The 144,179-nt window shown below is 41.9% G+C and overlaps 4 protein-coding genes and 1 long non-coding RNA gene across 10 annotated transcripts in view; all 5 read left to right on the top strand.

Moving 5' to 3' along the window:
- The window catches only part of LOC306939917 (uncharacterized protein), a 43,477-nt gene extending 33,299 nt beyond the window's left edge, over positions 1-10,178 (top strand). Inside the window, exons 2-8 of the mRNA XM_079524728.1 lie at positions 1,433-1,625; positions 2,304-2,511; positions 2,944-3,101; positions 7,588-7,667; positions 8,736-8,849; positions 8,955-9,062; positions 9,519-10,178. Coding sequence (XP_079380854.1) covers positions 1,489-1,625; positions 2,304-2,511; positions 2,944-3,101; positions 7,588-7,667; positions 8,736-8,849; positions 8,955-9,062; positions 9,519-9,613 — 900 coding nt within the window. The 5' untranslated portion in view covers positions 1,433-1,488 and the 3' untranslated portion in view covers positions 9,614-10,178. The remainder of the gene's footprint in view (positions 1-1,432; positions 1,626-2,303; positions 2,512-2,943; positions 3,102-7,587; positions 7,668-8,735; positions 8,850-8,954; positions 9,063-9,518) is intronic.
- A 927-nt stretch (positions 10,179-11,105) lies between these two features.
- Positions 11,106-15,674, top strand: LOC306939783 (uncharacterized protein). Of its 2 annotated transcripts, none has more exons than XM_079524475.1 (8): positions 11,106-11,200; positions 11,591-11,783; positions 12,440-12,635; positions 13,153-13,310; positions 13,903-13,982; positions 14,145-14,258; positions 14,369-14,470; positions 15,116-15,674. In XM_079524475.1, exons 2-8 carry the CDS (start codon positions 11,647-11,649, stop codon positions 15,202-15,204), a joined length of 876 nt encoding a protein of 291 aa, XP_079380601.1. In that variant the 5' UTR covers positions 11,106-11,200; positions 11,591-11,646; the 3' UTR covers positions 15,205-15,674. The 2 variants fall into 2 exon arrangements, with proteins under 2 accessions (XP_079380601.1, XP_079380600.1); XM_079524474.1 differs by having other exon boundaries at positions 14,142-14,258.
- A 4,255-nt stretch (positions 15,675-19,929) lies between these two features.
- LOC306939542 lies at positions 19,930-20,468 on the top strand. The gene is made up of 3 exons (XR_013791876.1): positions 19,930-19,979; positions 20,142-20,255; positions 20,366-20,468. It is a non-coding gene; the product is annotated as an uncharacterized lncRNA (long non-coding RNA).
- Positions 20,469-27,066: 6,598 nt separating this feature from the next.
- LOC306939403 (uncharacterized protein) lies at positions 27,067-31,259 on the top strand (the record flags this gene model as incomplete). Its single annotated transcript, XM_079523992.1, has 6 exons — positions 27,067-27,240; positions 28,835-28,986; positions 29,261-29,337; positions 30,375-30,491; positions 30,601-30,706; positions 31,067-31,259. 6 exons carry the CDS (start codon positions 27,067-27,069, stop codon positions 31,083-31,085), a joined length of 645 nt encoding a protein of 214 aa, XP_079380118.1. The 3' UTR covers positions 31,086-31,259.
- Positions 31,260-36,506: 5,247 nt separating this feature from the next.
- Positions 36,507-110,641, top strand: znf618 (zinc finger protein 618). 5 transcript variants are annotated; one of them, XM_079524429.1, is made up of 15 exons: positions 36,507-36,862; positions 81,875-82,397; positions 83,545-83,622; positions 84,654-84,698; positions 86,704-86,793; positions 90,005-90,091; positions 92,953-93,051; positions 93,523-93,612; positions 99,421-99,483; positions 102,377-102,421; positions 103,299-103,376; positions 103,936-104,097; positions 106,554-107,368; positions 107,725-108,018; positions 109,853-110,641. In XM_079524429.1, exons 2-15 carry the CDS (start codon positions 81,905-81,907, stop codon positions 110,408-110,410), a joined length of 2,997 nt encoding a protein of 998 aa, XP_079380555.1. In that variant the 5' UTR covers positions 36,507-36,862; positions 81,875-81,904; the 3' UTR covers positions 110,411-110,641. The 5 variants fall into 5 exon arrangements, with proteins under 5 accessions (XP_079380555.1, XP_079380552.1, XP_079380556.1 ...); XM_079524426.1 differs by having other exon boundaries at positions 93,523-93,621; XM_079524427.1 differs by lacking the exon at positions 36,507-36,862 and adding an exon at positions 66,985-67,222 and having other exon boundaries at positions 81,878-82,397; positions 93,523-93,621.
- Positions 110,642-144,179: the final 33,538 nt, after the last annotated feature.

The following is a 144,179-nucleotide window of genomic DNA, read 5'->3' as shown; positions in this document are numbered from 1 at the left end:
GAACTATGAATTCACACACACTTTTGATTTTGTTCATGTGCGTGCGAGTGTGGATCTTGTGCAAACCTACACAGTTCGGTTTGAGGCTACAATTTCCAAAGCTACTTCCACATCAAACCACAGCTTTTGCTAATAACAATGAAATCATACAGTAACTGACACAATTCACTTTGTAAGACTTCTCTATTGATAAGACCACAATCTTCAACTGCCAACAGCCAGCGTGTCCTGTAAGGCAGGGGTTCTCAACGTTTTTGGCCGGGGACCCCCGGAAATGCTTTGGCAACGTCTCGGGACCCTCGCCCCGCCCCCTCCCGACCCCCAATATAAATTGACTGCTACAATAACCTTAAACCATTTTGGGCGGGAACCCCTTTTGGTGTTTTAAGCATTGTTATAATTTAGCTATTGAAAAATAGCAGATCTACAAGCTCATAGCGAGCTTGTAGGTCTGCTATTTTAGAAAAATCGTGAAAATAAAATGTAAAACCCCCCCCCCCCCTTTTTTTTTTTTTAATAATTTGGGGACCCCCTAAAATAATTTGGCGACCCCCCGAGGGGTCGCGACCCACGGGTTGAGAACCCCTGCTGTAAGGCCCACTTTTAATTCACAATAGACTCCAGCTCTGTACTGTATGCTTGCCCTGACCAGAGTCTGACCAGCTGTTTACCTGGACTCTAGTCACCTTTCTGGACTAGCTAGTTAACACTTACTACTAACTAGGCTATATCGTCTCTGACGGGTGGAAACCCAGCTGTACTTTTTCCAAAACTGTTACTTTTCAGTATTCAAATTCAAAAGTAGCAGATCTACAAGCTCATGTGAGTCATGAGGACTCAAGTTTGAATCCACTTTGAGGCCCCTTTCATCATGTTTCATGTCTCTCAACACACTCTTATCTGAAATACAGCATGCAATGCCAATAAAAGAAGAAACAAATTAAATAAAACACTGCACCTGAGTTGAACATGTTGGTTTGTTTGCCAAGTAGCACATTAAAGGAGGCCGTCCTTCCCAAAACATTTGAGAGGCAATAAACTAATTTAATTGGATTGCAGACCCTGACATCTACAGTATTTATTTAATCTTTTGGAGGATCCAGCAGCACCCAATGATTTAAACTGCTCTTACGTGTGTGTGTACTGTATGTGCTTGTCATTAATAAAATGATTTTATTTGAAATATGTGTTATTATTACCAAACCCTCTGTTCTGTTCTGTTCTGTTCCTGTTTTTTTTTTTTTTTTTTAACATTAACCATCCAGGCAACAACTATATTTGGACTGTCAGTTTATGAAACACAGGCTAATGTTTTTGCCGGTTTCCAGACTGAAATGTCAAACGTTTGATTTATACTTTATCTACAAATAAGTATACAGAAGGCGACAGATACCTGTAATTTAACAACCATTTCCTTTCATTCTTGTCACAGAACATCACCTCAGCAGCCTTTAAACGTGTGGATTATCTGAAGAACACTGACAGGCGATGGCCCGTCTCAACCTCCGCCAGTGGTTCAGCAGTCGGGTTCATTCCCCTCAGAATGACAAGTGGGCGACCGGTGAGCAACCCTTACCTGAGAAGATGTCCGTCAAGGAAGTGCTTTGCCGTCTTCTTCTTACATTGTATCCTTCATTGTTTTACTGTGTTTTTAATTGATAAATTAAAAATAGAAATAAGTCCATTAAATTTAACTCTGAGAGCTATACCATACAGTATACCATATTGTCTCTGTCGGGCTGAAACCTCTTCTTTTTGTGTTTTTTTTCCGGCCCCACTTTATCATACTTTACTACAGCGTCACACAAAAGTATCAAAACTGCAAGCTCAAGATTGAGCTTTTAGATCTGCTACCTTCGCTATTTTTTAATTTGAATACTGAAAAGTAACAATTTGGGACGTATGCGGTTTCCACCCGACAGTCGATATGTATCTGTATACTCACATTGGTACCATTAACACAGAGGACTTTACTCTGTGTGATCAAGAGGATATTCCAAATGAAATAGTGTGGACTGTGATATGTATTGTTGCTGTCTGGTCAAAATCTCTTATCTCCATATTTTTTAACCTTTTTATGTTTCATTAATGCCCTACTTCATCATACCGATGTGCTAAACAAAAGTTATGAAACTAGCCAATCTGAAAACTCAAAACGTGCCACAATCCGACGCGTTTTGAGCTCGTAGATCTGCAATTGTGAAATGTAGCAAATCCTGAAAAGTAACGGTATTGGAAGCTTTGGTTTGAGCTTATAATGTTACCCAAGTTCCGAGGTTATGTTCCTGAGCAGTGTTTTATAGGATCTTTGTTGCGTACGGAGCCATTCTTGTGACTCTCCTTGTGAGAAGTTTCAATGGGGAGGAACAGCCCAAAAATCCTACCCAACAGTTCTACCCACCTCAACCACCAACAACAACAACAACAACAACAACAATATCAACAACAACAACTCGTAGAAGCTGTAGTAAACTGCTGAAGCCCCTCAACTCAGAAGAGGTTGAGAACCAGGTAAGGAGACCATTGTAGAAATAAGACAGCACATGCACTCACATACAGTACTGATTTAGTTTGACTGTATCAATTTCCTGACCTCTAACCGCATGCATCTTCCAATACTGAGTGTGAAGTTAAAGCTGCACTCGTTTAACTGATACTACAGTATCCTAATTTCTATGACTCTTCCAACTTCCAAGATAGACATGTTGGGGGTAGATGTTGCGTTCATGCTCTTCAGGCATGCAGTACTACTTGTAAGCGAGGTGTCCTACTCCTAACTGACATCAGGGTCTAAATTTCTCAATGGGAGAGTAATAGGGAAACCTTCTCCAACCACTGCAGATGTCGTATTAACATAATCGACCATGTAGATCTGGTTCATTAAAATAAGTTCTGTATTGCAGCTTTAAAGTCCCTGAAAATGAGTGACTTTCATGCATGCAGCTGTTCCTTGGGAGGTGGGTTCTTCAGGAGGCCTACTCTACTGACTCCAGTGATCAGTATGCTCTGACCATCACCAAGAGCTCCTGGTTAGAGTTCTACAATGACACCAACACTGGGACACTCAATCTCACAATGGCACACATGTTGCTTCGGCCTGAGTGAGTGATAACTATTGTTTATTCCCATAATTCAGCATGAAACCCCACTCCAGTACCTGCCTCGGTGGCGTGCCTCGCTAATCATTAGCCTTTCAGCCTCAACCTCCTGCGATCAAATCTTGACATAGGCCTCCGTCTGAATCCGACTTGAGCCACGAGGCACCGCCGAGCGAGCTATTTCAGCAGTTAACCAAATTCATCGTTCAGTTTGTGATAAAAGCATGACATTTGGTAAACTTAGCCAAAAGCCTTTTCAAGATTTGGTAGTGGAGCCATCATGAATTTTCAACACCCATGGCAGCCATTTTTCAAAATGGCCACCAGCAAATACTGTTTTCTTATGAGTGATGGATATAATATGATGTTTCAGACATAGTACTACATAGTACTTACATAGTACTTGGTAAATGTCTTTTGGATAATTGAAAATTGTCATTGAATATTCAAGATTGCGGACAGTTTTCAAGATGGCAGCCGTACCTGTATGACTGTCTGATATGGGTGATCAGAATTACATTTTTGAACTTTGGAATTGGCCTGAAGCTTCCTGCTATCTCACAACTGAATATTACCACTGTTTCTTTCAATCTAAATTATAATTGCAAGAAAATATCAATTTTATTGCAAATAAAAGATTTTTCCAATACACAAAAAAAAATCCCTATATCTGCAAAACGAAAACAACTGAACCATTTGATGAATGGAAACGTACTTGGATGTTGAAGCACAACCAGGGCACACTGGTGACACCACTGCTGTGAAATTACCTTCTGTTGTATGTCATTTGGGGCAGAAGACGGTTTCAACAGGACATGTGTAAGTTCAGGAAACAGCCCATAGAGTATTTTTCCCATGGCCAACAAAAGCTTAACACAGTGTCACAACACGTCAATGCATGGAACACTGGTTGTGTGTGCGTGCTTTTTCAGGCCCTAGCCCTGCTGCAATTTCATGGGCTGATAAGTACCGGAAGTTGCCTATGGTACTGACTCTGGTGCTGACTCTATGGTACTGACTATGGTTCTGACTTGCTAACTATGGTGCTGACTCTATGGTACTGACTATGGTGCTGGCTCTATGGTACTGACTATGGTGCTGGCTCTATGGTACTGACTATGGTTCTGACTTGCTGACTATGGTTCTGACTTGCTGACTATGGTACTGACTGGTGCTGACTCTATGGTACTGACTATGGTTCTGACTTGCTGACTATAGGTGCTGACTCTATGGTACTGACTATGGTTCTGACTTGCTGACTATAGGTGCTGACTCTATGGTACTGACTATGGTTCTGACTTGCTGACTATGGTGCCGACTCAATGGTGCTGACTCTATGGTACTGAATATGGTTCTGACTTGCTGACTATAGGTGCTGACTCTATGGTACTGACTATGGTTCTGACTTGCTGACTATAGGTGCTGACTCTATGGTACTGACTGGTTCTGACTTGCTGACTATAGGTGCTGACTCTATGGTACTGACTATGGTTCTGACTTGCTGACTATGGTGCCGACTCAATGGTGCTGACTCTATGGTACTGACTATGGTTCTGGCTCTATGGTGGTGGCTCTACACAATGATGGCGGAGGAAACCATGCGAGAACCTGCTCATCGGGAGCAATTAGGGGTCTTGCTCAAGGACACTTTGACATTTACTTTTGAGTGAACCTGTAAAGTTGCCCGAACGGCCAAGGCTCCAAGAACAGTCAGAACATGTAGGTTAAGGGTTTTTAGTCTCCCAAAACTCCAGACAGTTTTCTTAGGCGTCCACAATTGAACAAGACCAAATAGGATGAGAACTCTCTTCAGGTTAAACCTTGGTCACACAAGGCCCTGTAGCTCTCCCTCAGGACTGTTACCCATGTTAAAGCCCACAACCAACTGACTCACCTGTCCCTGCATCCTCCCTTAAATAGGGGTGGATCCTACCACAGGACACAGAACTATTAGCAACATTTCTTCTCAATAAATACGTGTAAATAAATACTGCCATAATAACCCCTTGCATAAAAGTAATCTAAACATTCATAAAGATGCATTACAGTTAACAAGTATAACTTGGGTTGGAAACTCAATGACAATTAAACTCAAAGCATAGGAAACACCCCTCCCCTGCATAGCACTTGGCCCCTTCCTAAATCAAGGGAAATGCCACCAGCAGTGCAGGAGAGACAATTAGCCAACAATCAGTGAACACACAGTTTAATACACCAGTTTAAAACATTAGTCCTTGCATGTTATATAGAGCAGTTTATGTATATATATATATATATATAGGGCACGGGTTGCCCCGTTACAGAACCCTTCTGCTTTCCAAGCAGCCACTCTACATCCTGAGCCAGTGCCGCCACTGGTGCTGACTATGGGTTGTGACACTATTTCAAGCTTTGTTAGCCATGGGAAAAAGACTGTGTGGGCTGTATGGGCTGGTGAGATTACACATGCCCTGTTGAAACTGTCTGCAGCTGCAAATGGCATACCACAGCTGGTAATGGCACAATTGAGAGGTTTATTATCTTACTCTATGACCAAACCAGCACATGCACAGAAATAGATACCGCAAGGAGGAAATTATTTGCAAAGATCAATCCCTCCGACCAAGGCTGCCTAGAAGAGCATCAAGAGAACAGTATAGAGACCATGTGTGGGGTGCTGGTGTCAACACCAGAGCTATCTTCACTGTGCAAATGGGACTGGTCATAGACATCTGAGGGGGACTATGAACCCTTGGGGTGGCCATAGCCGAGTGGTTAGTGAGCCTGCCTGGGTGCCAGAGCCCATGGTTGTCCCAGGTACGATTCCAGGCCAGGTCAGCAATGTGTCGATGTCCCTGTGCAAGACTGCTAACCCCAAATTGCTCCTCTAATTTCTCCCGAGCACCGTAGAATGGCTGCTCACTGCTTCTCGTTGTTATAGGACAGGTAAATGCAGAGGACGGATTTCACCTATGTGCATACTATATACAGTATGCTAAGTTACTAATGCAAATTCTGCATCAAGAACAATTTATAATTCGACACAGAGATGATCCATATCTAACCGTCTGAAAAAATGGCGGTCATTTAGAATTTTCTATGAAAATGTTCAAGTATCCAAAAAACTAATTACCAAGTAAATATGGCAAATATATATTCCACTAAATTTGTCTGTGATATCATAATAATTATATCCATCACTCATTATAAAATGCGTGATTCAAAGAAACAATACGGTTGCGTAAAGACCTGCCCCCGCCTGCCTCTGATTGGCCCCTTCCGTGATGCATGCGGAACTGCTTCGCATCTAGTCATGTGTCACATTCGTGAGCATTGCTGGCGTTGTGTAAATGGTGATGCCAGATCATGCCACGCGACTTTCCCTACTTGCGGGACTCTGGGGGCTCAAGTTCGATTGAGACGGCGCCCCTCTGTCACGGTCTCAATTGATTGATCATTAAAATAAACATGCTGATTTTCAAGTGGACCCTGATCCAGAAACATTTGGGAACTACTGGTGTATTCTACATAAAGTATTAAACATATTATGTGGCATAGAAAAAATGATTTGCATACTAACATGGATGCACTGTTATGAGAATTGGTCAAAATGTTGCTACAGTATGGACTCTAAGGGTCGTTTGCACCAAGAAATAAAGCTTAGTTTAGTGTTAATCAAGGATTTGTTGATCAAGGATTAATTTTAATTCGAGTTGTGTTGCACCACTTAATTTTAAGCATTGCTTAACAGATCTGTGATTAAATCCTTAACCTGTGATTAAAATCCATTAAACTGTGATTACAACTTTAAACTGTGATTAATTCATGGATTAAACTTTGTTGTGTGTCCGCCATCTTGGTTTTGCGCTGTAAATAAACAGCAGCAGTCGTGAGCATCATTAGCGTTACTATTTCATTCATATTTGAGAATGTTTAAATTAAATTATAGTGCCTGCAGCAAAAATATATATAATAATAAAAACCGTCTCGCTCGCTAAAAGAAAAACCAACAGACGTATAAGCATGTTGTTTTCATTTAAACCTCCTCTCCTGCTGGTTTAGAATTAATCCCTTATTGATACTTAAATCAAAGTTTAAAGTAGTGGTGCAAGATTGACATTAATCCAGGTTTACTGTGAAAATGAAAACCAAGATTAAAAAAACAAAACCAAGATTAAAAGGATGGTTTAAAACTAAACCGGATTAGTGAAAACTAGGATTAAAGTTTGGTGCAACTGGATTAATAGATGAACCTTGATTTAAACCAGATTAAGGCTTAATCTTTCTTGGTGCAAACGACCCTAAAATAACTTTTTGTGCTTTTTATTTTAATCCTTGGCATACCAAAACATTGTCTACAGATATGCACAAACCTGATCGAAATGGATATATTTCCACCATTGTAATCAATCAAAAAGTCAGCTAGTATATTCACTGCACATTAACTGACCCATAATGCTCAAATGATACTGCTACTACGCTACTTCATATGTTCATGTTTATCTTGCAGAAATAATACAATATGGTGTGTCTACCATCATTTCTACAACATGACCTTCAGAAACAACACACTCAACCTTAACCTGTTTCGTAAGTGTCTGTCTGTCTGTCTGTCTGTCTGTCTGTCTGTCTGTCTGTCTGTCTGTCTGTCTGTCTGTCTGTCTGTCTGTCTGTCTGTCTGTCTGTCTGTCTGTCTGTCTGTCTGTCTGTCTGTCTGTCTGTCTGTCTGTCTGTCTGTCTGTCTGTCTGTCTGTCTGTCTGTCTGTCTGTCTGTCTGTCTGTCTGTCTGTGTGTGTGTGTGTGTGTGTGTGTGTGTGTGTGTGTGCACCTTGTCCTCATAACTTGAAAGAGCTCTGTTGCATGGAGACACACACACCCAGTATTGTGTGTCATCCGTGTGCGGGGGTCAGTGGGGGCCGTCACTACAGGTGGAGGGGTGAATCCACTTGCTGACCAGCTGTCGGTATTGAGCAATTTAGGGGTTTCTTGTGATCCTACCATTAACATCCTATGTAAGGCAAAAATGTCAAACTTTCCTTATGTTTTAAGTAGCATGTGACATGTCAAACTAGGGTGTTTTCATGATTCTCACATTTGTGCTGATCTCATCACATTTGTCATGACGGCTATGGCCATATAAAGGCCAATAAAAAATACTATATACCAAGTTTCCCACCCCACAAGCCCGGCTGCCGGACGATGTGGCCTTCAAGAGCATCATAATGTCCTAGTTTTCTGCTTGTAATTATACAATATCTATTCATAGCAGATATGGGGTATTGTTTGTCTTTAAACCTTGATAGCAAGAGGTTGATTAGCTACTTAAACCCTTTTATAGCCTACTTCCCCAAGAGCCCAGATAGCAAGTTTCTTTTTGCAATGGCAGATTCATCTGGCTATGCGAGGCTAATACTTAGTCCATTTCCTTTTCCCCTCTACACTAAATCTCAAGCATTGAAAATAGCCAAACAGCTATCTTTTAGATATGCTATAAACACACTAGAGTTCATGTGGAACTTGCTTTGCCATGAGCTGCAGTAGTCTTCTTGAAATCAAACAGAAAGCCTGTTTCATCCTACTGAAAAACAGCCGACCTCGTTTGAAGCCCATTCTTTAGGTCTTATGCAATACTTGATCACACTTGTCTTGCTACTGTAGGATTCAACTCTTCAGCACTCGTCAGGTTTGTGAAGACCTGCAACGAATGCCTTGCACTGACCGCAAAAGCTCATGTTCCTGGTTATGCACCTCTGACTTATCTACTTGTATATGGTAAGCAGAAATGTTCTGATGTGTTCAGTACTTAGATGTGGTATATGTGGATAGTATCCAAATGTTTTATAGTGAATTTTGTGCCGTTTGTTTTTTCCTCTTGAGGTCTAAAAGGGCAACTGAATGAATATTTCATGCAAAGAACCAGGCAGCAGGCTGAATGTCTCAACTTCGTCCCACCACCCCCACATTTCCGCTACAATGGAGATCATGGTACTGTATATCTATAATGTATTATAAACCTAAACATACGTATAATGCTTCATAAATTAATCTGCTTATAATAATGCTGTATAATTATACACACTCTTGATATAAACCAGTAAGACGCCCTAAAGGGCGAGGTCGTGTGCACTGGCCATATATGGAGCGTGTCTTGAGTACAGAGGGTTTGATGAGGTCAGATCAACATATAGGATGTCGGAACAGGTCGGCTCCATATATGGAGGGTAAGGGTGGCAGCGGTGGCAGTGTCTTGAGTGTACAGGGTTTGATGAGGGCCCAGATATTATATTATATATATTTAATGCATTATAATCCCAGTTATACTACATTAGTGTGATTTTAAGTGTAATGATAAACTAATAATAATATGAAGAACAAATCATCATCATCATCTCAGGAGGAATGAACTATTTCTAATACGCTTGTTTGTATTTACCATTGCAGAGTTTTGTCCTGAAAAGTGGAACATGTCTTATGAGAATTCAGTGAACCGTCGGTCCAGAGGCCCTGGATGCCCGTTCAGTCCGGGCAATAGATAAAAGGGTACACTGCGGATAAGTCACAAGGGACCGACTTCTGTGTTCACAGCCACCTTTGCTAGAGGAAACGATGGCGAGCGCATAATGCATGTACATAACCAACACATCTTGAAAGCCGTCACATACTGTACAGTACATCTACTGATGGGACATTAATTTCAATAATCCAGACCTATTTTGTCCGATATGATTATCCTATCGCCCTCTACATCTTTGTTTAAATGTAGCCTTCTTTCTGTTTTATGTTTGTATCTTATTTTTAAAAGGTCCTTGCATATTGTGTACTTTGCTCTGTGCCTTGAATAGGTGTTTCTTATTAAGGAGAGATAGCTCTGTTTTTTTCCTTTTTACTTAATTCAAATTTTATAATGTGTTTCTATTGCTTAATGTTTTATGTAAAGAGAAATTGAATTGCCTTGTTGAAATGTGCTATACAGATACACTTGCCTTGCTTTGCACCTGAAATCAGTTGTATATTGGAACTCATTTTGAAGAAGGAAAAAATGATGGCAGAATCTAGATTCATGATTATTTGTTTTTGTTCAATAAATGTCTATAGTACTCATCTATACTTTGTAAAGAACTTCTTTGGTTCAGATACAAAATGTGACTTAAGTGCACACATATTGTATTGCTAATTTGCTATATGCTTCTTGTATTGAGCCACAGTGAAATTTACTTTATTTCAAAAAATGTAATGTTTCCCAGTTCACTTGAATGAAATCAAATGCAAAAAAATGAGATACAAGGAAAAATATCCAGCCACTTATAAATATTGACGGGAGAAAACTACAGTATCAATCAGAAATCAAATTAACTGAATGGCATCAACTACTTTCACACAATCTTTGTTGTTGCATAGTCGATCACGTTGCAACTCAGCCGATGCGATGTGTTGTGAGCTTGTGCTCAAGTACTGTACTATACAGGGTAGATGCACAATGTTAAGGTATTTTTACTTTCCTCAGCATTTACAAATTTCAATATTTCAAAAAGTCTACCCAACTAAAAATATAATACTTTTTTACTCTACTACAAGTTCTATGTAAACTTGAGTTACTACTAGTTACTTTGTAGATTTTGTATTATAAAACACACTTAACCACTTCAGCTGTATACAGTACATACAGTATTTTGGTCATTTTAAAGATGTAAAAGCTCGTAGCTTGTAGATTTTATTAAATATATTTTTTTCATACATTTTGAACTTGTGAAATGGGATATTCTGCACAACGATTACTTTTGGTACTATATATATTTTTGTGGCTTTCACCTTTATTTGATATTTTTTATAGAGGCATAGATACAGTAGTAGGCTAACAGGAAATGGGGAGAGAGGTGGGGGGGTGACACGTAGTAAAGATGGTCATGATCGTACCCGTGGTACACTGCCAGACTGCCAGTGAGCCACGGCCCAGGCCAGTAGGCTATATTTTGATGCCATTTACCCAAATACATTTTGTATTTTGTATATCTACATTGCGGTATTGATACATGTGAGTACTTCTTCCATCACTGAATAGAGGAAGCTTGGAATGAAAGACCGGAAGATGCAATCTTGTTGCAATCCTGATTAATGCAATTTTGGTATGTTGGTATTTTTTGGTATGTGTGGTGAGGATTGGTAAACATTTAGAGAAGTTAATATCGTATAATTACTGGGACATTTTTGCATTAGGGACATTTACACACGGACCTGCAGTGAACTGCACTGTTGCTGTACAGTAACTAACTCTCTTTTTTATTTCTGGAATTACTTTTCTTCCAGTGTCTTGCGGTCTAAGTAGTATTTTATTTGTCATCACATTTCTTACATAATCTAATATTGTTTCTCTTTCATAGCGTAAGGTGAAATGATAACACATTGTACAGACAAGACACTGTAGGCCTTTTGTCTAAGATATGACTTCTTATGTGGTAAATGCTGCATGCTGATATCTAGAATTTAACAACCATTTCCTTTCATTCTTGTCACAGAACATCACCTCAGCAGCCTTTAAACGTGTGGATTATCTGAAGAACACTGACGGGCGATGGCCCGTCTCAACCTCCGCCAGTGGTTCTACAGTCGGGTTCATTCCCCTCAGAATGACAAGTGGGCGACCGGTGACCAAACCTTACCTGAGAAGATGTCCGTCAAGGAAGTGCTTTGCCGTCTTCTTCTTACATTGTATCCCTCATTTTACTGTCTTATGATTGAAAATTTGGAGAAAGAAAATACATTTGTTTATTGCATTAATTTTACTGTACAAATACCATTACCATATCGTCGCTGTCGGGCAGAAACTTGTTTGTGTTTTTTTTCCCGTAAATGAACGCCCTACTTGATCACACTAATGGTATCACACAAGTAGCAGATCCACAAGCTCGAAACCTTTTGAGATTATATATCTGCTAATTTTGGCATTTTTAAAAATGTTGAATACTGAAAAGTAACAGTTTTGGACATATGAGTTTTCCTCCCGGCAGAGACAATTATGCATTTGCGTATTGTGATCAAGATGATTGATATTCCAAATTAGTGTGGACTGTGAAATGTATTGCTGCTGTCGGGTCGAAACTTCTAATGTCCATATATTTTATGTTTTTTCATTAATGCCCTTCGTAATTTTGCTGTTACACAAATGTAGCAAAAATAGCCAATCTACAATCTCAAAACGTGCCACGATGTGACAACGTTTTGAGTTTGCAGATCTGCTATTTTTGCCATTTCTGAAATTGAATCCTGAAAAGTAACCGTTTTGGACCCGGCAGTAACGCTGTGTAGGTTTGAGTTTTACCCAAGTTCCACATTCCGAGGTCATGTTCCTGAACAGTGTTCTATAGGATCTGTGTTGCGTACGGAGCCATTCTTGTGACTCTCCTGGTGAGGAGTTTCAAGGTGGAGGAACAGCCGAAATCTCCTACCCAACAATTCTACCCACCACCCCAACAATTCTACCCACCACCACCAACAACAACAACTCGTAGAAGCTGTAATGAACTGCTGAAACGCCCCACCCCAGAAGAAGTTGAGAAACAGGTAAGGAGACCATTGTAGAAAAAATAAAGCACATGCACTCACATATACTGTAGTACTGATTTACTCTGACTTCATTAATTAAAAAATCTTGTCAAAAATCTTGTAGTGTATGCATGGGAGGCTTGACCTCTAACCATCTTCCTGAGTGTGAAGTTAAAGCTGTAATCTCTAACTTTTATATCCTAATTTCTATGACTCTTCCAAGATAGACATGTCGGGAGGAGATATTACAAGTAGTACTATACCTGTAAACCAGGGGCCCTATTTTTAAATACTTCAAATTGCTGATCTACATCGACATTTTGTGAGCTTATAGATTGTCTATTTGAACTATTTTTAAAAATGTTTTTCAAAATGGTAAAAATGGCAAATAAAAAAGGGCAAGCAAAGGGTCTAAATTGTCCAACCACAGCAGATGTACTGGTTGGTTATATCGTATTAACACAATCGACCATGCAGATAGAAATAGAATTCATTCATTGAAATATGTCCCTGAAAATGAGTGCCTTTCATGCAGATGTTCCTTGGGAGGTGGGTTCTTCAGGAGGCCTACTCTACTGACTCCCTTGATCAGTATGCTCTGACCATCGCCAAGAGTTCCTGGGCAGAATTCTACCATGACACCAACACTGGGACACTCAATCTCACAATGGCACACATGTTGCTTCGGCCTGAGTGAGTGATCTATTTAACTATTATTTACTCAACCTGTGATGGGTCGTGAGGGAATTGCAAGTCGGTGCCAAAATCATTTGTAAAACACTATGATTTTAAGGATAACATGAAATTCAAAAATTATATTTTTTTAACTTAGATTTAAAATTATGATTCTGCTGGGAATTTTACATTTTGTATTAAAAAAAAAATACAACTTTAAAAGAAATGTGTTTTAATTCGGATACCCATATTGTACATAGGAGCTTAAAGTATACTACTTTAGTCCCATTGATCCTAGCTGGAACACAATCAGTTGATTGATCATTAAAATTTGCTCACACTTTGGCTGCCGTGTTAAGTGGCCAGATGGGTGGGCCAACACTTTTTTCAAGTGCCCTGATCCAGAAAAGTTTGAGAATCACTAGTTAAACATAGAAAAAGATTTGCATACTAAGATAATGTTACAATTTTTGTGTTGTGTTCACTCCATTCGGAGACCTTTTGATGCTTTTTATTTTAATTCTTAGTATACCACAACATTGTCTACAGATATGAACAAACTTGATCAAAATAGATACTACACTACTTCATATGTTTGTTGATCTTGCAGAAATAAGACAATATGGTGTGTCTACCATCATTTCCATAACATGACCTTCAAAAACAACACACTCAACCTTGACCTGTCTCGTAAGTTATGTGCGTGTGTGTGTGTGAGAGAGAGAGAGAGAGAGAGAGAGACTGAGAGAGAGACACAGAGAGAGAGAGAGACTGAGAGAGAGAGAGAAAACATATACAGTATGTCATTATGTCATAATGTTACAGTATCCTCATGTCTTACTACTTTAGTAGAGCACAACGCTTCAGCAAAATTCACGTTTCTGAAAGCCTGCAACGGATGCCTCGTGATGACTGGAGAAGCTCATGTTCCTCATTATCCACCTCTGACTTATCTACTTGTATATGGTAAGCACAAGGGTTCTGATGTGTTCAGTATTTGGATGTGTAATGTAAGGAGAGTGTAGTATTCAAATGTTTTATATTGAATTGTGTGCCGTTTGTTTTTTCTTCTTGAGGTCTAAAAGGGCAACTGAATGAATATTTCATTCAAAGAACCAGGCGGCAAGCGGAATGTCTCAACTACGCACCACCACCACCATTCCACTACAAGGGAGATGGTAGATATCATTTATCACTTTCTATGAAGCCCATGTCTAATGTATTATAATCTTATATTATTTATAATGCATTATATTCGGCTTATAATGCTATATAATGCCCATAATTACTCATAATTCTTAACAATGATCATAAGACATCATAAACCATTTTATAATTATCAGGTCAAGTATAAATGCATTATAATTGCTTATACTGCTGCATATTTAGTTATAAGAACTCATAATTACTCATGTTTTTGTTTATCTACATATGTATAATCATAACTGATTATTAGCATTTCATAAAGACTTGTAAGGTCAAGTATATTACTGGTCACTCCAAAGCATTCTAATCCCTATTATAATGCATTATACTGTACTACTGTAGTGTGATTATAAGTCAATATAAGTTGCCAGTGAGGGTGTCAAGTAAAGTGAAAAAATAGTGCCACCAGGAGGCACTTTATTTTTTTTTTAAAGAGGGAAAAGAGAAACAAACAAACAAAAAACATGTTTATATTACTCCTTCACATGTTGTCCAAACATCACAAATGTTCTTGACCTGGTGGAGACATGTGTTCCGAGCAGCACTTTTTCTAGTTGGAATTGGGAAGCATTAGTGCAGTGTAGTGTTAATACTCTTCTTTGTATTTACCATTGCAGGGTTTTGTCCTGAAAACATGTCTTATGAGAATTCAGTGAACCGTCGGTCCAGAGGCCCTGGATGCCCGTTCAGTCTGGGCAATGGATAAAAGGGTACACTGCGGATAAGTCATAAGCCAGGGGTTCTCAACCTATGGGTTGGGACACACAAAGAAATTAATGATTGAAATTAAAAAAGACCACTATTGTATGAAAAGCTATCAACAAACTATACTATAAAAGTTCAACCTATGCCCTTTTACGTCTTGGTTTAGATGTAGCCTGCTTCTCTTTTTTTTTGTATTTTTACTCAAAGGTCCTTGAATATTGTGTCATTTGCTCTGTCTTGAATAAGTGTTTCTTATTAAAAAGAGACATAGGTGTTTCAGCTTTTTCTTCCTTTTTAATTAATTCAAATGTCCATTTATTATGGGCTTCTTTTGCCTCGTTGAAATGTGCTTTACAAATATACTTGCCTTGCTTCGTGCCTTAATTGCTTTACTGAAATCAGTTGTATATTCAAACTCATTTTGAAGAAGAGAATAAATGTCTATATGCATATACTTTGTAATTATTTTTGACCAACTAAGTAAAGACCTAAGTCAAGAACTTCTTTAGTTCATATTAATTCAATGCCCTGTGAATTTACTCCTGGATTCTCCATTAGTGCGTTGTTACACATACATCTAAAAGAGACCTTCCTCTCTACTTGTCAAACAAACATGTTGAAAACGGGTGCATTATACTTTGTCCCAGCAGCAAACTGTTATTAAGTGAGACACACTAAAATTAGTTGATATTGTATAGCCTATACAGTATGTCTGAAGTACAAAAGTAATATTGATAGAAAATGTCATTTACACATAACTCAAAAAGTGCTTATATTGGCTTATGACTGCATGGTCACAGGCCAGGTAAAGTTTACCAAACAGTGAAGCAAACGTTAAGCAAACAGTAAATACCGGTAAGTAGTTAGGTATAAGTAAACTACTTACCGGTATTCACTGTTTGCTTGGGTAAACTCTAAAATACAAGCAATGTCTGTTGATTCACCCCAGTTGGCATGAGTAATCTGGGAGGTTGAGAGTAGCCTATACTGTTGTGACAGTATGATTAAAAATACAGTAGAACCTGTGTTGAACATGGTCAATCTGTTGATTCAGCCCAGGTACTGTGTGACAGTATAATGATAATATGGACCTACTCCTCCCACAGGGGGGGAAATTCAGTATTCAGCTCAACCCAGCTGATCGCAGCCCTCAAGAGCTATAGGGGTTAAGTGTCTTGCTCAGGGACACACGTCAACATTGCTGGCCTGGAATCATACCTGGGGTGACCAGGGCTCTCCAGGCGGGCTCACTAACCACTCAGCTATATGGCCGCCCCAAATGATCACGAATACAGTGTCTTGGCCCAAAATGTCTATGACAATAAATTAAGTGTAGTCAGGGGGCCAAAATTGATACTGTAAAAGAAATGAATGCCTCTGGGCACCCTATCCAGTCATAGTATTCAACCCCTTTACATGTGTTCTAAACACGTTGTCAACTTAGATTACTGTTGGGTCATTTTACCATTGTATTCTAAAATTTGACTTATTTCCCACATTACTCATAAATTCTTTTAAATGCAAATTTTGCCATTATGCATCTCATGCGTGAGTACACAATCATGACTTTTGAGCAGCTCTGCTGCAAAGCAAACATGTTTCAGTGGCACCATCACCAAGAGTAAGAATATGGTCATACACTCGAGTGGATGCAGAATGAACGGCATCTTGTTGATTCTGGGATCATGGCCATTCTTAAGAAAAGCATATGATACCCTATAGTTTGCTGTAATCATACCATGGTATTCATACCATTATATAATATGTATTCATAGCAGAGATGGAACATATGGGACCACAGAGTTCGGTAAAGTGCAGTATTACTTCACCTTTTGCCTTGGTAAACTGCACTCCAAAATTGTTTCTAAAATCACACTTTCTTTATCACTGCCCTTTCTCACTCGTTTCTATTGTGCTGTGCACTAATTGACCCCCCCCTCCCCCAAAAAATATAATATATATATAATATATTTATGCATTTTGAGTGGGCAATCAAGTCCGGTTTCGACACCATTGTTTGCACACACTCTTGATTACACGCCTGTCACTGATTGGCTGATCTTTCTAACACAGCCTCGCGTCTGCCTCGTGTCACAAACTCACAAACTCTGTTTCTGCGCTGTCTGCTGTCGGAGCTGGTACAGTATGTGGACTTCAGGTCAGGTAAACAGCAACTACTTACTGCTTACACTAAAACATTTCAGATTACTAAATTATGACCAAAACTAAATTAAATGTTATTCAAAGACCATGACTAAAAATAAAATGAATAAATAATTGCTGTCAGAGAATGAACAGTGCTGTGCAGCCCCGCCTAATCCAAGGTCCTGTTCCCGAACAGTGTGCTAGGATCTTCGCTCTGAACGGGGCCATCCTCGTGATACTCCTGGCGAGGACCTTCAACACGGAGCCGAGCTGTGATGAGCTCCTGAAGCCCCTCGACCCAGCTAACATGGAGCTGACGGTAAGACGGTCAGACCCTAAACCCAGCTGAGCTGGAGACGAAGGTATAGGGAGACCCTCGACCCAGCTGAGCTGGAGACAAAGGTAGGGAGACCCTCGACCCAGCTGAGCTGGAGACAAATGTAGGACTATGACTCCTCCAAGATAGACATGTCGGGAGGAGATATTACAAGTAGTACTATACCTGTAAACCAGGGGCCCTATTTTAAAATACTTCAAATTGCTGATCTACGTCGACATTTTGTGAGCTTATAGATCGTCTTTTTGAACTATTTAAAAATGTTTTTCAAAATGGTAAAAATGGCAAATAAAAAAGGGCAAGCAAAGGGTCTAAATTTCTCAACGGGAGAGTATGTCCAACCACAGCAGATGTACTGGTTGGTTATATCGTATTAACACAATCGACCATGCAGATTGGTTAAAATAGAATTCATTCATTGAAATATGTCCCTGAAAATGAGTGCCTTTCATGCAGATGTTCCTTGGGAGGTGGGTTCTTCAGGAGGCCTACTCTACTGACAATCATATTGATCAGTATGCTCTGACCATCGCCAAGAGTTCCTGGGCAGAATTCTACCATGACACCAACACTGGGACACTCAATCTCACAATGGCACACATGTTGCTTCGGCCTGAGTGAGTGATCTATTTAACTCACTCATTCTTGAGATGAGGGACAAAAGTGGAAAAAACATGTCCCACACATAAGAGCCTTATTTATGTTAAAAATAAATTAATTCATAAAAATAAAAGCACTTGCAAAGTTAAATGTAATACAGTTGTGTATTATTATGCCATTAATTTCATTATATATTTTTTCATATGCCATCTAAATTAGTTAAAAGCAGGCACTGTACCCAAAAAGGCCTGTATTTAGCCTGTCCCCAGCAAGTTGTCACAATTTCAAACTGCCAAAAAATTGTCTAATACTGTCACAATCACATAAATATACATACTAAATGAAAGTAGATTGTCAACAACATAGCAAACAATATACACAGTTAATTTTAATTTATATTTTAAATTAAATATCTCATATCAAATGTGTGTCCCACGTCTCCGTCAACTCCGTCAGGTTTTTTGAAAGTCTTAAATTAATCAGAAAATATTGTCGACAGATTTAGCCTGAAGACTCCTTTTCCAAGTCCTGTTTATATTTGTTGCAACAGTGGAGCACCTGGTCTGACAAGCATTCAATTGTTTGATATTTTAAACAAACAATGTTGATATCAATGTGGTCACAGCTTTTACATGTCAACTCCGTCAGGACATTATTATGATCTTTGTTAAGAATTCCAAAATAATGTTTAGTATTTTAGTTTAGGGTTAGGTTTAGCTAACAACTGAAGAAAAACTAAATGGATAAATTGTACTACAGAGGGTTAAGATGAAAACAAATGCCATTTTGTCAACTCCGTCAGACGTCAACTCCATCAGGTTTTGTGTCTGACGGAGTTGACATGTATCTGACGGAGTTGACAAAAGTGTTCCCAAAACAATAAAATTATAGTTTTTGAATAATGGGAAGTATTCTAATTTGGCAGACAGTTAGAGCATGCCTTAAGGGACATTTTTGGCTATAGGGCCATCACAGATTTGTCTCGTGGTGACCATGGCAGCCATCTTCCAAAATGGCCGCCACCTGATGTTATTTTACAATAACTCAAGTTCTACACCACCTAGGATCTTGATTCTGGTGACTAATATTACATTTTCAAGGATGAGGGATACAGTGGTACAATTTAGATTTTCCCTATGAAAAATGTAAAATTATGATTCTGCTATGAATTTTACATTTTGTATTAAAAAAATAATAAAAAAATACAACTTTAAAAGAAATGTGTTTTAATTCGGATACCCATATTGTACATAGGAGCTTAAAGTATACTACTTTAGTCCCATTGATCCAAGCTGGAACACAATCAGTTGATTGATCATTAAAATTTGCTCTGAGAATGCACACTTTGGCTGCCGTGTTAAGTGGCCAGATGGGTGGGCCAACACTTTTTTCAAGTGCCCTGATCCAGAAAAGTTTGAGAATCACTAGTTAAACATAGAAAAAGATTTGCATACTAAGATAATGTTACAATTTTTGTGTTGTGTTCACTCCATTCGGAGACCTTTTGATGCTTTTTATTTTAATTCTTAGTATACCACAACATTGTCTACAGATATGAACAAACTTGATCAAAATAGATACTACTACTACTTCATATGTTTGTTGATCTTGCAGAAATAAGGCAATATGGTGTGTCTACCATCATTTCCATAACATGACCATCAAAAACAACACACTCAACCTTGACCTGGCTCGTAAGTTATGTGCGTGTGTGTGTGAGAGAGAGAGAGAGAGAGAGAGACTGAGAGAGAGACACAGAGAGAGAGAGAGACTGAGAGAGAGAGAGAAAACATATACGTCATATGTGTCATTATGTCATAATGTTACAGAATCCTCATGTCTTACTACTTTATTAGAGTACAACGCTTCAGCAAAATTCACGTTTCTGAAAGCCTGCAACGGATGCCTCGTGATGACTGGTGAAGCTCGTGTTCCTGATTATCCACCTCTGACTTATCTACTTGTATATGGTAAGCACAAGGGTTCTGATGTGTTCAGTATTTGGATGTGTAATGTAAGGAGAGTGTAGTATTCAAATGTTTTATATTGAATTGTGTGCCGTTTGTTTTTTCTTCTTGAGGTCTAAAAGGGCAACTGAATGAATATTTCATTCAAAGAACCAGGCGGCAAGCGGAATGTCTCAACTTCGCACCACCACCACCATTCCACTACAAGGGAGATGGTAGATATCATTTATCACTTTCTATGAAGCCCATGTCTAATGTATTATAATCTTATATTATTTATAATGCATTATATTCGGCTTATAATGCTATATAATGCCCATAATTACTCATAATTCTTAACAATGATCATAAGACATCATAAACCATTTTATAATTATCAGGTCAAGTATAAATGCATTATAATTGCTTATACTGCTGCATATTTAGTTATAAGAACTCATAATTGTCTCCACCAGGCCGAAGGCATGGGGAGAGAGTATGTTTTGCACTCCGTCCGTCCGTCCGTGTGGCCGTGTGTCCGTGTGTCCGTCCGTCCGTGTGTCCGTGTGTCCGTCCGTCTGTGAACAGCTAATCTCCGGCACCGTTAACCCGGTCGATGCCAAATTTTGCACACACACTCCCTGGATGCCAACGATGAACCTCTGCCCCAAAATTTCGAGAACGGCCTGTTATAGCACCACCAGGAGGCCGCTTTGTGCAAAACAAGTTTTTGGACAGTACACCTACAGATTTTGTCCAAACATCACGCAAATTGGTACACAGTTTCTCTAGAGCCATTCAACGAAACGGGTTTTTCAGATTTCTCAGACTCCATCCTGATTGGCTAAGATTGGCTTCCAAAGTTCGCAGGAGTGCTCAGTTTCAAACAAAATGCTGCAAATCATGAACACATCGTGTGATTTCCGTGAAATTGCGCACGCACATTCCCACTAGGCCGAGGAAGAAATGCCACGTGAACATTTTCAACTCAGCCTCATGGTGGCGCTATAACTGGCCGAAAAGTGTTTTTACCTTCAACTGCACGGATTTGTGGATAACTTTGTATGCCAACTCCCTAGAGGCCAAGGAAAAACCTTTGCCTGGAATTTTTCACATCTGCTCTTTATAGCGCCACCAGGAGGCCGACATGTAAAACACATTTTCTAATATTACTATTTCAGATGTTATCCAAATTTCACGCAAATCGGTACACATGGTCTCCATAGTCATTTGATTTCTCATAATCCACCTTCATTGCCTACGATTGGCTTCTAAACTTTTCAGGAGTAGCCCGCTTTGTACCCGTTTTGTACAAATCGCCACAACGACTCAACGCAGCGTCCGATTGGGGTGAAACTGTGCATGCATATTCCCACTAGGCTGAGGAAGAAATGCCACTTGACAGTTTTCAAATCAGCCTCATGGTGGCGCTGCAACAGGCCAAGCCGTGACACACACACACACACACACACACACACACACACACACACACACACACACACACACACACACACACACACACACACATTTGAATACTTTTATTTGGATCTACAACAAACAGTAGCATAACAGATCCAAACATTTTTGAGGAGGGTTTCAAATGAAGGCATAACCAGACACTATATGCAGTATGATTAACTCACAGTAATATAAATGTAATGATTATAGTCTAGCACCAGTCAACAGTATATGAGAATGTAATAGTCCACTCAAGGATAGACAAAGCATCGCCTCTTCCAAATAGAGAGGCTGCCGATCACTGCAGAGACTGAGCAATATTTGGCCAGTCTTTTTGCAGCGATCTTCTGCAGTCCTCCACACACACACACACACACACACACACACACACACACACACACACACACACACACACACACGATTATATTACTCCTAAACATTTTTCCAAACATCACACACACTCTTATCCTCCTGGTGGAGACCTGTGCCCAGAAGGGCACTTTTTCTAGTTACTCATGTTTTTGTTTATCTACATATGTATAATCACTAGAATTTCGCGGGCCTTCGGCCCGCTCATCCTAACGCGATGCGTCGCAAATGGGAAGAAGGCAATGGCAACCCATGATGTTTTCATTTATGCATTTGCTTGGAAAGCGCAAAGTTGCCAAGCTGGCTGAGTGGCCCTGTTTGGTTTTGTGTATGTGCGTATGAAAGCGAGCATGGCAAGGCGCAGGAACAGTATACTGTACTGTACTGTACTGTAAGTCTTTGTACTGTACTGTAGTCATGTGTACTGTACTGTACTGTTCTCTGTACTGTTGTATTAGTGTTTTTTTATTATTATTATTATTACATGGGTTAATATTCTGATGTACTGTACTGTACTGTTCTCTGTACTGTTGATATTATAGTTAGTAGTGTTGTGTTATTATTTATTATTATTATTATTATTATTATTACATGGATTAATATTCTGATGTGAGCTTTCTTTCTGTACTGTGCTGTACTCATGTGTACTGTAGTGTTCGCTGTGTTGTTGATATTATTGTTGTTATTAGTGTAGTGTTGTTATTTATTATTATTATTATGATTGAAAGAGCATGGCAAGGCGCAGGAACAGTATACTGTACTGTACTGTACTCATGTGTACTGTACTGTTCTCTGTACTGTTGTTAGTGTTGTGTGCTTATTTATTGTTATTATTATTATTACATGGATTAATATTCTGATGTACTGTACTGTTCTCTGTACTGTTGATATTATAGTTATTAGTGTTGTGTTATTATGTTTTATTATTATTATTATTATTACATGGATTAATATTCTGATGTGAGCTTTCTTTCTGTACTGTACTCATGTGTACTGTACTGTTCTGTACTGTTGTTATGATTAGTGTAGTGTTGTAATTGTGTGTTATTATTATTATTATTAGCGTTTTGTGGCGTGTGTGTGTGTGTGTGTGTGCCATTTCAGCTGCATCGCGAGGCGATCCAAAGTTCCCCCCCCCCCCCCCCCCCGCGCACGCACGCACACACCACACACACACGTGTCTGCAGTGACACTGCGTTGTACACAGCTGTTCTATTTCATCCTTACTGACTGCCAGAGGCAGTGCTTAACACTGGACGCCAATCATCCAGTGTTAAGCAGTCATCCAGGATTCATAGAACCATAGTTACATACGTGACTTACGTTTTGTGTTGCAGCGCGTTGTTGCAGCGTGTGCGTGTAGTGTTGTTGTTGTTATCCATATGCGCCTCGGTTCGTCCCGATTGTACCACGCCAGGTGTCGACGCGGTCGTGTTTGCATGATTGTAACTGTGTATGTAATCGCGGCGCTGTCCATCCAAGTTAGAATCAGTGTAGAACCTGTGTTGTTGTTCTTCGTCTTCTTCTACTGTTGGTTTCCGGCAGGCTGTACACTGTGTGTGTGTGTGTGTGTGTGTGTGTGTGTGTGTGTGTGTGTGTGTGTGTGTGTGTGTGTGTGTGTGTGTGTGTGCGCGCGCACGCACGTGTGTGTGTGTGTGTGTGTGTGTGCGTGTGTGTGTGCCGTGTAACTTCCGGTAGTGTTTCCGGAAGTGTGAAAGGTAACACGAAACACACGTGGGTCACGTGGTGGGGTTGTGAGCCATTGGGAAGGGGTGATGTAGTGTTGCCAGGTCCACGTATTGTAAGCGAGTGGTAGTGTGTGAAAGTATAGGCTGTAGGCTGTAGGAAGTCAGGGTTTGCGGCCTTGTTTACATAGACGTGGCAACAATGTTTGACAATGTTGGCGGCGCAGCCAATGAAAAGAGTGGAATGACGGGATGCAGTGTTGCCAGGTCTGCGAATTGTAAGCGAGTTGTAAGTAGCGTGTTGAATGGCATTTTTTCTGTGCTTGTTTGCATAGACGTGGCAACAAATTAGGCGGGGGTGTCGGTGCTTGTGGCGTGTTTGTGTTTATTATTGATATTGCTGTTGTTTGTGAGTGTGGACGGGAGTCGGCTGTAGTGGCAGTGCAATGACAGATTTTACGCGGGTGTTGTTGAGTGTGGCCGTGCGGCGCGACATGAGGAGATAGCCGTGGATCGACGCGGAGGGTAAGACTGTGTCGTGTTAGTGTGTTGTTGCAGTGTGTGTTGCAGCGTGTTGCAGCGTGTCAGTGACGTAGTAGCTGGTGACTTTATTTTCCTGCTTTGGGCACACGTTTTGGGCACACCTTTTCAAATGTATAATAGATAACTGATTATTAGCATTTCATAAAGACTTGTAAGGTCAAGTATATTACTGGTCACTCCAAAGCATTCTAATCCCTATTATAATGCATTATACTGTAGTGTGATTATAAGTCAATATAAGTTGCCAGTGAGGGTGTCAAGTAAAGTGAAAAAATAGTGCCACCAGGAGGCACTTTATTTTTTTTTTAAAGAGGGAAAAGAGAAACAAACAAACAAAAAACATGTTTATATTACTCCTTCACATGTTGTCCAAACATCACAAATGTTCTTGACCTGGTGGATAAATGTGTTAAGAGCAGCACTTTTTCTAGTTGGAATTGGGAAGCATTAGTACAGTGTAGTGTTAATACTCTTCTTTGTATTTACCATTGCAGAGTGTTGTCCTGAAAAGTGGAACAAGGATGCATGGTGGCCCTGGATGCCCGTTCAGTCTGGGCAATAGATAAAAGGGTACACTGTGGATAAGTCACAAGCCAGGGGTTCTCAACCTATGGGTTGGAGATACCCCGCGGACCCCCACGGACCCCCACCTGGGCACGAGACCCCCGGGAGCGCGTCCGGGACGGCGGACTGAAGGGAACGCCCCTTTTCTGTTTCCGTTTATCTGTTTCCGTTTCCGTTTTTCTGTTTCCTTTCATCTGGCTGATGCTCCCTGAGCGGACTTCCCCCCGCCCCCTTAGGCCCCTCCCCTTGCAGCCACTTCCTGGTCACGCACTTCCTGGTCTGCAGCCAGACACTCTTGATGGGTTGGGACACACAAAGAAATAATTATTGAAATAAAAAAAGACCACTACTGTATGAAAAGCTATCAACAAACTATACTATAAAAGTTCAACCTATGCCCTTTTACGTCTTGGTTTAGATGTAGCCTGCTTCTCTTTTTTTTGTATTTTTACTCAAAGGTCCTTGAATATTGTGTAATTTGCTCTGTGTCTTGAATAAGTGTTTCTTATTAAAAAGAGACATAGGTGTTTCAGCTTTTTCTTCCTTTTTAATTAATTCAAATGTCCATTTATTATGGGCTTCTTTTGCCTCGTTGAAATGTGCTTTACAAATATACTTGCCTTGCTTCGTGCCTTAATTGCTTTACTGAAATCAGTTGTATATTCGAACTCATTTTGAAGAAGAGAATAAATGTCTATATGCATATACTTTGTAATTATTTTTGACCAACTAAGTAAAGACCTAAGTCAAGAACTTCTTTAGTTCATATTAATTCAATGCCCTGTGAATTTACTCCTGGATTCTCCATTAGTGCGTTGTTACACATACATCTAAAAGAGACCTTCCTCTCTACTTGTCAAACAAACATGTTGAAAACGGGTGCATTATACTTTGTCCCAGCAGCAAACTGTTATTAAGTGAGACACACTCAAATTAGTTGATATTGTATAGCCTATACAGTATGTCTGAAGTACAAAAGTAATATTGATAGAAAATGTCATTTACACATAACTCAAAAAGTGCTTATATTGGCTTATGACTGCATGGTCACAGGCCAGGTAAAGTTTACCAAACAGTGAAGCAAACGTTAAGCAAACAGTGAATTACTAAGTAGTGTAAGTAGTTAGGTATAAGTAAACTACTTACCGGTATTCACTGTTTGCTTGGGTAAACTCTAAAATACAAGCAATGTCTGTTGATTCACCCCAGTTGGCATGAGTAATCTGGGAGGTTGAGAGTAGCCTATACTGTTGTGACAGTATGATTAAAAATACAGTAGAACCTGTGTTGAACATGGTCAATCTGTTGATTCAGCCCAGGTACTGTGTGACAGTATAATGATAATATGGACCTACTCCTCCCACAGGGGGGGAAATTCAGTATTCAGCTCAACCCAGCTGATCGCAGCCCTCAAGAGCTATAGGGGTTAAGTGTCTTGCTCAGGGACACACGTCAACATTGCTGGCCTGGAATCATACCTGGGATGACCAGGGCTCTCCAGGCGGGCTCACTAACCACTCAGCTATCTGGCCGCCGCAAATGATCATGAATACAGAATAGAATGCACATGTACTGTACAGCAGACTATGGAGGAGTGTCTTGGCCCAAAATGATGGGCATTCTTAAGAAAAGCATATGATGCCCTATAGTTTGCTGTAATCATACCATGGTATTCATACCATTATATAATATGTATTCATAGCAGAGATGGAACATATGGGACCACAGAGTTCGGTAAAGTGCAGTATTACTTCACCTTTTGCCTTGGTAAACTGCACTCTGCAATTGTTTCTAAAATCACACTTTCTTTATCACTGCCCTTTCTCACTCGTTTCTATTGTGCTGTGCAGCAATTGACCCCCCCTCCCCCAAAGAATATAATATATATATAATATATTTATGCATTTTGAGTGGGCAATCAAGTCCGGTTTCGACACCATTGTTTGCACACACTCTTGATTACACGCCTGTCACTGATTGGCTGATCTTTCTAACACAGCCTCGCGTCTGCCTCGTGTCACAAACTCACAAACTCTGTTTCTGTGCTGTCTGCTGTCGGAGCTGGTACAGTATGTGGACTTCAGGTCAGGTAAACAGCAACTACTTACTGCTTACACTAAAACATTTCAGATTACTAAATTATGACCAAAACTAAATTAAATGTTATTCAAAGACCATGACTAAAAATAAAATGAATAAATAATTGCTGTCAGAGAATGAACAGTGCTGTGCAGCCCCGCCTAATCCAAGGTCCTGTTCCCGAACAGTGTGCTAGGATCTTCGCTCTGAACGGGGCCATCCTCGTGATACTCCTGGCGAGGACCTTCAACACGGAGCCGAGCTGTGATGAGCTCCTGAAGCCCCTCGACCCAGCTAACATGGAGCTGACGGTAAGATGGTCAGACCCTAAACCCAGCTGAGCTGGAGACGAAGGTATAGGGAGACCCTCGACCCAGCTGAGCTGGAGACAAAGGTAGGGAGACCCTTGACCCAGCTGAGCTGGAGACAAAGGTAGGGAGACCTCAGACCCTCGACCCAGCTGAGCTGGAGACGAAGGTATAGGGAGACCCTCGACCCAGCTGAGCTGGAGACAAAGGTAGGGAGACCTCAGACCCTCGACCCAGCTGAGCTGGAGACGAAGGTATAGGGAGACCCTCGACCCAGCTGAGCTGGAGCCGAAGGTAGGGAGACAGACCTGTGTAGACATCAGTGGTGGAAAGTATAACATAAAGTAGCCTACATTTACTTAAGCACAACTTCGAGTTATTTCTACTTTACTTGAGTATTTCCAATTTCCAATACTTTAGTTACTACAGTACGTAGTTACTTTGTAGATTTTTATTTTTTACAAAACATACATTTCGGCCATTTGAAAATAGCCGATTTACAAGCTCACAATGTGGCGCATCGCGACACATTGTGAGCTTGTATAGATCTGCTATTTTCAAAAGATTTTGTACACATTTTGAACTTGTGAAATGGGACATTCTGCTATATGAGAACTTTTACTCTTAGTACTTAAGTACATTTTGATGCAGATACCTTTGTACTTTTACTTATTTCAAAATGTATATACATGGAATGAAATCATGAAAAAGCTTGAAGACCACCGATATAGCATAATTCTTTCTGAAAACTATCAGGATTTAGAAGACATTTCGTAGAATCGGCCTCTGGGTTAAAGTAATAATATAAGTAATAATTAGGGATGTCCTGATCACATTTTTTTGCTCCCAACCCGATTTCGATCATTTGCAAATGGCGTGATCGGCCCCGATTTCCGATCACCCAATCCGATCGGGACAACCCTAGTAATAATATATCAACATTTTAATGAGATTGTATTTATTTATGTATTTATTTTGTATTCAGACAGCCAGCAATGGATTTAAAGCACCCCCCCCCCCCCCAACAAAATGCCTCTGTGACACACCCACAGTCTGCATTCAAAGATTTTTCCCAGAAGCTTTGTCGTTGGCCCAAAACTTTTCTGCCGGCAAATCAGCCAACCAATCAGGAAGTGGACAGTCAAAGTCATGCATTGTTCCCTTAGAGTATATATGAATAGAGACGTCACCCGAGTTCTCCTCCAATCCACTTGCATTAAGTTGCTCAAAAGCGCATGAGGCGATTTCACTCCTCCTTCCTTGTAGGAACAGAGTGCATTCTGGGATTGATTGGGCCAAACTCATGAACGCGCTGCCATTGCACTGAAACCGCGTTCACGTGTCATCATGAACGTGCGCAATGATAGTCAACGGACCAGCGCGTTCATGAGTTTGGCCCACGCTGCAATACCAAATTCGGCCACTATGTCCATTGCGCCTCAGGGTTTCCTCCGGGTGCCGTCTCTATTCATATACTCTAAGACACTAGAGGTGTCATAGAGACAAAGTATTTTTGGGAGCATTAATCCATTGCTGGCTGATTTGAATACAAAAAAATAATAATTGAAGTCCCTGAAAATGAATGACTTTCATGTAGCTCTACTCTGGGAAGTGGATCCTCAAAGATGCCTACTCTACTGATCCCATTGATAAATTCGCCCTGAGGCACGCCAAGAGCTCCTGGGCAAAATTCTCCACGGACCACAAGGGAATGAATGCTATAATGGGACACATGATCGCTTGGCCAGGGTGAGTGATAACAATTTCATTCTACATAAAGAGTGTTAAAACATTATATGGCATATGGGAAACAAGAACGATTTGCATACTGTACTATATGATGTAGTCACTGTTACGAGAAGTAGATTGATAATTGATTGAACATATGGTGCGTTTGTTTGAATTGCTTACGTTTTTATTTATCTTTGTACCAAAATGTTGTCTACAGTTAAAATAGATACCTGCACTACATTGAAGGTACATTCAGATGATTGACTCATAATGCTACTCACTACATCTTAAGTTGCAGCGAATGTTGTGTCTACCATAATTTCCGTGACATGGTCCTCGGAGACAACAATACAGTCATCATTGAGCTTGGTAAGGTGTGTGTGTGTGTGTGTGTGTGTGTGTGTGTGTGTGTGTGTGTGTGTGTGTGTGTGTGTGTGTGTGTGTGTGTGTGTGTGTGTGTGTGTGTGTGTGTGTGTGTGTGTGTGTGTGTGTGTGTGTGTGTGTGTGTGTGTGTGTGTGTGTGTGTGTGTGTGTGTGTGTGTGTGTGTGTGTGTGTGTAAAAATGCCTCTGCAAAGTAAATGATTGTAACAAAACACACCGTGTAGTACATTGATATAGTGTTTGATTCATGTCAGATAGAAGAGATTCTGATATTTTTATCTCTGCTAATATTCCACAATACATTAGCTGTCCCCAAACCTTGAAAGAAAGTCCAAGCTTCAATAGAGCATGTTGAGAACGAGAACATATACAGTACCAATAAAATAACACTACATACAGGAGATGATTAGGTACTTACACCCTACAGGTGTGGCTGTGTTACGCGTGATCCAGAGGCATTGAAAAGAAAGTGGTTAAACTGAGTGGCCGACAACTGTATATACTTCATTGACTGGGGTCCCCCAGGGGTCTTTTAAACCCCTCCCTTTTTCTGTACACACCAAATCTCTTCCCTGAAATTAGCAACCCACAGGATCTCACAGGAATGGTAAGATATGTACGGAATTGCAATTCCGTACATACACAACTACTGTAGAAAACCCCCAAATCCGTACATATGACCCTGAAATACCTCCCGGGCATAGACAATGACGGAGGAGCGTGAGACGGCGAGTTGCCATGTCGAGCGTTGCAAAGTTCGGTAGAGCCGACTAAGCCCCGTCCGAGTTGTAAACCGATATGGACAGAATAGTAAATATTGTAAAGCCAGAACCAGCCACGGTGAAACAGCACTTGCGTGTTTGTGAAAGCCACGCCTCTGTCAGTAGTAGTGGGGACAGTAGTTTGGGATCAAACAGAAAGCTGTTTCTTCCTACTGGAAAAATGCCAACCTTGTTTGAAGGCCATTCTTTAGGTGTTACCGTGTGCTGTAATACTTGCCTCCATACTTGTCTTGCTACTGTAGACGAGTACAACTCTTCAGCCAAAATCAAGTTTTTGAAGAACTGCGATGAATGCCTTACACTGACTGTGAACGCTCACGTTCCTGATTATGCACCTCTGACTTATCTACTTGTATATGGTAAAACGAGCAATTACTCAAATCTCTTGATTCTTGACCTATAATCTAAAATGATGTGTAGATGTGCATGTGTACACATGTGGACAAATTGTTTGTTTATCTTCTTGAGGTTTGAAAGGGAAACTAGATGAAATTGACGAACAAAGAGTCAGACAGCAAGCGGCATGTCTCAAGTTACACCCACGAGCACTACAGTGGAAATGGGACAGGACCAGGTAGATCTCATTTGTCATTCAACCCTTGCTATGAAGCCAAATATAACGGATCATAAACATAGATATAGCTCATTATAATCTGCACATAACACTGTACAATTATTATAAAGAAAAATGCAACAAGACTTAATGGGTTAATATAATAATTCATTTTTTGCTTTTCTTTTTACGTACCCCTATTGGCGTGAATACAATTTCTTTCCCCAATGGAAATATCCTAAAAAACAGGGACTAGGTTATTTGACATTCAATGTTATTTTTCCACAAATGAGTCTTGAAAAATGGGGGTTGTCTTATAATCGTCTTATATTCGGGATAATACGGTATTAACTATAATCTTCCTTGTATTTCCCATTAAAGGACATTTTTGTCCTCCTGAAAATATCAGTCCCTATGATGCCAGCTTTCCTTCAGCTCACTTGCTGTCCAGATGGTATGGTATCGAGACCCCAGAACATGGACATGGAAAGTAGAGTCGGCCATCGTTCTCAGCACACCCACCTATACACTGCTAGAGGAGGCAGTGGTGGGTGCAGATGTCATCGCTGTCGGGCAGAAACCTCCTATCTCCATATTCTAACTGTATTTTAGTTATTGCTTGTCTGATAATGCGATGCTACTACACAGAAGTAGCAGATCGACAAGCTTGTATATCACATATTTTAATTGCGTAGGTTAGGAGGGTTACATGTGCCAACAATGTCTCCACATTGTCATTTAGCCACTACAATGCAATGTTTGTCTGTAGGTGTATCCAAATACATCTTCAGGCAGCCACCCTCACTCATAAACTCTATTAAAGATTTCAGAAGACTAAGACTTTCCTATTGTCCCTGCCTGACCTTATTTATACTGTTTGACACCTTCAGCTGCACCATGGAACAAATAACATTAGTTTGTTCTACATAAGTTCCATAAGAGTGCACAAGCCTGTGGTCAGTGGACCCTGAATTAGCCGTGAAATCGTTTTAGCTGTTATGAAGGCTGCCAATGTGCCGTTGTCCAGACCGGCTCTTTGTTTACACAAAACGGGTCACTAGGTTTTTGATTAGGTAGGCCAACAGGGACAGAGAAATTAGTAGGAATCAACTGACACCTGTGCACATGGACACTTGTGTCATGACCTAGTTTCATAAGACCATGACAAACATATTGGGAGACACACGGTTTTAACTAAAAAGGTGAACAGGTGTGTTAACTTAATAACCCTTAATATAATAATTTAGGGCCCTCAATGTGTGATTAAAATTTGGGTTTTTAAATAGGCCCCATGCATCAGAATGGAATCTGAATGATGTATCTTTATCATCACAGAAAATGTGTAGTAATTTGCAAAATGTGTGTTTAATTAGTTAAGGCCACATGGTCTATGGGATGTTTTTGTGGTTGTATGACCTACAGTTCAAGTTATAGACCAAACCGTAGCTGGTATAACGCCACCATGAGGCTGATTTGTTCGATTTCCGGCCTACTGGCAGTGTGCATGAAAGGTTTGTGGCTTACCAGTGGTTTGAGGTGAGAGTCACATATACACACAGAAAACCACATGTAGGAATGTCTCCGCCTATAGGAAATACATTCGCTGCGACCAGGGGACCCGTTTCTGAATCGGTCTATACCCCTGAGACTGGTCAGGACAGGTGCTCCTTTCATTAATTAGCTCCGCCCACAAGACACTTGCAAGACAGCACAAAAGACACACACACACACACACACACACACATACATACACAAAGATAGCCTTGAATGGCTGATATTCCATACATGCATTCCATATAATCTATATACAGCCATAGATAGAACACTCGCTGCATTTTCATGGAGGGATTCGATTCCTCTCAGCAGCAGCATTCTGATGCGTACGTGGCACTGTGTGCACTCGCCTAATAATTAATTGCTGCGACTTGGGGTTGCAGAGAGGTCAGGCTATAGGGCAGAACAACACCATTCTTATTCAGGTTGCTTTCTTAGAAGTCTTGCTTTCAGTATATGCACTGGGTACGATCTCTTATGAATTTGTTGCCAATGCCAACACATTATTTACTAAATTAATTAAAGTGCAAGCCCATACATAGGCTATGACTGAGTGCTAATGGAGATGGTTCTCTGACAAACTCGCTGTCAGCCAGTTCCAGAGCTAACAACTAAAAATAAGGAACAATAACCTTTTTTTAAATAGTCTTGCTAATAAAATTAGGGGCCAATGTAGCTGCAACTTGAAAGCGCCTGTTGGAAATCACTCAATGGCTGCAGTGGCCTGTTTCGAAATTGCACATAATGCAGGAGGCAGCAGGATGTTGCGTTATTGAAAACGAGTGCTTCCAAATTCCAACATTTACAACAATTATCACCTGCATGGAATTTCTTGACAGAAAGTACCTCATAACATATGTCTGCTGTGTATTATTATGAAACAAACACTTTGCAGATAGAAAGCTTTCCATACAGGTGCAATGTTGTGAGTTTAACATTGTTTAATACAATCGAAAGATAGGACTTGGATGGTTTGGAAGTTTGGATGTATGGGCTGTCAGTCGTTGGTGTTGCAACTGTAGATGTTGATCTATGGGCAGTTCCCGCAAATTTGCAGCTAGGGACGCAAGGCGGCCAAACATGAGTGCTACCAGAATGTTAGCACTCATGAGGTTCAATATGAAAATATTAATGGCCTACAGTATGTAATGTGAAAACCTAAGTTGCAAGCCTTGTAGCATAATGACATTTCTAATGGAAAATTCTATGGAGAAATTGTATGCATGGCTATCCCCAGAAGAACAATTTGATAGCCGTCATTAGGCTTTTCTCAGTTGATCCTAATGTATCGTTTGAATCCATTTCTTCCATTTCCACATCATGCATAATTCAATTAGAATTAGCATATTTGAATAAATTAGAATAAATAAGTAGTATCCGACTGTGTTTTGATTTTAGTGTAAGGATATTTGCTGTTGATGTTTGGGCATGTTTATGGTGGCTGAATGGCAAATAAAATATGCATACCGTATTTAAAGATGCAAAGCAAACGCATTTATTGACATTTTCTGTTCAATATTAGTAGTAGTTATTTTTACAAAGATTATATAATGGGAACGCATGTCGGACCAATGCATGTCAGTGATTTCAGCATGTCAGACCTTTGATGTGTCGTGTCGGATAAGCGTGCGTAAAATCTTTTTACATTTTAACAAAATATTTTGAGATGGGGGGTCAGACCAAATAAATAATATTTTGGTTGTCCTTGACATGAAAACGTTTTCGCACCAAATATAGCAACATACGTTTTTCAGGAAACTGATTTAGAAGACATATGCATATGTAGCATCGGCCTCAGGTCTTATAAGTAATGTTTTGTTTATTAGTGTCCGCGTAAATGGCACCACTCTCCTCACCCTTCTCTTTGCTTGGCTCATACAGTCGCTGGGCATGTTTTGGGCAGCAGACTGGCTCCTCCTGGCACAGGGGCGTGAAGATGACACCTATGTGTAAGTATGGCCAGTCGTAGCTGAATTGCAGACTGGGAAAAAAACAACAACTGTGCCATAATTTTTATGGGGAGCAACTGGGGTAGCCATGAGAGGTCACCAAAAGGTCTATACAGAACTATAGTTACATCCACACAGTGGGGTTCTGTGGAGGGCCAATGCGACCAATCTTCCTGTGATGACAAGCTTGGACCGCCTAATGGCCCATGTGAGTAGTCAAATAGTTAGAACCGTTTTTGTGATCATATACACACAAACATTGAGGGCGAGTGATCTGAAAGTACGATGAGCTTATTCATTCTTTGGTTCATAGTGCACTGTGAACTGAATCATTGAAAATAAGGCTCCCAAATGGAACCAAAGTACCATGTTTGTTCCGGAAAGAACTTTTCAGACCCACGTTCTATACAGAAAAATAGCCAATCTACAAGTGGTTCTTTGTGGAACTATATCCTTTTAAGGAACCATTTAAGAACCATTATTATATTATTAATTACATGCTTATTTCATTATTTTATACTTAAACATCTGCGATTTCCACTATTTTTGAAAATGTTTGAAAATATATTGAGCATTGGACATGGAAATGATTATGACGATTAAGCAAAGAAATAATTGCTAATAAGGCGATTACATAATTGTGACAGGCCTCGGTGCACAACTAAGTATAACTGCAGCCTTAAATGATCTGAAGCAGAGCTACCCCACTGTGGTGCAGTGATGCAATGATGACTCATTGCTTAAAACACTGCATTTCATCTAAATCTCTCTTTAGTGAGACAATACAATAAGATGCCGGTATCACTCTTCTATGATGAAGTGTGTTAATTTATGAAGAAAAGTTGAGATCAGCTATCTTATTTAATATTTATTCATCTTATGTGAGTAGCAAGACCCCTATCTAATTAAATAAATACAGAAAACTGCTAGTGGTTGCAAATGTTTAATTGTCAGCCTCAATGGAAGTACTGTAGGCCTATACAGTATGTGTTCAACTTCAAAATGGTCATTGTAAAAATGTTAGAACGGACAGAATAAATAATGAAATTAACAAACATTTTGATAGACAAGTACCCTAATGCTATGTAAATAATGTTGTAATTCATTGGCCTCGATCGTTTTTTCCACGTGAAGGGTGTAAGGCTATAAATGGAAGTCCAGTATAAAAATCCTGGGTCTAGGTATGCAGCTCCTCATCCTGAGCAGCTTCAGTTACTGTATGAGAATTTCCATCCAGATTAGTGCTCATGTCGGCTCTATAATCCTGCTATAGGCCTAGCTCTGACACCAGAGTCAGAAATGCATTTTAAATGGAAAAATGTGTGATGCATAAAAAAAGTTGTTTGCGTGTGCAAGTGAACACGCACACGGGCATCCCACACACGCACATACACAAGCATGTAGTCATCATCCCCTATTTAGTGTGTGTTGTAAACAGATAGTCCATTAAGGTTATTTGAATTCTATTTTTGTCTCCCTGTGCGTCAAGAGGATGAATTTCAATCACTCGTTCATGCTCACAGATATGCATAATGACATCATGATGCTTCACATGCATGTTGTAAAACTAATCACCATGAAAGAACGACATACAAGGTGACACTGGATTAATAGGTCAGCATGATGAATTAAGTGTTATACATTTTATAAATAAAAATATATATACATACAGTATATATTTGTTTCCTCGTTTACCAGCTCAGTGGCCTTGTAACCTTGCGTCACCAGGCGGCTTTCCACCTCGGAGGAAAACCCGGTCTGTGGTACCAAATCGCTGTGTGAGCCGGTCGGGAGTGGATGGTAAAATACGTCATGTTGTAGTCACTGATTTGTAGTCATCAGGCAGGAAACCACAACCGGAATAAGAACTATCCAAAATAATTCCCCGCGACCATATACTGTATGTACGTAAACTATGTACTGTACATGAATGTTGAGGGTTTTTATGGAGACAAAAAATACAATAACATGAAATGAAATGAAAACATTTATATATTTTCAAATATTTCACATATCTTTTTCAAGACTTGTTTTGAAAATAGAAGATCTGCAAGCTCACACAAAGCTTGTAGATCTGCTATTAAGTGGTAGAACTGCTCACTTCTGCTTTTGGCCTTTGTTTTCCTAGACCTAGACCCTGGGCCGCTTGTTTATCTCTCAAGATCTGGCAACGACACAACACAGGCTGCAGGGCGGGCTCTTTAAATGCTCCCCCTCCCCCCCCCCCCCCCCCTCCCCCTCCCCCCACTGACTGACAGCCAGGGCTTGTCTGTTTGTTTAGAAGTAAACAGAGTGAAATAAACAACATTATAATTACACACCTCATGGAAGAGTGGAGTGTATTTCTCAGTAAATGTCAGGGAATGACAGTTGAAGGAGAAACAGAAGTTCATTCATTATTATCTTCATGACAAACTGAGTTGGAAGTTTGGCTTCTATGGAGTGGAATGAGTCTCCAGGTGAGCTAGCTCTAAGCTAGCTCTATGCTAGCTCTGAGCTAGCTCTAAGATAGCTCTGCTAATAGGGAGCTAACTGTTGGACATGTTGATGCCATTAGGACTACATTTAGCAGAGCTAGCTCTATGCTAGCTAAAAAGGAGCTAAAAAGGAGCTAACTGTTGGACATGTTGATGCCTTACATGAAAGAAAAAGAAGAAGACAGCTCAAGGACCAGGTATGAATTATTTCTGTCTGTCTGTCTGTCTGTCTGTCTTTATTTCTTGCTTTCTTGCTTTGCTTGTATTGCTTTCGCATTGCTAATGCAGTGGCTCTCAAATTGATTGTTCATTATTTACGATGACCATGCATGCTCTGAATAACATGCACACGGACCACCCATCTGACCAGTGGTCGTGTGGTGGCCCTGATCCACGGACCACCCATCTGACCGGTGGGCAGGTGTCCAAGTGGTGGCCCTGATCCACAGACCACCCATCTGACCGGTGGTCCTGATCCACGGACCACCCATCTGACCGGTGGGCAGGTGTCCAAGTGGTGGCCCTGATCCACAGACTACCCATCTGACCGGTGGTCCTGATCCACAGACCACCCATCTGACCGGTGGTCCTGATCCACGGACCACCCATCTGACCGGTGGTCCTGATCCACGGACCACCCATCTGACCGGTGGTCCTGATCCACGGACCACCCATCTGACCGGTGGTCGTGTGGTGGTCGTGTGGTGGTCCTGATCCATGGACCACCCATCCGACCGGTGGTCGTGTGGTGGTCCTGATCCACAGACCACCCATCGGACCACCCATCTGACCGGTGGTCGTGTGGTGGTCCTTTCCTGATCCAGAAAAGGTCTAGAATGGTGATGTACTAATGTGACAGGCTTGTTGTTGCTCTGCTATGTTTGGGACCCAATGACTGGCTGGCAGTGAAACATGTGACTGTTTTCTGCCTCTGGAATTGAACGCTGATGTTGAAGCTGTTGTGTTGTGTTGATGGTACATGCACACTAGGCTGAGCACATCATGGCAGTCTTTGACAGAATAGTGTAACTCATTTCTATGTATTTGTTGTATTTCCATATGTTTTTCTTGCTTACTGATAGTCACTCTGGATTCAGTCTGGGACACATGTTATGACGTCATATGCTGGCACGAAGCTGACCGTGCAGGTATGTTTTCCGTCATGCTACAAAGCATATGTCCCATGACGTGATGAAGATACTGTATGTATGTATGTATGTGTGTGTGTGTGTGTGTGTGTGTGTGTGTATGTATATATATATATATATATATATATATATATATATATATATATATTTATTGGGGCTTTTTGCCTTTTATTGATAGATTTTACAGTAGTTAGAGAGGAAAGGGCCCAGGCCAATCCCCACGACCATAATTGTAGGGCCTACCCAATAAAATTGAATTTCTCCATGGGATAACAAAGCGTATACAGACGCTAAATAGTCTATGGAAAGTACACATTTATATTTTAGCCAGTAAGACGCCTGAGGGCGAGAAGCACGCATCCGCCTGGGTGACAGCAGACTGCTGGGCGAGCGCTGGCGCTTTGGCATTGGGGGTCAGATCAACATATGGAATGAATTCTGTACTGGCCATATATTAAGCGTGTCTTGAGTGTACAGGATTTGATGGACTCAGGTAGGGCCGGGCGTTAATTTTCGGGCTTGTTGAGAACTCTAGTTTTCGCCCGCTGCCGGGTTGCCGCTATACTAATTAATAACTTTGGGGCAGGCCCGTCTAGAGTTTGAATGGACAGGTATCAGTCAAAAGGGAGACATCAAAGAGGAAGGATGGATGGGGAAGGATCAACATATAGACTGTCGGAACAGGTCAGCTCCATATATAGAGATCTAAGGTTTTGAGTTTTGAGGTCAGACGTAGAGTTGCTGACAAATATTGATGCCATCCATACGTATATGACTATTCCCAATACATGGGTTTAATATCGATGGCTAACTAACTATCTGATGGGAAATGCACTATGTTGTTTATTGCCAAACCTGTGTACACTCTACTGCCACCATCTGGCGGAGTCAGGTTACCTAAAATTATGATTGCAGGAATTATTTTGGTTACTTCTGATTCTGGCTTGGGTTTTCCTGTCTGATGATACAAATCATTGACTACAACATGATGTAAATGACCATCCGCTCCCGTGTCAAGACAAGTGTGGGAGGTGGTCGAGTGACTCGAGTCAGAGTCGAGCAAGTAGCAAAAGTAGCAGATCTACAAGTTCAAAACGTGTTGTGCCGTGTTTCCAGCTTGCAGATCTGCTACTTTTGATGCTTTGTATGACACTGTAGTGTGATCAATAGGGAATTCATGTACAAAAAAACACATTTAAATATGGAGTTAAAAGGCTTCTGCCCGACAGCATGCAATAGATGAAAACAGGAAGGTGTTACAGTATAGATTAATTTGACCAGCCAGTCATTTTCAGTCATAAAGAGATATGGTTCTGCTGTATCCTTCAGCAGCACCACTCTCTCTCCTCTCTCTTAATCCTGATTCCTGACACAAATCTATTTTTGGGTTCCAGGCATTATGCAGGCCCAAAGGAAGATAGTGAGGCAGGAGAGGCAATGGGATGGATGACAGGCTCAGTCTGAACGTTTTACCCCTTGCTGCATCATGCTCAGCATGGTTATTACAGTGTTGGAAGTTTTTAACATTTATTTCCTTTTGACTTTTCGTTTTCAACTTCAGTTTAGTTTTGATTTGCCTTTTAATGTTTATGTTTGCATGTTTACATATTTTCTATCAATTACACACCCCATGCAGGCTTGAATTCATGGGAAAAAAATGTTGTTGCATTCATATAAGCTTATAATTTGATGGCCTGCATGAGGTAACGGTATAAGATGCTAATGTCTCCAGTAGCTCAAATGCAGGTCATTTGAGTCCGCCGATCATCAAAGGCTTAGGAATGTAAAAAGTAAAAATAAAAAAATCATTTAAAATATTTCAAAAAATACCGAACGTGAGTTTGCAGATCGGCTATTTTGACTGTTCGTCATATGCGACTACTACTGTATATAGGTCTAATGATACAAATAGCGTGAAATATTTAATATTGGAACGGACTTTGGGACACAGTCGGACTTTGGGACACAGCGGTCAGATATTTTAATATGTATATGAACACATAACACAAAACAAGAATTGATTCAATATGAATAATAACCAGCAGCTTCCGTATAGATGTGTGTTTAATATAAGGGGGGTCCCTGCGGAGGTTGGTGCGGTGGTCCGCGGCAATGTTCCCTCTCATTTGTTTTCGGTCTGAGTAAACACTCAAACCTCCTGAGCAGACATCAGCAACTGCTGAGCAAACATACATCACCTTGACACCAACTAGCCCAACATGACTAGTTGGTGTCACCAACTAGCCCAACATGAGTTGGGCTAGTTGGTGTGCGAATGCGAAGTGAGCGCCCCACACTTCACACAGGTGTGATTTCTTTTTTTTGCCAAATGGATTTTGGGAGTGAATCAATGAATAGTTAGATAAGGCAACAAGTTAAAACATTTTTTTTGGTAATATCAAGGTGGTAGGCTAGCAATTTTAGGAGCCTTTTCAGGCTGTGACCCGCCAAAGTAATCATATTTGAACTGGGGACCCCCCACCCAGACAAGCAACAGAATGGTTCCACAGATAAATGTTGTGAAATAGCAGATGTCCAAGGTCGTTGTGAACTTGTGGATTGGCTATTTGCACAATTGTTGCCTCTGTCTTATATAATAATAGGGCTGTCAATCGATTCAAATATGTAATCGCGATTAATCACATGATTGTCCATAGTTAATGGCAAATTAATCGCATATTTTTATCCGTTCTAAATATACCTTAAATCAGTGGTTGTCAAGATTTTTCATATCAAGGCCCATTATTTATTCCACGGACCACCATTTGATGACATTTAGCCTTCCAGACCCAAACTAAAGAACTGTATTGATGTTGGTACCATTAGGAGAGATAACAGGCCAATGTTGATCAAATTAATTTTGCTACATTCTCAAATTGTGTAGAAGTAATGCAGATGTTTAACAATTGTTCAACTGTTGAGTGTGTGAAATTGAACCAAATGGACCCACTTGGTTTAATTGTACTCGCAAGAGTTAAAGATCTCTAAGGGTTCATTTGGTTACCAAGTGTCCATCATGTAGCTGGGGACCACCTGGAACCCCCTCAAGGATCACTGGTGGTCCCCAGACCACAGGTTCAGAACCACTGCTTTAGTGCTTTTCAAAATACTCTTATCAACATGGGAGAATGCTTTTTTTTTTGCAAATGCCATGGAAGAGGGCAGAAATTCTCAAAGCATAAACTCCACACACACGCTGCGCACACTCCCAGACGAGACCCCTGCCTCTCTCTCCTGCAAGCACGCACACACACAGGCTGTCAACATTAGCTTTAGCAGGCATTAGCATGGTGCAAAAGTAACTGGTGTGTTTGTCTCCCGAAACTGTTCAGTTCAGTCTGCATGAACAGCGCTCGAGCACTCGGTTTCTGCCCCCTCAATGTCGTAACTCTTCTATGAGTTGGCTCTGGGTCAAACCACCGCGATGGGAAATGGCTGTGAATGTGCGTGGCAATGGAATTGGCCAATGCGAACTATTGGCGAAGAACAATATTGATGTAACTAAGAGTTTCGATGAGTTAGCTATATTTTATATACAGAGATTGAGAAGGAATAAGCAAAATCGTGAGGCGACAATTCCTCCTCCTCCGCTGTTTCTCTTCTCCTGAGGAGATCACAGTGGGCGGTGGCTTCCAGGCGTGTGTGTGTGTGTGCGTGTGCGTGTGTGTCTGAGCCAATGGCGCGAGGGGAGGCAGTGTTGCCAGGTCCGCGAATTATAAGCGAGTTGGAGTGTGTGTAAGTAGTGTGTTGAAAGGTGTTTTTGTGGGCTTTTGAAATATGCGGACTTGGCAACACTCAGCAGAAAGATCTACCGGTCGACTAGCGGTGTCGTAAGTTTCCAGGGCTAATACTGACCAGCCACCTTCTACGAAGGCTGCTGGTAATTATGCGGACTTGGCAACACTCAGCAGAAAGATCTACCGGTCGACTAGCGGTGTCGTAAGTTTCCAGGGCTAATACTGACCAGCCACCTTCTACGAAGGCTGCTGGTAAAAAACAAATGAGTGAGAAAACACAGATTGACTTTGGCAGATGGCTGATATTTATTCTTATTGGCATTTCCTTTTTTTCTAAAGTTGAAATTATTGTTCATAATTATATTGTTGTAATATTGAACAAATACTTAGGAATACATTCACACATTGTAAGAGCATGTGTTTCACACGAGCTATGCTTTTGTTACAGTAGAAGCCTCAGGGGCATTGACTCTGAGTCAAGACATAGCTCATGTTGTAATTTCCTCACGTATAATATAACTGGATGTAAAGGTGTGTGTGTGTGTGTGTGTGTGTGTGTGTGTGTGTGTGTGTGTGTGTGTGTGTGTGTGTGTGTGTGTGTGTGTGTGTGTGTGTGTGTGTGTGTGTGTGTGTGTGTGTGTGTGTGTGTGTGTGTGTGTGCTGATGAAAGTAGGGTGGCTCTATGAATAATGATGTGCTAGCTGCAGTGTTTCATAACAATTCTGTGGGCTGCTACGGAGCCTGCGTGCGTGCGTGCGTGCGTGGTAGAGTTGTTGAGGCTACCAAAGAAACTGAGTTAAAAAAAAAAATATATATATATATATATATATATATATATATATAGGCCTACCTACACACACATCTCAGTCAATCAATATACCGTAACATCATGTTGCAACATGTCCTCACAGCACCATCACCAGTGCTGATGGTGCCCTCTCTCCATCACGTTTACCTATACTGTAAAGCACTAATTTCCTTCCTGCTTTTCAATTCAGCGGAATATGGCATATTGAGTAAATCTACTTGCTCCGTGCCTTTTCATATGCCAAACCCCAAAACATCTCATCACATGCCCCAGAAAGACAAGACAGACAGATGGAGGGAGGTAGTAGGGCATGCTTCCTGGTGGAGCTTTGTACTCTACTGAGAACACGTGTTCTAGTTGAGCCTACTTTTGGTCTTATTGTCAGTAGTAGGTTTCCTTTTAAGTTTTACTAATGCTTAAGACATGGAGCACATGTAAGACATTGCGCTCAACAACGTACCTCCTGAGTGCAGCTGCAGTGACCATGAATACTAAATATGAAAAACACTTTCAATGTGAGTGCGTGGAACAAGGATGTTGCATGGGGTGCATGTGTTTGGTCCGACGTACTAACAGTCCGACACCCTACCTAGGGTAGTTTTAACCTGCCACGGGTTTGTTTTAACCTCCCATGCATGTCGGAAGCCACGGGTTAGTTTTAACCTGCCATGCATGTCGGGAGCCACGGGTGAGTTGTAACCGGCCACTGATGCCTGTTAGTATGTATAACCAACGTATGCGTACTCCGCAACAGTCAGGCGAAGTAGTATATTCTACACATCAGAAACATAGATGCGGAGGAAGGATGGGAAAATGTATGCTACAATGCAGTGTAGCAGAGAGAGAGAGAGAGTTATATAAGGTATTCTTCTGCCTAATTGTATTAATTCATAGCTTGCCTGGGTTCCTTCAAATGGATCAGGCAGGCCATTTTTGTTATCCCCTGATCTATTCTACCAGACTTGTTGTACCATGACCTGGTATTTAATTGAAAGAGAATCTGTATGATACTTACTTTCTCTCTCTCTCACTTGGATTTCAATCTAAGGGGGAATAGCCAGTAGTTAATGTTTAATACAGTATCTGAACAGTTTCTCCAGCAAGAAAGAGTCAATACCCTTTCCTTTTTATTTACATCATACATTGACCTTTTCAGTCATATTTACTAAGTTTCTCTTGTGGCACGGAGATCAATTCTCATGCACGGAAAAATGCAACCAACCTAACATTGGCAATTAAGAATAAGTCTGGAATTTGTGGCTGAAATTTGTCTGGTGTTTATGATTTCTCAACATCAAACACAGAACTCAGTATTATATTGTCCTATATATTATTGTCAAGGCTGGTATGGGTATATAGTAGGTGTGTGTGTGTGCGCGCGCGTGCGCCAACGTAGAGTCTGTGGGGGCCGGGGGGCCAGGGCCCCGGGCCCCATGAGGAATTGGACCAGGGATCTCGGCCCCCATGAGGAATTGGACCTGAATATATATTCGCCTCGGTTCGTCCCGTTTGTGCCGCATCAGGTCGCGCCCGTTCGCGCAATTCTCGCTTGCATTGACTTTGTATGTAATCGCGCTGCTCTAACCATCCAAGTCTGACACCTTAACACGTCTGTTTTCCTGTCTGTCTGGGGCGGGGGGTGGTGGGGGGTGGACCGCGTTGCCTGTCCCCTTGTACACATGAAGATCACGGGCCCCCATGAGGATCATGAAAATAATTCGTCCGTGTGTGTGTGTGTGTGTGTGTGTGTGTGTGTGTGTGTGTGTGTGTGTGTGTGTGTGTGTGTGTGTGTGTGTGTGTGTGTGTGTGTGTGTGTGTGTGTGTGTGTGTGTGTGTGTGTGTGTGTGTGTGTGTGTGTGTGTGTGTGTGTGTGTGTGTGTGTGTGTGTGTGTGTGTGTGTGTGTGTGTGTGTGTGTGTGTGTGTGTGCGTGCGTGCGTGCGTGCGTGCGTGCGTGCGTGCGTGCGTGCGTGCGTGCGTGCGTGCGTGCGTGCGTGCGTGCGTGCGTGCGTGCGTGCGTGCGTGCGTGCGTGCGTGCGTGCGCGCGCGCGCGCGCGCGCGCGTGTGCGTACGCGCACTCGTCCCGAACCATGGCGCTTTGCGTCACGTTTTGAGTTTGCAGATCTGTTACGTTTCATGCGTTTGTGTGACGCTGTAGGCTAGTAACGATTTTCTGCCCGACAGCGATGATGTGTTTGAGAGGTGTGTGTTCAGATGGTTTTCTTTCTCCAGTGTCACAGAAAAGAACCCTCATGGAAGACATGACATTAATATCTCTAAAGGTCATTCAGACGGTCATCGATTAATGTCTTAACGCCCACGTTAACGTCTGCGTTAACGCTTGGATCAACGGGTCTGCTCATGAGGGGCGTAAAAAAAACAACACAAAAACCCCAGGTCTATAGTCAGTCGCGGGCGCGCGCACGAAAAGAGCACGTGTCGTGTGCGTCAATTTCACGGGACTGCGTCCACGTAATTTCGCTTGCGTTGTCGGCCCTCGACTTCTCCGCGCTTACAAAAAAAACATGCAGGTCTCATTGAAAATGAATTACTAGGCACGTTAAATGCTGCCCATCTAAAAGGGGCTTAAATGTGGCAGCACTGGAAGACGTACAGTAGGGCCTAGGCCATTTGATCTCCCTTGAGATACAGTGTCTCTATACTGTAACAGCCCGGTAATGAGATTCCAATTATAGATCATTCATTCCGTCCTTGTCAGAGTGGAAACCTTGTATGTAAAAAAAAGAAAAGAAAAGAAGAAAAGTTACTTTTCAGGATTCTGAAAGAAAACTTTCAGAGCTTATATCTTCAAGCTCACAACGCGTTGTAGATCCACTGTTTTCACTACATTTGCTTGACGCTCTTGCAGCGCGAAGTATAGGGCATTACATTAGGTTAAAAAATGTGAAATGTTGAAACGTAGAGATACGAGGTTAACTGCCAGACAATAAGCGACAGCCTATAAGAATAAGATATGTGTGCACTGCAGGCCAACAACAGCCTCCCTCCTGCAGATGTACGCACGCACGCATGCACACACAAATGTAACCTATTACGACTGCCTGATTAAGTCTTATACTTTTCCGACTGATTACTCCCATGGCTTTGTGTCATGTATTCGGACTTCCCCTTGACCCAACTCAAATATATACACGCACAGTAGAGGTAGTTACATAATCACCAGTTAGTATCCAGGCGTGGATACTAAATAATGCGTGTGCGTGTGCGCGTGTGCGTGTGAGTGTGCATGTGACCGTGTGTGTGCGCTCCATGCAGCAGCAAGCCTAGTATTAGCCTCGGAAACCCAGACGGTTTTTTTTCCAGGGAGAAAAATCGGTCAATGACAGTATGAGATTGTTTTTCTTTCCCTTTCTCTCTCCCTCCATCCTTTACGCTTCCTCTTTCCTCTTCCACTCATGGAGTCTCTGTTTTGGGCATTATAGTCCCATAAGGACTCTCCAGTGGTGGAAAAAAGTACTCAAATGTAAGTACAGTACTTAAGTAAATGTACTTTGTTACTTTCCACCATTGGGACTCTTAGGGTTCCTTGAGTGGGTTCCAAAATGGACCTTTACAGGTCTGTAACTATGAGAGTGTACAAATGGAACCAAATGGACCCTTACAGGTCTGTAACTCTGAGAGCGTACAAATGGAACCAAATGGACCCTTACAGGTCTGTAAGGGTCCATTTGAGAGTTACAGACCTCATAGTTAAGGGGTCCTTGAAATTAAATAATGGTTTGAGAGCCCCTGCAATATAGGGCCTTGCCTAAATAAAGACTGTACAGTGACATTGTGTTGACCTTGAGCATGACCCGTCCAGTCTGTGCCCAACAGCAGTAGCGGAAAGTAAGTACATGTACAATTCTGAAGTTGTGCTGCAATGCAACACATTGTGAGCTTGTAGATCAGCTATTTCAAACATTATTATTATTATTATTATTATTATTATTATTATTATTATTATTATTATTATTATTATTATTATTATTACTATTACTATTACTATTACTATTACTATTACTATTATTACTATTACTTTATTTTATTGATTTTTGTAACCCATTTTTTTCAAGACCCAGTGTCAATTGTCTAATCTATTCTAATGCAATCCTGGGTCCTACTACTCCCTCTCTCAAATGTATATTTTTTAATACATTTTCAAAACTACATAATAATGCGGTACCAGTTCCAATATGATTATTCTGGGCGGTCATGGCCCTGAAACGTTTGGTAACGCTTTGACTGAGAAATGGAGTAGTAGCCTGCTTTTTTTCCTCCATGCATGCGCCGGCCCAGCAGACCATGTCCATGTCACATCCCTATGCAGGGGAAATGACAGGTGCTCTCCACATGCCTCTAGGGCCGTCTGTGTGTGCACTGGCCTGCCCTGCCTGACAGACGGCCAGTGGTGGGAAAAGTACACATTTTGTACTTGAGTAATACAGTAGTATCAATACTGCCATATAGAAATGCTCTGTTACACATCCTGAATTCAAAATGTGCTTGAGTAAAAAGTATCTGCATCAAAATGCCTGTCAAGTACCAATAGTACAAAGTACTCATTATATGCGGAATGTCCCATTTCAAGTTTTCAAATGTATACAAATCTTTTGAAAATAGCAGATCTGCAAGCTCACAATGCGTCGCACCGCGATGCATTGTGTGCTTGTAGATCGGCTATTTTCGAATTGCCGAAATGTATACACGGCTGAAGTGGTTAATGTATGTTTTGTCATAATAATCAAAATGTACAAAGTAACTAGTAACTAAAGTTGTCAAATAATTGTGGACTAACATTAGCCTCTGAGACGTAGTGGAGTAGAAGTACAGTAAAAGTACTGGTAATTGGAAATGCTCAAGTAAAGTACAAATACCTCAAAACTGTGCTTAAGTACAGTACTTAAGTACATGTACTGCCAGACAGCCTGTGTGTGCACTGGAGCAACCCCAGGCCAACACACATAAAGAACTGTCTTTTCACTCTATTTCTGTTCATGGCTTGAAGCCACAGACAGACAGACAAACGGACGGATGGATGCACGCGCACACATACTGCACACGCACGCACACACGTATATGTAATGAATGTTTGAGTTTCACTTTTAGATTGAACAGAGCAGAATAGTTCTTATTGCTATGGGTAATATTTATTAAAGTACATATAATTGTATAATTATAATACTTATATTATTATTATTAGTGTTATTCTTTTTTTTTTTTTTGCCACTAATATTTTGTGCGATAAACCAGAGTAATTGAAAATATTTTGTCATTCCAAGCTCTTGCAGTCAAGAGTGTGTCCAATATGCAAAACCCCTCCTGTCAGAAAGATGGTGTACTGTATGTGCATAAGAGGATACAAAAATGATGGGATAAAAAGAGAGAGATAGACAAGAGACAAGAGAGAGAGAGATAGAATGTATGTGCTAATATTGACTTTGCAAATGGCTGATGATGGACTCACTCCAGCCCACAGCAAATGTGTGCTCTCTTCAAGACTGCAGTAGACCAACATTGTATTTGTAGAGAAGTGTGTGTGCGTGTGCGTGTGTGTGCGGCATGCATGCGTGTTCATTTTGGAGTTCAGTGTTTTTGAGCATGTGTTATTTGGCAAAGTTAAGTAGATGCTTAAACAGGCAACATTCTTATTATAGTCTTTGGCACAGACCAAAGAAAAATAATACACTAAAGAGCTTATTTTATTCAAACGTCGAATTTCTCTTTTCGGATATTATAATAATAATAATAATAATAATGGATTTTATTTATAATGCACTTTACATTCCTCAGAATCTCAAAGTGCTACAGTAGGCATTAGGCAAAATGTATGAAACAATAGGTAAAAGCAGAAAAAAAAGAACATTACATGATTAAAAGCACACAGTTTAGCATCAGGAAACAAAAAACAACAGTTAATGAACATGAGGTCAGGGAATAAAATCAGTGGGTTTGGGGGAAGGCCTTATTAAAAAGGTAGGTCTTTAGTCCTCTCTTGAAGCAGTCGATTGACTGTGGCACTCTCAAGTGTGCGGGGAGAGCTAAAACCACTGATGTAGGGCATTAATAATGAAAAGACAGCAAAGTTTGGAGATGGAGATACAAGATGTCTGCCCAATGGTAACGATACTTTCTCTCAGGAACAGGTGGGACCCTCCTGTTAGAAATACTGCCCGGGTACCCGGATTCTAATCCACTGTGGTGCATCCGGCTTTGTCGAGCGTCTATCTACACGAACACAATTGGCCCGTGTTCGGGGGAGGGAAGCCGGGCGGTGAGGGTGATATTGGTCATTGCACAGACTCCTACGGGCTGGTGCGGCATCTGTCAGAAGGGAGTGTTGGGCGGGAGGAGTAGGACGAAGGCTCTATGTCCTCCCGGTGGGGGCTCCTCACTGGTAGGTGAGTCAGTAGGGGTACGACATCAGTAACAACACATAAATGTGTGTGGGGAGGAATTGGCATAACGCAAAAATAATTGTCTACTCTAAATTTTGAAAATAAAAATAAATATTGCCCGGTCACTGGTTGTGTGTGGTAACATCGTGAGACGTTTCAGGAGAAACGTCAGCAAAAGGTATCTTGCTAAAGGAAGACGTTAAGTCATCAATGACTCCAGGACAACCAAGCAACGACAAAGAGATATACTTAGCCACTTTTATTCATAGTTTCCAGCCTGTCATTCAGACTGGGTTTCATGTAAACCACTGTGGTTAACACGCCCTCAGTGAGTTCACACAACTCCCACTGACAACATTATACCACCAACAGTCTGCATGTATTATTACTCCTACTGTTTCAACACAGAACTGGCATAGCCATCACGGAGAGACTATACTGTAAGCTCATAAATGTATCATAATGTACACAGTCTGACTTTGTGGCTGCAGCTTTATGGTAACCAAACATGACAATGGAAAATACACACAACCTTACACTAGTGCGAACAACGGTACAGTATGTCTGTATCACTGAGGAGTTGAGCTGTATTTAGCCCAAGACAACAAAAAGAAGTAGATGGCCGCCTTTTTAGGAGACCGGAAGCAGGTTGGAGTCTGTTATTTCCAAGGGAAGAGTGAACATGAACACAGCTTCTGAACCATTCTTTAGCCCCACGTTTACTGAATGAACTAAATATTGGACCCAATCATGACAAGCTACACAATCTTCCGAAGATTTTCATAAATGGCTTTTCTCAATGAGACAAATCAGGTTGTTATTGACCTATCTTTCTCTGGCCCAGCAACACACTGTCACATGGATCTAGCACCAGTTAACACACACAGTTAACACACACTGCCTCCAGACAGTGGTTCCAATTGGGATGGCGACTGTGGCTCAAGAGGTAGAGCAGGTCGTCCAATGATCCATGGGTCGGCGGTTCGAATCCCGGCTCCTCCTGTCTACATGTCGAAGTGTCCTTGGACAAGACACTGAACCCCAAATTGCTCCCGATGTGCTGGTTGGTACCTTGCATGGCTTCCGCTGCAATCGGTGTATGAATGTGTGTGTGAATGGGTGAATGTAATGCACAATCTATGTAAAGCGCCTTGGATAAAGGCGCTATATAAATGCACCATTTACCATTTACCATTTTCATAAATCTTTGACTTAGCTTCTCTCTCAACTTCTCTTAAAGGCAGGGCAACAGATAAGGCACAACTTCAGATATTTACATATTGGTGCATAATATAACAAAAATGCTAGACCACTCAGCTCTATTCAAAATCACTCGCAACAATATTAGTTGCAGCTGTCCTAGTTTGACGAAGCATCATGAGTAGGGTTGGGAACCTTTTGGATTTTAACGTTTCCAGTTTCCGGTTCCTTAAAGATTCCCTTTTAACGGTCCGATTCCTTATTGGTTCCCTTTAACGATTCTTATAGGGGGTTACAAATGGACCCTTACAGGACTGTAACTCTGAGAGAGTACAAATGGACCCTTACTGGTCCAATTTTGTTCCATTTGTATACTCTCAGAGTGAAATGACCACTGGTATAGACTATAGTAGCAGAAGTCAAGTCCACATACTGTACCAGCTCTGACAGTGTGATAAAAAGTTCCAGAAACGGTTTCAAATACGATGGAACCGCTTCCGGTTCTTCAATCTCAGAACCGGGTCTGTAAAAGAACCGGTTCCGGGTCCAAACCCTAATCATGAGTGGAGGAAGTTGTTAGTTGCATACAGTACTGGGTGGCAGTGGCTCAGGAGGTAGAGTGGCTTGGAAATTAAAGATGGAGTGCCGTGATTCTTTTCCACCCTAAAACATGATCATCAGGTCTTATTGTTATATAAGGAGGTATAATTCTTTCAAAAAAGTGTACAGTATTTGTTAAAATGTTGTTTTTATTTGGGCACGCCCACCCGTTCATTAAGTATGCCTGGTTTGCCTGGTGGGTGGTGATGGGTGGTGATCCACCTGAACTGAAGCCACACCCACATCTGTAGTTGTATGATAAAGGTAGAGGGGTTAGGGAAGGGGCTGATTGTGTGATGTCACTATATTACTGTTTATTTCATTGGCCCGTTTGACTGTCAAGGGTTCAGCCTCCAGGAAGAAACCATAAATACAAAGTTAATACACCATTGCACATAAAAAACAACTCCAGGGTGTCTAATGAAGTACTACTTATACGAGAGCAGGTTGGTGCCTTGCACGCTGGTCGTTAGGTCGTAAAGTGCTTTGTATAATGGTGCTAAATGCAAATGCTACCCTGTACTAATATTGGCTCATACATGCAAATGTCTTGCATTCATTTGATATATTTACGGTTTATGAGAATGCCAAATTATAACCACAGTGTTTTAAAATGATCTGTTTTGAGCAAATCATGCATGAGCTCAGAGAAGTCATGGTACGGTAACCTGTTACTGTCATAACGACTACCATGATTCTAGTCACTAATCAAGTATTCGCCTTCCAATTGTGGACATTGTAAAAGCAACAATGGCCATTGTTGACCAAGTTCAAATATGATTATTTTATTTTAGGGGGTCACGGGCCATATTTGAACTTGGCCATAACTCCATTATTGCTTTTACAATGTGTTTAGAAACAGTCCTACTCCTACAGTCATTTGTCAGACACCCTCCCCTAACCTAACCCCAACCTCACAGGAAGCCACAGATTTTTAACCCACAACACAGATTCGTTTTAACCTGCCAGGCTGCCACGCAGCCACTCCCTGGTCGGGAGCCACGGGTAATTTGTAACCCGCAGCACGGGTTTGTCTGACTAATGACTGTAGGACTGTTGTAACTATGTTACTTACGTTAAAATCAGAAAATGTTCAAAAATAGCTTGCAGTGTGGCACGAAGTGGCTTGCTGTGAGGTTGTCTATCTGCTATTTTTGAATAGCCAACGCAAAAACCTAAAATGACACAGATGCTTTCCCATTTCAAACCTGCCATCCCTATGTTGGATTAACAAAAATAGTAGATTTACAAGCTCAGGCAAACAGGGTTTGTTTTAAGTTATAAAGTTACTAACTGTTTTACAATCAGTGATGCCAGTACCGATATCCTGATAAACGTGATGACTTGGTACAATACATTTTTTGATTGATTGAATACTTTATTAGTCAGAAATGTAAACGGCACGTGTGACAGTAAGACATCCGGCTAAAAGGATAAGTCCTGTTGACTTGTTTTCATCGTGGTCCTATGAATCATCTATGAAAAATGTACACAATAATAATAGTCATCAACAATTATAAAACACTATTATGTACAAAGGAGAAAAAAGGGAAACTGTGGCAGTTAAGGACATCTCCTTTCTATGGGAATATACTTCCCCTTGTGGTCTCCGGATAGATTTTTTCCAGGCCAATTTGGAAAGAGACCAGTGATTTACATCTTTTTATGGATGGTGTCAGGGCATTGATGTTGCCCATCGACAACCTGCACAACTCACGTTGTGAGCTTCTTCTGCCAAAGCGCCTTCCCCACGATATGGATGCTGCAGGGTTTAAGTGGTTAACTGTGCAAATACAGTATGTTGTACAGTATCTGTACTTTACTTAAGTATTTACATGTGTGGATACCACTACATTTCTAGGAATCATTTCTGGTCCTTGTTGTTGTTGGCACGCCATACTATGATGACTCATTTCTTTTCTCTACATGGATGCAACATTATTTCTTGGACATCATTGTTTTGCTTATATAGGCACACTGGAATAGCATCTTCAGCTAACTTAACCACGTTCAACCTGGCATCCCTATTTTAGGCATGTCATTATAGTCGGTACTCCGGTACTTTGAAGTCCAAGTTTGAGTGAGCAACTTTCACTTGTAGTCAAGTAATAATTTGACCAAGAGTATTTGACTCATGTACTAAGGTTGCGTAGCCTACTTTGTCCACTGCTGATGTTTAACCATGCCATTCTGCTTTGTGCCTAGACCATGTTCCTGCATGTATTTGTTAAGATTTGAGATATTGATCGTAGCTTATCCACCGATTGAAAACAGTGGAGTGGAGCTCCTGATGATTGATTGATTGATTGAAGAATGTATTAACAGTTTGCAGAATTACAGTACATTTCAAGCACAAACTCAATACAAAGGCTGTGAGTGGACGACCCAATTAAGCATTACACTTGTTTCCAATAGGGTCCACCATGTTCAAATCATCAAAACATTTAGAGACGTACAAATAGACACTTCTATAGACAGAACAGGAATTCATCATAAAGGAGGTAAAAAGGGAAAAGAAACATATACAGTGAGGGGAAAAAAAGGGGTGGGCGGTGGGGGGATTCACGTTCAGCTCCGTTAATTTGTTTGTTTTCCTTGGAGGAGCTGCGTTGGGTCCCCATGAATTATTACCAGCGGTGGAAATTATCTATGTACATTTACTTAAGTACTGTACTTGTGTAGAATTTGTAGGTACTTTTACTTTACTGGAGTATTTCAAATTTTCTGTACTTTTACTTCTGCTCCACTACATCTCAGGGACAATATAGGCTATTGTAGGCCTACTTTTTACTCCACTACAAGTAATTGAAAACTTGAGTTACTATAGTTATTTTGTAGATTTGGGCTATTATTACAAAACATACGTTGCCCACTTCAGTGTAAAACATGCAAGTACTTTTTCCACCACTGATTATGACCATGATTTCCTCCCGTTTGATTAGAATGTAAATCCCAGTCACAGGGTCTCAGAGGCGAGCAGGGGAGTTATTTGAAGTGAAAATGCCTCTTCAGGGAGGTAATGATCTCTCTCTGAGGCTTTTCTCAACAAGGATGGTGGTACTCATCAGATTAGCTTCATGTATAATAAGAATTGCTCTGGGCGGACGTCTCCATCGATCTGAAGATTATTCTTTTTAAATCAGAGAATAGGACACAAACACACTAGGTAAACATAATTTGCAATTACGATGAGTTTGCCTTAAGTTATTCATTGCTTATGGTGAAAGGTGACACATATGTGACCTAGAAAGTTAATTTAGCTCTTTTCACTTTCACCTGTGTTGGTGCAAACTGCACTCACGTGTACAAAAACACAATATATATGCAAAATCCGGGTTAAAGGAGCATTCAGTGATTTGGGTGATTTGGAAAAAACCCCGGTTCACCCCGGTAACAAGATGTGTACATGCACACACTCTACAGTGGGGGAAGTACAACAGACCAACAGCATGTGCACCAAGGCCCGCCCCACTCGATCATGATTGGAGGAAGGCCCCTCTCATCCTGATTGGATGAAGGCTTTGCCACCCAAAGCCCAAACCGAAACTAGGGTTTTTTGACCCCAGGGGCTCACTGGGGACAGGGAGGAACTCCTTATATGGTCAGCACACTTTATAGTAGGGAGGATTATCCAAAAAATAAGTGATATTTGAATTAAGTGAAATCACTGAATATACCTTTAAGTGGGCAATATGAAGCATACTGTAGCAGTTCTCCATTTACAAAGTTTTATTCTTTGATACAAAAAACCTAGGTTAGGTTTTCTAAGTCGTGGGCCCTAATTATACAGCATGCACTTATTTAACTCATACGCCGAAAATAGCAGATCTACAAGCATGCATACAATGCGTTGCATCTGCAACACACTGAGCTGCCGTACATTTAGTCATTTGACTGTCTCTGTGTTTATATATACTAGCCCTTACCCGTTGTGAGATATTGCCCCCCCCCCCTTGTGACCGCAGGGGGTACTGCGCCCTGGGTGTGTTTTCGCATTTTTAATTCACTAATAAATTCATTATTAATCATCAATGTGTAAAATCGTCTTCGTTAAGACCTCCATATTATTATGGTCAATGCCTGTGTGAAAAGTGGGAGTGATTGGTGCAGGCAGTGAGGAGATACGGCGGTGTTTCTGACAGACACACACACACACACACACACACACACACACACACACACACACACACATTCAGACATTGTCAGAATTATAGTATGATGATAGTATGATGATTATAGTATGATTTACGTTTTTTATATTAAAGAGCTTTGTATAACCTCTATTTTGGGAGCTGTTGTGCCAAACTCTGGAGCATGCAGCGAAGGTCTGGCAGCTCTCCTCTCACAACCATGTAGGTCAGGAAGAGGGAGAAAATAGCATCTATGTTGTCAGCCCCTTTTACCTGTTGGCAGCTAGCTGCCATATGCAGTAAAGTGCCCCAAAAAGTAGGTTGACTGGAGGTTGGAACAACCTTGAGAAGTGCTATACTATACACAATCAAAGATGACCTTTATTTTCAATGTTTTCATGATGGGACTATGTGAATTAATAAGCACATTCTTTTGTATATAAGTTTCACAATGGATTATTATGAACAAGCGTGAAATTAGGCCACTGCAACATATTGCAGCCTTAAATCACACACTTAAAACAAATCTGTCTGGAGAACAGTGATGACTTAAATTTACTTCTAATATTCAACGAATTCTACTGACCAGATTTGAAGCTATCACTTTTGTTTTTACCCTTGTTACATTTTTTGCATTATGTGAATTTTCTTTTACTGTATGTAAAGCACTTTGAACTACACTTGTGTCTGAAAGGTGCTCTATAAATAAAGATTATTATTATATTATATATATACAGTAATGGTGATGTACAGTAATGCAAACGATACCTTCTTTGACTGTATTTCTATGTACTGATTAACCTGACCAGCCAAGGTGCAAAGGGCCAAGTTGGATGTTGAGCTGTCTTTCATTCTTTCATAGTCTTTTATGCTGTTACTGTATACTTCTTTTATACTTTCTTTCTACACTTACCATGTGTCTTTGTTTTATCCTTACTGCTGTAGGCCTACTGCTATGACAACTGAAATGTCTGACCGTAGGACTGTTACTACGTTGGACCAAACACATACAGTAACACCCGTTACGTTAATTGGCCTCAAGCTCGGTGAAGCCCTTTGAGTGCTTTGTACTTTACTTTCTCAAATAGGCCAGAGAAAAACAATCCTTGACCTATTTTTGCCTACAAGGCAAACAAGGCCAGTCGTTATATGGGCCTATACTTTGTCTTTGAATACCTGGGCAACCCAGGCTCCAAAATCCTGTTGGCTTCAGTTCCACATTTTACAGTATACTCATCAGTATACTTTACCCAAAACACACTGGCCCCCATTTCTTTGGCGGACCGCTCGGCCCCCAGCGGTTCTTGTATTCTTGTATTTGTTTTGTTGAGGTTAGGAAGAAGTGTATAGGGTTAGGCATAGTTTTACTGAGGTTAACTTTAGGAGTAACTTAAGTTTTGGTTTAGGCATAGTTTTACTGAGTTTACGTTTAGGAATACCTGGTGGTGAGTGTTCTTGTATTCGTTTGCAATAGGGATGGGGATCACGGGACGATATGAAGATTTCATAGCATGATTATTGTGATTAATGATATTATCGCGATAAATCAAAATACACTCAAAACTATTCGAGACAGTTTTGTTAGGCACTTGCACCCCACCAACAGTTTTCTGAAATTTTACGTTTTTGTAAGCGCAGACGACCATTAAAAAATATGTTGTTGCAGGGAGGGACCCCCCAGAAGCAAAGATATGAGTTAAAAATGTCCATTTAAAAAAAAAGAATATATATATATATATTCAATATTTTTCAAACTTCAAAAAATACTTGTAATAATTGCAGTACTAATACTTTTACTTATGTAAAACATTTGTGTACTTCTTCCACCACTGGATTTCACTTTTAAAGGTCATATCCAATCTCGTTTAATCAGAGCTCATTACCATACAAATGATAATGTATAATATATGTTGCCATGGAATGTGTCGGTGCTTCTAGGATAGCTATAGTGAGTGGTGAGCCTAATCCTTTGTGTCAAGCATAAGTAGCCTACACCAGTGGTTCTCAACCTGTGAGCTGGGACCGCCAGGCGGATTCCCACGTGATGTTGGGGGGGGGTCCTCCCTAACGGCGAAGTGTCAATTTAAGGACTTTTAAGACCTTTTTAATAGCTATAACTAAAAGAGAAACATTAGCTGAATTGTCAAATAATATAAGAAAGAGGCATACATTATGAAAATAGCGTCTACAAGCTCACAACACTTCGCAACAACGCGAGTCGTTGTGTGCCTGCATGTAGATCTGCCATTTTGTCATAGGTGGAACCGAGTCAAACTAAATGTCTCAACTCCTACAATTCAGTTCTTGTCAGGGTGGGGGGTCCCCAGTTTAAATTAGATTATTTTGGGAGGTCCCCAGTTTAAATAAGATTATTCTGGGGAGGCCCAGTTCAAATATGATCATTTTTTGGGGTCCCCAGTTCAAATATGATTATTTTGGGGGGTCCCCAGGTCAAAATTGATTACTTTGGGGGGGTCCCCAGTTCAAATATGATTATTTTTGGGGGTCCCCAGTTCTAATATGATTATTTGGGGGTGTCCCCATTTGAAATATGATCATTTTGGTGGGGGTCCCCATTTTGCGGCCTGAATTGAGAACCACTGCAGGCCTACACTAACATTAACTTTTTGAGGGGCGCTAGCCCCTCCTATGCCCAGATTTGTGTTTGTGTGTATGAGCCGTGTTTGTAGCACGGAATGTGATGAATTGATTGGTTGAGCACGGAATGTGATGTATGATGATGTATAATAAGAGTGCTGTTCACTTCACACGGGTGTGATTCTTTTTTTTTTTCTTTTTTTTTTTTACAGCACTCATCCATTAATACCATTATCTTGTTACAATGAGAGTTCTGCTAGAAATGCATGCATAATAAGATAATGTTACTAAAATGGGATTTTGCATCAGCATGACAGAGAGGAGCAGACACCAACTTCGATGTGGCTTTGCTGCCCTCTACTGGACAAAGAACAACAAAGCTAGAGGGAGAGTTTATTTCTAAAGGAGCAGGAAAGCAAGGAGAAAACATGGCTATTCACAGCTACAGAGGTTGCTGTGCTCCCCTCCCCACCACATTAAATATGGACCATTAGTGCACAATGTAGTATAATATCACTAACAAAAAAAAATATATCAATCCCTTGAAATGATTCATACAAATAGAACAATGCCATCACGCAGAGAGACCAATTCTGAAATTCTAGAAGAAAAACATGTATAGGCTATCATAATTTCTGCCTTTAAAATGGATTATCTGTTTCATTGTTAGATCTATAATGATTCATAGGCAGTAGGCCTACTTAGTGAAGGGTTTTTTATTTTTTACATTTTTGAAAAAGCCTATACATTTAAGACAAATCTGGGCAAAATACCTTTCTTTACATGCATGCAGTGGTAGAGTAGAATAGACTAAATGGAGGGTTCTCACACATTTTTCTTATATCTGGGGGGGCACTCAACACACATTTATAGTGCAATTTCAAGGTTGAAATATAGATTTTTTAAAATCAAAGAATACATTGATAGCCTTGAATAGGAATATATATGTATTATATAATGCATTTACAATGCTGTGATTGCTACAGATATTGTATTTTATCAACATTGTTTAAAATATGTTTCTCTAAAAATGGAAGCATATGGCCTAATATCAGAATCAATAAAAGACATTAAGAAAATGCATTCCTACTATACTTTTAGAAGTGGTCTTTAATGACTCGGGTCTCTGGGTATATATTTGCATACAGTACTGCCTATGATTGTTCACATCGACTGGCTGACACATTTTACGTGTGCAAATTGTAGTCTGCTCCACCAATGAATACATGCTTCCACATTCCAAAGTTTTTCCAAGTTCCAGCTAGTTTTCTGGTACTCTACACTTTTCCTATTCATGAATTGCCCCTTTCAGCTAGAAACAGCCTTGCCATATAGGCTACCCTTTTAGTACCTTGCTGCTTCCTCCTGGTAGTGCATTTCGCTCCATTACCAATTTCCTATTGTCAAGAGCCGGTTTCCCCCCATGTTGTTGCTTGTGTGTGCCAAAGCCTCACCTATCCTGATTGTACAGTTGTCTACTCTAGAGGGAAGACGAGGGTATCATGTACCCCTGGGATTATACTTCTAATCAGTGTTTGATTGTAAAACAGGTGTCAAAAGTATTCAAAATGTCCCATGTACCATTTAATTGCAATTAGTGACGCCATTATATTGCACCTACTGTAACTGAACAAATACCTATGTTTTGAGAGTCAAGGATGACAAAATGAAACTATTCTTAAAGTGATCACATGCACCTATGGTGTGTTGGTGTGCAAATGAGTAGCCTACTGCCATTACAATATAATCATTATTAATATTATGCCAATGTTTTTATCCATCTGCAAAATACTAGATTTCTTCACCTATGTGTTCATAAAGGTGTCTTCTAACACCTCTTAATTACTTCTAACCCATGACTACTGTGTGAGCCAATCAAAGTTGAGAAGGGCTGGTGTGAAAAACTGAAAAAATATGAAGTGGAACGTATAACTATAGGGTTTGTGGGGGTGCTGGATCCATAACAATCATTATTCTTTGAGGGGCGCAAGCCCCTCCTATGCCCAGCTTTGTGTGTTTGTGTGAATCATAGCGATGGTTTGATTGGCTGATCACGCCATATCGATGATTTGATTGGCTGCGCAAAGTACATATTGAGGATAAAAAGTGAGGACAGAAAAGTGAAGTGAAGGCCAGAATGTGATGATGTATAATGACAAGAGCTCCCCTTACTTCACACAGGGGCAATATGTCCAGCTTTTGGTGTATGTAACCCACATTTTGTCCCAACACAAACATTAAATGCCATTGACAATGAATGGACAACACAAACATTGCGTAACACAAACATTGATGACTTCTGATAGGCCGGAATGAGATGATGTATGATGATGTACGATCATAAGAGCGCCTCTCACTTTTTATTTTAGTATCAAGGACTCCCTGGCCAGATCAATGGCCATGCCTACTTTTTCAGAGGGCCTATCATTTAATCACCTATTGTACTGTACTGTACAATCCAGCGAACCTTGGGGTTCCTGGAAAAGCTTAAACTATACCAGTATTTCCGTGGCCATATCTTCATGCTGCACTGATGTTCAGGTGACGTATTGGTCTTACGTCACTGCTGCATATGTATGTATGTGTTGTAGGTATATATGGTGACAGTTGGTGTAGCTTTTGCAAGTGAGCATACATGTAGGAAACACATAGATGTTGCAGTAAAACAAATCAACATATTTAGTGTACTGCAGATAGTAGAGAAGAGTACGGTGGTTTTAGGCCTTACTCAGAATTTAAGCAGTGGTGTTAGACCATATTTAGCGGGTGTGGTAGAATAATTGAAGACTCGTAACTCTCGAGAGATAGGGTGATAGTGGAAAAAACGTGTCTTTTAAGAGATTTGAATTATAGCCAACAGTCTAAAAAAAAGAATGTCCTCCTTGACGCCCCGCATGATGTATTTTGATGAAACATGGAACAAACTACAGCCAACAATCACGGCAATTCTGAAGCTTGACTGCGTGGACAGAGCTACATGGAATGAGTGTTTCTCTGCTATTTATGCCTTGTGTGTTGCAAAACCGGAAAACCTGGCTGAAAGGTTATACACAGAGACCATGGGTTTTCTGGAGAATCATGTCAAGCAGTTGTGCGAGGAGACAAAGGAGTCTAACGAGAAGGTTTTACTGATGTACCACAAATACTGGGAACAGTACAGCAAGGGCGCCCACTACATGAATTGCTTATACAGCTATCTCAACAATGCTCTTTTCACCAGCAAAGAAGAGATAAAAGAGGGAGACATCCAGAGCAGCATGGATAATACCAAGCAACTGTTGGAGATTAGAGAGCTGGCGATGGACATTTGGAGAGAGTTGATGATCAGGCCCCTTCTGGACAAGCTGATCCCCATGCTGTTTGACGAAATAAAAAATGACCAGGACGTAATCCAGGGGGTTATCGACTCTTTTCTTCACGTTGGGAAGCACAAGAAGGCCCCGCTGACGTTTTACCAGGAGATCCTTGAGCGTTTTGAGTATTACAAACGGGAAGCCTCCAGTCTACAGCAGGAGTCCAACTGTTCACGGCATATGGAAAAGGTCTTAGCACAGTTGAAAGAGGAGGAGCGGGTGGCCTTCAAGAACAGCCAAACGATCGCCTACAAGGAGCCCCAGGACGGCACCCAGATCGACGAGATGGAGCTACAGAAGAACATGAAGTACCTGCTGGACATCAACATGCTCAACCAAGACTCGCAAAAGGAGGAAACAGACGCCAAGTCCACCTTTTCGTTAAATATGGGCTTCACCGGTGAAATGACGAATCTGAAGATCACAACGTCAATGCAGAAAGACATACCACAGGAGTTGGAGCAGATGAGGAGTACCGTAGATGAGGACCGCAAAATGTATTTGCAAGCTGCTATTTTGACCATCATGAAGGACCGCAAGGTGCTGAGACACAACACCCTCATCCAAGAGGTTATCAACCAGTCCAAATCCAGATTCAAACCCAGCATCAGCATGATCAAGAAGTGCATCGAGATGCTCATCGGCCAAGAGTACATCGAACGCAGCATGAGCTCGGCAGATGAGTACAGCTACGTGGCGCCGAAACAGGAAGGGCCAGGAGCGTCCACAGATGTCCACCCACCCACCACCCATTGATCAACTGGCTGGTCGGATGGCCCCCACAGGTTAAAAAAGACAAAAAAAAGAACAGACTCATCCATCCATTTCATTTTGACAGACGTCCTGTCTCCCCCATCTCTGGAAAGCAATAAAATGAATAAACATACATTAACAGAAGGGGGTGCTGTGACAGGTCACTCACTATGAAGGGTAAAGGAGAGCTGAGTGAGCAGGCAAGATCATGACACAGTGGAAGAAGAGGCGAGAGGGTAAAGTGGCGCACAACATACAAGATGCATGGTAGTGGCGTTTAGTTTTTATGTTTTATTTCACGGTGTCGGCATGGGGTGAGCCGTATAGAAGAGGGGTGTGTGCGCGCGTTAGCGGCTAACACGCAGTAGGCATGCATGGGAGGAAGTCACTGATTATTCTTTGGGGAATTCTTTTCACATTTGATCTACATTGACATTGACAGTACCTTTTTTGGTACATCATGTACATCCAGATGTACGTTTTTATGCAATAGGTTTTATTTTGTTTGGACTTTTTGTTTTAAATTTTAGTTTAGTTGTTCAAGTTGGGTTTCTGGTTTAATTAAATTTGTATTTTTTTAAAAGGCCTAATTTTAGTTTAGTCATTGAGTTTAAATCTCCTAAGAGAACCCATTTATGTTATTGTCATCTATTTTCTTCCTAGCTTCCTAGGTACCCATAGTTTTAGTTATCTCCAGTGTCTCCACCAGGCCTCCCTAGGCAATTATGTTGGTTTGTCAGAAGCTGCCTGTACATAACTATACATTGTATTTTTGTTTTATAATGGAAGTTTGATATGGAATCACACGTGACGTTGTAGATACATACAGAGTGTATACTACTCTCTCTCGCCCTCCACCTTAGTCTCTATCGTGACAAAATGGATTACTTGAATGTACTCTTGTTCAGGGTTATGTATACATTGTGTGATATCAAATTTTGTTTATTATTTTGGTGTCAGCGTGTTGGCACAGGAATTATAATGTATTGTAAAGTGTGTCTGAATATTCCCATAAGGGATGGGGCTGTGAAAGACAGCCAGACATGGAAATAAATTAATTAATTAATGAATTAATTCATACAGCCTGGCAGAGATTGATTGTAAGCCAACTGTACCTCTACACAGACTGATGAGTGTGATTGTTCTTTTATTGGTAACTCAAAGTAGAAACAAAAATCACACCCGTGTGAACTGAGTGGTGTAATATAGCCTGTCTGACGTAATGAAATCATGTCTGACGTAATTCAATCACACCCGGGTGAACAGGGTGAACATAGCAACCATGCTCATTTTTTCTGCACAGACTAACAAAGCCAGTTGTAGGTAATGAAATCACACCCGGGTGAACAGGGTGAACATAGCAACCATGCTCATTTTTTCTGCACAACAAAGCCAGTTGTAGGAGTGGTTTACACCACTCAAAAATGGCATGAAATTAATAATCAATTATCACAAATTAGCAAACATTCATGTCAAACCCCACATCATCATCTTAGTAGGCCTTCATTATCAATACAATTAGAATGTATACTGCATACATAAACCACCATATCAAAATGCAATATGGAAAGAATAAACCAGAATTATACAACTAGAACTGCACTCTGTCGAGTGCCTACTTGCTTGTTGCACACAAGTAGGCCATAAATGGCCTACTAGTGCGCAAGCAGAGCGCGCAAGTACTGTCGACCGCTACAAACTGTCAAATCTCAGCTTCTCTGTGAAAGAACGTTTGAAATGTTGAATTATTAGGTTTAGCTATTTGCTACGAGGTAAACAAGTAGTATTGTTAAGTATGGTAAGAGACGGCTTTTGATGGTGACGTATATGTCCGTCAGTGTCAGGTAGATTAAAGGAAATGCCTCTATGTGCCCTATACGTCCTCTCTGTGGGGGGGGGGGGGGGGGGGTACTACCTGTCAGTGGGGAGTGTTAGCTGGGAGGAGGAGTAGGACTAAGGCCCTATATGTCCTCTCTGATGGGGGGGGGGTTACTACCTGTCAGTGAGGAGTGTTGGCTGGGAGGAGGAGTAGGACTAAGGCCCTATATGTCCTCTCTGGTGGGGGGGGGGGTTACTACCTGTCAGTGGGGAGTGTTGGCTGGGAGGAGGAGTAGGACTAAGGCCCTATACGTCCTCTCTGGGGGGGGGGGGGGGGGGGTACTACCTGTCAATGGGGAGTGTTGGCTGGGAGGAGGAGTAGGACTAAGGCCCTATACGTCCTCTCTGTGGGGGGGGGGGGGGGGGGGGGGTGTACTACCTGTCAGTGAGGAGTGTTGGCTGGGAGGAGGAGTAGGACTAAGGCCCTATACGTCCTCCCCGGGGGGGACACTGACCTCATCAAACCCTGGAGACATACACGGAGAAGACTGGATCATCACCTAGATCTGCATATACTGTATATGGAGCTGGCCAGCAACATCTGACCTCAAACCCTTAGATCTCCATATATGGAGCTGACCTGTTCTGACATTCCATATGTTGATCCTTCCCCACCTGTCCTTCCTCTTCGATGTCTCCCTTTTGACTGATACCTGTCCATTCAATCTCTAGATGAGCCCGTCCCAAAGTTAATAGTGCAGTTGCACTATTAAGTGCAATTCATGGAAGTTGGGTTAGGGTCAGGGTTACGGTTACAGTCCGCCCTTAAAGGAGCTCAGTCTCATACGGAGCTACTGAGGGGTTGGACCTGGCTGATATTTTGTTTGGACTAATACCGTACCTTCACAATATTGAGTTTTATTGGCCCTTTAAAGAGTGAAATCCCATCAAACTTATGCTGTTTTCCTCCCAGTGTGGAAGAAGGTTTTGGATGGATGTTTACTGTGATCTCACGCTCTTGAAATATATACCTTGGTTTATGTTGTGTCAACTTGTATGTAAACAATAATAGCAATTCTCAAAGCATTTGTCTCCCAAACTCCACCTCCAGTAGCAGATGGAGCGCTTCCTATATGATCACGGCTTCTTGATCGCAGCTGTAGCCCCTCAAACCTAAATTATGCCCAGCCGTGCAATGGTGTTGAGCGCAGAGAACGGCCGAGAATAGCAGACCTCCAAGCTCACAGCGGCCGCATCCACAACACAATATCAGCAGTTCTCTGTGCACAGAACTATTGGCCATATTCAGACCGCAGCCATCATGCCAGCAAGGTGCTATACCTAGGTGATACTTCCCATAGACAGCCCATTCATCCAAACAGAAAAGTCCTTTCTAATTATATTAAACAACGTCAAAATCACCAACATTGCAGCTGTACAAAAGGCTTGAATTATCCTCTTTCAATCTGTAAAGTGTTTGTTTCATAAAAATCCACCGTAGACATTTTATGAGCTACTTCCTGTCAAGAAATTCCTTGCACATGTGATTTTCTTCTAAATGTTGGAGTTTGGAAGCGCTCATTGAATATCACTCAACGGCCCATGCGTACCACCTGTTTTGAATGTGCACAGAGTGCAGCAGGCAGCAGGAGGTTGCTTTACTGATAACGAGCGCTTCCATACTCTAATACTTAGAAAATAATCATCTGCAAGGAATTTCTTGACAGGTAGTAGCTCATAACATGTCTACGTGTATTTTTATTAAACAAAAACTTTACAGATTGAAAGAGGATAATTCAAGCTTTCCCTACAGCTGCAATGTTGGTGATTTTGACGTTGTTTAATATAATTAGATAGGACTTTTCTGTTTGGATGAATGGGCTGTCTATGGGAAGTATCACCTATCACCTTGGTGGCAAGATGGCTGCAGTCTGAATATTGCCAGGGTATTATCTGTCTCACTAGGGTGCATACCTCTGCGTCTCACCAGCCAACACACAAGCCTTCGACAAGCCTGACCTAGAAAAGGTGCCCCTCGGGGCACAGGTCTCCACCAGGCCAGGTCAGGTTATTGTGGCCTCCTGGTGGCGATATAATAGGCCAATGGGAAAAGGGTGCCATTTCTTCTTATGCCTTTGATGGCAATTGGATGATTTGAGGCATATTGTTCCAAAAAATTGTTTTGCCAAAATCCACCTGTTGGTGGCGCTATAACAGGCCAATGTGAAATGGGTAGGATTTATTCCTCAGCCTAGTAGGAAAGTGCGTGAAAGATTTCATATTAATATATAAAAATCATGAATGTATCACAAATGCATCTTAATTGAAACAAACTGTTGAAAGAGAAGTACATGGTCAAATGAACAATCTTTAACAGATTTATTCTTTTCAGAATTCAACAAACCACGTGCAACCCAGATTCGGCTCAAACAAGGATTTATATTCATTTCGCTCCTATGCCACTAAAACGTGGAATGCCCTACCAACGGACATTAAGAAATGTGAATCCCTAGAATCCTTCAAAAGCGCTCTCAAACAGCACCCGGGTGGCTGCAATTCGAAACTGGCCCCTAAAAAAAGTCAAAGTCCCCCCCCCCCCTTTTTCCTTTCCACACTGCATGCACATGTGTTTTCCTTTTACTTTTTTAAAGCTGTATATATGATTTTATTTCTTTTTTTTCATAGAAGTGTATAGCCTATTTGTACATCATTAATGTAAATGTTCTGATGAATTGAAAACGGAGAAACAGAGAACAAGTCTTTGTGCTTTCTCTGGTTCTATCCTCAAGTAACAGTTTTTGTATTGACCTGTACTTTCGTTTGAAATGTATACCCATTCTACATACTGTGAAATATTTGTTTCAATCAATCAATCAATCAATACAAATTCCAATGGCATTTTCTATTTTGAAATCAAAACTTGTTGGCCAAAAATAACCTTTCCATTGAGAAGAGTTGGCTGCTGCCCCGTAATACTGCAGGTTTAGTAGGCCTAGTATCAATTTTACACCGAGTGAATGCATGGTTATGTAGGGACCAATAAATAATAGTCCAATAATAAATGAATCACTATCTTATTAGTCTATTGTTATTATGAATGTATTTATTTATCTATCAATAATTTTTCATTGTCAACTCAAATGGGAACAGTTTGAAATCCCCATTTATTTAGCATCATAGCCATGCACTTGCATATTGCATTATCTATAAACAGAATAGAACGTGATATCTTGACATCATGTGATTATTAAAGTTGTTGGTTTCATATTTCTACCAAAACTTGAGAAAGTGGTTAAAAATAGACTGTGCTATTAAAATGTTTTATTTTTCTTGATAGTGTCAGTGTAGGTTAAAAACCCTTTTATAGCTCTATGGTTAAAAACCTATAGCCTATACAACATATGTTTTGCAGGCAGCTTGCTCCTGGTTAATCTGATTCTGAGTTAAATTTCACTTTTTTTTAATGTCCAACATACTTTCATCACCACTGCGTAACGTTATGGTCGCACAGCCCTTTTCTTTCCATAGCTGTCTATGGCCCCAGAGTTTTTTTTTCTTTTCCTTTTTTCTCTTTTTCCCCTGGCTGTCATGCAGACAGACTAATATAACTGGCCGGCGCTGCAATTTCGGAATCTGTCCTACAGTCCTTATATATGGCGGACGAAAATTTTCCACAAGAGGAACCGCAGCAACACACACACACACGCACAGGATTGTGTGTGTTGCGGGCAACAACGCAGACTGTACAAGGCAGAACAGCGCGGACCACTGGATTTTTTTTGTTTTTTTCGCGTCATGACGATTGAAATTGGAAAATGTCGCTCTGTTTGAGGCAATAAAGCATCTGCGTCTAAACATTTTTTGGGGGGGAAATTGTGAAACAAGTCAATTAGTGAATATAGTGGAGTGAGTCGTCAGTTTTGTGTTGTGAATTGTGTGCAGTCACCTCTGCTCGAGGAAAAGAGAAGGTTTTTTAGTGCCTGACTCGCATATGAGCTACATCGTTGCCACCGGAGGTACGTCAAACAAAACCACTATTATTGTTTCTGATTCTAGAAACAAAATGTTTAATTTTGCAGGCTCGCAATTGAAGCTTTCTGCATTGTTAATCATATCTGAATGACGGGGCACTTACATGTATGAAATGCTGCTACTATAATATGTCATATAGTGCTGCTTTTTGAAGCCATCCTAAAACAGACCCAATAATCTGTTGATTTTGTTTTCTCTTTTTTTCCCCTCTTAATTTTAACAGTGATTTCCAAATAAAGTTTTTATACCCCGGTTATGCACCATAGTGTACTTTTATAAAGCACTTATGAGATGCTTTTGTTCATTCTGAAAGAGCGTGGGAACAAAACATGAAGGACAAGAAGGGGAGGAACAATCTGAAACACAAAAACCTCCTGCAGCCATGTTTTGTGAATTTTCCTGCGAATTTGACCAAATAAGCTTGTGCTCGTTCACAATCACGTCATACCTACATGCGCTGTTTTAATACTTTTGGCGACATGTGATATGCATATATATAACTCGCAGTAGAATGATTTCCAGGACAAAACGCAAAGCTCAGCACCTCGTTAATTTACATTTTGACTTCTATTTTCCAAAAGGTTCGGGTTTTTAATTCCTTTATTTGTGGAATTGGCGCCACCTGTAGGTGGACAATTTGGGGAAATAATTACGAAATTGGACTACTTTTGAAATTTGTTTTGTTTTATTGGAGACTTATCTGTTTGCACATGTGACATGTTGTCAACAATATGTAAAACTTAAATGTTTACATGTTGCATGAAAGACTTGTTGCCAAGATGAAATTCACACTATTTTTATTTACTCAAAAATAATAATTAAGACAAGTGTATGTTTATTCTGTTCTTTCTGATGCTTCTGTACTGACTCTAGGGAAATGGGAATGTTCAACTTGCATTTGTGTTGCTTATTGTTGGTGTGATATATACAGGCTGTGGTGTCTAGTAATTAAGCTGCAACAATCCACCCTTATTCCTGTAAAGCTATACTACTTTTGGTGTGTGTGTGTGTGTGTGTGTGTGTGTGTGTGTGTGTGTGTGTGTGTGTGTGTGTGTGTGTGTGTGTGTGTGTGTGTGTGTGTGTGTGTGTGTGTGTGTGTGTGTGTGTGTGTGTGTGTGTGTGTGTGTGTGTACGCACACCTGCCCATGGAAATAGGATTGTGATGCTGATGCACAATTGTTAAACAATTAAACCCCAGCATGACTATTCTGGGGATAACTTTAGCAGGAAATTGTGACGCGTTGTGTGAGCTTGTCGAGCAGCTATTTTCAGCAATGGTATTTAATGCAGGGCAAAAACGGACACTAGTATAGTGCCCTGTGGAACACCGCTAAACAACACTTGGGTTTTAAGGGGTTAAGCATAGGGGAGCAATGTGCACCAACTCTGTAAATGTGTAAGAGGGACAGCACAACTTAACACATAATAGTGAACTGAATGGTGGTGAAATAATTCAGAGGGAGACCGTGTCAGCACATTTTTAGACAAAAAACAAAAAAAAACAATCAACCAATCTCTGTACTGTTTACACTAATCATGTGGATGCAAAAACAATTTCCCATCTTGCTTTGCTTGCTTTTATTGTAAGGGAATCTGTGAAAGCCATTTTCCTGTGTGTAATTTTAGCATCGACCTTCAGCACTGTATAAATTTAAATAGTTGATGGAACATTTTAAGCTTTGCCTGATGAATCTGAGAATTAATTCCACTTCTATAGGCTTAGGTATCTAATCAAAAAAAGTACTAGGGACCGTTAATGATATTCTGAATTATACAGAAGCAACTTGCATGAGTTTGGAGCATTAGCATGAGTAAAGAGAAGGGATTTGTTTTGAAATCAGAATGCTAGCTCTCATATACGATAGTTTGATTTTTAATCATATACAGTTTTATGTTGACCATTGCCTGACGTGCAACATATGTGCAACATATCAAATATTAAATAAAAAAGCTCTTCCTCTCAGGTAGAAGGTAGTAGACAAATGAGACGGAATGCATTTTTTGTATTTGTCGCTCAAATGATCATTAACTTATCATATTGGTAGTTTTTATTGTGAGATGTAGGCCTATGCTATAGAAAGTCACTACCTAAATGCCATGTCAACTATCTGAATATGATTACAAATTTGTTATGTGAACGTCGCTGTGTCTTAAGGAAAACACAACCCCTGTGGGCGTAATAAATGTATTTGAACACCTTATGGCCCTGTAGTTTTAGTATTCTCAGAGGCATGTTGCAAATGTCTCAAAATGGCATCACTCAAATTAGACTCAAGGGAATGGCTTTTCAGGGTTTGGGGCTGCTGCATGAAAAAATTCTGTACATTCTGCACATATTTTATTTTGCCTGCCTCTCCCTTTTTAAGAACGAACCTTATTGGTCTCATGAATAATGCATAAAGACTTTCAATTGCTGCAGTGGTTATGTACGCAGAACATTTTTGGTTGTTGATTATTTTCTGAAGGTATAGACAGAGCAATGGCTGTGCTGCATCTCTGAAAATACAAATTTTCAGCAAAGAAAATCTCATTTTCTGTGAGTGGAAATGGGAGGGGTGAAACTCCTATGGGTTTAATGAATCCATAAATCACAATGCTAGCAGGTTTGCTCTGGCTGCCTCAGTCTGCAGTGTAATTTTGATTTTCATCAAAAATTTAATCTGCCAGCCTACAAGGGGCTTAGCAGCAGACTGGATGCCAGCTTGAATTTCTAATTTTAGGGCCTGATCTTTCAGGATTTATTTTTGTATAATTCAAGGCTGCTTTTCAATATCTCTAGTTATTAAATTTTAATTCATGGCATTACCATATAGATTGAAAAAGGTTTTTATGGGGTTTTTGGAGTGCACAAGGATGGAATTCTATTCTCCTATATGACACACTTTCCTTTTTTCCCAGAGCAATCTTAGCGGGGGTGGGTGGAATTCTGTCATTTCTCGGCATTATTGCTTTTTGAAATTGTTTGTCGTGAGCCATCTTTGGTGACATTTATTAGTAGGCTAAAGAAAGGGTAATTTACATTTGTTTAAGGGAAAAGGGGTAGCATAATAGCGAAGTATTTAGGCTAAAACAGGTTTTGATCATCCTTTGCCCCTGACCTTTTTGGATATTGCAAAGATATACAATTGAGCAGTACTTTTCTTTTCTTTTCTTTTTTTTGACATTTCAGCGGATTATTTTCAATTTCCCCCAAGTTTATGATGAGCCTTGGTTTTACTTTTTTTTAACACTTAAACCCTATAAAGTTCATGTCTTTGATGATGCATTTTAGATTGGCCTATTGGTTATTATCAGTTTATTTTACATTGTTAGGTTAGCCTCGGAAACCCAGACGTTTCTACTGGGGGTTCTTGACGATGCAAGTTGGTTATGCATGCACTACCCGGTTATGCAATATCACATTGTACCCATTCTTAGAATACAATAGAGCGTCCCAGTCCCGCCCCCTTTCAGAACGACGAGTGGCCCAGGAAATATTTCCCCATTCATTTTCTCCATAGGCTTTTCATAAAGTGTTTATTTAAAGACGTTTACACCGCGGACAAAGCCAAGTTGTGACTCTTACTCGCTAACTCCAATGACTTGATCAGAGAATTTGTGAATGTGTAGATAGATGGACGCAGAACATACTGATGTGGATGTTGAAGCAAGTAGGAACACCAGGATTATCCTAGTAGTGTGCAGTGATTGATTTGGTTCATTGTTGTGTAGGGACAGACACCGTAGTGCCCTGCCTGAAATTAGGCCAATTATTTTAAGTACCTACAGTACCAGTCACTACAGTGCAGGAATACTGAGTAAGTGTGAAAAATCACACCCGTGTGAAGTGAGGGGCGCTTTACCAACCCTTATCATCTTACATCATCGCGATATCATAACATAACATCATATGCCGATTTGCTCAGTGACAGACAAAACAAATAAAATAGAGAAATGGAAGCGCTGCGGGAATCAGTTAGTGGCTCTTAGATGGGTGCTCTTTGGTGATGCAGGTAGGACCATAGACAAAAAAGGTATTTTTCCTTCAAGTTGTATTGCTTAATTAATAATTCCCAAAGGTGTAAATTGCAGACTTGAAAATAAAAAAATAAATCCAAGGCACTCGTTTTTGGTGAAGAAGATGTATATAATTTATTGATGAGCAAGGCAAATAAAAACAGGACCTATATGCATTTCAACCGATAAATGTCAGGGTCTATCTAACATCTTGGCTAGATAGTCACCCTTAAATACAGCCAGGTGGTGGAGGTGATCCAATCATGCCATTTTGTTGTATTACATCATTATTATTTCATTGGCACATAAATTATTAGTGTATATAAGTGAATAAGTGTATCAGAGAGACGCACTTCCCTGCATGAGTAGACTCATGCAGGGAGAGACAACTCCAGCAACAAGGCAAATAATACGCTTTGTGCAGTAGTCTCGCTAGCACATTGTGGTTAATATCCATGTGCTGACATTTAACAAAACAGCTGCCCCCAATAATGACCAGAACAGTCTATTGTAAATGTGCTTGCCTCCTGCAAAACCGGTTTCATAAATGGACATTATCCACACAGTCACAAACCCATTCACATTCCCTAAAGTTAAACTGTTAACCATATATATATATATATACTGTGACACAACGTGTCGCAGCATGCCGCGTTCTGAGCTAAAGTACTATAGATCAGCTATTTTTTTACTTTTTATTCATATTTTGTTCTTGGATTGTTACATTTTTGGAAATCTTCTAAAAGTGTTTAGCTATAATGATATGTCTAAAGTGGGGACGCCAGGAACGTGGTTAAGCTTTCTGCTGTGCACTTGTGATAGATCTCTTTAAAGCTCAGGTGAAAATGAAATTTATGGAATACAATGACTATAATAGTCTTAGGAGTCTTGTTTAATAATGATAGATGATCTGCAGCAGCAGTCAAACCAAACAGTACTATATAGTATGTATTAAAAAACCATGATAAACGACATTGTATTAGTCATCCTTTTTCATGATTTTCTCGTCAAACCATGAAAAACGTCATACTATGTCTTTTTTAATGGTTTTCATTAGGGATTAAAAGTATCGATTAATTCATTAATTGATTCATTTAATTCATAACCTTATCGATCAATTAACCGGCTAGTTGATATGTGGTGTTTTTAGTTATCTGAGAATCTTAATTTCCCTCAATATGTTTTAACATAAAAATATACATTTTGCTGATACAGAAAGAATACAAAAGGCATATTATATTCCTTAATCAAATAGGCCTACTTATTTGACGCCAGGCAATGGCACCTTTTTATGAGGATGGATCGTTGGATCCTCTATCATTATTAAACAAGACTTAAGACTTACAGAGTGCAGATTTTATATTCCTTTCTACGTATTATGTGAATCTGCAGCCAGCCAGTATATTCCTGAACTCTTCCAGACTGTCCTTGAGTTGAGCGAGCCTTTAATTCCCTTGAAGTGAGTGGAATACAATGACCCCATTTCATGGTTGATGTGGCGTGGAGCTCTGGGTTAATTCTATTGGCTTTTTGTTTTGGCTCATCAACTTGCTTTTAAATGTAGTTTAATGACCTCTGAGATATTATACGTTATATGGAGAGTGCACAGAGAATACGGTCCGCCCACTCACTTCAAGGAAGCTTGCTCACCCAGCGCAAACTTGAGACTGCAGAGACACTTACTGTAAAGGTCGACTTCACCCATTTTGATTGTGGGGGTCCCTGGAACATATTCTTCTCAGAAGGGGTCCACGGTCCTTGACATGAAATAGTTACTGCTCTAAATTATAAAAAAATCACACCTGTGTGAACTGAGTGGTGCAACTCCCCCCACCCCCCCCTATCTCTCTCTCTCTATCTCTCTCATTATCAGGCAACAGTGCAGCACTATCTCTCTCTCTCTGTTTCTGGCACAACAGCACCCCTACTGGTACTCATAGTCACACATGAGTCACACACAAACATAGTCACATAGGTTAACACGGACATTGCTGTTCCTTGGAGTGGTTGCACCACTCAAAGGGGAGAAGAAAAGGGTTGCATGACAAAGAGATCCATCATGTGCCTGGGTGTATTAGTAATAGAAATACATATAATTGACTACTAGCCATTTTTGAGTGGTGTAAACCACTCCTACAACTGGCTTTGTTAGTTTACGTGTCTGTCTGTCTGTCTGTCTGTTCGTACCAAAAAATGAGCATGGTTGCTACGGTCACCCAGTTCACCCGGGTGTGATTTCAGACATTACGTCAGACCACAGCTGATCAGGCTATATAAGACCTTACACCACTCAGTTCACACGGGTGTGATTTTTAAGATAGAAAGAGCAGTTACTGGAATGTGCTGCTATTAGTAGTAGTAGAAAGTACTCATTGTGCAGAATGTCTCGTTTCAAGTTTTCAAATGTATAAAAAAATCTTTTGAAAATAGCAGATCTACAAGCCGACATGTATATTGGGCTGAAGTGGTTATGTCTTGTAATTATCATCAATAATCAGGGATAACTACTCTACAAAGTAACTAGTAACTAAAGTGTTCAAATAAATGTAGTGGAGTAAAAGTACAAATTTTGAAATTTGAAATCTAGTGGAGTAGAATTTTTAAGTATTGAAAATACTCAAGTAAAATACCTCAAAATTGTACTTAAGTGCAGTACTTCAGTAAATCTACTTTCCACTGCGTTTCTCCACAGCTTTGTCGAGCTCTGCTCTAATGCAGTGCTTTGTTTTTGGAGGGTCCCCAGATGACAGTAAAGTGACAATTTAAGGACATTTAAGATACTATACTATTAAAAACAATGTCAGACATTGGCCAAATTGTCAAAAAATATAAGAGGCAAAAAAATCTACAAGCTTAGATCTGCTATTTTCACTATGTGACTGGCTGTGAGCCAGTATACTGTATCTACACCCATATATCCTATAATGCAGTGGTTTCAACCTTTTTCACATCAAGGCCCATTATTTATTTGGCATTTCAGCCACGTACATTTGATGAGATTTAGCCTCTCAGACCCAAAACTTTGTTGTCGTTGGATAACATTTTGTCCACATTTCCATGCTGTATTGATGTTGGTACCATTTGGTGAGGCAACCGGCAAACGTTTTACAATTGTTCTACATTCTCTAATTGTATAGACTTTTTGTAAATTAGGTAATGCAGATGTTTAACAATAATTTAACTCTTGAGACTCTCTTTGGTTTCATTTTATGCTCTCAAGTTGAGAGCATAAAATGAAACCAAATCTCCATCATTTAGCTGGGGACCACCTGGATCCCCCTCAAGGACCACTGGTGGTCCCCGGACCACTGGTTGACAACCACTGCTCTAATATGATTGACGAGAGACTAGCAATATGCTCAATATAAAACCTTTTGGCCATCGATTGATCTGCAAGCGTTTCAGTCCCGTAGGAATCTCAAGGATCAATACATCTTTCTCATAATTGTTATTGTTCTCTCCTGAATGGGGGAGATGGCAGTGTGTAGTTTTCTATGGGTTGTATACAGGGTTTTTTTTGTTTGTATTTTTCAGTGTTCATTTGGTTTGACATTTTACTGTTATGCTGACAAAGAGGCTATATATATACACAGTATATGAGAAATGTTGTGCACAGCACTGAACGCATTCCATGATGGTGTAGACACTGAGTGCTTCTACCTATATATTGCTTTGTGTCACCCCCCATCTCTCTCTCCATTTCCTGAGCCTATTATTAATCAATCAATAAATGCCCCCCCCCCCCCCCCCCTCCAAATGTATTATAATGATACATTTATACACAATTGAAACATTTCACATCCATTCAAGCACTACAGTTCTTGGCATGAACGCACACATGCACGCGTGTGCCCCTGCATGGCCACCATACGTGCACAATAGAAAACACACACACACACACACACACACACACACACACACACACACACACACACACACACAGGTTCACACAGAGTTTGTTCCATTATTAAAGGCTTACATCTCAAATTGGACATTGAAATAGACCGCAAACTTGAATAGGCCCTGAATTTCAAAAGGCATTCATAGGGCTTTGTATTACTGAAACATTACACTAGTGTACCGTCCAGTGCCTAACATTCAACACTGATATCAATTCATGTTTGTTGAAGAATCTGCATTTTAATAATTGACAACTCTAATATTTATTTTATGAAGGCATGTCAAGTATTTAATTTGAAAACCTGTTTTGGTAAAATCATTGCTACACTAAATGAATAAATGTCAGCAGACACCCTTTCTAATTAGTGTTTCTAATCATTGCCTTTTGTTCCAGTGAATGGAAGTCTTATAATCCTACAACTACAATGATATTCTAGACAATAATGTGTGTTTGCAATTTTATAGCAACGATTTGCGGAAGGCTATCCTGCTTTCAGTATGACAATATCCCCAGTGTCCCCCATGCTCTCTCGACTCACACATAGAATCGTTTTTTTGCGATGAGTTGGCCTGTCACAATCCTATATATTAAATTGCCTAGAGGGTCGACCAATGATGGGTGGTAACATGCAGACTTGCAAGGCACACAGTTGCTCCGATCCACACCAAACTTGGCACAAACACTGCTCAGGGGTCAGCCATATCCAATAGTCACACACAAAATTAACCTTGCAAAAAAGCCCTTAGTTTTATCGTCAGAATTGTTTTCCATTCATGTATATGAATTCATCTGACAGCCGGGGGTAGGGTTAACACAGGGCCGAGGGAACATAAACATGCTCCCACAAACACTGTAGCAATGTTCCAAACTAGTGAAAGATATCGTCTCTGTCGGGTGGAAGTCTCACATCAGAACTTACTTTCTGGATTAAAATAAAAAATGTCAAAAAGTAGCAGTTCGACAAGCTTTTTTCGAGTTTGTGGATCTGCAACTTGTATTGCTTTTGTGTGACATTGTACTATGATCAAGAATGGCGTTCATTTATGAAAAAAATAATTATTGTCTCTTATCGTCATACATCAGCCAATCAAATCATCATTTTCCGAGCCTTTTTCTGGTTCACGGCCCAGGCCACAAGTGGCCAGATGGATGGATAACTGATGTTATTTGTCACGGAGCCCCATTAGATTTTTTTGCCAGGGACCCCTCAGAAGAGAAGAGTGTGTTTAAAACATGTCTTAATACTTTTTTGCCCTTTAAAAAAATATATAGTAGCTGTACATGCTCTGGCACACGTTTTTCGATACTATAGTATGTCATATTTCATGGTTTTCGATGAGATACTACAGTATGTCGTTTTTCATGGTTTTCGATGAAAAAAGAAAATATGAAAACCATGAAAAAACCCATACATTATGGATAAAATGATTGTGATGTTGTATTAACACATTTTGCTGGTGACCCCATGGATGGAAGGTGACGTTGAAAAGAATATAAATATAATTTTCCATTAGGCTTTTCCTATTGTGCTTTCCTCTTGTTTTTTTTACTACCTATGCTCAACATACAGTAATTGTTGTACATAGACGATCTATAAGCTCACTAGGTATCTCCAGATGACATTTATCATCTATTTTCTTAATCGTCCCCTATAATGACATGGCCAATTATCATTACCAGGTTGAAACAGCATGCATGAAAAGGTGTGATTGGTTCTGTCAAAGCAAGCAGGGTGGATCTAAAAGAGGTGTGGTGGTGTGCCAAGCAGGGTGGATCTAAAAGAGGTGTGGTGGTGTGCCAAGCAGGGTGGATCTAAAAGAGGTGTGGTGGTGTGCTGGGCACAGTGGCACCCCCGACTAGAAAAGGTGCTTTTGGACGTGTGCCCAATGCAGTTATCCACAGCAAGGCAATTCTATTTTAGGGTTGATTGGATGTTGCATTCATGACATATGGTATGCTGAGTTTAGTTCCTGTAAGTGATATTGTTGCCTCATTCCATTAATCCATTGTTAAGCAACTGAATTTCCCACAGACAGACAGACAGACAGACAGACAGAGCTGTCTGCCCGCCCCAAAGACCTTATTAACTGTTAGGTTGAAAAGGTGAAAGGTTAAGGTCTGTCTGTTAGCAGAATAACTTTGGATGATCACCTGTTTGTTTGTTTTTTCTCGTGGAAATGATCAGTAGACTGCCCTGGAGAGATGATTAACTTTTTGGTGGAATGGCATAATCTATGGTGGAAATGCCATATCTTGAGTTTCTTGACAGTTGCATAGTGTTGCCGGAGGTGTGCATTGTGCACTCTATTTTCGTTGTGTTATCCCTTTAGCCTAATATCTTGGTGTACCTCTGTGCTGTTGACGTTTCTGACTAAAGCAGTGGTGTGTATGTATTTGCCTGAAGAGATGATTTGTGTTAGAAAGTTTTGCTTAACTTTGTAGCTGCCAGCAGGGGGCAGCATAAGTACATGTAAAGACTGCCACCCGCCCGCTCTAATGCTGCGATCCTTTCCGGGTTATTCAGGAAGGTGGGGGCCTTTGTTATGAGCACATCACCACTCGCATTAGCTCAGACCCCTTAGCTATCATTACAACCAGTTACATTTGCTCATCGATGCGGTACAAACTCACAAATGATTTACGATCGTCGGGTGCGCGGCGGCTCACCATGGACAGCTCTCGAACCTTTAGAGATACAGCGCTTTGGAGGGGCACGGTGGCACAGTCGGTAGTGCTGTCGCCTCACAGCTAGAAGGTCCTGGGTTTGATTCCCGCTGGGGACGCTGTGGGCGCTGGAGGCGTGTTCTCTCCTCTACGTCATCAGTGCCCATACCCGAGGCGGGGTTGGCAAAAGGGCCTTTCTGTGTGGAGTTTGCATGTTCTCCCCGTGTCCCCTAGGGTAGGTAGGTACCCTCACAAAAAACATGCAGTAATCCTGGTCTCTAAACTACCTCCACCTGGTCAGCTGGGGCGCCTGATGGAGGGGAAAGGAACTGGTCGGAATAACGTGTTCCTTCCACGCATTACGTCCGGCCGGGGAAACTCCCCTCTGTCAGATGAAAAGAAGCAGCTTGGACTCCTCATGCATAGTAGGAAGCATGAGGTCAATCCGCTGCCCCCCCAGGTTGGCAGAGGAAGTATAGCGCCCAGGATTACATTAGATAATTGACACTGGGTGAAAAAATGGGTTGCAAAATCGTGGGATAAAAAATATATATATATTAAAAAAAAAGAGATACAGCGCTTTGAAAATCCTGTTATAATGGAGGCTCAACGGAGCTGGATTTAAAAATCCCATAGCTGGTGGGGACGGAGGCTCTCCATACTAACCGGAGACATGCTAAAAGGTAAATAATCCGTCACTGCTTTCATATATGGAGTATACGGTTGTCTATGAACATATGCGTAGATAGCACCAGTAGGTACCGTTAGCCTAGCTACGTTTATAAATGTAGATGGCAGCGAAAAAAGTAAACATATATATATTTTTTTTTCCCTCTAAAATAGCATATCTACAAGCTACCCCTGGGGGTCCTCGGACCCCACTTTGATTGGTGGAATACATAAAACACATTGTTTATTGTTTGGCCTGGTTTCAAAACTGGACTGTACAGCCTGTTGCTTTACATTTAGTGGTGCTGGCATTTTTCATTGCAGTTTGACAGGTGATAATGCTAATGTGCTGATATGCTACTATTCTTAGATATTGTAGGTTAGGGAATACTCACTGGACATCTGTTGTGAGAGTCATGCCTTATTAGTTATTACTATAGTTCACTGTTATGGTTATAACATAACAATACATAACTAAGACATTAGCCTATATATATTTTAACCTAACTTATAAAGTACTGCTATAGTTAGTGTTTGTACTAGTGGCTGTGTTTGTTAATCTTCAATCTAATTTTGGCATGTCAAGGTGGAAAATTGCAGTAATCTACAATTTATTTTCAAATGACATGGACAAAGACGTCTTATCTGCTCTGAGGAAGGCTAATGGCCAAAACGTGTTAGCCGGAATTAAGAGATTGTATAAGTCTTACACGATACATCCTTTACCTATGGGGTGCTGCTGTTTTCCACTTGGGTGGTTATTTTTGGGACATGATGAATTATCAGTGGTAACTCATCAGTGCATGATATACTGCAAGGAAGAAGAGGTCACACTTTATAGTATAATGTCTTAACTGTGTAGGCATAAGCTATAAGAGGACATTAATTGCATTATAAACCTAAGTGAACATTAGTCTTTGACCAAGAACAGCCTTTATTATCATCATTGCATATACTGTAGTGCCTCATATAGTCACTGCAGAGTAAGTTGTCCTGGAGTTTAATGATATATTTACCTTAGAAATCTCACGCTATGCGTAGCTGAAGACCGGAACAAATATACCCCCCTGTTGTATTTTCCAGAAATGTACAATAACATTGACAATTTAGGCATTTAGCAGACACTCTTAACCCCTAACCACACCAAAGGGTCAAGACGGTTTTAGCGTTGTCCCTGCGGTGTGATATGTCTTGTTGCACGTTGACCCACGTTGAGACGGTTTTAGCGTTAATTCCTTGCAACCGTTTGGACCCAAGGAGTTGTATGGTGACCCTTTGGTGTGGTTAGGGCGACATTTACTGTATTCAACAAACGAGGTAAATAAATGGTCACAGTCAACCTCAAAGGAACTAGGATACCGGGTAAACAATGAACCTAGCATGCTATATGCATCTACTGTACAGATGTTGTACATTTTCTGTTTTGTATGACAGTAAAGTGACAATTTAAGGGTTTAAGACCTTTTTAACACCTTAAAACAATTAAAGGAAGCAAAGGAAAATACCATTACTGCATCAAAAGTTATGAACAAACTAACTGGTCAAACATTGGCCAAAATGTCAATTGATCTAAGAAATATTGTGGGAAGAAAGCAGACCTACAAGCTGGCAACGCAATGGGGGTGGACATAAACATTTTAGGAGGTTGAATACCATAAACATTTTAGGAGGTTGAATAACATGCCTGTGGCCTATTTGCTTGGACTAAAGAAATCATTGGGAAGTTTAACAGGCCCTTCTTAAACTACCGGTAATTTAACTATTCATGATTGCATGATACTTACCCCTGCAAAACTTTTTAACTCAACAGTTTTTAGCAATGATTGTTATCAGAATATAAAGCTATTTAAAACTTATTTTAACAAAATAAAATCACTTATTGCACCTTTAACCCATTTAGACCAGGAACCCCTATACGTAACTCTACATTTCAATCCGTAGCCAATTTTATAGTATATATAGCAACATAATTATTTTGTAATTTTTGAATATATATTTGGAGTTTTTCAGAAAACTTGGGTCGGGATTGGGTCAGGCGTTTTTAGAATGGGCAGGTCTACATGGGTTAATAAGCAGAAGGCTAGGTGAGGCTAGAGTGTTTGCTAGCCACTTCTTAGGCAGACACCATCAAAATCATTGGAAAAACAGTCCTAAAACATCAGTCCAGACTTAAGCGTAATGAGAAAAAAGGGGTATTTTGTATTTATAGCCAAATAAGATTCATTATGTCGAGTTAAGAGCTTATTTATTGGCGACCAGCTAGTGACCACCTAGTGTAAAAGAAAGTACGATTGGAAGTTGCACCTGCCAGGTACAGAAAACAAGACAAGCTAGCTTCTGAATGACATATTTTAATTTGTATGCAACTATGCATATTGGTCAGCCGCCTGCAGTGAGCTTCATGTAAAAACAATCATGTTTTAGGTAAAATTATAATAATCTAAAATGGTACTTTATGAATAGTGTCAAAATGAGCTAATTATTGTGCCTGTTTGCTGAGGTGTGTTCATCAGTTCATTTTCAAGAAAAGGTGTGTTTGGGCCTATGAAAAGGCTCATTGTTGCTGTTTGGTGTATTATTAGGAGAGTAATTTCCCCTCTTTCCACTAAAATAAGTAATCCTGGCATTACTGTTTTGCTTGGTTGCATTCTGACCACATTCTGTTTACAAAGCCTGGCTACTTTATAGTCCTGTACTGCATAGAAAGTTGGCTAATTTGGATATTTCTGAAATTAGAGCACTTGGGTGCCAAGACACTCTATTTTATTGTCATCGAAGGTCAAATATAAACAATGAAGCCACTGTACACCAGAGCTTATTTTTTTTATCATCTTCATCTATTGTTTTCCTCTTTCCTCACACTCTAGCCCTGTTGTAGAAGTTGTTAGCAATGCTAGTACAAGTCCACTGCTTCTCAACCTATTTTCAAGAACCCCCAGTTTAATATGCATTAGTACAGAGACCCCCATTTGATAAAATGTTCTATCTATGAGACTAATCAGGTAGCCGGGGAACCCTGCAGGCCCTCAATTAGCCCTGGGGGTCCATGGACCGCACGTTGAGGACCAGTGCTATTGAGTATTCAATTCGCTTTTTTTCTTCTCTTTATTCTATCATTTCTCCAGGGTCCGCAGAGAGGTGTGCCACGGTCCGGTCGTGGACCGAGGACCACTGCTCGATAGCTATCTATTTTAGTTTTCCTTTAGTTTTTTATAGAATAAGAGCGGTTACTTGTCTCACTTTTCTCTCCTTTATTTTATGTGTGTGTTTTTCGTTTTGGAACAGATGGGGGTGGTCCGCGGCCAAATATATCAATTTAATGGTCCTCCTTGACACACAAAAGTTTGAGAACCACTGCTTTCGTCTCATTGACTGTCTCCTTCTCCCCCCCCTGTCTCCCTTGCAGTAGCACTGGCCCAGAGGAGGCTACTGAGGTATGAGTGCTCCAGAGGCAGCCAGTCCTGGGAAGGAGCTGGTGGATACAGGGGACAGAGATGGCCCCTCCTCGCCCGTCCCAGCCGTGGTCACCGCCTCGTCCATCGCTGCCACCGACGACGACGCCAGTCCGACGCCCAGGCCCGTCCCACTGGCCAGTCCGACGCCCAGGCCCGTCCCACTGGCCAGTCCGACGCCCAGGCCCGTCCCACTGGCCAGTCCGACGCCCAGGCCCGTCCCACTGGCCAGTCCGACGCCCAGGCCCGTCACACTGGCCAGTCCGACGCCCAGGCCCGTCCCACTGGCCAGTCCGACGCCCAGGCCCGTCACACTGATGCCTGTCACGCTGAAGAAAGAGCCTGAGACTCCCGTGTCTCCCGTGACTCCCGTGGCAGCCTTGGTTCCCGTGGCCAGCAACGGGAAAGTCGGGGATGCCAACCCTGCTGAGATCTGTGTGGTCATAGGAGGAAATGACCGCGGACCCCAGACCCAGGGTATGTTTGCCCTGCTTGGTTCTGCTCCCCCAACGAAGAACACAGATTCATGCATAGGTGTGTGCGTGTGTGTGTGCGTGGGTGCGTGCATGCGTGCGTGTGTGTGAATACAGTCATTTGTCAGTCTTGTCCAAACACGACTGACTGACCCTGAGAGTTTTTGGAGGAGCACATTTTCTCTCCTTGGTTAACTCACACCTCAGATCTCTTTTTTTGTTTTTTTTGTTTTTGGCATTACGTCCTTATTTAGAACCAACTATCCTGTAACATTCCATGGTGACCTTCAAACTCTTCTGGCCACATGTGAACACTGGAAATGGATTCACACCCCAATGATAAAAGCTAAACCCAGGTCTCTTCACGAGGTGGTATTATATTAGGTTTCTTTTTAAGTCTAGTTCATTTAGTTCATTGGAGGGTTCGTTTGTGCTGTATTTATATTGTACACACTTTCACAGGGGTGTGTGTGTGTGTGTGTGTGTGTGTGTGTGTGTGTGTGTGTGCGTGTGCGTGTGATATTTGCCAGTGTTGCTGCAGAAGATTAATTGGCTGCAATTGCTATCAAATTAGTTTAAAGCATACACATTTTAAACGTTCAATGCTCCGTCTATTTAAAATAGTCTAGTATGCTCTATCTACCTACACTAAGATTTAGACCATGATCACATCCAATAAGAGCATATGTTTTATGTCATGATTTTAATAATAACTTTATTTAGACATGGACCATCAGCCTCAATGGCTGCCTGCCAGTACATGGTGGACCAGTGCTGGCCTTGTCCATCCTAAGGCAAATCTGTCCATTTCAAAGTGTACTCAGTGATGTAGCTTTTTATTAAAACAGTAATGACTTATTATCTTAAGTGGAGAAGTTGGACCCAATGTGCTAGCTAAATCACCCTAAAAGATAATTTATCATTTGACATGGAGACGGTGCAATTGCAGATAAGCCTGATTTAGTTGTGTGCTGGGGTCGCACACTGAAACTAGCCCATCTGCAAGCTCACAATGTCGCAGCGAGACACATTGTGAGCTGGTGGTAGATTCGGCTCGATTCAGTGTGCAAGACGCACATCCAAGTATAACTCAGGCTTTTTACACATTTATTATAATACTTTCTGCAATGTGCTTTTTCCTTCTCACACAGGTTCCTATGTGTGCGGGGTATGTGGGAAAAAGTACAAGTACTACAACTGTTTTCAGACACATGTCAGGGCACACCGAGGTAAGACACTCTGCTCAGTGTATGGTGGTATCATGGGCTGTTTGTGGAATGCCACAGAATCATTGAGTCATAACGCTATCTATTTTTAACAATCCTGTTCTAGTGGAATATAAAGTATGTGTCTACAATTATATGCCACCTTTACATGACTCATGTATTTTGGACATCATTTGATTGATTTGTGCGGTGGTAAAATGCCTGCCCACCATTGCAGGGACTATGGGCTTGAATCCTCTGTGGTTGGCAACGGTCACAATTGGCCGTGTTGGTGGGTGGGAAACTAGGTGGGGAGGGTGGTCACTGTCGCTGCTCTCAAGTCTCTCATGCCTGTTCAAAGGACATAGGAAATAGGATTACAAAGCATCAATGAGGAGGAAGCCAAAATGCATGCGTTCCCCTCCAGCAATGTAACCGCACCTAAAAGGGAGGCTGTGCTGTTGTCATCAGAAATGGATGTCGCATGACATGACACTTCAGAGGAACGTCCCACTTCTCTAAAGCCAAATTTCAATACCCCAAATCTCGGGCCACTTGCTCTCTCACACTCGGCCACTCCAGCTTGGCGGTGTTACGGTGAAATTGGTGACCTGACCAACATGGAGGTCTTCAAATACGTGGCCTAACTTCCACTAGGTTGAACTCTGCTAGTGACATAGTCTGAGTGAGCAAGTGGCCGAGATTTGGGTTAGGGTTAGGGTATTGGAATTCAGCTTAAACAACATTTCCTCCTTTCCTCTCTCTGCTTCTCGTTCCCTACATGTTTCCTCAATGGGAGGGACTAATATACTGTACAATGAAAGGGTGCAAGTGTAGGAAATGAGGATGTAATTTAAGGACCTGATTTGCAGCCCTACACCTTCCCTAACAAACCAACCAGTAAGGTTGCCAAATACCTATCATTTTGGTTAGTTTTTCCCCATGGTTTTAATGTTTAAACTGAATCAATGTGAGAGTTGGGTTTGTGTGTTGTTAACACAAACCGTAGCATTCATCTTATCACATTGTTCTGTGTCTCCTCCTCCTCACTGCAGAGTCAGAAATCATGGTTGGAGATGGAGCACCCCCAACACCTAACAGTGAGTCTACCTCTGGACATTAATCTGCTATGCACACACACTAGTGGTGGAAAGTAACTATGTACATGTACTCAACTCCAGTACTGTACAATTTTGAGTTTTTTCTTCTTTTTAAAAAAAACTTTATTCAGTATTTACAAATTTCAATACTTTAATTCTACCCTAATACATCTTAGATGAAAATATAGTGCTTTTTACTCCCTACTGTATATATAATTCGACCTTTTGAATATAGCAGATGTACAAGTGTTGTAGAGTCCGCTATTTTCAAAGGATTTCTTTATATAATTTTTGAATTTGTGAAATGGAACATTCTGCACAATGAGTATTTACTTTTGAGTATCTCATTCACTGCCAGAGTAATTACATAAATAATCCACCCACTGCCAGCTTTTTTGTTTGTTTGTTTTGGTTTCTGTTTCTTCTTACATTTCCAGTAGTCACAGAATATTTATATCCAGTACAATTCTTCTGGGTAAAATGAATGCTCTACTCCGTCCGTACAACAGTGGCATGCCAAAGTAGCCCTTCTACGAGTTGTGAGCTTGAAGACATGCCATTTAGAGAAATACTCCCTCCACCTGCTCCATGACAAGCTTGTCAGTGTCATTATGCGTTGTTTTTCTTTTTTCTTCAGTCAGTCCGTCGCTCATTCCACTGGATTTGTGTCAAGGATCTCTTCAGTCAGTCATTTGTGCCGACTGGCTGCCAATGTTGTGGGCATAATTATATACAATACCTCCCTGACGTCATACCGTTTGCTTTATATAGCAGCAGTGGATGTTGAGAACTCTTTTATGTCGAGATAATCTACCTCCCTTTCTCAACCCTCTACAAACCTCTAGCGAGCCAGAATGGCTGAACACTGTCTGCAGATAATGTATGACTATGGGAAAAATGTTAATGTGAAGTCAAATTAGCTTTTTATTGCTCTTCATAACCCCAATTTATTTTCTAGGGATTGATATAACGTCTGTGGCAATGGTGGCATGTCTCAATCTTATCTTATACTTTCTATTATTGTATGCCATCTCATGCCGTTAATCTGTCATGGTGCCCTCTATTTGATCTATTCTATCTAATCGTGCTATATGCGTCTCTCTTGTTGCACCCAGTTGGAAACAGCTGAAAACCATATTTAACTGCGCTCACAAACACGCTTTGAAAGAGTGAAATCTATTATAAGAGCAAAGTACTTTAACACTAATAGATAGATTGTCTCAGACAGAGACTCTCTTTTTAGAGCTTGCAGATCTGCTACTTTTGATACTTTTGTGTGACGCTGTAGTGTGATCAAGTAGTGTTAATTTATGAAAAAACACAAGAAGTTAGAATGTGGAGATACGAGTTTTGTGCCCGACAGTAACGATGTTAGCTTTTAACTTCTCTGACCTTATTTCTATATACCTACCCAGCAGTGTTGCCATGTTCGCTTCTTAAAATTGGCTTTGGGCTTGTTTTTCTGTGAAGTGGCTTGTTATGTTTCAGAAATCTTCCAAATATCCCACCTTTTTTCAGGATTCGTTTGACAACAGCAGATCTTGTAGATTTCCTCTTTTCAAATAGTCGACAATGAGTATAGATTTAAAGTGATAATTTTGCCTATGATAGTTGCTTCTTTTGAGCTTGTTTTCCTAGACCTGGTTGCTTATATCTAGCACAAAATCTGGCAACACTGCTACCTGGGTCCCATTTTCCCTTTTTTGCCCCCCCCCCCCCCCATCAGTCACTAAAATAGAGAAGCTGTTGCAGCTTATTTTGTGTTGTTTAACACTAACAGGCACATCTTAACGGCCCATGAATAGTTGTAACAACTTTATGTTGTGTTGCAATATAAACTTCAACGTTCAATATTAAGACAACAAATATTGTTTTAGTGCAACTCATGGAATTGACGGGTGGGCTCGTGAACACTTTCAGGAGAAACGGTTGATAATGGTAACCACTGTGTGGTCAAATATTGGTAAAACAGAAACAAACTGTCTCTCTTTGTGTCCAACTGTAGATAACTTCCGCTACTCCTGTGACATCTGTGGCAAGAAGTACAAGTACTACAGCTGTTTCCAGGAACACCGAGATCTGCATGCAGTTGATGGTAATTAGTCTTGTTTTGCGACCGAACGTCGCATTTACCACTATATATGGTTACATCACGTGACATCATGGATACCCTTAGAACTCCATTATACTGTATGGATCTGACCTCGTGACATCACGTGACATCATGGAGACCCTTAACGCCTCCATATACTGTATGGTCACGCCTCATGACATCACGCCTCGTGATACGTCACGCTACTACCATATATGGCCATCTCTATATATGAAGATCACAACACTGACCTCATCTAACCCTGGATAACCATACATGGAGAAGAATGGATCATCACCTAGATCTGCATATATGGAGCCGGCCAGCAACTCTACATCTGACCTCATCAAACCCTGTACACTCAAGACACGCTCCATATATGGCCAGTACAGAATTCATTCCATACAGTATGTTGATCTGACCCCCCATGCCAAAGCGCCAGCGCTCGCCCAGCAGCCTGCCGTCTGCTGTCACCCAGGCGGATGCGTGCACGCGACCTCGCCCTTTAGGGCGTCTTACTGGTAATCTAGTAGCGAAGTCCTGACGTCACTCCCACTACGTATATGTGGAAATACTGGGTTCCAGTACTAAAACCAAGGGTCAGGAGATATGTAAAAATAGATCCGGCTTGGCCTGCTGACTGAGAACCATGTGAGATGAGGAACTGAATCTAGAGGAGAAAATAGGGGAGGAGATAAGCATATGGGGGTACTGACAGGAACATATAAATATAGGTGAATGAAATCACCCACGGGCTTCCTCCGTTCCAGATCGACAGGACTAGACCTCCACCAAGGGAGATTCATCATGTTCTGTTAGTCAGAACCCATAGGCTGTTAGAATTATACTTAGTCGTTTTTGCCAAGTTAAGCTTGAGACAACATGACAAAAAGATAGTGGACAAATGGTCAGGGTATTAAAACTTAGCCAAACTTACTGGAACATATTGGCATGAGGAGGCCTCCAGTTGTAGAAACTTAGGCTCAGGGATCTCAAACCTGGGAACTCTAATTCTACAATTGTCAATTAGCGGGGATATAGATTGATCACCTTTAACCTCACTCTGGATTCAATTCAACATCAGGACGAAGGCAAAGGAAACATGGAGATTGTATGTAAGTAGAATGGAACCTTGAGTTTAGGATAAGAGCTTTGTGGGAAGTGATTATTGTCTCCACCAGGCCGAAGGCATGGGGAGAGAGTATGTTTTGCACTCCGTCCGTGTGTCCGTGTGTCCGTCCGTCCGTCCGTCCTTCCTTCCGTCCGTCCGTTACCAGCTAATCTCCGGCACCGTTAACCCGGTCGATGCCAAACTTTTCACACACACTCCCTGGATGCCAACGATGAACCTCTGCCCCACATTTTCCAGAACGGCCTGTTATAGCGCCACCATGAGGCAGCTTTTCACATTTTTTACCTAAAACTGCACCGATCTGCGTGAAACGTTGCATGCACACTCCCTAGAGGCCAAGGACAAACCTTTGACCTGCATTTTCCGCATCTGCCTTTTATAGCGCCACCAGGAGGCCGACTTTTGTAAAACACATTTTTTGATATTACTCCTCCAGATTCTGTCCAAAAATCTCACAAATCGTTACACAGTATCTCTATGGTCATGTGCTCAAGTTGGATCTGTCCGATATTTCATATTCCATCCTGATTGGCTATAATTGGCTTTCACAGTTTGCAAGATTGCCCCATTTTGAACAAAAGCCTCAAATCATGAACGCAGCATGCAATTTACGTGAAATCTTTCACACATTTTCTTACTAGGCTGAGGAATATATCCCACCCTTTTCACATTGGCCTCTTATAGCGCCACCAACAGGTTGATTTTTGCAAAACACATTTTTGGAACAAAATGCCTCAAATCATCCAATTGCCATCAAAGGCAAGAAATGGCAATCGGTACACATGATCTCTGTAGTCATGTGATCAAGACGAGTCTGTTGGATTTCTCAGATTGTACACTGATTGGCTAAGTTTTCAGGAGTGGCCCGTTTTGTACAAAATGCTGCACATGTCCTGCTCATCCAGAATTCTATCCTCAGAGATGCTATGAGTGATCTGGCTCTGCATTTCCTCAACAAAATGAAGAGAATTGTTGCAAAAAAAAAAAAAAAAAAACATCCTCCTAAACATTTTGCCAAACATCACACACACTCCTCCTGGTGGAGACCTGTGCCTGGAAGGGCACTTTTTCTAGTTCTGATTTAATGCATTGTATTATTACTTTTATTATTTTCTATCTACTGAATTAATTATATTGATTGATTTGAACTGCTTCAACCTGAGTAATTACATAAAGCTGTAAACTGCAATTCCAAAATAAAACTTGTATCATTCCTGTATTTAAAGTAATTGTGTCAAGAAGTGTCATTTGATTGTGTGGAATTAATTCCATTATTGGGGATTTGTTCCCCTATCGGGGTTTTTAACCTCCTTGGTTATAGTAAAATAAAGGTTCATGCATCCAAAGAGTTTTATGTGTTACCACTAACCAAACTATTTTAAAACAACACTCTAGATCTAGACTATGTAGATCTTAAACACCAAAAACAGTCATTCACCAAGTGCACGCGCGATAAGTAGGATAGCGGTCATCAAATAAGGTATTAATAAAGGTCCTAGTGTATTAATGGGTTGTTCATGTGCTAGGCTTATTGATGAAAATGAGTGTGGCCTTATGATTAGGACCGTTGACGAGCTGTAGTTAAATATCCTACGACATAGTCTCTGAATACATTCTTGTGTTTGAATAGGGTCCCCTAGTCAGGGAGCCAATTCATTAAAAACGAGAGTGTGACCTTTTAGACAGGGAGGCTATTAAACAGGACAGGGTGTATCCCCTGTTGCCTGGCGACACCGTGGGTTGCAGCAGTGTTTTTCTATTGGAATGCCCATAGGCAGATCTAGGGTTAAGATCTAGATCTAGACTTCTGTGCTTTATTGATGCCCAGATTTGTTACATTTTAGCTACTTTTTAAGGTGAGCTTGCTTTATTGGTCATTTGATTGCACTTAACCACTTTAACCCAAAAATGGCACAAATAACATGCCACTATGTGTTGTGAGTTTGTATCTTAGCTATATTTCTTTAAGTAGGGCTTAAGTGTTTTAAAATAGTAAATGGTTATAACTTTATGGTATATCTGCATAAATATGGTTTAGTTTTGAATTAAATTACTGTATGGTCTTTCTCATTCTCTCCTCAGACCCATATGAACACCAACAGGTTATTTTACCTGTGGATGACCTTAAAGAAGAAGCGCCAGTTGAACCCTATAAGAAAATTGGACCAAGTAAGTAAAGTCACCTCTGTTTAGTTTGACTGTATTGTTATCTCTGCCAGGACGGAATGGCAGGAGGCAGAGGCAGATATTGTTTTGGGTCCTGTGAGTCTGTTTGTACTGTACGTCCGTCTGTATGTCATTCTGTCTTAGAACAGCTCATCTCAGGCCCCGCTGGACCAATCGACGTGACACTTTGCACGCACACTCCCAGCAGACCAAGGAACATTTTTTAAATCCGTCTCATGGTGGCCTTATAGGGCCTTTATGCTTTCCCCTTTAACTCTTGAACCATCATACAATGTCATACAAAACAATAATGAAATAAAATAAAATGTGATTGTGACACAGTGTCATCGTAAATCAGTACACATTATCTCTGAATTGATGATTGACTTCCACAGTTTGCGGGCCTTGGGTGGCCATTGCCAAGCCAGTTTCTAGTTATTTATTTCCTGCAGTTTCTCATCATCGGACCGACCATAGAACTTTAGAATATTTTAATGAATATGTTGCCACGACAACGGATAGCAGCGTGACGGCACGGCAGTGATGTCACGCCAGACACAAATACAGGACTAGAATGGGTCCAAGGGCAGATCATATCTACAAACCCCATTCTTCAAGGTACATTTTAGCCCATGGTACCTCGTCCTCCCCACGTAACTAGGCATTAGTAGAAGCCTTGGTTACAGAATATGTTAAGGTCAAAGAAAGATTAGAAAATATATCACTTCTATGCAAATTTGTAGTGGTAGTTTCAGTTGGAATCGTTACAAAAGTAGCCTGCAATATCCTGAGAGAGTTTGACTACATGTCAAGATGCTGTTAAAACTGCTGTATGTCAGTTCCAAAACATGCCCAAACTTTCTTTTGTGTGATATTTTTGAGGCTTTTCTGTCTTTTATTGATTGATTTGAACAAAGTAGACTAGAGAGAGACAGGACATGGGGAGAGAGAGGCCGGGAGTGACATGCAGGTCGTCCATCTCGGAATTCTGGTCTCTATACTAGTATACTGCCTCCCCCTGGTCAGCATGCTCTGATGAAGGCTGCATTGCCAAAACGCGTAAGCGTTCCTTTTTGGTGTGTGCCAATAAAGAAATGGAAATGTGAGTACTTTGTCCGCCATTTATTTAATTTTTGGATGTGCTACCTTTTTTGGAATTTTTTAAATTCCTATTTTTTGATTTGTTATTGATAGTTAGCTGACATTAGACCCTGCATTTCATCTTCTGCCAATGATCCGTCTCTCATGTGACTGCTGCTGTCTTTATGTCAGTCTAAGCCTCGGTCTCGCCCTTGTTTACTGCAAATACTGTAATTTCCCATATGAAACCCACAGACTCGTGTGATATTGTTACTGTACCCCACGCCTCCTTAAAGAGAGACCTTTGACAGTTTGGGTCCTAGCATCTTGCCAGTGATCAACAGCTCAGATCAACAGTTCCATCAAAAGGTCAATTATTGACCCCACAGTCCTCACAAATTGTAACAATCAACCTTTCTTTTGCCAAATTAAACGGAACGTTCTATTCTGCTCCCCTGACAACACGAATGATTTACTGTATGCCTATGTTCCTCCCTTGGACCACTGTCTTCCTTCACCAAACCACATGTTAAAACAAATCTTGGTGTGTTGTGAAAATCAACTCTGTTGTAAAAGGGAAGTGTCTTTTAACTCGCTGTCAGACAGACAGACAAAACCAAGTGTTTTCTCTCTCTCTGATATGAAGAAAGTGATTCATGCTTTCATTTCCTCCCGGGCTGGACTATTGCAACTCATTGCCGGTGCATAGCAGTTGCTAGTTCCTCCCACTCCCGTCTGTGGCTTGTTCAGAAGTTTGCTTCCAAAACTCCTGTAGGTCATTCTGGTCATACAATCAAGCCGCTGTGGCCATTTCTGTCCAACAGTATTTTGGACATTTTCACACATTGAGCGTCCTCTACACAATATGCAGAGAACAAAAGCAATTTCACCCACGGAGTACCACAATTTCTGTGCTTTTTGGGGGGTGCTTTTTACCCCCCTTTCTCCCCAATTTAGTCATTATGCCAAATGAATAACTCCCCACATACACATTTGTGTGTCGTCACTGCTGTTGTATCCTATCACCTGCCAGTGAGGAGTCCCCACTGGGAGGACTACTGTAGAGCCTTCGTCATACTCGGGCCAATAGTGTTCGTACTGTATAGACGCTGTATAGACGCTTGACACAGCCGGATGCACCACCGTGGATTAGAACCCACAACCTCCGTGGTGGAAGACAGTCACCTTACCACTGTGCCACCCGAGCGCCAAAAAAAGAAAAACAGTTTCACTTCTGCCCATGAGAGCCACCACAGATGTGAAAAGTTGAACCGTGTCGTAGATACCGCAGCTTCCTTGGCGGCTGCAACCCACAACTTACATAAGCCTGGGTAGCTAGGGCACCTGGCTTATAGCATAGATATGCACTCTTATTGTCTGCATGTATTGTTGATTTCAGTCATTTTTATCACATTAAAGAGCATGTGTCAAACGAGCATGTGTCAAACTAGCAATACAATACATACGTATATTCAGAATCATCTTCCATAAAACAAAAGGTAAACCCTCAATCTGCCAATTTCTTCAACTGGTTGTATGTGGAACACTAAGAACATAGGTTTATAATGATAATACCTAAACAGCATAATTCTACATCAGTGCTCAAAGTGCATCAGTCCTCAAACATTTTAATTTCAAGGACTGCTCATATCTCTCAGAGATACAGACCTGCAAGGGTGCATTTGCAAGGAACCCAGAGAGTGCAGTATATTACTAATTATTGAAAGAGAATTATGTATTTGACAAGATATTAATAATAAATGTCTTTGCTTTTATTTGTCCAGAATCGGGGAGCTATTTATGTGCGATCTGCGGGAAGCAGTACAAGTATTTCAACCCATACCAGGAACATGTGGCTCTTCACATAGGCCTACCAACGGCAGGTGAGTGGCTTTTCTACAAAGTATTAACCTGAAACATTACAGGCAGGCAGGCAGGCACAATCCCAACTGTCCCAGGGGTACGGTCTCACTCTGAGATGGATGTCAAATCTAGGTTTCTGTCAACAATCTAGGCCCTACATTAGTGAAAGTAAAAGATGAGTGTTATTTTTGTTCATTTACTGCTTTCTTTTGTTTCGTGATCTAGTAGTAATATAGTAAATAATAATAAAGAAATGCAGTAAAACTTTGTAAAAACATATTTACCACTTGTTCGAATTGTATTTAGCCATATTTAGCCCGCTAAATCATGAAAATCGCTAAAACGAAAGAAAGCAGTAAATTAAATTTAAAAAAAAAAAAAAAAAAAAAACACAAAGTTAAAATATGGAGATAGAGGTTTTCTGCCTATATAATGGAAGGACCTCTATTATTTTAAATACATTCAGTAACTCTAATTGATATCCTCTCAAGATCTAGGTGGCGCTTTTGATTTGAAGTCATCGCCGGTGCAGAAGCGTGCTAATATGGACATCATCAGTAAATATGGGCCCAGCCAAACCGGTAAGGCAAGTAAGTAAGCATAAGCCCTTGATGGTGTCTCTATCATTGACATGAAATCGCTCTACTATGCTGGCCATTCACACACAGTGGGGGGTCCCATGTCTACAACCAAAATCTGTTTTTCACCTTTCATCAAACTCAAACATTGCTTTCACCATTCATCAAAATCAAACCTTTTAACCCAGTTGATGTGTATCTGGAGAAGGATTTAGTTAATATAAGATTTTGCGAATATTAAAATCCCCCTAGACATTTGAAATCCCTCTTTGAAATCTTTCTGAACGATTTGTCATTTTTGAAAATATGTTTAAAACAGCTTTCTATAGAAAGGTCCTCTTAGCGCACGGTCACACCACACTTTTAAAGTGCGGTACGTGTGACCGTGCCCTCTGCCTTCAAGCCACTAGGTGGGTGTGGCCCACCATGTTTGAGTCGAGCGGGGACAGTCTGCTCCATTTAATTAGGGAGATTTAGCGATATCTGTGGCATATCTTCAAAATAAATGCTTACCACTAGCCTGCTTTCCATGTGTTCATGAAAGTGTCTACTTGTACTATCACCTCTCAATTTGTTCCAAGCAAACTCCCTTAGGAGACTTTGTGACAGCTGCTGAAAGTTGGGGTACCGTTAACAACAAACCTATATGCAGGCAAAATTTACAAAATTTCATTCTGCTTTAAGTAGCATGTGACGGGTCAAACTAGGGGGTTTTCATGATTCTGAATCCATCCTTGTGACAGCAGCTGTCACAAAGTTTCCCAAGGGTGTTGGCTTGGAACAAATTGAGAGGTGATAGTAGACACCTTAATGAACACATTTGTGAAGAAAGCTAGCGGTAAGCATTTATTTTGTAGGTTTGCCACACATTTTGCTAACTTTCCTTAACTACTGTATATTGGTGCTCCCTCTCTCTCTCTCTCTCTCTCTCTCTCTGGAAAGAGATAAATGCTCATTTGAATTTGATGTTTCTTAATTGAAAGAGACAAGATTAGACCAATTTCTTAACATGCAATTAAAAAATCGATGTTTTGGGTCAAAGTATTTTTATTTTATTTTTGAGGGTTGCGTAACATTGCTGCTAAGGACCAACACACTGCTGTATTTTCTTTTTTCTTTTTTTTTTTTTACAGAAATGCTCCCAGGCCAGCTAGGGCCTATAATTAGGACTTCTGTTTTTTCAGGGCTGAGCTGAAGGAAGTCATAGTATGTGAACATCCAGTCCTTGATAGCTGAAAGCCACTTAAACCCTATTTACTTCACTGACGGGGGTCCTTCAGGGGTCAATCATTTTTTTCCCTCTACACCGAATCCCTTTGCCCATTATGACGTGCCTGGAATAGGGACGCTCAAGGCACTGCGAGTGTGTACATCCGCTATTTTGGAAAAGCTTTGAAAAGTAAAATCGGAAAACGTTTAAATCATTTGGAGTATTCTTCTCTTCTGGGGGGGGGGGGGCTAAATACACTACACATCCATTTGGGGGTCCTTGACTTTGAGAACTGGTGTTGTAGATCAGCTATCGGTGTTCACCTATATTATAGCTATCGGTGAACATTCTCGAAGATTCCTGAAAATGTTCACCTATATTATAATGACATGCCAGAAATAGGCACGCCAGGTTGAAAGTGGTTCATATATCACTGCCTCTCTGCGGCATCTGATCTGAGTTTACTGTGACCTAAATGTAAGTCTGTCTGCGGGTCAGGCTCGCTGTCGGGCAGAAACCTTGTATCTCCACATTTCATCTTTTTCATATTATTTTTCTTTCCGTAAATGAATACTATAGCGTCCCACAAAGGAAAGAAAAATAGCAGATCTACAAGCTCAAAATGTGTTACGACCCAATGCACGTTGAAGATGATCTGCTATTGTTTTGTTAGAATCCTGTAAAGTAACAGTTCTGGACAGAATGCTAAGAGAATGTATGTTCATTTTCCTCACTGTCTGGGTGGAAATCTCCAAAGCTCCAAAACTGTTAATTTTTCAGAAATCCCCTATTGACATCACAATATTTACGGTATTTAATGTAATGTGTTAGGCCAGGGAGATGTATGTTCTATCTCCATGATATGTAAGGGATATGTTGATTTGAAAATTGCTCTATTTACAGACAGTACTGTACCAACGGAAGTGCTTTTGTGTAAAGGATTTCCAGTTGTTAATGATATAGAATAACCTGTTTGGCAGAAACCTTGATGCGATACTTGTGAGCTTGTAAATCGGCTATTTTCACTTTTTACATCATAATGATTTTTTTCCCTCTTTTTTGACATATGAGGTTTTCTCCTCCACAGCAGCGCTATGAGAAGTTGGAACAGAGATATCTTGTTGCTTGTAGATCATGTATTGAGGTCAACATTTCTCCTTAACTTTTCTTAGTTAACCCAATAACTTTACGAATGCCTTCAAAATCAGCAGTTCTTAAACATTTTCGTTTAATTTGGCCTTGGATCCCCATCTGGAAATGTTTTGTGCCAGGGACCTCCCAGAAGAGAAGATTGTTTGTGGAAAATTCTAAATTATTCAACATTTTTCAAACACTTTCCAGTTTGTTTAAATAAATAAATAAATAAATAAATGCTAATAATAAATAAATAAATAAAAGCTTGCAGTGTGGCACGAAGTGACTCGTTGCGAGATCTGCTATTTTTGAGAACCACTTTTCTAAATCCTTTTTTTTTTAAACTTATGTTGCTAATATAGGCCTATAGCTAAAATGACACAGATGCTTTACCGATTACGTCTGTAATCCACGGAACTAAAGAAAAAGTGTTTGGATATTGTTGCTGTCGGGCACAAATTGTGTTAAATATGAAGACCAAGGTTTCTGCCCAAGACGTCCCCAGACGTCCTAGGAATTAATATATATATATTTTTGTAAATGAATGCCCTATTATTAATATACTTTGTATAACAGTCTCGCACAAAAGTAGTGATAATTAGAGCAGCCAGCGTATTATTCCATAATGTTTTTCCACCTTCATTAAAGGTTAAATGTCGGCTTCATTTTAAGTTGTCAATACATGCCATTGTCTGTCTACTCCCATCTTGGGCAATAGTGTGTATATAAATAGATCACTCACTTGTCCGTTAATGGATTTTATTCGTGTGTATACTGTATATACATTGTCCATATAGTCTTTAAACTGATTTTTAAAGTATCTGAATAATTTTGGTCATGTTGGCTTATTTGTGAATCAATCTTCCCAGGAACTATTAGACTTTTCAAATCAATCCATCCTTATCCCATTCAAACCGGGATAAGCATCTGTGTCATTTAGATTCTGATTTAGAAGGCATTTGTAGAATTGGCCTCAGGTCAAATGGCTTTAAAAAGAAATAAATAAGTAAACAAATAGATTGATTTTCAAAGAGATTCAAAATGACATGCACATTTTTACAGTATATCCTACGACCTACTGTATATTAAAATGGGACGATGGACGTCATTGTAAAAATAGTGTAATTACACCAAAGCACTTTATTCAACTCATCACTGCCTACCTCTAATTTAAGCTCCAATCTGTGTGAATGATTATGTTTTGTGCTATTGACATATACTGGCATTTGTGTACATTGAGTTTTGCATGTTTTTGATTAACAGAAATAAAAATTATGTCAATGGTTGACAACTTCTATTGCTAGAGAATATCTTCGTTTAGACGCGATGGCAGGAGGTGATTTTGGCGAAAATTAAGTAAATGTAGATCGTGCAAGCAGATGTTTGGTGATTGTCAGCAGCGTACATTGAGGCCAGAGGCAGAGCACAGGACAATGTTGCGCGAGACGTGCCGAGCGCCGTTGCGTTTAGAGATGGATCCATAAGCGAGCAGCAGTCTTGCTACGGAAGTGACTGACAGATAGACATCTCTAGAATGAATAGTTAGATAACATAATTCTCCAAGCATGCTGTGCTGTGAGCTTTTTGTCAAAGGATATTGGTGGAAAGGAAGGAAGTAATCGTCACACTTTCAAAATGGTGCTTGGGCTCATTTTCACATTTCTTCTTAATAATACGCATCATTTCCACTGCTACACCGTTTGATTCTCAACCTATAATGTCAAAGCAATCGTTTCTCTCTCTTTTCTGTTATCTCTGGTATCTTTCATTTGATCGGTCCCCCTCCTTTTCCCTCTTTGTGCTGAAGAGCAGTTTGCCATAAATAACTATTTAAAGCACGGCACACACTAAACCACCCACAAAATTGGGTCAAAAAGATAGAGTGGAGAGGACGAGTTAGACCTATATTCAAATGCATTATGATCATTTCCATTTAATATTATGGCTGGTTACGCTCAGGGATGTGTAATGATGCAACAAATTGTAATGGATAACAAAACACTGGTGTTTGGCATTGCTCCATCTTGATATTGTACTATTTGCTGTCAAATACAGACATTGTTATTTAAGTTATCTTTGTTATTTAGAGCAGTGGTTCACCCTTTTCAGGTCGTGACCCTCAAAATGAACTATATTTGAACTGGTGACCCCTCCCTCCACCCGACTATATTTGAACTGGTGACCCCTCCACCCTGACTATATTTGAACTGGTGACTCCTCCACCCTGACTATATTTGAACTGGTGACCCCTCCACCCTGACTATATTTGAACTGGTGACCCCTCCACCCTGACTATATTTGAACTGGTGACTCCTCCACCCGACTATATTTGATCTGGTGACCCCTCCCTCCACCCTGACTATATTTGAACTGGTGACCCCTCCACCCTGACTATATTTGAACTGGTGACCCCTCCACCCTGACTATATTTGAACTGGTGACCCCTCCACCCTGACTATATTTGAACTGGTGACCCCTCCACCCTGACTATATTTGAACTGGTGACCCCTCCACCCGACTATATTTGAACTGGTGACCCCTCCACCCTGACTATATTTGAACTGGTGACCCCTCCCTCCACCCTGACTATATTTGAACTGGTGACCCCTCCACCCTGACTATATTTGAACTGGTGACCCCTCCACCCGACTATATTTGAACTGGTGACCCCTCCCTCCACCCTGACTATATTTGAACTGGTGACCCCTCCACCCTGACTATATTTGAACTGGTGACCCCTCCACCCTGACTATATTTGAACTGGTGACCCCTCCACCCTGACTATATTTGAACTGGTGACCCCTCCACCCTGACTATATTTGAACTGGTGACCCCTCCACCCGACTATATTTGAACTGGTGACCCCTCCACCCTGACTATATTTGAACTGGTGACCCCTCCCTCCACCCTGACTATATTTGAACTGGTGACCCCTCCACCCTGACTATATTTGAACTGGTGACCCCTCCACCCTGACTATATTTGAACTGGTGACCCCTCCACCCGACTATATTTGAACTGGTGACCCCTCCCTCCACCCTGACTATATTTGAACTGGTGACCCCTCCACCCGACTATATTTGAACTGGTGACCCCTCCACCCTGACTATATTTGAACTGGTGACCCCTCCACCCTGACTATATTTGAACTGGTGACCCCTCCACCCTGACTATATTTGAACTGGTGACCCCTCCAACCTGACTATATTTGAACTGGTGACCCCTCCACCCTGACAACGACTAGGAGTTGAATCATTACAGCACATTCTGTTTGACTACGTTTGAAAATAACAATGTTTTCCCTTCCTCATATTATTTAACAATTTGGCCAATGTCTGATGTTTTTATAGTATAGGTTGTTGATTAGCTTTCTTTCTTCTCATTTCTTTTTTGGGGGTATTAAAAAGGCTCGGTCCCCCAAAATGTGTGTCGCTTATTGTTTCTTTCTACTGTATCGTAATTTGTAGACATCCTGTTCAGCGCAATTCCGCCCAGCCTGGTTGACACGAACAGCTCACAGAACTCAAGTGGTGAGCACCCATTTTATTTCCCCTTATTGTGTGTGCTTTTATTATTGTTGCTTCCACAGTGAAGAAAGAATGAACGTTTGACCCCCCCACTGTCACTGGCAATAAACATGGAAGTAACGTGTTTATTTGTTCCATGTAACTCTCAAGACTTACAGCGTTAAGTTAAGGCATTTCAAACTGGGGGATCCATTAAATGTTGGCTGTTCTTTAGTCCTGGCAGTGTTCACTAATCAATGCACTTTTTGATACAGTATGAACAATTTAGCCATAACTAATTGAATCATCCTTTCCAGCCACATGCTGTTGAGTTGCTTAAAGGAGCATTCAGTGACTACAGTGGGGGGACACGTGACAGGCCAACAGCACGCACACCAAGGTCCGCCCTCGCTCGCTCGTGATTGGTGGAAGGCCCCTCTCTATCCTGATTGGATGAAGGATGGGCCACCTAGCCAAAAACGAAACCTAAGGTTTTTTGACCCCATGGGTTAACTGGGGACAGGGAGGAACTCCTTATATGGTCAGAACACTCTATAGTAGGGAGGATTATCACAACAAAACAAAAAAAGACGTGATATTGTAAGGAGGATTATCACAACAAAACAAAAAATAAGTAATATTTGAATTAAGTGAAATCACTGAATATACCTTTTAATTAAAGGAGTAGTTCACCCCAAAAATGACATATTTTCTATCAATTGCACACCCCATGAAGCCTTGAATTCATGTTTGTTTATTTATTTATGTTCTCGTCACGATCCTGTAGGGTACATTGGCTTCATCTCGTTCCTGTAGGGTACATTGGCTTCTCGTCTCGTTCCTGTAGGGTACATTGGCTTCATCAAATTATTGACACAGGAATACGACAAAAAAAAAACATCCATGAATTCAAGGCTTCATGGGGTGTGTTGGCTGATAGAAAAGGAGTAATTTCCTGGGTGAATTACTCCTTGTGTAACCTTAGAACGCCTGCTCCGCTAACACTTGTGCGGAGCCATGAATGTCACGGAGTGCCTATAGCGAAATCACGGAAAATTCCCCCCCCCCCGCAGCCAAACAATGTGTTGCTGCAAAGCTTATTTGGTTGTGTAAATATGAAATCCTATGACATATCGTTCCTGTCGGGTGGAAACCTCATTGGTCAAAACTGGACAGGATTCAAAATGACAAAAGTAGCAGCGTTTCGAGCTTGTAGATTGATTGATTGATTGATTGATTTAAGTATTTATTGACAATTTGCAGAATTACAGTACATTTCAAGCACAACTCAATAAAAAAACTGTTAACTGTGAGTGGACGACGCCAAAAAGCATTACACTTGTTTACAAGAGGGTCCACCGTTTTCAATTGATCATAACATTTAGAGACGTACAAATATACACTTCTATAATAGCCAAAAACAGGAAATCATCATAAAGGAGGTAAAAAGGGGGAAGAAACATATCCAGTGAGGGGGAAAAGGGGTGGGTGGGGGATTCCGATTTTACGGGGGCCCGTTTCGCAGCCGTCCGTAGGTGCCCTTTGAGAGCAGTCAAGGGATTCATGTAACTGTCTATAATGACAGTTGGTAGGGAGTTCCACATTTTTGTGGCTCATCTGTTACTTTTGATGATTTTGTGTTTGTGCTGTAGTATGATCACAGTAGAAAGAAATACACAAAAAGTTTAAATATGGAGATAAGAGGTTTCTGCCCGACACCAATGGTATTGAAGCAAATGATTTGGATCAAGGGAGACGAGCAGTCACTCTGCTACATTTCAAACACAGATATTGTACTTTCGGCTCCACTACATTTCAAGGAAGGGAAAAGGTACAACATGAGTTAGCCACTTTAGCCCTATTTAAAGGTAGGGTACACTACCTTAGGCTACACAGTGTTTGTTCAGTAACAGGGGTGTCCGTGTCTCTCCAGCTCTCCAACAGAAAATGCATTTTCAGGTCAGGATACCTATTTTATCCAATCATGAGAGAGAACTACAGGATGAACAAGTGAACTTTATGACACAAAGAAATGAGCTGACAAAATCGGAACTGTATCAAACACTATAAGCTGATAAATGGGTAGTCTCTCTATCTATCTCTCTCTCTCTCTCTCTCTCTCTCTCTCTCTCTCTCTCTCTCTCTCTCTCTCTCTCTCTCTCTCTCTCTCTCTCTCTCTCTCTCTCTCTCTCTCTCTCTCTCTCTCTCTCTCTCTCTCTCTCTCTCTCTCTCTCTCTCACTCAATTTGGATATCAATGATTGCTATCAATACTAACCATCTTTTAAAATATAGTAAAAATAGCCTACTGTATGTACAAGCTCACAAGGTGTCACGTTGGGAGCTTGCAGATCTATATTATCACTATTTTCGAAGATTAAAAAAATATATATATATATTTTTTTTTTCATTTGTTTGGAAATATTCCACATTTCGGCTCGAAACGTTGCCACAGGAAACACCTGGGGGAGCATTAATTGGTGTGCCGAATCTTTTTAATTCTTATAGTAGGTTTTTAGATGTGCGTGTCTTTTGCAATGTCTTTCTTCAACGCTTTTTTCAGCAATGCATTGAAAATGTTCTTGGTAATTTTGTACTTTTAAATTCTTGTAGTGTATACTATATTAATGTATATAGTGCTAAAGTTTTTCATGTATGTTTTGTAATAATAATCAAAGTAACTAGTAACTAAAGCTTTCAAATAAATGTAGTGGAGTTAAAGTACAATATTTGCCTCTGAGATGTAGTGGAGTAGAAGTAAAAATATTGGAAATTGGAAATACTCTAGTAAAGTACAAATACCTCAACATTCGACTTAAGTACAGTACTTAAGTAAATGTACTTGGTTACTTTCCACCACTGCTGGTAGACCTTGTGCTTCCAAGCAGCCTCACTTGTTCTCTCATCCTTCACCCACAGGAACTCAGAGCCCCCTGGTGGCCAGTTCCTTCTCAACATCCCAGAGTAAGTCCAACCACCACACCCACCTTGCTCGAAACTAAACGTTTGCCCTGCTACCTTTTTTCCATGTCAACTTTTATTTAATTGTTTGTTTGTGTTGATTTTGATTTGATTTTTATCTCTGCCTTATTATTTTTTCTTTCTTTTTGTTCTCTCGTGATCATTTTCATTTGGTGCCTCTTTCTTGCTCAGTTAGTGCAGGGACAATTCAGGAGGAGAAGCTTATATTGTCTGGTTTTCTGTTTCCAAAGGTGCATTAGATATGGCAAAAAATAAATAAATAGTGCTGTCGCGACTCACATACTCCTGGAGGGTTCTTTGTGTGCTTCAAGAAAACAAGGTGTTTTTCAAACAGACTGCAAAATGTGCAGATGAAAAGCATCTTATAGATACCTCTCAGAAAAAAAGCCCAAATCCAGAATTTGAATGCCATACTGTATTTCCTTTTTAAAACGAGGCTGGCTTCATTTAATAGGTTTTAAAATTCCCCTTTAACCTGAAATAGGCCCTTTATTTTTCGTCTTCGTCGGATGATTAAAATAAAACGTATAACGGGCAGCTGGAGTCGGCCTGGATATAGCAACAGCTCACGCCTGATTTATACATAGCGGCATGCTGGCGTTGCGTGCCTGTAAATGGCAGATCTACAAGCTCACAACGTGTCACGTTCGTGGCGCATTGTGAGCTTGTACATCTGCTATTTATACCGAGCAAACGACACTGGCAGGCAACCACGTCTAAATCAGGCTTCATGGGCATATTGGGGGCCAGAGCGCTCCGCAGACATTCCCTACAGGCATTTTGGGTGCAGTAGTTTGACCTTTGACCCCCAGAGCCCATACATACCCCCTCCTCTTCTGGGTCTTTCTGTTGTCTCTAGAACCCTTCACATGTGGCGCCTGTGGCATCCAGTTCCAGTTCTACAACAACCTGCTGGAGCATATGCAGTCCCATGCTGGTGAGTCCACCACTATAGGGCTGCGCTTCTCCAAACCTTTTCGCGCCAAGGATGCATTTGGCCGCGGCTGTGGACCCCTCCCACGTCTGAAAATAGTTTGTGCCAGGGACCCCCCTAGAAGAGAAGATTTATGTAAAAAGAAAATTTAAAAACTTTTTTTTAACTTAAAAAAAAACAGGTGTACTAGCTCGCAGCGCGACAAAATAGTATGTACAAGCTTGTGACGCGTCACAAAGTGTCATGCTGTGAGCTTGTAGATCTGCTATTTTTGAATAGTACAAACGTACAAATGGATAAAGTGGTTAAAACTACTTTTGCTGGGCAGGAGTTGGAGCTAGTTAAAGAGTTGGGAGGTTGTGCATTCGGTGGCAAATGCTTAAAATGCATTGGAGAAAGGGAAAGTTAGCAGACATTTGTTTTATTCCTAATTTCTTTTTTCTTTATTTTCCCTCCACTCATAATTTCTGACCTAGATGACCTTAATGTCACACAAGACATCATGTCACAGTTACAGTTACGTTCATGTTTGTTCTCTATTGTGTTTTCTGTGTCCCTACAGCAGACAACGAGAACCACACCAAAGGGGATTCTCCAAAGATCTCGCCGGCCTCTGGTCACCAGGAGCAGCTGTGGAGAGGCTCGCAGGCCCTGGCCCTGCCCACACTCGCACAGCAGGTTCAGGCTCATGCCCATCCCCCAGTGCGCAATCACACTCTCAACCGTAAGTATTACTGGAGGAAATTAAATTACTGGGCACATGAAGTCTGAGATCCATATTATTAGACCTGTCTTGTTTTTTCTTCACTTGTTTATCTCGTATAAGTTCCCTCTCCTGATTGGATATAAATTAATTGGTATCCTGAGTTGACCTGAAAATGTATTTTCTATTTTCTCGCGTACCGGGGGGACTGGGAGGCAGACTGCTGTTGCTGAACAAACACCCCATAGCAATGATCGTGTGAACGGCTCAGCGTAGGGACCGATGATAGCAAAGGTTTTTAGGCCAGAGTTCTCTTCATTTCCACAAATTTGACCGAATCAAATGGTGCTTCATGCTAGCCTGGGTAAACCCCTCCCCCCTCGCCAGATTTTCATTCTGCCTGCGGAGAATGAAATGTTGTCCAGTAGGGAGAGTGGGTTTACCCAGGCTAGCTTCATGCCTCACTGTTGTATAACCAGAGAAATGTTACCGACGTAGGCTTCTCTCAGGACAGTGGCTCCCCCTAGTGACACCATCGTAAATATTTGCCACACAGGTGCAGAGGCATAGCTTAACTATTCTCAACTTTGACACAATGAACCCTCGCCTCTTTTCTCAAAACTCAATCCCAAATACCACAGCTGTGTGAAATTGAATTCAACGCGAATGTATGTGTGTGTATGCCTGATATATCCTGTGTGCATCGATTAGCTCTCAGTACAAATACTGTAGTTGGACTCAGGCCAGGTTTGACTGCTTAAATCAGCCATCACCCACCCCACAGATTGGTATTGGAATATACGATGAGCTATTTGAATCTTAGTTTTAACAAAAGTATATCACTAACACAGCTTTTAATAAGTTATGTACCACAAAGTGTCATTCTTCACCTTTGACCACAGAAATGCACAATGCGCCAAATATTGAGTTAGCTATTGTGATTTAATAATGAAGATGAATGGGCTTGTGATGTGACTTGAAGATGATACAGTGTGTTGAGTCATTGCGGACCGTCACATTTACTCTTTACAGGCTCTTTACAGCAGTTTTGCCATCGCTCTGCAGTTCAACTAACGATATTTCCCTTGCCAGAATATTATCACTATTTCACTACAACTATTTTTCTTCAGAATGCTGTTTCCAACGTGTCTTAATCACGTAACTTTTGGAAAATGTATTAACAATGTTATATATAAACCTGCCCAAAATGGCAACACCAGGTTTATGTGATGTAAAAGAAAATAATTATCATGGATGGTACTGTACATTATCCTAAAGACCAAAAACATTACATTTGTATTCTTTATATCAAAAGTTCCTAAAGTTCAATTCTTAATCGAGCAGTTGAGACGAAAAACCATCTTAAGTCCATAATTTGTTCTGACCCCTCCCCAAAAAGGCCTATCTGTCCTGAACCCTTATCCGTAATGTATACATTATGGTTAGTGTGGACTTAGATGGTTATTCGTCTCAACTCGTTCCTTTGAGAGAAAATCATAATGCGTGATTACATCGGCAGGTACAAACCAATTTTAACCAATAATATGATGGTTGCAAGCGGCCTGGGCCGTGGCTCAGCGGTCCAGGCACCTTGGCTGGTAATCCAGTCTGGCAGTGTTGCGGGTTCGACTCCCGATCCCGACGGCCTTTACTGCATGTCATCCCCCATCTCTCTCCCCATTTCCAGTCAGTCTACTGTCTGTCCCTCCATAATAAAATGTAAAATACAGGCGAAAGCTAAAAAAAAAAGAAACCATGAGGGTCCCTGGACCTCACTTACAGAACCTCTACAATAACATGTATGCAATGCTGTAGCCTATGAGTGATTGGATTTGTATTGAACACAAATTATAATGAAGACCAAAATGATATAGATTGTTCTCCCCCCAAACATCAGACTGTTAACAGGGAATCGTTAAGGAACCGGAATCGTAAAAATCCTGAAGGATCGCAGCCCTACATCATCATAATGATGCTTTTTAACTGGAGCAGGCAGTTCACCTGTAGTAATGTGCTCTTGTATTTTGCCCTGCCTTCCCCATCCACCCATCATCCACCCACCCATCCATCCATCCACCATCTCCACCCACCATCCATCCATCCACCATCTCCACCCACCATCCACCATCTCCACCCACCATCCATCCATCCACCATCTCCACCCACCATCCATCCACCCACCACCATCCATCCATCCACCCACCACCATCCATCCATTCATCCACCATCTCCACCCACCATCCATCCATCCACCATCTCCACCCACCATCCATCCATCCACCCACCATCCATCCATCCACCATCTCCACCCACCATCCATCCATCCACCATCTCCACCCACCATCCATTCATCCACCATCTCCACCCACCATCCATCCATCCACCCACCACCATCCATCCATTCATCCACCATCTCCACCCACCATCCATCCACCCACCACCACCACCATCCATCCACCGTCCATCTCCACCCACAGAGAACAACGGACTGCCAGAGAAGGAGCGGCAGCAGGTGGCCGAGCGCCTCCTGCGTCTCATGTGCTCGGACCCGAGCGTGCTCAGCGTGCTCAACAGCAAGGACTTCCTCAAGCTGGCGCAGACCCTGGTGGACACGGGCGCGCGCCATGGTGCCTACTCCACCCGCGACGCCCTGGGTGGCAACATGAGTGCCTTGGCGCTGCGCCAGCTGCCACGCATGTACAACCAGGTCAAGGTGAAGGTGACGTGCGCGCTGGGCTCCAACGCGTCGCTGGGCATCGCCGTCGCCTGCCACTCCTCGCAGAAGTCTGGCCCGGACGCGTGCCACGTGCTCACGGCCCACCAGGTGGAGGGCTCCCGGCTGAGGCGCTACGTCCTGGGCGTCCGAGAGGCCGAGCTGAGGGAGGGCCCCGAGCAGGTGCACCAGTGGGTGCAGAACGTGCTGTCGGAATTCGTGATGTCGGACATCCGCACGGTGTACGTGTCGGAGCCCCGACACGCATGGGCGCCGGGACTCGGAGGGTCGCCGCTGGGGGGCGGCGGCGGCAGCGGGAGGGGACGGCTGTGCTTGCGGTGCGCGGGCTGTTCGCTCTCCGCCGTCGTCCAGGCCGTCCTCGGGAAGCGCAGCCTCCAGGCGCGGGGCCTCCACGAGCTGGCCGAGCTCCTATCGGCGTGCCGCGACATAGCCTCGTCCACCAGCCTGTCTCTGGAGCCGCCGCCGTCGTATTCCAACGCCACCGAGGAGGGCGGCGGCCCGGCGCAGTGCCCCGTCACACCGCCATGTTGGGACGGCACCGCCGAGGCCCTCTTGCAGGTCAGTGTCGATTACCGTCGACTAAATACCGTGTATGTACCGTGACTGACTGTCAACTGACGAAAACTAAATGGAAACTAAATAAAAAACAAGCTATGATGACTAAAACTATAAACTATATTGACAATTTCGTCAACAAATAAAATACAGACTAAAATGTTAGAAAGGCAGATCCAGTAGAACTAAAAGACAAGTCAGTTTACGCTTGGTTGCATGCTGGAAATAGCAGATCATCAACACTTAAACATTCCAGGTGACTAAAACATCACCAAAAGTAATTGAAAACCACTCAAGGGACTTTGACCAAAACTAAAATCTAAATTTGCTGCATGTCAAAATCAACACTGCTGCCGCAGGTTCACGCCCACTTCGAGCACGTGTGCGAGGCGTACGGGCGCAGCAAGGCCACGGCGCCGCTCCTGCAGGGCCTCAACAAGCACCTGCTGGGCACGCTGGCCTTTTTGCTGGCGCCGCTGCGGCTGGCCGCCCTGGAGCTGAGCCGCCAGCGAGGGAGGCCCACCATGCAGCAGGTAGTGCCCGTCTACCTGCGCCTGGAGAAGCTGTTCACCGCCAAGGCGGGCGAGGCTGGCACCGGCACCGCCAGCAAGCTCTGCCACTACTTCCTGGAAGCGCTCAAGGAAAACTTCAAGGTAAGGAAAGGGGTGTTAAAGGCTATAGACAGGGTTCCATATATATTCAGTACACTTCATTGTAAGATAAATAATAAAAATAGCTAGGGATATCCCGATCGCGTTTTTTTTTTACCAGCTGCTTGCACAGCTGGTCAATGTTCTCTCTGCCGTGCTTTCACGCCCACTTGCTGTAGTTGAGACCTATATTGCTCATTGGCTGTAATGACAACCTATTGTCCTGATTGGCTGCCTCGTCTCTAGGAAACCACACACTTTTTGCCTCTAGCCGACTTCTCAGCCATGGGATATAATGCAGCAGCTGGTAATTAATTGTCATCAATTCTTGTTTTTTTTTTGGCTCCCGATCCGATTCCGATCATTTGATTTTGAGTATCTGCCGATACCGGTTTTTCCTGATCCGATATTTAGATTTTTATAGAACACTTATGCCATATCAATATATACAATATTACAATATCCAAAATCACAGACAATATCCAACAGGATAGATGCCATTCCGCCAGATGGCCAGCAGATGGCCAGCAGATGGGGTCGTATTTGTATGACATGTCCCAAAAAGTAGCGGATGTTTACATCAGTTTGATGTTGCATATACAGATGGCTTGTGCGCGTGCACGCGGGATTTTTGGCCGTTTTTACATGATCGCGGCCTGGTGCTAGCTAAAAATGCTACAACATGCTAAATTTGATGTGAATCAATCGCGATTAACGTGGATTAAACAAAACTCGCCGTATGACTCGTCTTTACGCCTATGGCACGGAAACTGCTAATATGGATATTGATACTAGTGATGTCCCGATCAAATTTGTTTGTTCCCGATCTGATTCCGATCATTTGGAAATGATGTGATCGGCCCCGATTTCCGATCTCGGGATCACGTGACCATATGCGGGATATCAAAAGCAGATGCATGGATCCCAAGGGGCCAGTGAGGCTATTCAACGTTGAAGGTCTGGGTCCTAGTGGTAGGAGGAGGGACTACAGGCGGACCCGTGGATTCATGACCGGGAAACCCCGTGCAGCTGGGCTTTAACATTGAGCGCTCGGTTGCATACGTCACTCCGGACCTCAAAGTTGAGGTCCAGAGGAGGGACTTCCGGCAGTCTTCCGGGTGCTTCAAAACGCCACTGAGCAACTTCCACTGACATGAATAGCTGGGGGGGCGGAGCTTCGCGCCAGTTCAGTCTCTATCCTTTTATATACTCTATGATGGATCCCCACCCCCAGCAAATGGAACTCTGGGTAATACTGTAATGTTTAGTACTCCTCTTTTCCTTGTACCCCTTCCTGTCACATATGCTGATAGATGCTACTTACTGTACACTATGCAGATCATGTTGTAGGTTTCTATGTTCACACATATTTTGTTATTTATTTGTTTTTAGTACGTGACCACAGTGCTAAGAATGTCGTTTCAGATGCTAGGTTTAATGTTTCATATTTACCTCGTATCCTAGTTTCTTTGAAGAACTAAATATTTTGCACTCCACTTACAGTATGTAACTATTTCCCCTGTTGTTTTGTATTGACTAGAGCCTTTTACTCCAATTTCACACTTTAGCTTCTGCTAAATGCCTACATTGTCAATTGGGTTTAGCCTCACAACATGCTGCATGAATAATGATGCCATTTGCCTGAGATTTCACATTACCATTTAATTTAAGTGACACAGAGGCATTTTTGCCTCTGTGTCAGCGTCAGTCTTTTAACCCATTTAAAACTGGGAAAGCATCGGATGGCATTGTAGATGATTCTGCGTTGGCGTGAGATGTGCGAGAGCTAGCGATCAACGCCTTTTGATTTTGGACTTTTTTCTTTTCTCCATCGCAGGTGGAGCGAGCCCACCAAGTGGCCATGGTGCTGGACCCCCAGCTGAAGCTGCGCCCGGTGCCCGCCTACCAACATGAGGACATCATCTCCCGGGCGTGCGAAATGGCCACCGAGAGCCAGGACGGAGGATTAAGCGCCGTCGGCGGCGGGGTATCGGGAGGCGACGAGCGGGGTGACCCTTCGGACGGCTCCCCGGCCCTGAAGAGAGGCCGCGTGGACGGGAGCAACGGCGGAGGAAACCCCCTGGGCACCTGCTCTATGTCCGGCAGCAGCGGTGACGACAGCCAGAGTCTGGTCCGTCAGGAGATGTTTCAGTACCTGGCCGAGCCCCTCCTCCAGGGAACTCCCGACCTCGTTCAGTACTGGAGCTCGGCGGCGGCGGTGGAGAGGTTCCCCCGGCTGGCGCGCCTGGCCCTGTGGCTGCTGGCGGTGCCCGCCGTGGGCATACGCAGCGAGTGCGTTGCCATGTGCGAGCAGAGCCTCGCCATGAAGAGGAGGCAGCAGGTAACCGCCGAGGAGATGAACAAACTTATCTTTCTCCGCTCCAACATGGGCTAGGGACAGGAAGAAAAAAGAAAGAAAGAAAGAGTCCAGACTTTATATTTATATTGTGTTTTAGAAAAGATTGTAAAGATAAATGCATTTGGGACACGGACGGACACACACACACACACACACACACACACACACACACACACACGCACACACACACACACACACACACACACACACACACACACACACACACACACACACACACACACACACACACACACACACACACACACACACACACACACACAGTACACAGTACTTCGTAAGATGAGTATTTACAGGAAATTGCAAGTTCTAGGTTGGAAATGTCCATAATAAGGCAAGGTTTAATTTATGTGGTGGAAGCGTAATCACAAAGTACTGTCGATCATTTGTACCATTTCCAACAAAAGACATTTCATTTTAATATAAACATTTTATTTTATCAAAACGTTCACATTTGTTTGTTGGCATCTGGTACTAGTTTGCCATCTCAGAGTTTGGGCCTTAATGTCTCTCTTGTGCGATTACCTTGAAACCCTCGAGGTAAATAGAATTAATAATCACGCCTTTACATTTGTTACTCAAAGGCCTTTTTTCACCATTTCAGACGGCTTTCGGGTGTTTGAACAATAGTAGGTTTTCGTAATAATTTAAGTGGCTTGGGGTTTGCGGTCCGAAACAATGTGCTCTTGTGGTTGTGTACTTATTTCAGTCCTTAAACCACTGTGCTGTTGGACTATTGCTTTCTAGCCCACGTACATTGACATACGAATTGAAGTTTCATGTGAGCCTGTTTTTTTGCATGAGCCACGTACGTATAGTTGAAGACAACCAGAAAACGTAACATTCTTCTGATATTTTGTTAATCATTCTAATATTTTGTTAAAACATTTCATTTGTGCACTCTTAAAACCAGGTTTGAATATTATACAGTACATGAATATACCACTAAATGTCATTCCAAGTAATCTTATTAAAGGGATAGTTTCAGTTGTTAAGAAGCCTGCATGGTCGTTTGATGATAAAGTCTGCCTTTCTTTTCAATGCAAACCAAATTGATCCTCACTGAAAAATAATAATAATTCTTAAAACGGGATAAGAAACGTAGTTGCCTCAGTGTTTCATTGTAATAATATTGGACACGTAATATTCTCTCTGTCGGGTGGAAACCTCATATGTCCAAAACTGCAAAAAATAGCAGATCTACAAGCTCATAGCTTGCATACGAGCTTGTAGGTCTGCTATTTTTACTTTTCCGGACTGAAATTCAAAAGTAGCAAAAGTAGCAAATCTAGAACCTCAAACGCGCTGCGTTTCAACCTTGTATATCTGCTGCTTTTGATACTTTTGTGTGACGCTGTAGGGCATTAATTCATGAAAAGATAATCACACAAAAAGTTAGAATATGGAGATAAGAGTTTTATGCCCGACAGCAACGATTTGGCAACATCTGTTATTAACACTGTAAAGAAACAGGGACACATTCAAAGTGCTGCATTTTACCATTTAGTAATTCAATTTTAGACTAGGGAATTTAGATTATTTTATACTTTTATTTTTCTGAGAAAATGCTTTCACTCTCCTTGAATCGAGTTGCCATTGCAAAGCAATGGCCTCAACCTCAGCTTCCAATACCTCATACTCAAAATGTGCATGTGCTTTTTTTTTTAATATACTCAAGTTTCTACTCTATTCTAATTATCAACCATCAAATATTATATCTTCTTAAAAGCATGAACTGTGCTTTTTAGGAATGCTATTAAAATGTATATTCAGACTATATATACATTTTTTTATGTATCGTTTCATGTTTCTATCTATCTTCCTTTTTTTGCACAAAATGTCTTTAAAATGTCAAGTCAAATGAACAAGTTAGTTTAAGCTGTTTCAGCACTGATTTTCATTTTTTTTATTCTCAATTTGGTTGGTTTAATTTTTATTTCACACGAGTTTCATGTTTTGTCCATTTTGTATTCTTATTCTATTTAAGAAATATTTCAACATCAAATCCTGAAGTCCAGATGTACACTGATATTCATCTGACATAAGTGATATTCTACGGGGGCTCTATATATAATTGTTGATTGTAAATGATCCATTTGCTTTAAGCCTTTGTTTTTTTTAATGTATGGATCCAGATACCTAAAGATAAGGGGATATAGTTCAAGTGAACTCAGTGTCGAAATGCTAAACACTACTGTTTGGTTTTAAGTACAGGCTATCGGCAGTGGGGACAATTTAAGTGAATTGTTTCTTTCATTGTTGTTGTTTTTTTCTTCTTATATATATATTTTAATAGGCCTAAAGGTTTTACATGAGTTTCAAATACAAATTGCTCTGGGAGAAAGTTCCATAGTTGACACGATGTCGACTCATGTTTTATGGCTGACAAGATATGCATGCATACATTATTACGAGTACTTCTATATACTGTAAGGATAAGAGCAAGAGTGTTTTCTTGTAAAGAATGATTCACACTTCCTGGTACAGCGTAGGCACGCTGAAAATAGCTCATCTACTAGCTTACGTACATCCTTGCTGTCGGGTCGTATCCTCATATCTCCATACATCAACTTTTTTATGTTTTGTTTGTTTTTTGGCAGCTGAAGTAGTGAAAATAGCAGATCTACATGTAAATTGTCTATTTTCACTATTTTAAAATGTTTTAAATATCGCCACCAAACTTACTTTGCAGGATTCTAATTGAAAAATGGCAAAGTAGCCATCTACAAGCTTCGCGCTGCGTTTCAGGCTTGTGAATCTGCATCTGCTACTTTAACTATTTTTGTAGGGTTCCGTAGTCAGTGGTGTAAAGTAACTAAGTACATTTACTTAAGTACTGTACTTAAGTAAAAATACCTCAAAATTGTACTTCACTGTTTCCAATTTCCAATACAGTTTTACTTCTACTCCACTACAACTCAGATCCAAATATTGTACTTTTACTCCACTACATTTATTTGAAAACTTTAGTTACTAATTACTTTTTTTGATTTTTGTAGATTTTGATGTTACAAAAAAGACATTAACTACTGTACTTCAACCATATACAATTCGGCCATTTGAAAATTGCCGGTCTACAAGCTCACAATGTGCTGTGATGTGTCGCATTGTGAGTTTGTAGATCTATTTTCAAAAGATTTGTATGAATTTGAAAAGTTGTGAGATGGGACATTCTGCATAGAGTACTACTTCTACTTTTGGTACTTTTAAGTACATACATTTGTTTTTTTTGTACTTTTTTAAGTACAAAAATTAAATGTGAGTACTTTTTCCACCACTGGTTGCGGTATGATTAAGTAGGCGTTCATTTACAGAGGTTTCTACCACTCTGCGGTTAGAGTGAACCGCTCTGAGATTGGGAGGTCGAGGTTCAATCCCCAGCCGGGTCATACCAAAGACTCTAAAACATGGGAACCAACCAATGTCTGTCTGCTTGGCACTCAGCATCAAGGGTTGGAACTTGGAGGTTGCAATTACAGTAAGTCCCTGTGACATACAGTACAGTACCAGCGTCAATGAGCGTCATGTCCAGGGGCTGCACTTGCACATCAAGCTGCCTCACGCTATACAGAGATGGAAGAAAGGCGCCTGCCCTATGGCAGGGGTTCTCAACCCGTGGGTCGCGACCCCTCGGGGGGTCACCAAATTATTTTAGGGGGTCCCCAAATTATTTTCAAATTATTTCCACTCGGTGGCGCGCTATGAGCTTGTAGATCTGCTATTTTTAAATAGCTAAATTATAACAATGCTTAAAACACCAAAAGGGGTTCCCGCCCAAAATGGTTTAAGGTTATTGTAGCAGTCAATTTATATTGGGGGTCGGGAGGGGGCGGGGGTCCCGAGACATTGCCAAAGCATTTTCAGGGGTCCCCGGCCAAAAACGTTGAGAACCCCTGCCCTATGGGCCTCGTGGCTGGGCAAGGCTTACTCCTAAAAGGAGGCTTCTGCCCCACAGAGGCGTTACAATAAGGAACGGTTTTGGACTTACAAGGTTTCACCCGACAGTGACGACATCGATGATGTGCTATTTTCAGTGCGTGCTGCCGGCATTGCAACTAAGAATAAGCCAGGCTTGAGATAGAAGTGATAACATGTGGATCCTTTGAGTACAGGTTTAACCCCCATGACACTGATGTGGGATCAGATGCGTGTCCCCAATGGGCTGTCTATGGACACACACGTCATTTTGGAAAGAACTTGGGCCCCTTCCCTACTTCCTTCACAGGTGTTACTGATGATGATACTAATGAAGGCTCTGTTCCATTCTGGTCAAACAGAGTCAAGGTGCTGCTATTGTGCATGTTTGCTCACTGGAAACACTGCTACACCAGTGGGTCTCAAAGTGTCCTTGAGTGGTTCCAAATGGCCCTGTAGTGGTGTGTAACTCTGAGTGTGTACAAATAGAACCAAATGGACCCTTCCGGGTCCATTTGGTTCCATTTGTACACTCTCAGAGTTACGGCGATGAGGGGATCCTTGACATTAAAAGGTTTGAGAACCACTGCACATTAAATGGAACAGAGCCTTAATTAGTATCATTGGTAAAACCTGTGGAGGCAGTAGGGAAGCGGCCCGGGAGTAGCAAGAGTTATTCTGTGTGCATATAGCCCAATTAGACCTAAAGACTAGACCTTATAATCCTAGGGGGGAGGGGGGGGGGGAAGCAACACTGATCACATAGACACTGGTCTGTGCCTGTGGTGTGACATCATCCTTTTTCAGAGGATGCTGTGTGTACTGTAAATAAAAGACAAAACTGCTGTTTTAAGCCCACAAGAGGGCGCCGTCATCACAGACATAGGAAGCACCAATAACATCATACCTCTTTTTTCTATACTGGACTTTAATATAGAAACTCAAGCTAGATACTGTCGTTAGAAAACAAAACGGATTCTAATTGAAGTTTTATTTAGTTTTATTTTTTTTATTCTTTTTTTCAGGATCTTAACTTATTCATATGATAAAGTTAATTGTAGAAATGGGTTTAAGATGGCTTACGTGGTTACGTGGAATTGGATTTTATTTTATTATTTTTATGGATTTTAGTCTTTTAAAATCAGGTTGCGATTATCAGCGTTGTGTTCACAGATTGCTTTTTTATACTCTGCTAGGTTGCAAATAAACTTATTTGATCCTGTTCATTTAGTCTTTTTTAGTCACACTTTGGCAGATAGTTGTGTAGATTCAGATCTGAGTTGTTTATTGGTAGGCGTAATTTATACTTTTGTAGCGACACTATTTTTATATAAGATGGAAGAGAGGATTCTGTGTCTTCGTTTTTTATTTTCTGTGTCATACGTATTATGGCAACTCTGTTCAGTGTTCTTGAATACATTACCCATGTTTGTGATGTGTGTGAATAAACCCTGCTCAAATTCACCTATTTGATGTTCCACTCATGACAAATGCTTAATTTACTGAAAATAACAGATCTACAACAGTACAAGCTATCAACGTGCTGTGATGCTTCATGGAACGCATTGTGAGCTTCTTAGTAGATCTGCGGACTACGAAGTATAAATGAAGCTTTAAAGAAGTGTCAAATACCCCTTGTATCATTAAGGGTTTTCAACTGGTGGTCCGCGGGGTATTGCAGGTGGTCCATGAATTATTATTATTTATTTTATTTTACTTTTTTTTTTTTTTTTCAACATTGGCCATCATCTTCAGTTTAAAAGTGCTTATTTATAAAATACACAAGTGTTTCATACACAACCAACCAAATAGCCTATAGTTATTAACAGCTTGAACAAAAGACAGATGTATAGGCCTATTCACAGTGCAGTGCAGAATCAATTGCCTTGAATCCTTGATGCATAACGAGCGTCAATGAGCATCAGCTGAATACAGACACAAACACACACACACCTGCCAGACGAACATCTTGTGTTCCGTCTGTGTTTCATGGCCGCCTCAATGCTTTTCCAATGGAAATCACGTGGTTTGACCAAACACTGGTGTTTGATGGGGGGAGGGGGGCAATCAAACACAAGTGTTTGGTCAAACCACGTGACTTTCAATGGAAAAGCATTGATGAAACACAGAAGAAACAAGAATGTTCGTCCGATATGTGTGTACGAGGCCTGAGAGTCTGGAGTCTGTCTCATTTCTCTCCAAAAGCCATTGAATATGATGGAATATGATTTTTACTTCTGTTTGTGTGGTACACGGGACAGACGGTGCAATTCTCTCTTTCTCCTGACTGGCTGAAAACTTGTCACCAACAGCAGTGCCTGAAAACGTATGTTCTGTTTCTAAAAGAGCTGGAGAGACGGGAGAGACTCCTGTTACTGAACAAACGCTCTGTTATTGCAACGAGTACTATAAGAACATAGGGCTCTATTGTCGTCCTTGCTAAACCCCTTATCCCTAAACTACTTTGCCTTTTTTTTTTTTTTTTTTTTTTTTTACAATTTTGAAAAACATTTTTGAATAGTTAAAATAGCCTATCTACATCAACACGTTGTGAGCTTGTAGATTGGCTATTTTAACTATTCAAAAATGTTTTTCAAAATAGTAAAAAGGCAAAGTAGTTTAGGGATAAGGGGTTTAGCATGGACGAAAATAGAGCCCATGGTGCTTTAAGCTTTTTAACAAAACCCTTTTTAGTTTTAAGCAAAATCTAATCACTTACCCTACCATTAACATTGCTGTCCATCTAGTATCTACACAGTCAGAGGAAAGTACAGCAGCATAATGTGTCCATGTGGGTCAGAGGCAGCATGGGGGGTGGACCTGGAAAGAATGTCAATGGCATGAATTTTGATTCATTTTTTTTTTTAGTTTTTTTCTTTTTTAGTTTGTTCTTGGACTGGTGTTCATTCCCATGCAGAGGTGCATGTGTGCTCTCAAGGAGCACCGTCACGTCAGTCAAGCATCCACATATATCTGCTGTCAGGCCAGAAACCTCATATCTCCATATAGCCTACCAGTGGTTTTTCATGTCAAGGACCCCCAAATTGACACTTATCAGTACGCGGACCGCCATTTGAAAAGATATCTGTGCCGGGGACCCCCGTAATAGAAGGTTTTTAGGGCAGTGATCTTCAACCATTTTACTTCCAGGGACCCCCAGTTTGACATGCATTAGGCTACGTAACCTCATGCAATGGCATTTCTATCTCTGGGACCGCAATTTATATATTGTAAAATCAATGTTAATTTAACTGAGAGTGTACAAATGGACCCTAACGGGTCCATTTGGTTCCTAACTATCATTTGGCTGGGGAGTGGGGACCCCCTGGAACTCCCTCAAAGGTAAAAGATTCAGGGCAATTCAAAGTGCTTTGCACATGAAACATTAAAGTGAAAGTAACGCAAAAAATAAATATAATAATAATAATATATGTATATATATATTATATATAGGGTTGCTCTTATCATCGTACATTATCATGACGTGAATTCTCCATTCATTGTCAATGGGAATGTAATCTTTGTGTAGGACGAAATTACCGATTTGCTTGTCTACATATGACGTAAATTCTCCATTGTCAATGGCATTTTTAAACATTTCTTTGTGTTTTTGAGCGGCTAGCGCTAGACTTCATCTCACATGAGTTGCACAAGAGTCAAATGATTGTTTTGGTTGCGCAGCATTGTAGCAGCAATAACAAAATGAGGATAAGCCCACCCCCCTTTTTTAGTGTGATAAATTGTGATATTGTACACATTTCACTCACAATGAGAGAAGCAGGAAGCGTTAACCATTGAACCCGATTATGGTTGACCGGAGTCCCCCAAGGATCTATACTATAGTGACTTTTCTGTGGGGAAGGAGCGTCACAACTGCTGTGAGCTTGTCGATCTGCTATTTTCACTGAGCCCTTTCCCCACAATAAGGATGCTGGGGCTTAAGTGGTTAATAATAATACAAAAAAAAAAGCTTTTGTTATTTAGCAACGGAGGGAAAAACTTGAAAGAAACCCGAGAAGAGATTTGAATGCTTTCCATGAGCATGAAACATGGCTGGCTTTCAGCGGTGCTGTGCAGTGCGTGAGGAGAGAGGAGAGGACTCCCACATAGAGAGAAAGAGGAAGCTGGGCCTTCCACAGTGGCGGAGAGAGAAAGATTGAGGGCCTCAAACATATGCAAAGGAGGGGGAGAGAGGCCTTATATAAGGTCGGGGGGGGAGGGTGGGTGACGACGGGTGGAAAAACGTACTCTGTTTTACTTAAGTAAAAGTAGAATCACCGTACTGTAAGAAATACCGGTACTCTTGTTACAAGCAAAAGTCCTGTGTTCAGAATTTTACTAGAGTAGAAGCACACACAAACCTGTGCATAAAACATACATTGCAGTACAAAAATAAAAGTACTTGATTTTCTTTTGAAACGTGTCCAACCTCTTTGTTTTAATGGCAGATCTTACAAGCTGAGCTTGTAGTGTTAGATCAGCTATTTTCAAATAGACCAATCAATCAATCAATCAATCAATCAATAGGGCCTAATTGGTTGAGTAAAAACAAAAGTAAAAATGTAACCTGAGATGTAAGAAAGTAGAAGTGCAAAGTGCAACAAAAAAAGTAACGTAAATACTCAAAATTGTATATGCACGTCCAGTAGCTACTTGAGTAAATGCACTTGGTTACTTTCCACCACTGTGACTCCTCACACATGGAGAGAGAGAGAGAGAGAGAGAGAGAGAGTATACAGAAGGCTGGTTGGAGAGGTGCGTGCGAGGGCTCCCCGGGGGCTACTGGTGGGGTGAAAGAGCGAGGGGGAGTGAGAGCGAGAGAGAGAGAGACAGAGAGAGAGGGAGAGAGAAGGGAAAAAAGAGCACAAAAAAAGTGTTGGGTCTCTCAGCCCTGCTTGTCTTTTCCTTCCCCCCCCCCCCCCCCTCGCACCCGGGTCAGTGAGCCCCTGAGGCGCAGCAGCGGTGCGGCGGTCTGCAGCCATGCAGAAACACCCTCCTGCTCCTTCAGTCTCCTTGGTTACTAGCACCACCACAAGGAAGCTGCATGCCCGCGAAAACCCTTAATTCGCAGCACATGCGTTTGTCTCCCAGCTCCTCCTAGTCCCCTAGCCCCCCCCTCCTTAAAAACGTGATTTATAATTTGTCGTCACATGCGGCAAATAGCCGATCTATAAGCTAGAAAATAGCCGATATATAAGCTCGACAAACAGCCGATCGCTACGAGCTCAAAACGCGTATACCGCTTAACACGCGCCGCGCTTTCAGCTTTTCGATTGGCTGTTTTCCCCGCGCCGCCACACAGTCTTACGAGGGGAGCTTACATTTTGCATGGGCAATGCTCTCCCTCCAAATTGGGCAATGCCCCCCCCCCCCCCCCCTTTCCCGCTCAATGCTGAAGGTGAGTTTTTCCACAGTTTAAACCACAGAGTGGGGATGCTGAAGTTTATTTTAGCTTACAACACCAAAGTGTTGAGAGGGGGGGGGAGGCCTCATTTGCAGTCATTTAGAAAAGTGAAATGGCGGTAGGGAGGAAAAACCCACTGGTTGAACAATTGCTTCCGTTACGCGTGCTGCTGGGTTATGGAAAAGTCGCAACAAGCTTTTCTGCGTTCGTACACAAAGAGCGCTGTGCAAGCTGCTCTAGAATGTGTGCGCGAGTAGAACAGAAGACTCATGTTTGGGGTGGTTTATTTACTCTTTATTGTTTATTTTATTTTATTTTTTATTTTTTTTGCATTGTGATCTTAAAAGTAAATAGAGAAGCAGTGGGAGTGTGAGGGGGGTTCCCTCTAATATGTCAACAGTTCACTTTATGAACACTAGGTGGCAGTGTCCGGCTTCACTTTCACCATGACCGTTGAGCAGAGGTGAATAGGAACACTGACAGATTGGCCAGCCAGCCGGCTGGCTCCTGGTAAAACGTGTGATTTATACACCGAAAATAGCTGATCCACAAGCTCACAACGCGTCAAAATATAACGCGTTGTGAACATGTAGATCGGCTATTTTCGGTGCTCAACAGAGTGTCGGCCGTAACTGGAGGTGGGCTGTATGAAGTGCTGTGCCATTTGTTCCACCCTGCCTTTTATAGTGTGATTTTGGCTTTATTTTTGGCCCCATTGTCTATACCAAAGGTTGCCATGTGAGCTTCTGTGAAGTTACTTGTTGTAAATTGGTAGTTGCAGGTTGTCATTCATTTGAGTGTCCGTGACATGAAAATGTTTCTGTAATCCCCATCTGTCTGAATATGTTTAGTGCTAGGGATAGATTTGCATTGTTACAATGTTTCAATATTCTAATGTTTTGAAAATAGCCGATGTGTACAGTATATACAGTATGGATCCGGCCGAGTCGCGTCTTGATAGGGCTTGTTTTCCTATAGACCTGGCTGCTTGTTTGTTTATCTGTCACAAAACCTGGCAACACTGCATGGTGTGCATGTTTATCCTATAATATGCCATACACACTAAGTCTATCTACTGTACGTGTGCATGTTTATCCTATAAGACGCCCTGAAGGCAGGCCCAGTTAGGGCCCTTATACGCCCAGGTAGGGCCCTTATAGGCCCAGGTAGGGCCGGGCCTTAATATTCGGGCCTGTTGAGAACCGTCTAGAGTTTGAATGGACAGGTATCGGTCAAAAGGGAGACATCGAAGAGGAAGGATGGATGGGGAAGGATCAATATATGGAATGTCAGAACAGGTCAGCTGCATATGATCTAATTCTAAGGGTTTGATCAACATGGTGTCCGTGAGGTCAGATGTAGTTGCTGGCCGGCTCCATATATGCAGATCTAGGTGATGATCCAGTCTTCTCCATGGCTATCCAGGGTTTGATGAGGTCAGTGTTGTGATCTTTATATATGGAGACGGCCATATATGGAGTGTGTCACGAGGCGTGACGGACTGGGGTTTTCATAGTAAATTGCGACCTATATGGTCGCAACCATACACACTGAGTCTATATATGTGTGCATGTTTATCCTATATGCCATACACACTGAGTCTATATATGTGTGCATGTTTATCCTATATGCCATACACACTGAGTCTATATATGTGTGCATGTTTATCCTATATGCCATACACACTGAGTCTATGTGCATGTTTATCCTATATGCCATACACACTGAGTCTATGTGCATGTTTATCCTATATGCCATACACACTGAGTCTATATATGTGTGCATGTTTATCCTATATGCCATACACACTGAGGCAGTAAAGTAACTTACTTTCCAGAATGAGGGAAGTGAGAGGAGTTTTGGCAGCCTCTTGTGTTACGTCTGTTTGGGTTTAGTGCAATATTAGCTTTCCTTTCCCTGGGACATTTTATGTATGCTCGTGTTGATATGTAAGGTGCGCGTGTGTGTGTTTGTGTGTGTGTGCGTGCGTGTGCGTGTGTGTGTGCCTGTGTGTGTGTGTGCGAGTATGTGTGTCCATGCCTGAGGAAGGATTCCAAGTGCATTGTAGGTTTTACTGAGGCAAATTGCTCCAGGGCCCAGGCAGACTGCCATACACTCTCTTACACTAAAGCCTATTTTGTACTTTGTCATGCGACTACAGTATGTCACTCACCGAAAATAAGTAATTCTCGCATCTCCTGTCACGTTTTTTTTATTTCTTTATGAGTCATATCCGGTGAGTGGCACTGCAAAGTAAAAAATTGCCATACCTGGATTTTCTTTCTCATTGAGCACTACAGCCCCTACCTTTCTTGTCTACTACCTAACGTTTTTGTAACGGCTTAATTTACACCTACCATGCCAACTAAAAACGTGGAAATTTGTTTGACATTTTTGACTTTCCTCCTCAGTCTCACTCTTTAAGCAAATTGATTCCACCCCACATGCACATTTTGGTGTGTTGTCACTGCTGCTGTACCCCACTGGCTCACCTGCGAGTGAGGACCCCCACCGGGAGCACTAGTAGAGCCTGCTCAACACTGCCCGCTGACAAGTGCTGCCCCAGCCTGTAGAAGCACAGCGCGTTCAGTGACAAAGATCGCCCGCCTCACCCGCCCGGCTTTCCTCTTCTCAAACATTGCAAAAGCCGGTGGTAGGCTTATACTTTACCACTGACACAGCACAGTGGCCTTGTGGTTAGTGTCCGCCCGGAAATTGGGGGGTCGGGGGTTCGATTCCCCGGCCAAAGACTCTTGTAATGGGACCCAATGCCTCCCTGCTTGGCACTCAGTGTCAAGGGTTGGATTGGATTGGTTGGATTGGCCCTATGGGCCACACAGCTCCATACCCTATGGGCCACACAGCTCCATGCCCTATGGGCCACATGGCTCCATGCCCTATGGGCCACATGGCTCCATGCCCTATGGGCCACACAGCTCCATACCCTATGGGCCACACAGCTCCATACCATATGGGCCACACGGCTCCATGCCCTATGGGCCACACAGCTCCATGCCCTATGGGCCACACGGCTCCATGCCCTATGGGCCACATGGCTCCATGCCCTATGGGCCACACAGCTCCATACCCTATGGGCCACACAGCTCCATACCATATGGGCCACACGGCTCCATGCCCTATGGGCCACACAGCTCCATACCCTATGGGCCACACAGCTCCATACCCTATGGGCCACACGGCTCCATGCCCTATGGGCCACACGGCTCCATGCCCTATGGGCCACATGGCTCCATGCCCTATGGGCCACACAGCTGCATGCTCTATGGGCCACACAGCTCCATACCCTATGGGCCATACGGCTCCATGCCCTATGGGCCACACAGCTGCATGCCCTATGGGCCACATGGCTCCATGCCCTATGGGCCACATGGCTCCATGCCCTATGGGCCACATGGCTCCATGCCCTATGGGCCACACAGCTCCATGCCCTATGGGCCACACAGCTCCATACCCTATGGGCCACACAGCTCCATGCCCTATGGGCCACACAGCTCCATACCCTATGGGCCACACAGCTCCATACCCTATGGGCCACACACAGCTCCATACCCTATGGGCCACACAGCTCCATGCCCTATGGGCCACACGGCTCCATGCCCTATGGGCCACATGGCTCCATGCCCTATGGGCCACACAGCCTCTTTGCCCCCACCTATACCTCTGACAGTGACGAGGCTGCCACCACCTCCACCACCTCTCTGCCCCCACCTATACCTCCCACAGTGACGAGGCTGCCACCACCTCCACCACCTCTCTGCCCCCACCTATACCTCCCACAGTGACGAGGCTGCCACCACCTCCACCACCTCTCTGCCCCCACCTATACCTCCCACAGTGACGAGGCTGCCACCACCTCCACCACCTCTCTGCCCCCACCTATACCTCCCACAGTGACGAGGCTGCCACCACCTCCACCAGCTCTCTGCCCCCACCTATACCCCCACACACACATTTTGACAGAAAACTAAATAGTTTTAGTCAGTCTTTTGAATTTAAACTCATCTGAAATGTTTTAGTGTTAGTCGACTAAATATCATTAGGTTTTAGTCGACTAAATGTAGCTACAGTTGATTTTGCCAACAAAAATGTAATTTGGCGGGTTGTGATGCCGTCGTAATGGCTGATTTTACACTTACTGAAAATAGCTGATCTAAGCTCACAACTGTTGAGCTTGTAGATCGGCTATTTTCAGCATGCAACCAAGTGTAAATGACAATTGTGTATTTTACTTATACTGGATCTCTTGTCCACTAGTACCTTCCTAACATTTTAGTCTAGTTTTTATTTGTTGATGAAATTGGCAATATATTTTGTCAATATATTTAGTTTTAGTCGACAAACACTTTTCGTCATAGTATAGAGGGTATGCGTGTGACATCATCATCAAACCCGGAAGTTATGCGGGAACGCCTATTGAGTGGCAAAAAAATACTTTCTGGCCTCGACAGCCAATACATCCAAACAGAAAAGTCCAATATGATTGCATTAAACGATGTTTAATGCAATGTTAAACTCACTTTGCCACTCGATTTGCCATTCACTTTATGCATGCGCATAGTGCATACTTTCTATTAGTCGACGAAATCAACACTGCTCCCACAGTGACGAGGCTGCCTCTTCCACCGCTCTGCCTGGCTGATGCACTTAGTCTGCCCAACTCTGAGCGCTGGAGCGACGAGAAAGCATTATGGAGGGAAGTGTTGTCATCCTCCACCTCTCTGCTCCGTCCCACAATGCACCGAGGCGTCGGTGCCACCCGCGCTGTACCAGCCGGTGGTGCAGACAGTAGATTTACTGGTGACCACCTGGAACCCCCCTCGCAAAGGACCCCTTGGGGTCCCCGGACCACACTTTCAGAAACCCAGATTAAACCTTTTGTCCCAGTGCTGGATGGGGCATTACCCCCCCCCCCCCCCCCCCCCCCAAAAAGATAAAGCCTGCTGTAAAATAAACCAACAAAGCCACTCTCGTCACGCCACAAAGTACAGTAGGTATGTTTTGTTTACTTGAGTATTTCCAATTTTCAATACTTACTTCTACTCCACTCAGAGGTAAATATTATACTTTTACTCCACTACAATTATTTGAACACTTTGTAGATTTAGATTTCAAACCAGTATATATACTCAACTCGTTGTGGACTTTTCTGAACTTTATTTGAAAAAAGCCGATCTACAATGTTGTGAGCTTGTAGATCTGCTATTTTCTAAGGATTTTAATACATTTTATACATTTGAAAACATGTGAAATGGGACATTCTGCAAAAGGACTACTTTTACGTTTACAGTAAGTATATATTTTGATGCCAATACTTTTGTAAGTACATTTTGGATACAGGACTTTTACTTGCGTAACAGAAGTACTTCTACATTGTGGTATTGATACTTTTACTTAAAGGGATATTTCACTTTAAAACATGTTTGAAAGTCAAATATCCTTTTAAAGTCTAAGTTCTTCCATTGTTCCTGATCACTACCACAGTAGGCAGAGCAGTATTTGAATATTTCATGCTGCGGTCAGAGTTATGAGATGACAGTGACATGAGAAAAGACATCCAAAGCATTGGCTTGAGGAAGGCGTGTGTGGTTACTGTGCAAAAAGGAGGTCAAGGCTGAATCTATTCCTGAGCTCCGAATGGCCTTTTCAGTGACATCCCCTTGATTTTGGCTGTTATTTACGTCATCATTATCATCATCATCGCCGTTTGTTTGATATTTAATTCCATTTACTTTTGTCACAAGCTGATCAAACCCTGCCTGGGCCCAAGCGTTCAAAACATTTAATCCTTATCTGCATAGATCAGATTTGGATATTAGATATTATTGTATTAATCAAACTTATCATTAACATAATGTTGGCTGAGATCGTTTTATGATCACAGATCAGATCAAAGTGATACCAATGCTGATTTGATTTCCCCCTCTATTTTGAACTATACCAAAATCCAATCCTCTCGGATAGGAATGAATTGTGAACTCTTAGAGCCTGCTAACAAAGGTAATAGAGCATGCACATCCACTCTAGCCCAGGTGCTGGACAAATGGCAGTACAAGAGAAAGAAATGGAGTCCGCAACACTGGTAAGGAATAACTCAGCTCCACTGGTTTATTAATTCAACGTTTCGATCACTGGGATCTTCTTCAGGAATAGAGTGACACCCATTCCCTGTCACACTATTCCTGAAGAAGATCCCAGTGATCGAAACGTTGAATTAATAAACCAGTGGAGCTGAGTTATTCCTTACCAGTGTTGCAGACTCTATGTATTTCTCCTAGAGCCTGGCCATTAAAGTCATCATCTAATAAATCGGCTCCTATCACATTCATTTTATACTTTTAGGCTAGCGTCAGTGGCCACTACATACTTTCAAGTTTTGTCTTTAGGTGACACTTCAATACCGGTATGCGTCTTTCCCACGCACGGTTTTGAGAATGTTCCTTCGCATTGTGGACTTCTCTGCCTATCTGCACAACTGACACTTCTCATTCATGTTCTGAATCGTCTCATGTGTCCAGCTGTCTCTCATTTTAATCAGTGGGCCCTCTTTCTCGGGGTAGCTAGCCCTGACAATAATATGCAACAGCCAATAGGGAAAACAGATCAAGTTGTGACATTTGCCAACTACGTCAGCCAATAGGGATGTCGGATGTAGGAAATAGGCATATACTGTACACGAAGGTCCTGTGGGTGTTTCAGACGTTATGTAGTACTGAGTACTGCTCACCACTCTTGGTGTGAATTTGGCCCAAGCATTATGTCAGTCTGTCCAATACAGTTTGTAGCCTGCAGTTCATCCCAATCAAGATGGCTCAAAAACTGCTGGCTGGATGCCATGGAATTGCTGAATGAATGACATCATGCTCCCTGGAGAATGAACCCTGCTGTTGTTGGTGAATAAACCCATGACCTTTCCTGGCTCTAGTACAGTGATTCTCAAACGTTTTGATTCCGAGGCCCCCCTTAACTGCACAACTGCGAACCATGGAACCACAAAGGGTCGATTTGGCTCCATTTGTACACCGTCAGTTACGAATCTGTAAGGGTCCATTTGGAACCCCCTGAAGGAACCCTGATGGTCCCTGGATCGGGGACTGCCCATAAGTCTGTCATCCCGTTAGTCCGACCTACGTGGCCGGTTAAGACTGAGGTTAGGGTTAGCGACTTACGTGGCCGGTTAAGACTGAGACGTGGCCGGTTAAGACTGAGGTTAGGGTTAGCGACTTATGTGGCTGGTTAAGACTGAGGTTAGGGTTAGCGACTTACGTGGCCGGTTAAGACTGAGACGTGGCCGGTTAAGACTGAGGTTAGGGTTAGCGACTTACGTGGCCAGTTAAGACTGAGGTTAGGGTTAGCGACTTACGTGGCCAGTTAAGACTGAGGTTAGGGTTAGCGACTTACGTGGCCGGTTAAGACTGAGACGTGGCCGGTTAAGACTGAGGTTAGGGTTAGCGACTTACGTGGCCAGTTAAGACTGAGACGTGGCCGGTTAAGACTGAGGTTAGGGTTAGCGACTTCATGGCCAGTTAAGACTGAGGTTAGGGTTAGCGACTTACGTGGCCAGTTAAGACTGAGACGTGGCCGGTTAAGACTGAGGTTAGGGTTAGCGACTTACGTGGCCAGTTAAGACTGAGACGTGGCCGGTTAAGACTATTCCGGTATGTATTTTATTTAACTTTTTCCTTTCCATGTCTCTTAATGTGAATGTATAGGCCTACATCAAGCTGATGGCATGGATATTCACTCTGGTGAAATTATCCCAAGACTTAAAATCAATGCTAAAAAGCCCTATTTTATACTTTGTCGTTAATGGTGTTGTGCAGCGACAATAGGCGATCTACAAGTTCTTGGCTATTTTCACATTTTTATATATTTGGAAGAAAATTCCACATATAAATTCTAGAGTTAATGTTGTTGATGAAAGTATAGGTTAATATATCATCACAATCTAATTAACCACGTTAACCCTATACATTAGCTATTTGAAAATACTAGTCAATGATCAATCAGCCTGTCTTTTCAGGCAATTTGAAAATGGCCAATCTGCAAGATCACAGCATATTGCATTTTGCAGCAACACAAATCTTGCATGCGGGACACAAAATATTTTCAAATTTGGGGAGTCCCCGACTATATAGCCCATTAAAATCATGACATTTTAGATTTTAGCGTTGCCTATTAAAGAAAACCAGCTCAGTGGCCTTGTGGTTAGAGTGTCCGCCCTGAGACTGGGAGGTCGGGGTTCAATCCCCGGCCAAGTCATACCAAAGACTCTAAAAATGGGCCCTCCCTGCTTGACACTCAGCATCAAGGGTTGGATTGGGGGTAAGTCCCTGCGTCATACTAGCGTCATGTCCAGGGCGTGTACTTGTACATCAAGCTGCCTCACGCTACAGAAACAGGAGATAGGCTATATGGGCCTCATGGCTCGGCAAGGCTACTTATTAAAGAAAACAGCATATCTAGCTTGTACGCTTGTACTTCTGCTATTTTGGAAAATGTTTTGAAAGTGTGAGAACTACCGAAGGCATTTGTAGAATCGGCCTCAGGTCTTAACCAGAGGCCAAAAACCAGGAAAGCATCCTGTCATTTTAACGTTGGCTATTTAAAAGTTGCAAAAATACACACTCGCAGTGCGTCACTTCGTGCCACACTGCCAGCTTGCACATCTGCAATTTCTTTTGTTTTGTTTGTTTTGTTTGTTTGTTTGTTTTTTGGGGGGGGGGGGGGGGGGGTGTCTTGAAAGTGTCTTGGAACTACTGGTTTGGAAGGCATTTTGCCGAATGGGCCCCGTAGGTCTTAATGAACTATAGGAGAGAAACGACTCCCTGCGCTTCTATGGGTGGGTGTCGGCAGGCAGCGAGGAGGAGGTGATCACCACAGCCAGAGCCATAGAGTATAGACAGAGTTGCGACATTGAGGGCGCAGAAAACAGATCGGTCACGTGGTTCATGTACTCGCGCGAGCCTGTAGACTCCAATGCATTCCGTAAACCTCCGGTGTCCCTATTCGCAGATAGAAGTCTATGTAGAAGAGCCACCATTGGACTGGCCCCATGAAGTGAACAGAGTTGTCGTAACTTATACTCTATGGCTCTGCCCACAGCCAGCCAGCAGGCAGGCAGCAGTGAGGAGGTGATCACCACAGCCAGGCAGTGAGGAGGTGATCACCACAGCCAGGCAGTATAAGGAGGTGATCACCACAGCCAGGCAGTAAGGAGGTGATCACCACAGCCAGGCAGTAAGGAGGTGATCACCACAGCCAGGCAGTGAGGAGGTGATCACCACAGCCAGGCAGGAGGAGGTGATCACCACAGCCAGGCAGTGAGGAGGTTGATCACCACAGCCAGGCAGTATAAGGAGGTGATCACCACAGCCAGGCAGTAAGGAGGTGATCACCACAGCCAGGCAGTGAGGAGGTGATCACCACAGCCAGGCAGTGAGGAGGTGACACCACAGCCAGGCAGTGAGGAGGTGATCACCGACAGCCAGGCAGTGAGGAGGTGATCACCACAGCCAGGGCAATAAGGAGGTGATCACCACAGCCAGCAGTAAAAGGAGGTGATCACCACAGCCAGGCAGTAAGGAGGTGATCACCACAGCCAGGCAGTATAAGGAGGTGATCACCACAGCCAGGCAGCAGGCACTGAGCTAATTGTCCCACAAGGCTCCCTCAGATGTGGAGGCAACGCGGAGGCACCCCCAGGGCATCGCAGGTGCATCACGATGACGCACTCCTCTCATCAATGTTCCAGTCCTTGACAATGTCAAGCTATACGCTGTTGAAAAAAAACAACGCAAAGCTTCGGGGATCCGCTCGCTCAGTGAGGCCAGCTTGTTTACTTTCTCTCTCTCTCGCTCTCCTCCCCCTCTTCATCCTTTGTTTTGATGTAGGGCTGGTATCTTATTGGTGCAGATGAAAAGACAGGCTGATTGATCAGGCGAGTGGGGGGGGGGGGGGGGGGGGGGGGGTATTGATCAGACTTTATCCTCTGCCGCGACCCTTGACCTTCCAATTGACAGCGGCTCCTATAATGAGGCCTTGGAACATAGAGGAAAGGATGGGTGGGGGAGTTTTCTTTTCTTGTTTTCCTTTCTTTTTTTTTGGAAAGAAAGACCCCCAGAGAGAGGATGGGTAACAAACACACCAGGGCCAGCTCAATCAACTTGGTGCCATTGTTGCATTGCAATGCCCTCGATAACCCCAATTTGCATAATCGGCTTGCGCCACATTGTTTGGCCCAGACACATTAAGGTGCGGGGTGTCGTATTGTTGGCGGCGCAGGCAGCGACACGTGGCTCATTGTTTACTCGCATCAACAACATATGTACTGTTTACTGCAGCACCGAGAGCTGCAGCATTCGCATTCTGCTTTAAGCACTTTTAACCAGAATAAAGCCCATCTACAAGCTCACAACATGTCGTGAGCCGCTGTGAGCTTGTAGATCTGCTATTTTTGCAACAAAAACATACATAATACACTGGAAAAAAATGTAATAGATTATTTAACCCATTTAATCGGGAAAGCATCTGTGTCATTTTTATGCTGTTTATCTGTGTCATTTTTATGCTGTTTTTGAACATTTTTGGAAAGTGTTTGAAAAATGTTGAATAATTTAGAACATAAATATTTTCTTCTGGGGGTCCCTGGCACAAAACAGATGGGGTCCCTAGCACAAAACAGATGGGGGTCCCTGGCACAAAACAGATGGGGGTCCTGGCACAAAACAGATGGGGTACCTGGCACCAAACATTTTCAGATGGGGTCCCTGGCACCAAACATGTTCAGATGGAGTCCCTGGCACCAAACATGTTCAGATGGGGTCCCTGGCACCAAACATTTTCAGATGGGGTCCCTGGCACCAAACATTTCAGATGGGGTCCCTGGCACAAAACAGATGGGGGTCCCTGGCACCAAACATGTTCAGATGGGGTCCCTGCACAAAACAGATGGGGTCCCTGGCACCAAACATTTTCAGATGGGGTCCCTGGCACCAAACATGTTCAGATGGGGTCCCTGGCACCAAACATTTTCAGATGGGGTCCCTGGCACCAAACATGTTCAGATGGGGTCCCTGGCACCAAACATTTTCAGATGGGGTCCCTGGCACCAAACATTTTCAGATGGGGGTCCCTGGCACCAAACATTTTCAGATGGGGGTCCCTGGCACCAAACATTTCAGATGGGGTCCCTGGCACCAAACATTTTCAGATGGGGTCCTGGCACCAAACATTTTCAGATGGGGTCCCTGGCACAAAACAGATGGGGTCCCTGGCACCAAACATTTCAGATGGGGTCCCTGGCACAAAACAGATGGGGTCCCTGGCACCAAACATGTTCAGATGGGTCCCTGGCACAAAACAGATGGGGTCCCTGGCACCAAACATGTTCAGATGGGGTCCCTGGCACAAAACAGATGGGGTCCCTGGCACAAAACAGATGGGGTACCTGCCACCAACATGTTCAGATGGGGTACCTGGCACCAAACATGTTCAGATGGGGTACCTGGCACCAAACATGTTCAGATGGGATTCCTGGCACCAAACAATTTCCTTGGCACCAAAATGTTTGAGAACTACTGATTTAGAAGGCATTTGTAGAATCGGCCTCAGGTCTTTTTGGGTTAAAGATTTTATATATTTACAATTTTTGTTTTGACAATTCCACCTAAAATAGCCCAAAATAGGAACACCACGTTGCACCCACAGAGACACATATTATATATATATTATATATATATATATATATATATATATATATATATATAATAATTGACTCAAATGTACTCAACGTGCCTATTACTTTAGGAAGCATTATTATTTACGATATACATAAAGTGTTTATAGTGTATATACATTTTGTTTACATAGCCCCACGCGGTTTTGTTGACATTGTTTACAACCACATTCCATGGACATTCCATCCGTGTTTCTGCCGACACACCTCTGTGTACACTGTGTGGCCTGTCTGTCGATCCCCACTTTGAAACCTCTTAACCGTTGAGAATGCAAAGTTACATAATACCATAACAGCCCCTGGGCTCAAGCGAAATGGCATTCGGGTTATTCAGATCTGGGATGGATGGCCGATTGTTATTGTTTTTAAATCATGTTTCTGGGAACATTTGAAGCTTCGAATATCCCTGACTCATCACATTGTTTCATCACAATGGATTCTCAGTTTCTCCCAACTTGATAACAAAACCTTTTAGGTCAATAAAAGCCATGCATACTATGCCAAGACAAGTACATTTTATTTGCATAGCACGATTCGTACAAAGTAAAGTCGGTGTGCTTCACATTGAAGTACAACCGACAAATATGTATAAACAAACACAGTACGGCAACCCCCCTGAAAGTAGTTGTCCTCAATCATTTCCATGTCAAGTACCCCCGAATTTATGTGTTTGGCAGTGGACCCCCATCTGAAAAGATTTCCTGACAAGGACCCCAGCATTGAGGAGATTTGTGTTGTTCAAAGTGTTTCAAAAATGATTCCAAATATGTAGCAGATTTTGTCCACAATTCCATGCTGTATTGACGTTGGTACCATAGGAGAGATATCAAAAGCAAACATTGCTCAAAATAACAATTCTTCTACATTCTCTAATTGCATAGACGTCTTGTAAAATAAGTAATGCAGATGTTTAACAACAATTTAACTCTTAAATAAAGTAAAATGAAACCAAATGGAACCATAAGGGTTCATCTCAAGAGTTAAAGATCTATACGGGTCCATTTGGTTACCAACACCTTGGAACTCCCTCAAGGACCACTGGTGGTCCCCGGCCGGACCACTGGTTGAAAACCACTGCTGAGTTAAGCCAACGGTGGGATTGGCCAATTAGGGACTTATATCGGCTAATGCTGACGGGTTTGCTTGGCCAAAGAGGGAAGCACGATGCATCACTTCCCCAAACACACAGAGAATTGTGTCAGACAGATACAGACATTTGCGTTTTCCTCGGAAACCATTGATCCAATTGAATTGCCACTCGTCATTATACACGCCCTGGTTATATGGGACACACGCGGCAAGCTTGAGACCGCTCAGCTATACCTGAGATGTGCGCACACACACACACACACACACACACACACACACACACACACACACACACACACACACACACACACACAGACACACATAAGCATAAACAGCACTTTTCTTGAATTAATAGATATAGAAATGTAAAAATCTAAAACATATGCAAAAGAATAAGCATGGATAATCCCTTGGACCCGCTGGCAGCACAAGAAATGTGGTGCTGATTGGTCCAGCACTTTGCAATATTAGCTCTGGACAAACACTGTACAGACAGACACACACACACACACACACACACCATAAAACGTATTATGGAAAAGCCCATCTTTGACTCTTGACACAAACGCTATGTGACGTGTGTTTACGTGCTCGACTCCATTTGACAACATGTCAAAAACAAGCAGGGGGGAAAGTGTGCGTCTTAGGGAGTTGCTCGGGCAAAGACACAAGGAGAAATATTGCATTCCACATCTAGGTGTTGTCACTTTTAATTAACACACTCATACGGACGTGTGTGTACAATAACACACACACACATACACACACACACGCACACGCACACACATGCACACGTAACCACCTGTGTGGGTATTTCCATTTCTGCTTACAGGTAAAACACTCATTGTGTACAATGTGTTCAATCAGCCATACACACAATACTCTCACTCTCAAATTGCTCGCTCTCTCTCTCTCTCTCTCTCTCTCTCTCTCTCTCTCTCTCTCTCTCTCTCTCTCTCTCTCTCTCTCTCTCTCTCTCTCTCTCTCTCTCTCTCTCTCTCTCTCTCTCTCTCTCTCTCTCTCTCTCTCTCTCTCTCTCACACACACACACACACACGCACATGTGCTTCATTACTGTACTTGTGAGGACATCAGCATTATAGGATGGCAATTTTATTAGCTTTTCTTTCTTTAACCGTCACTATAGCCACTTAAAAATATCTGATCTACAAGCTCACAATGTGTCGCGATGTGACGCACTGTGAGCTTGTAGAACTTGTAAAAGATGTTTATACATTTGAAAATGAATTCTGGACTTTTACTTGTAACAGGGTATTTCTACATTGCAGTGTTGATACCTGTACTTAAAGGGGCATTCCACCCATTTTCAACATTTTACTATGTCATTAATATACCTTAGAGCTGTTGTGTGGAAATAATAAAAAAAAGTCCCCCCATTCTGTGTTTCCTAGAACTAGACGTCTGAAAAAAATCATTAACATGGTGAAACACATCTTGATGATGTCATCAAGATGTGTTTCACCATGTTAATGATTTTTTTCATACTTACAGTTCTAGGAAACACAGAATGGGGGGACTTTTATTATTTCCACACAACAGCTCTAAGGTATATTAATGAGATAGTAAAATGTTGAAAATGGGTGGTTTTCCCCTTTAAGTAAAAAGATTGGGTACTTTTAACACCGCTGGACAATGGCGTGCAGCTACATATGTGACCTCTACATGCTTAATCCTAAGGCTGCGTTCACATGGGCAGATGCAAAGATACAGTCTACCATTCATTTTCAACGGAAGCCAGCGACATGAGGATACAAAGATTCATCCAACATTTGTAGCTGCTGCAACATCTACAACAGCTACAAAAAAGCTGACCTATTTTAGCTACAAAGATACAAATACACTGTGTAGCTTTGCATCTGTGTTTTGCATCGGCCAGTGCAGCATAATCGCTCTTTTTCAAATTGTAAACTTAAATCTAAAATCTTCTTTTAATTCTTATTAACCATGAAACAAAGAATGGTCCTCTTATTGACTATTTCTCAAGGTCTACTTGTGTGGACATTTGGCACAAGCATAGTAAATGTACGCACGCACACACACACGCAAGCACACGTCACACACACGTCACACTCGCATGCACCAAGCCTGGCAGCACAAATTGTGCACATTTGGCACACAATTTATCTTTTAATTGTTCAGATATGTAAATATGCCCTGCCAATCGCAAGTACGCCCTCAAAGATATTGTGCAATAAACTCTCGGCTATGTGACTAAAAGGAACACTTTGGTTGGGCTCAGGGCTTTTAGAGGTGCTCACAATGGACATTTCAGGTACTGTTGACTCATTCAGACAGATGGTTGTGTTGGAGCGGGTCTCAAACATTTGACAGGCATTGATTTATTTTATTGATTCATGACCCAATCTCAGCGGAGCATATACAGACAGTCCTGTGTTTTACGAGTGAGTCTTTAAATGCTTGCCGTAAGTTATTGCAGTATATGTCCGTAGTCCATGGTACTTTGTCTCAACTTTTCATTCTGTAATACTATGTATTTTTAATAACGTAAAATAAAGATGTGTGGTATGCACACCCCCCCCCCCCCCCCCCCCGCCCCACACACAGACTTCATGTAACGTAACCAGGCAGTCTATGACATGATGTCATTCATCAATGACATGATGACAACACATTTGCTTCTGACCGCCATTGACGTCCACTTTGAATGTTACGTTAAATATTTCCAGAAATAAACAAACAATATATGTGATTTATTTAATACATTTTTTATAATGTGCATGGAGTTAATTCCTTAGCCTAGAGGCACAGCGTCCACAGCGTTGAGACCACTACATGCTACCATTTCATACTAGTTTAGCCCTTAAAAATCTGTGTCACATCTGTGTCGTTTTAGGTTGGGGTTTTTTTTTTACGTTGGCTATTCAAAAGTTGAAAAGCTCACAGCTTGCGTATGTGCTATTTTTGAATGTTTTTGACATCTCAAAAATGTGAAAACTACTGATTTCACATGGGTATTTGTTGTGTCTGGAGAAGGGTCCATTTGGACCTCTGGTGGTCTCCGAACCAGGCGTTGAGAAACAGTTTGTCATAAGACCGATTAAAAAAAACAAAAAACAATCCTCATGAAACCTGCATGAGATCAATAATTAGACCTTCTCTAAAACATATACTGAAGAACTGTCTACCATGATCTGTCTGTTTGCAACCGTATTGCAGCCTTTAACTCGACTCTCTGTGACCCCATGCAGTTGCACAGCGTAAATTGCAGTAAATAAATTGTATTGGTGATAACCACATCTCTTACCTGTATGCCATTGCCTGAGGGTTTTTTTTCCACCCCCACCGTGCTAAACGCTATTACCGCTCTCTCAGTCACCGGTGCCAATTCTGATTCACCCAAACACACAATTCCAGTCAGTGCACTCGCGTTGCAAACGTTAACCGCTTAAGACCTCATGTCTATTCTGTCGACGCCATGTGTCTGTGCGTCTTGTAGGACCGGCTATTTTTTGGCGAAGAGTGTTCTATTTTCGTCCATGCTAAACCCCTTATCCCTAAACTATACTATGCCTTTTTTTTACTATTTTGAAAAACATTTTTAAATTAGTTAAAATGGCCAATCTACAAGCTCACAACACAGCAAAAGGTTTTGGTTTGATGTCTGTTCTGTTCTGTTATGTCCATATGTTATGTCCATATGTTATGTCCATAGGTTATGTCCATAGGTTATGTCCATAGGCCTATATTATGTCCATATGTTATGTCCATATGTTATGTCCATATGTTATGTCCATATGTCCATATGTTATGTCCATATGTTATGTCCATATGTTATGTCCATATGTTATGTCCATATGTTATGTCCATATGTCCATATGTTATGTCCATATGTGTTTCAAACCTTTATGATCTGCTGTAAACCATTTGCCCCCCCGGGGACACTAATAAATAACCTTGAACAAAGTGTCGATGTAGTTTGGCTATTTTAACTATTCAAAAATGTTTTTCAAAATAGTAAAAAAGGCAAAGTAGTTTAGGGATAAGGCCGGGGCTTAGCATGGACGAAAAGCGGAGCCCCTAGTGAATAGACCAGGGGAAACGGGAGGTAACTAATAATGGACCCCTGGGGAACACCGGTCAATGAAACTGAAGAGTTCAAACTGGCCTGTTAATGAAAATGAAATATCTCTTACAGTTACAGTTAGGGTTGTCCCAATCGGATCGGCTCAGATCAAACGAATCTCTTCTGAGGGGTCCCTGGCACAAAACCTTTTCAGATGGGAGGTCTGCGGTCAAATAAATATCAATTTGGCGGTCCTTGACATGAAAAGGTGTGAGAACCACTGAGTTATGATGTGATTGTTCATGGTGCCAGCCTGCATATTGCCATATCTTCAGCTGTGTGAACAGATTGGGCCTTGGGGCGGTTTCACTCAGCAGCATGCAAGTAGTGCTTAGTTTATCATAATATGACGATGTATGAATCAGGCTCAAAATATCTTTCAACTTTTAAAGGAGTATTCAGTTATTTGGCTGATTTGGAAAAAAACCCGGTCCGCTCCGGTAACAAGATGTGCACATGCACACACTCTACAGTGGGGGGACACACAACAGGCCAACACCCATTCGTTCATGATCGGAGGAAGGCGGCTCTCATCCTGATTGGATGAAGGCTGGCTAAAAACGCCAAAAACGAAACCTAAGGTTTTTTTACCCCAGGGGTTAACTGGGGACAGGGAGGAACTCCTTATAATCAGCACACTCTATAGTAGGGAGGATTATAAGTGAAATCACTGAATATACCTTTAAGGTAGCGACTCTTTCACTTTCAGTCCAGTGTGTGACTACTAGTCGAGCAAGTGTAGCAAACATCTTGCAAGTGAATCAAAAATGGTCGTTTCAGCCTGGACTGTACCGTACTGTATGTAACGCTATAGTCCTATAGGTGTATGACCTGAACTGAACGGCGTTGCACGGCATTTTGTATTTTGTACTCCTTTTTTTTCTGAAGTGAGCCTTTTCGTGACGCTCGGTCGTTTTTTAATAAGACCAAGTCATTTTTCTTCCAGTGGACCGTATCGCATTCACCTTACCATACATTTTATGACATTTTTCCATACTTCCTCACCCAAAAGAGGGATCAGAATACCTTACCAGGAGGGGGAAAAAGTTCCAGCAATCTTCCGAGAAACTTCCAAAAAAACGTCAACAGAGCCTCTCCTTCTCCCTTTTCCCCTGGAAGGTGTTCAAGTTTCAGCCATCACGTTTGTTGAATCGGAGACCCCCGCGCCAAACTGGTGTCAATCTCCAGGGCTTCGATGCCTTAACCTGGTTAATACCTACACACACACACACACACACACACACACACACACACACACACAAACCCTTCCACTTTGTGTTTTTATGGACAGGCGTCACTGCGAGTGTATTTCAAGTAGGCCGACTAATGAGCGTTTTTAACCACCTCCATATGGACGTGCCCGGGTGACTAGACGCTCCAGCAGTAGCGGTGGCAGGCTGTGGTGTGCTGACTGTGCCATACTCTGCACCCCTGCACATTTAATTCTCTCCCACAGGCAATAGAGTTAAACCGAGGGCAAGCCCATTGACTGTTATTGTTTACCACAGAGCCCACAGTCGCAGCCAGACACTGTGACGTTATGATGTCAAGGAACATTCATGCAGGTTCAGATCCTCATGCCTCTTGTACTGTATGGCCCCGCGATGTCAATTATCCAGTGACGTTGATGGCTTTGGTTTTCGCTGTTGTGGATGTAGAGATGACAGAGAGAGAGAGTGAACCGGTTGTGGGCAAAGTCGGCCCCGGTACTTTAGTGTTCCTCTGTCAATATTATTAACTGTGTTTTTTCGTAAATTAACACCCTTCTTGATCAAGCTTGTAGATCTGCTATTTTTTATTTGAGTCCTGAAAAGTATCAGTTTTGGACATAATGAGCTTTTTACCCGACAGAGATGATAATACTCAAGCAAATATTCAATGCTCAAAAGTACACATTACAAAGTATATTTTCAGAAATGGTCTCTCAGCTATTTTCACTATTATTCGAAATAGGGATTAGTTGGTTCATAATAATATATTGTTCAGTCCCAGAGTCCCTTCCTAGAAAGATAGTTTGACTCAAAAGTAGCCTACTGTATTCCTATTTGAAATGTAGCAGAGGGAAAGCAGCTTGCAAAGCCCTGTACTCAAACTAGAAAAAGTGCCCCTCGGTGCACAGCTAGGTCTCCACCAGGATAGGATAGGACTGTTTGTGACGCAACAGTATACCATATTCATAATGCTTAGTAATGTTATGAAGATGAATGCATGTTGTGTTTTAAATAAATGGCTGGCATACATTAGATGATCCGGCTTGATTACATGACTATAAATATCATGTCTACCGACTTGTAAGTTGTCCAGTCAAAAGTCGTCGTCCAGTCCTCCTGGTGGCGCTCTAAGGCCCAAACCACACCAGCTGCACACCTTGCAACTACTCGCAACTCCTTGCAACAAAACAAACCACACCAGCTGCAACTCCTTGCAACTACTCGCAACTCCTTGCAACAAAACAAACCACACCAATGCAACTCCTTCCAACTGACATTGGGAATAATGGTTGCAAGTAGTTGCAATAGTTGCATGTTGCAAGGAGTTGCATGGGGACCCTCTGGTGTGGTTAGGGCTTAAATTGCAGAGTTGAAAAATGCAGGCCAGAAGTTTTTCCTTTGGCCTGTAGGGAGTGTGCATAAAAGGTTTTACGCAGATTGGTGCAGTTATATGTAAAGACGTGGCCTGTTATAGCACCACCATTAGGTTGATTTGAAAAATGTCAAGTGGCATGTCTTCCTCAGCATAGTGGGAATATGCGTGCACACACAGTTTCACCGCACTCGGACACTGCGTTCATGATTTCTGGCATTTTGTACGAAACGGGCCACTCCTGAAAACTTTGGAAGGCAAATCTTAGCCAATCAGGATGGAATATGGGAAATCAAACAGACCCGTCTTGATCACATGACTATAGAGATCATGTGTACCGATTTGTGAGATTTGGATAAAATCTGTGCGAGTAATATAAGGTTTTGCAAGAATCGGCCTCATGGTGGCGCTATAACAGGCAGATTTGAAATGCAGGGCAAAGGTTTTTCCTTGGCCTCTAGGGAGTATGCATACAAAGTTGTACACAGATCGGTGCTGTGATAGGTAAAAACAGGAATTGGCCTTTTATTGTGCCACCGTGAGGCTGATTTGAAAAATAAATTAAGTGGCATTTTGTCCTCGGCCTAGTGGGAATGTGCGTGTATAATTTCACGGGAACCGCACGCTGTGTTCATGATTTGTTGCATTTTGTTCAAAACCAACAATCTTGCAAGCTTTGGAAGCCAATCTTAGCCAATCGGGATGGAATATGGGAAATGGGACAGATTGCATGATGTATGGATAAAACGTGTAATGTAATGAAATGTGTTTAGCAAACATCTGCCTCTTGGTGGACACATGGACGGACAGACGGACGGAGTGCAAAACATACTCTCTCCCCATGCCTTCGACCTGGTGGAGAGAATACATGCTGTTAGTGAGCTTGTAGGTCGGCTATTTTCGGCGAGGGACATTATAAATATATATTATAAATGAGGCTTCAGTGACTGTCCGGTCTGAGAGACATGTATTAAAGCTCATCTTAATTGCATGTCAAAACCACATATTGTCACTTTCTTAAAATAATGGCCTAAGTCCAAAAAAACGGAATAAAATGAAACAAATACTTAGAATATAATGTTTATTAAAAGAAAAAAAATCAGTTTCCATGTGTTCCTTTTCTTTTTCTGTTCAGACTATCTGTGATTCAAGTGGTCAGAAATGTAATTAGGAACATTATAGCCGTTGACTTGCTGTGCCAATCATGCACCTCACATGATGATGACAACAACAGCCACTAGCAGAGAGTGACCATAGCATTGGCGAGGGGTTGGATTGGACAGTCCCATCATGTGTCTGAGATTAGAGTAGCACAGGAAAACACAACAGTTGTCGACTCGGGCCTTGTGATTCTAATTAGCCTGTTGTTTCTGTGTTGATTGTGTTGTTCCGAAGCAGAGGTCACCAGAAAGACACTCTGTCTGTCTTGTATTACTGTCTCGAGCCCAGTGGTCAATATATATATACTGTGTGTATGTATGTATATATATATATATATATATATATATATATATATATATATATATATATAAAACATGGGACCCCCCAGCCTGACAAGCACTTGGAATTCTATGAGTTGAGGCATTATATTTTTCTCGACTCTGTTACCACAGAATATATTGTGAAAATGGCACATCTGCAAGGTCACAACGCCTCTTCTTATATTATTAGACAATTTGGCCACAATGTTTGGCCAGTTTTTACATTAGAGTTTGTTGATTGATTTTGACGCAGTAATCTTTTTTCTTTAATTGTTTTCTCCTTTTGGCTTTTTTGTATTAAAAGTCCTTACATTTTCACTATCATCTGCGGACCCCCCAAAATCTCATCCTCCCATCTCATGTGTAGTATATTTACTTAAAGATGGAGTGCCACAATTTTTGTATTTTTCCTGTTTTTCACGTGTCTATGAGGTGACAGTACTTCATTAGACACCCTGGAGGCGGTTTTTTTTGTGCAATGGTGTATTAACTTTGTAGTTAGGGTTTCTTCCTGGAGGCTGACAGTCAAACGGGCCAACAGTAATATAGTGACATCACATTATCAGCCCCTCCCCTAACCCCTCCCCCTTTATCATACAACTACAGCTGTGGGTGTGGATTCAGTTCAGGCTGATCACCACCCACCAGGCAAACCAGGCATACTTAATGAACTGGTGGGCGTGTCCACATAAAAGCATGATTTTAACAAATACTGTACACTTTTTGGAAAAAGTTCTTCCTCCTTATATTATAATAATACCTGATGATCATGTTTTAGGGTGGAAAAAAATTGTGGCACTCCATCTTTAAGTACTGTACTATGTTGTGTACTGTACTTTACCTGAGCATTTACCATTTCCAGTACTTTTACTTCTACTCCACTACGTCTCCAAGGCAAATATTATACTCCATTAAACTTTAGTTACTATGTTACTTTGAATATTATTAATCAATCAATCAATTAATTATGAATTAATTATATTAACATACATTGAACAATTCAGCCCTATATACATTTCGTCGATTTGAAAATATTTGTATACATTTGAAAACTTAAGTACATCTTGATGCCAATACTATACTCAAGTATACATTTTGAATTCTGGTTCTTTTACTTGTAACGGAGTATAGTTCTACACTGCAGTATCGATCACTTTTATGTAAGTAAAACAATTGAGTACTTTTCCCACCAGCACTATAGCTGGGCTATATGGAAAGCCCGCTCTCAGCACACTGCCTGAACATGACTGATCCATCGGCCCAGCATCGTACGCTACTACGATGACATTACAGAGTGGGTGTGATTCTCTGCTTCACCTGCCAGGTCCCGTTCCCACTACACTACACCGCCACACGGAGGGTTCTCTGCTCCACCTGCCAGGTCCCGTTCCCACTACACCGCCACACGGAGGGTTCTCTGCTCCACCTGCCAGGTCCCGCTCCCACTACACCGCCACACGGAGGGTTCTCTGCTCCACCTGCCTGGTCCCGCTCCCACTACACCGCCACACGGAGGGTTCTCTGCTCCACCTGCCAGGTCCCGTTCCCACTACACCGCCACACGGAGGGTTCTCTGCTCCACCTGCCAGGTCCCGTTCCCACTACACCGCCACACGGAGGGTTCTCTGCTCCACCTGCCAGGTCCCGTTCCCACTACACCGCCACACGGAGGGTTCTCTGCTCCACCTGCCAGGTCCCGTTCCCACTACACCGCCACACGGAGGGTTCTCTGCTCCACCTGCCAGGTCCCGTTCCCACTACACTACACCGCCACACGGAGGGTTCTCTGCTCCACCTGCCAGGTCTCGTTCCCACTACACCGCCACACGGAGGGTTCTCTGCTCCACCTGCCAGGTCTCGTTCCCACTACACCGCCACACGGAGGGTTCTCTGCTCCACCTGCCAGGTCTCGTTCCCACTACACCGCCACACGGAGGGTTCTCTGCTCCACCTGCCAGGTCCCGTTCCCACTACACCGCCACACGGAGGGTTCTCTGCTCCACCTGCCAGGTCCCGTTCCCACTACACCGCCACACGGAGGGTTCTCTGCTCCACCTGCCAGGTCCCGTTCCCACTACACCGCCACACGGAGGGTTCTCTGCTCCACCTGCCAGGTCCCGCTCCCACTACACCGCCACACGGAGGGTTCTCTGCTCCACCTGCCAGGTCCCGTTCCCACTACACCGCCACACGGAGGGTTCTCTGCTCCACCTGCCAGGTCCCGTTCCCACTACACCGCCACACGGAGGGTTCTCTGCTCCACCTGCCAGGTCCCGTTCCCACTACACCGCCACACGGAGGGTTCTCTGCTCCACCTGCCAGGTCCCGTCCCCACTACACCACCACACGGAGGGTTCTCTGCTCCACCTACCAGGTCCCGTTCCCACTACACCGCCACACGGAGGGTTCTCTGCTCCACCTGCCAGGTCCCGTTCCCACTACACCGCCACACGGAGGGTTCTCTGCTCCACCTGCCTGGTCCCGTTCCCACTACACCGCCACACGGAGGGTTCTCTGCTCCACCTGCCAGGTCCCGTTCCCACTACACCGCCACACGGAGGGTTCTCTGCTCCACCTGCCAGGTCCCGTTCCCACTACACCGCCACACGGAGGGTTCTCTGCTCCACCTGCCAGGTCCCGTTCCCACTACACCGCCACACGGCGGGTTCTCTGCTCCACCTGCCAGGTCCCGTTCCCACTACACCGCCACACGGAGGGTTCTGGGTAAAGGAATGACACCACCATGTGCTGTTTAGCTTTTTACTTTCCATGAACTGTTGGAGAGACGGATGGGGTGCGCCGTGATGGGGCCGCGTATAGTCATCCCATTACACCTATAATGAAAATGCATCTATGCGCTCCGCGGTGCCAGGGGAATCTTAAGTAGAGCGTGTGTGCGTGTGCGTGTGCGTGTGCGTGTGCGTGTGCGTGTGCGTGTGCGTGTGTGTGTGTGTGTGTGTGTGTGTGTGTGTGTGCGTGCGTGCGTGCACACGCTTGGGTGGCATTGGCGCGCTTCAAGTCATGGGTGTAATATCGTCATAAGACCTATGACAGCCTAATGGCAGTGCTACTCCGTTCCAACAGCACAATCACAAAACATCAGTGGTGGAAAAAGTACCCACACGTTTCACTTGCGTAAAAGTATCAATACTGCAACGTAGAATATTATACGTTATTTAAGTCAAAGTCTGGAATTCAAAATGTACATTAAAAGTACAAAAGTATCGACATCAAAATGTACTTAAAGTACCAAAAGTATAAAAGTAGTCGTTATGCAGATTGTCCAATTTCACAAGTTTTCAAAATGTATAAAAATCGTTTGAAAATGGCAGATCTACAAGCTCACAATGCATACATTATCCGTTTAAAAAAATAACCGATACAAGCTTACAACGACTTGCTTGATCGGCCATTATCAAGATATTTGGCGAAACAAAATCATGAACTATTGTGAA

The sequence above is a fragment of the Electrona antarctica genome, assembly GCF_951216825.1.
Source record: "Electrona antarctica genome assembly, chromosome: 16".
Classification (NCBI taxonomy): domain Eukaryota; kingdom Metazoa; phylum Chordata; class Actinopteri; order Myctophiformes; family Myctophidae; genus Electrona; species Electrona antarctica.
Note: the sequence above shows the minus strand (reverse complement) of the source record. Positions and strands in the feature narration are given on the sequence as shown.

Coding starts and splice junctions, on each gene's coding strand:
- LOC306939783 (XM_079524474.1), top strand. CDS start 11,647: ATGGCCCGTCTCAACCTCCGCCAGTGGTTCTACAGTCGGGTTCATTCC. Junction 13,983..14,141: donor ACTCAACCTTGACCTGTCTC/GTAAGTTATGTG, acceptor TTACTACTTTAG/TAGAGCACAACGCTTCAGCA. Junction 14,259..14,368: donor GACTTATCTACTTGTATATG/GTAAGCACAAGG, acceptor TTTCTTCTTGAG/GTCTAAAAGGGCAACTGAAT.
- znf618 (XM_079524426.1), top strand. CDS start 81,905: ATGAGTGCTCCAGAGGCAGCCAGTCCTGGGAAGGAGCTGGTGGATACA. Junction 82,398..83,544: donor CCGCGGACCCCAGACCCAGG/GTATGTTTGCCC, acceptor CTTCTCACACAG/GTTCCTATGTGTGCGGGGTA. Junction 93,052..93,522: donor CATAGGCCTACCAACGGCAG/GTGAGTGGCTTT, acceptor TATCCTCTCAAG/ATCTAGGTGGCGCTTTTGAT.